We start from the raw sequence: 144,179 nt of genomic DNA on the forward strand, positions 1-144,179 counted from the left end.
GAGAATAACATTGATTATTCCTTCAAATAAGGAAAAAAGCAAGCAAAATGGTTTAACTATCATTATATGTTTAACCTGGCCAATACTATTAAAAAAAAAAAAAAAAAAGATAAACTAAAATGACAAACTACCCGGGTCCAGGTCTTCACAGTAAAGCTTAAAAAGACATCTCATAGCTACTAATTCTCACCAATTCTCATTTGGTCAAAGCTAAGAAATATTTCCAATATTAATGAAAAGTTCTCTACATAATTAATATTTTACAAATAATTCCAAAAATCCCTCAGTTTAGTAAGTGCCAAGACTGGATCCAATAAATGAGTCTATAAATAAATGAGGAAAAAAAAAAAAAAACTCTTGTTAAAAGAAAGCTATGAAAGCGAAGACCATCATAATACTTGGCAATTTCAAAACATCTTTCACCAAACTTTCTCAAAGTTTGAAGAAGGTGGGGGAGAAATTCAAAACAAAACAAAACAAAATACTTCTTGGATATCACGAAGTCTAGAACTCGGAGTCCTGGGGCTTTTAAAACTTCATAGTTCCATAATATTAATTTAAAAGTTTCCAAGGAAATTGCAATTCAGCAGAACAAAGATGGCTCAGTCTGTTGAGTGTCTGCCTTCTGCTCAGGCCTTGATCCCAGGGGCCTGGGATAGAGCCCCTTATCAGACTGCTTAGCAGGGAGTCTGCTTGTCTCTCTCTCCCTGCCCATCCCCCTCCTCCCCACCCCTGCCACCCCTCCTGCATGCTCTCTCTCTCAAATAATTTTTTTTAATCTTTAAAAATAAAATCACAATTTACTGTAATCTGTGTCCTACACTTAACCACAGTAACTAAGAGTATTTGAATAGGAAAGCATTAATCTGTGAGTCACTGCTGGAAGCTTGTTGTGATATTAGATGATTAAGAGTTTATCTTTATATATACCATGAGAAAAAAAAATACACACACACACACACAATCAACTTTCCTTTCATGGGCAATCCATATAAAATCTAACAGGTTTAGAGAGGACAGAAAAAAATACAAACACACACCCACATAAGTAAGTTTTAACAAGTCAATTGACTTTCCCCTAGATACATTTTAATTTAAATAAACCTCTGAGTACTAACAAACCAAATCTATATAAAACACTGGTGGGGTTAGGACCCACTTTAAATGTCTATCTGTTAAATGTCTATCTGTTAACTATATGTTTAAAAAGGAGCCAGGGAGACATTTCCACTCTAGGCTCCAACTTAGTTCCATGACCCATTTCACTCTTCTTTCTTTTTTAAACACGGTTCAAGTGTCGTGTCATGAGAATTTTCCCTCAGTATTTCTCTTGTAAGTCTATAAAAATCATAACTAAAAGTTTAGAGGATTTCCCCACCTTAAAAAAGTTAGCTTCCTTTTTAAAACTGCCAAAACTTCATCTTCCAATTACTTATGGGCAAAGTTCCATAAACTCATGCGGGTGTAGAGTGCTTAAGTGCGGGGGAAATCAATACTGAGCTTGTAAGTACAATACTATTATTGGTAATCACAGTGACATCCGATTAAACGTACTTTTAAAAATAGTTTCTTTTAAAATACATTTTTTTTTTTAACCAGAAGGATATAATCCACGGAGCAGTCTACTTCAAGGACAACCTTTCAAAAAAAAAAAAAGTTCCTATCACTACACAAACTTGCAAAAACCTAAAATGTCATGAGTCTATTTTTTCCTCTCATTATCAAAGGACATAGTTCACAATATTTCACTTAGCCTTCCCCCAAATCAAAATAACTCCAGATCGCCGAAAGGAGATGAGGAAAGTGTCTTAAGAAAACAAGCCTGGGCGAACTTACTTCACTCAATGAGATGGGCACCCATTCCCCCCGAGAAACTTGTCTCCAAAACAACATGAGAAAGATCAATCTAGTAAACTCACTGCCGACAGGTCCCCGGGTACGGTGTTGGGTTCGGGCAGGTGGAGGCCAAATGACTGTGATTAAAGTTAATTAACAAGCCTGTCCTCTTAAAGTGTGTAACAAGCAGGGTGCGGGGGAGCACAGAGACCCGAGCAAACTCATTACCTCCACCGAGTAAATAACGTGGTGCCTGAAACTCGCTAAGGGGCAGCTTCTTTTTATTTGGGGGTGCGGGGTGCTGGAGGAGGTGCCTGGTTGTCTGTGCGGATTCTCACCCTCCCGGGTCAAATCACATTAGTAAGGAGTTCTTATATCACTTACCCGCTTCTGGTTTCCTTTTAGACGCCCACACGCGGGAGGGAAATCCAAGGGGCAGAAACCAGAGCCAAACACTTTGCGCTCTGGAAATTTACCCGGAAAGTGCCGAAAAGCCCCGGCCGGGCTCCCGGTTGTCCCCTCCGCCCCCGCCCGGCCCCGCCCCGGCCTCGCCGCCCAGCCCACCCGCGGCCCCCGGTACTCGCCTTGGCGCGCGGGCAGCCGAGCTGGGAAAGGCGAGGCGGGCGGGGAAGCCCCGGAGCCGGCGTCTCTCTCCGCACGGTTCACTCGGTCCTCACCGTCGGTCCCAGGCGCCGGGCCTCCTCCTCCCCGGTCCCCGCCGGCTGCCCGCACCGCGTCTGGGGCCGGGCGGCGGCCGCGCGGGCGGCGCTGTCACACGGGCGGGCGCGCCGCGGCCGCCGCACCTGGAGGCGGGGAGCGCGGGGAACGCGAGCCCGCGCGCAGCTCCGGAAGCGCCGCGCCCGCCGCCGGCGCCTGCCCAGGTGCTCTCGCGCCGCGCCTCGGCCGCTTCCTCTCCGCCCGCGGGGGCGGCGGCCGGCGTCCCGCGCGGGGGCAGCCGGGGCTCAGCGGCGGGGGCGGCGGAGCAGGCCGCCCTGGTTCCGCAGCATAGCAGGGCGGCTGACTCAGTCCGCCGCCACTTGGCCGCGCCTGGCACCCTCGCCACCTGGCGCACCTCGGCCGCGAGGCTCCCGGGCCGGCGGGGCTGGGATGCCTGCGGGGGCGCGTCCGGGGGCGAAGATCGGCGAGGGCATTACCCTCGCAGGAGGGAGATGCGGGTGACCCTTCCCGGCCCCCGCCCGCCCTGGGTTTCCCCCTGCGCTCTGAGAAAGGGGGTGCTGGTCAAATGGGCGGAACCTCACCAGCGCTGATTGCTAGTATCCCTCTAAGTACTTTCCTCGTTACCTCAGCATTTCCCAAACTCAAGACTCATCTAGGGCGCTGGTTTTCCCAGGCAGCTACTTGGTAAAGGTGCATTCAGTGGGCCCGGGAATCTGCCTGCCAAGCTCAGAGCAGATTAGTCGGAGCCCAGTAGGATTCTCCTGCACAGGGTGTGCGTAAGGAAGGGATTAATAGCTCTGTTTTCCGACTGAAGTGTCGGAGAGACAGGGCAACTTGGCCAAGCCGACACAACTTGAAGGGACGGCAGTGATTGTCTATTTAGATCAGAACTCTTAACCCTGAGAAACACAGCCTACTCCCTGATTTTCTAACCCCCCCCCCTTTTTGTCTTTCTCACCTGGAGGGGAGGGATGCCCCCGTCCTTCTGGTAGTTGAGATGGTTAGATCCTGGAAAGACATCGCCCACTGGAGTTGGACATTGACATTGTGCTCCTGGAAGTGATAACACGGAGGCAGAAAAGAAAGGGGATATGGGGGGGGGGGGGACAAAACACCCACTTGGATATCTCCCAAAACTTAATACCACTTTTTTGCCAGTGAGTTCAAAGGCCAAATCCTTTATTTTTTTCTTTAATAAACATCTCTTCACAGACTGTACCTGAAATTCTCTCCCTTGAATGATGAACTATCCTTATCTTTCCACTGTACCTGTTGAAGAAAGTGAAGCAATTAGGGAAAGTGGTGAGCTTATTATAAAAATTAGATAATTGGTGAGGTCCAACATGTAGAAGCCTTCCCAGGAGCCCAGGTTGGTGGTAGGCGTCATCTTCTTCAAAATACTTCCCACCAAAAAGCCCCCTCCTGCCTGGAAGACTCTGAAGCAGCTCTAAAAAGCTCCAGAGACACCAAATCTCCATGTCTTCGAAATGAATACCGCATAGCAAACCCCGTTTCCAGAAAATTTTCTTGACATTATCTGAACCTCAAGCATCCTTTTCTTTGGATTCCCATATAATTGTATTTATGTGGCTTTCCCGGCTTCATCTGAGGATCTTAATCTGGGTTTTGTTCTTTTTTTTTTTTTTTCTTTCTCTTCAAGAGCTCTCACATAATCGTCATTTATTTTTATTTTTGTAAGCCATCATCAATCCTTTTCTGAGCAAGGTAGGTTATAAATGAACAGAAACATTAGTAATGGTGTGTCTCAGAAGGCCAAGCATTGCTTTGGCCTCAGGTTACTTCTCCGGGTAGATTTTATAAACTAATTGGGATCTTGCGTGTCTTTGCAACAGTATCTTAGTTCCTTGATTACTATTCAGTCATTTATTGTTTAAAAAATTTATTGAACACTTATTGCCTGATGATTTGAGGATACAGTAGTAGCAAATACAATACAACCTCTGGATTTACAATCTTCTCTGAAGGGAAATAAAGTTAAGAGCTGTAAGGCACACCAATGATTTAAGAATAACTCTGGGAAGTAAAGGAAAAACAGTGGTCCCACGCTGAATGTATACATTGTTTTTAAAATACATTCTGGTTTTAAGAACCTTAATGTATGAAGAAAAATAAAAGGTATCTGAGGAAATCTGTCAAAAGTTCTCTTCTCTTAATTGTTCATTCATCATATCAGATTCCAGACAAACATCTAAAATACATGTTGTATGTATAAAACAACTCTATAAGTCAGAACTTCTTCCAATTCTATAAAAATAGGCTTAATCCAGATTTAGGCTAAGTGATCAATAGTGTATAAATTGAATATGTCTAGGCTGTATTCATACACTATAAATTACTTAGCAGCCCTTACAGAGAGGCATTCAGGAAGCAAAGTATGTGAGAAAATTAACTTCATAAAAACTGAGGTATGATATCTGTTTACTGCCAAGGCCATTGGAGTGTATATTCCCAGTAATTTCCATCTAGGTTGGATTTATTCCAAAATGACCTAGTCCCACCCTTATTTCCTCAGTTTTCAGTCAGACAGAAGGCTAAGCTGTGTCCCTTGCCGGATTTTGGGTCTTTGCTCCTCCTATTCCTCCTACCCAGAATACACTCTGCTTTTGGAAGAGGTAATTTGACAGAGTGGAAATTTTTCCTCCTCTCCCTCCTTTCCCTCCTCCCCCTTTTCCTTACATCTTGGAGGCTAACTCCCATAGAGTATTGAGGTGTCACTTGCTATTCCCAGAACTTGTAAAAGCTCACTGAATTATCTCAACAGCTCCTTAAAGAGACAGTGTTGTTATCCCTGTGGTAAGAAGCTTAAGAAAGAGAGGTTGAGTAATTTACATCAGTTAGGAAATAAAGAAAAGAGAAGTCCAAACCAGTCTTCTCCGGCATCCACCCTCTGCACCGGATTGCCTTTTAGGGAAATCACAGTGCTGGAATTGAAAAGGCCATTCTGGAAATGAAGCCTGTCCATGTCGGTTGTGGTATTTTGAAAAGACTCGTTAAATTTTTTGAGCTTCAATTTCCCCATCTGTAAAATGGGAATAATAATACCTACGAGAATTTAATTTAATTGCTTGTCTAAGACACCTAGAAAATAGTAGTCCCATAGTAAATTTTGTTCCATTCTTTTTACTTCAATTATTCTTCAAAACTGGGTTCAAATCCCACCTCCCTCTTAAGCCTTTCCAAATCTATGCTACCCAGAATCATACACACAACAGAGTTTAAAGTATTCTATTTTTCTATAAGGGAAAGCCCAATATTATTTTTTCCAAATATAAAACTTTAGGAATATAGATAAAATAGGCATATGTCTGTTTACGGTATTTAATTCATTTTAGATAAGCAAATATAAAAATAAATTTATAGATTAACATATAAACAGTTTGTTCCATTCATATTTTATAAAATAATTTTATTCACATTTTAGCATACAACTTTGACATCAATAACGGCATCACCAGAGCCACATTTTAAATCATCAACGTTTTATTTTCATTTTTTTAAAGCATATTATTTTCACTTGTGTCTAAATTTTTTTTTAAAGATTTTATTTATTTATTTGACAGAGAGAAAGAAATGACACGTAGGCAGAGAGGCAGGCAGAGAGAGGGGGAAGCAGGCTCCCTGCTGAGCAGAAAGCCCAATGCAGGGTTCAATCCCAGGACTCTGAGACCACAACCAGAGCCTAAGGCAGAGGCTTTAACCCACTGAGCCACCCAGGTGCCCCTAATTTTTTTTTTTTAAATCTAACTTTCTGAATCCTTTTATGTTTCTGTCACTAGGGATGTTACTGCAAACCACAGGTTTCCACCTACATTATATAAAGAAGTTTTTTTTTTTCTCATTCATTCATCTTAAATATGTCCATTTGTAAAAACCAGGTTTTTTTTGTTTTTTGAATGCTTTTTAAAAGGATGCTTGCACTAACATAGGACACTTACAATTGTGAAGTCACATCTCCATACATAATTACTTAATCTATTTTAAATATCTTCACCCATTTGATTTTTAAACCAATTCCCTCAGATGACCTTTGTATATTATCCTAAACTATGACTGACTGAAGATGTTTCAGGCTACACACCCCACACCCAACTTCAGTAGTTCGGGTAGTTTACAGTTTGGATTAGGATAATAATGGTGGCAGGGTCAAAATCCTGTAATACATAGAATCTAGGTACCAGGCATTGTTATACCTTTTTAACATTCAATCCTTGTAGCAAGTCTGGAAGGTACATACTATCATTTTATCCTTTCTTAGCCAGTGAAAAAAACAGAGACAATGAGTTTATTTCATCTAAGTACAATAAGGAGAAAAGGATTTGAACCCAGATAATGTGAATTCAGTCTGTAATTTCCCCAAGAATTCTTCCTCAGAGAAGACTTTTATTTTTTTTTTAAGATTTTATTTACTTATTTGAGAGAGAGAGTGAGAGCATGAACAGGTAGAGAGGCAGGTGGAGAAGGAGAGAGGCAGATGGAGAAGGAGAGGTCGACTTGCCCTGCTGAGCAGGGAATCTGCGGAATAGGACCCTGGGATCATGAACTGAGCTGAAGACAGATGCCCCTCAAAGAAGATTTTTAAAGTTTTGGCCGAAGGATATCTTTTCTGATGCCTGATTTGGGGGCAAAAATGATGTGCCTTATGTTCCGAAATACACAATACTCTCTCTTGGATTTTCCCATTGACCCTTGTTTTTACCACTACTGGCATACTGATGTTAGGGGATTTTGTATTACAGGCACTGAGGAGCTTTTCTTATTACTATTTGTGTTCCCTGAAGTTTCATTACTTCTACTGGAGTACTCTTGTCCGTCTGCCTGGCCTTCAGGGTACTTAGAATGTTTTATTGCTATTTGAATTCCCTGAAGTGCCACCATAGGGCCTTGAATAAATGTTTGTTTTATTAAGAGGAAATACTTATATTCATTACGTTAAATACTTGATATTTCATATAAGCTTTAAGAGTTGCTTTGAAAGTTTTATTAACTTTCTCACCATAAGGGAACTGCCTAATGGACGTCTATGGTAAGGTACGCAAAGGAGAAACATCAAATACTCGGTCAATTAAATTTGGCCAAACATTGATGAGATTGTGGAAATAACTTTTTTCAAAATATAAGTTTGGGGGCACTTGGGTGGCTACGTTGGTTAAGTGTCTGCTTTTGATTTCAGCTCGGGTCATGATATCACTATCCTTGGATGGAGCCCTGCATGGAGTCTGCACTCAGGGCAGAGTCTACTTGTCCCTCTCCCTCTGCTCCTCTCTGCTGCTCTCCTTCTCCCTGTCTCTCTCAAATAAATAAATAAAGTCTTAAAAAAACAAAATTAATTAAATAAAATAAAAGATTTTCAGAAATCATTAAATGTTTAAAAAGTGAATATACATTTTCCTATAAACTATATGAATTGGCAAAAGGATTGAATAAAGCTGGTGGCAGCAGAGAAAAAGAAAGATGAATGACAGAAGCAAATTGGGGGGTCAGCCTTAAAATCAGCGGTCCCCACAAACCTCTGAATTCTTATCCCCTCAAAGCCTTCATTGTTCTCCTGTGGTCTGAAAGAGTACATGATCGTTAGGGGTTTGCATCTCACAGGAGAGAAGACAGATACCCAACTCTAACTAAAGACCTCAATTGTGCAAAGAAAACTTTACTCATAAAAATTGTGAATGTAATCTTATATGAGAATTTTGTCTCTCTTGCTACCCTGTATACAACTTATATTTTAGACTGGAAAATTTCAAATATATAAAAAAAATAAAAATAGGGGTGCCTGGGTGGCTCAGTAGGTTAAGCAGCTGACGCTTGGTTTTGGCTCAGGTAGACTGAGCCCATGCAGGCCTCCTACGGAGTTTTCTTAAGATTCTATCTCTCACTCTCTCAGCCCTCCATCCCCCCACACTCACATGCTTGCTGTCTGTCTCTCTCTCTCTCAAATGAACAAATAAACCCTTAAAAATAAACTATAAAATTAAAAATAAGTTTTCCTATAAAACTAATGTTTCAGAAACTTATTTAGGCAGTAGAGACTAGAACATTTCATTGATGCTGATATGTATTTTACAGTTTACTACTTCTGAAATGGGGATTCATCTTTAGATGACCTGCGGTTGGCCAGGCAGTGGTCATACTATAATTTGTAATTGTCTGCATGTTCGTGAACTTGACCACATGTGTTTATATTGTCATCATTATGGACAGAGCAACACATGTTGAGCTTAACCGTCATCTCCAATGTCTTTAAAAAGATTACACTACGTTTCGGCAAAAAGTCAAGGAAAGAGAACAGTGTGATATTAGATCAAAATCTACATCTAAATAATTATCGAAGAGCATTTTCACATATGCATATAATAAAAATTCTAAGTGATTTGTATTATGTCTTATTTAGGTCATAGTGATTTTTTTTCCTCATGGTTTTAAGAAAGATTTGTGTATCCTAAAATGATTGCATTTTAGCGTTGTTGACTTCCAGTAGTCTCTACAACTGCTAACATAAATATCTAATTTTATTTTTCTATGAAAAAAAAGTTCCTTAAGGGAAAATTATTGTTAAAAGGAATTCCAGAGAAACTAATTATTGCCCAGTGGATTCACAGATGAAATACATTCACTGAGTATAAAATCATTACTTTCACTTTTGTGTCAATTGTTCTCCTATCTTTCCAAAATTCCATTTACTAAACATGCCAGAAAATTCTATCTGTGCTATAGTTTGAAAATGCTTGTATAGCTCCTTTTTTTTTTCCTTTTTGCTAAAAATGCTACCCTTATAATATATAATTAACTTTGACAGCTCTCTGACTTCAAGAAACAAAAGGGGGGAGGGATTTAAAGAAGGAAAAGGTAGAGAGGTTAGAAATACAAAAACAACAGCTAGAAATAGATCCCTTACACAGCAATGAAATTAAACTATTAAAGACCTAATTTGAAAAGCACAGACTAACACCCATATAAAAGGTAAACAAAAAACAAGGAAGGGATTGATAAAACCTCATACCACAAGACAACTGCCATAAAAGCAAAGGTCACAAACTAACTAACTATGGGCAGCATGAACTCCAAGTATCTTTCAGAAGCTTAGAGCTTAGCAATTGTTAGTTTCCCAAATTGAGAAGATTTTATATTAAAATATGGATTTTCAGCTTCTTTTGAAAAATCAGAATGACTGATAACACTGAACTCATTCCCACAAAGCAAGTCTGAATTGACTGGAAACGCAGCTGCCCTTTCTGGACAGGATAGACATTCCATTCATCTGGAAGAGTCTCACTCACCCTGTTTCTCCTTGAGGTTGTAACTTAGGAGCTGTGAAGATTGCAACTATGGGATCTTGCCTGAAATTATGATCAGTGGGAGACAAGCTATATGAGTGGCCTATGAGGCAAGCTTATGAATTTCCAAAATGGAGGTCTTAGAAACATATAGCCCAGGTCAAAAGTCAGTACCTGATATATTAAGAATGTTTTATCAACAGAAGCAGCAGCAGCCTAATCTAGTATCTACTGCATTCTTAAAGTAAGTTAAAGAACATGTTAAACACTTTGTAACTGTTATTCATTCAACTAAATTTTTGTGGATATTATAAGATGTGATGAGTCACGGAGATGCAGAGATAAACATAGACATGTCTCACTATCTTTTTGAGCTCGCACTGTGATAGCACAGGAAGATATTACACAAATTATTACACAAATACGCATGTATATATGGCACATGCATGTACTATTATACATTTACATATAGAACACATAGTAGAGTGTATGTATATTCCATACACTACATAGATATCTATGCAGGCAGATATATGCATTTACATATTTACAGGTGTACACAACATATGCTAGAGTGATTATTTTTAAACCATATGAATTTGCTGATATTTATCTATATTTTACCTCAAAAATGGTCACTGCATGAGCTTTATGTTAATAAATTGTAATTGAGAATGGAGGAAATGCTCTTCCCCTACTACCAATCTTTCCTTCAAGCAGAGGGAGTTCTGAACCCTACTGCCTCTCTTTGCCCCCATTCCTCATCCTTACATACTGCCCTGTGCTAGTGGAGTATCTTATTTACTGGGTATATTTGGAAAAAGGTCCTGGTCACATGAACCCCACTCCTTCATTCCCTCTCTCTTATAGTGTGGGCTGCCATCAGGGAACTCTGTGCAGCTCTTCCAAGCTGTAACACCTATGGGAGGTTTAAATATATTCATAGCTTCCAGAACCTGACATATTGACCACAAGTAATATTTGATTCCTTGTCTGCCTGATTCCTGTCTACCTTTCCATTCACTTCAAACAGGTACCCCCTCCCAAAATTTTTGGTATTGCGAATGAACAACGTTGGGGTGCCTGGGTGGCTCAGTTGTTAAACATCTGCCTTCAGCTCAGGTCATGGTCCCAGGGTCCTGGGATCGAGCCCCACATAGGGCTCCCGGCTCAACAGAGAGCTCCCTGCTCCTCTCCCAATCTTCCTGCTTGTGTTCCCTCTCTCGCTGTGTCTCTCTCTGTCAAATAAGTAAAATCTTAAAAAAAAAAAAGAAAAAGAAAAAGGAATGAACAAGATTATTTGCAAGAAAATAAAGGGAGAGGAATGGTTTTTGACCAGTTAATCAGAAGAGTCCTCTTGAAACAAGTGACGTTTCAACTGAGAAGTAAAGGCTGGGTGGGCGTGAGCCGTGTGTGCGGAGCTTGTGTGGGGGAGGACTGAAATCGATTCCTGGCAAAGAGGAGCATTTGTCAAACCTCAGAGGCAGCAAAAGTAGGAGCTTTGGAGGAACTGAAATAAGGTCTTTCGGGCATATAGTGAGCAAGGATGTAGGTAGAGTAGACAGGACACAGCTGGAAGGACAGGCACCTATGTCACATAGGGCCTCATGGGCCATGTCTAGGTTTGGGGATTTTATCAGGAGTCATTGGGATGGCAATGGAAAATCACTGAAGGGATTGAAGCAGAGAAGAATGAAATTATTTCCTCATCTCATATAATCTTCAAAACAACCCCTGCGGGAAGGTACTATTTTTATGCCAATATATCAACTGAATAAAATGAGATGCAGAGAAGTTAATTGCAATGTAGCAGTTGATAGCACATACATACATATGATTCTAGGCACCACTCTTTTAATCACGCTTCTACTCCACCTACCCAAAAGAAGTACACAGTCTAATCTGCAGAAATTTCAGGGTATGTACATTTGTAGATGGTAACTTAAAGTAATAGCTATGACTAATCCACCAGCTTTTTGAGGGATTTATAAAAGTTTTCGGTATTTATAATTTGATGCCTCTGGGCTTTGGGAAACAAAATGGACAATTGAGTCAATTCATCCTTCCAGTTTCTACGGATGCCAATGTTAGCGAAGATTCATTTTTTTTGTTTTTTGTTTTGTTTTGTTTTTTGTTTTTTTAATTTTTTTTTTGTTTAACTGTAAGTTACCTCTTTTGTGTTAGATAAACAAATTCAATCATTTCCCCAAAACCAGATAATTAAAAATAGATTGGAGGAAAGGGAACATAGGATAAGAATGCACCAGCATTTCATGTAAAAGTTTTGGTAGATTTGACAATGAAGGTGCTAACTAGTTACAGTCTCTATATCTAAGAGCGCCACAAATGGACACGGGATTTAAAGGGTCATTCATCACGGATAGTTTGTACATTGGTTACTAGCAACTTCTATGCCATCAGTGTCTGAGGTTCTTACTTTAGAAAAAAAGGGGGGAGGGGCACCTGGGTGGCTCAGTGGATTAAGCCACTGCCTTCAGCTCAGGTCATGGTCTCAGGTTCCTGGGATTGAGCCCCATCCTGCTTCTCTCTCTGTGTCTGCCTGCTCTCTGCCTACTTGTGATCTCTCTGTGTCAAATAAATAAATTAAAAAAATCTAAAAAAAAAAAAAAAGAGAGAGAGAGAGATCCATATATCCTGTTTCTCTGTCTAAAAAGGTAGTGTTCTCAGTTTCTTTAAAATGCATTTTTAAGAAAAGATATCTATCTGCATTTGATCATTCTCTATGTGTGAAATACGACATACCATCTCAGTTATGCCAAACAGCAGGTGCACCGACCTTCAAAGATCTAACTCTCAAGTTTGCATTTCCTTCACTCCGCATGGCTTCGGTAGCATCCTGTATAATGGTTTTGTATTTTTTCCTGTGGAAACTCTCATACCCACATTACTTCAACTTCAATCTGCTTTAGCAATCAGAATCCATGGTGTCTGCTCAGTACATTTTACAAGCATATTAAGGAGACTGTGGCAGTCATGCTTGATTGAACTTTTCTTCTTTCACTTGTAAAGGAACTACTACTCATGCATTCAATCGGCCATGAATGCTTGGCTTTTTTTATTGTAGTTACTAGGACACTAAAAAAGGAGGTTTTGTTTTTGTTTTTCATTCGTCTCCAGAAAATACAAGAAAAGAAAACAGCACTGGAATCAGTAACTTGTCTTGATGCCCCAAGTAAGGACAATTTTTACTGAAGTTATAATTTTTTAAAAAGACACCAATTTAATTCATTAAGCTATCTTCCTAAAGAGCAGAGTGCATTTTCAAGTAAAAAGTAAAACATTATCATCAAATGGGTAAACACTTTATTGAACTAGTTGAATTCAATAGACAATAATTAAATGTAAGGAACATTAGTCTCTCTTTCATTGTCCCTTCCAAACTATGCTTTTTGGATTTACTCTACTCTTGCCCATGAATGAAATATAGGACAGGTTCCTTAGATTTTCTGATCTGTGTCAATGAAAAGAAGAGTCTAATTTACTTATTTATTTATTTTTTAAAATATTTTATTTATTTATTTATTTGACAGACAGAGATCACAAGTAGGCAGAGAGGCAGGCAGGGGCAGGAGGGAAGCAGGCTCCCTGCTGAACTGGGAGTCCAATGCAGGGTTTGATCCCAGGATCCTGAGATCATGACCTTAGCAGAAGGCAGAGGCTTAACCCACTGAGCCACCCAGGGGCCCCAAGAAGAGTCTAATTTGGGCGCCTGGGTGGCTCAGTGGGTTAAGCTGCTGCCTTCGGCTCAGGTCATGATCTCAGAGTCCTGAAATCGAGTCCCACATCGGGCTCCCTGCTCAGCGGGGAGCCTGCTTCCCTCTCTTTCTCTCTCTGCCTGCCTCTCCATCTACTTGTGATTTCTCTCTGTCAAATAAATAAATAAAATCTTCAAAAAAAAAAAAAGAGTCTAATTTATTTGATAAAAATGTCCAGTCTGATCTAGCATAACAGACTAACTTTAATATAGTTCATTCAATATATAACATACTGTCCTCAGTCACCACCCACTTTCCCACAGCCTGCTTCTGGTCCAGAATGCTTCCTTGGGGTGGTGTTGTGGGTGCATGGTTAGAGGACCAGCCTTATTTTTCTCGGTTGCTCACCTCTTCCCTCATTTGCTAGCTGCCAGAACAGACCTCTCAACGGTCAGGTCAATCAGAAAAAGAGATTGAGAGGAGAGGTTGTCTCTGAAGTGATGGGTGTAGCTGTCGTTTTTCTGGCTTTTCTTCTCCTGGTTTCCCCAACTCTATCCGCACTCTACCACCACCCCCTCATAACCGCTGCTTAGGTTTCTTTCAAAAGACTTGAGTGCCTAATTCACAACCCTCATTCAGTCCATAGTCTTTAGCAAGTTTTAAAATACATAGCTGACATTTACTACAGATGTATGGACTGCGGTCTTCCTTTTTTCAAAGCTGAGCCGCAAACTGCTGCTCCTACTACATCGAACATGGCTAAGAGTAATAGATAAGAGCCAGAGGACAAGTATAACACTTGATAGAGACAAGCTATGAAAAGAACATGTTACTCCCTCGACAAGGCTGGGGTCTCACTGATGTAGGAGTGCTGGCATGTGTGCATGTGGGTGGTCATAGCTATTAAATACTACCCCTATTTATTGATGCTAGGGTCATCTTTATTAACTACCCACGCACAGGCCCAGTACATAAACCATCTCTCGTAATCCTCATACCAGCTCCATTAATTAGATTTTATTATTAGCCTCATTTTATAGATGAGGTTACTTAGAGGTTTAAGAGTTTAACTAACTTGCCCAAGGTCACATACCTTATAAATGGTAGAGCTGGAGCTCAAGCTTAGTACCACTGTCAGATGCATAGGTCTTGCTCAGTGCAATTACTACGTCAAGCCACCTCCCCTTGGGACCAGACTGTTATTAATTTAAGTAAGGACTGGAGCTGGGGTATTTAAATGGATTCTTGCATCCATAGTCAAAGGTTTGTCCAGATAACAGACTTTAACAGCAGCTTTCATCTCTGTGTTATTGATAGAAATCTTTCACTGAGTGAGGTGTTTCCTGGGTACAGGCCTACACATGACTGTAATCTTCCAGTTAAACAATACAAAACAATAACAAGACCCAAGTCTTCAAAGTCATCCACCAACCCCCTCACACATCTTGAAAATTGCATCAGTAATACAGTCAACAATGTTCTGATTCACGTTTCTTCTAATAGCTCTTGAAACTTGGAGTTTAGTTATGATTTCTAGGAGTCTAGTTACACATTTAAAATTCTAGTTCACAAGTTCCTTGTGGCATCTTTGAACATTGAAAATAATCCTATTACTCACAGTAGCTTGTGAGAAAAAAAACAATAAACATTATCAGTCAGGTCTTCCACAAGACCTTCCACAAGAACATTAACATCATGCTAAGTTCAGAGCAGGTAGATTTGCTTTATATGCAAAGCAGCATATCAAAACCTTGAAAAATTAATGTTCTTGGCTATCAGAACCATAAGGTGCAGTGGCAAGGTTCAAAGGAAAAAGAGAAAGCCAGAATCAGACCTGAGGAATGGTCATTATTTGACTTCATAGTCTAAAAGGGTTAAAGGAGCAAAGATAGATCCAAAAAAGTATTTGACTAATGACTTAACCTAATGGTATGGTTATGCCCACAGAGAACCCATGTAGTTCTCCAAATGATCCTGTTTAAGCCAGTCATAAAATTAGCAATTCCAAACTATGGTTTTGCATTAGGTCTACGTAATGCTTTATGGAAACTAGAGCTACTTGATCAAGTTTGAAAATGCTTTCCTCAATACTCTCTCCTAAAGATTTATGACACATATTATCTTATTTAAGTCTTTACAGGAGTCCATAAAACAAAACCGAAACCAAAAACCAAAAAAAAAAAAAAAAACCAGCGAAAAACCTGTTTGGTTTTGCTTCACTTAACGTTTCCTAGGTCTATTGGATGAGGAAACCATCTGTTTGTGTAATGCCTTTAGTTTGCTGAACCACACTTTTAGAAAAGCTGATAGAGTTTAATTAGGGAACCACACATCCTATATGTAATGCTCAAAGATTATTGACTATTGTTTCTTATAGCAAAGCTACTGAGACTTTTTCGGTGGGTGTAAGTTAAAGGAAATGATCTTTAAAATGCTTCTAAGCTGCAGCTTTTCTAGATGTCTATTCAAGGTCCAAAGACTTCAACCTGGAAACAGGGATGACAAACCAGAATGAAAATTACAGAGCCTAGGTGCGACTGGGTGGCTCAGTGGGTTAAAGCTTCTGCCTTCGGCTCAGGTCATGATCCCAGGGTTCTGGGATCCAGCCCCATATCAGGCTCTCTGCTTGGCAGGGAGCCTGCTTCCCTTCCTCTCTCTCTGCCTGCTTGTGATCTCTGTCTGTCAAGTAAATAAATAAAATCTTTAAAGAAATAAAAAAAAGAAAGAAAAAGAAAACTACAGAGCTTCTAGTTTGTGAGCCTCAGTTGAAGGTGTGTCCACCTTTTCGTGGAAATGAAATAAGGTGTCCCTAAGGATGAAGTTGAGGTTTCTACTTAAAAATCAATTCTAGGGGCACCTGAGTGGCTCAGTGGGTTAAGCCTCTGCCTTCCGCTCAGGTTATGATCTCAGGGTCCTGGGATTGAGCCCCACATCAGGCTCTCTGCTCAGCAGGGAGCCTGCTTCCCCCTCTCTCTCTGCCTGCCTCTCTGCCTACCTGTGATCCCTCTCTTTGTCAAATAAATAAATAAAATCTTTAAAAAAATTTTTTTAAATCAATTCTAGAATCCAACTCAACTCGCAGCCAAAAATGAAGATCACAAAGTTTATACTATAAAACAAAATTTAACTTAGAAAATTTGTGAATGAATGATAACAAATCCTGCTATAAGCCCTAAGGAGCTCAATAAAATACACTTGTGACATATAACTAATTAACTAGTTTAATTTGTGAAATAACTTCCAAATAAACTCTTGAAACAGTTATTTGCCAGAAATAATCAGTATAACTAAATGGGTTGACATACTGGTCTAACAATAAGATGATAATATTTTTGAAGGCTTAATTTATGTCAGTTACACAAGTGAGCACTTTGATGGATTAAGTATGTTGATCCTCATAGCAACCCACATTTCACTGAAGGGAAGGGAACCTGAGGATAAGAGACTTTAAGTAATTTGGTCACATTCATATCGGTAATACTTAGTTGAGTCAGAATTTCACACTCTATTCTATATCCCATTATAGGACTTCTATGTATTGGGATTTTATGCTACTTCTTGGGATGTGGCAACAAAAGTCAGAATAATAGTTCCCTAAATAATACAGAAGCTTATTCCTCTCTGAGTTCACATAAGCTCTTTATCAACATGTGGAATTTATCTCATGGCCAGAGATGGCTGCTCTAGCTCTTGCCATCACATCCACACCCCAGATGGTGAGAAGGGGAGAAGAAAATGCACAGTTTACTGTTTTATAGGACAGATCTAGAAATCGCTCACTATTTTTATTCTTAGCTATGGCCTAAAATTTAAGGGAGGCTGAAAAATGAAATCCTTATGTTGGGTATCCATGTACTCAGTTAAAATTCCAGGGTTCTCTTACTAAATGAATGAGGAGAGAATGACTGTTTGGGGAAAATTAACAGTTTTTGTCACAGAGTCACTAGCTGTAAGGTATTGAATTATAGATCCCTACCAAAAATTGTTTTTTAGCTTTAGAATGGATTATGTTAAGCAATCTTTCTGCTAGAAATTGAATAGGAGAGCCACTTGACTGGAATGACATGAAGTCTGAGTCAACAAACCATTCTTTCTTCAGAAGGATGGGAGAGGGCAGATCTTGCTCTCATGATGAAAGTTACATCCAACATCTTCAAAAATATTACCAAATTGTTAGAAATTATTGTTGGATCAATCTAGAGATCAAAATACTCGCTATGTCTTTATGGTGCTATCAAGATACAAGTAGTGCTAAAGCATGAAGTTTCAACATTAGGCTTATGCAGATGAATCTGTGAATAGTATATGTCTATAAGGGTCAAAGAATTTTCATTTAAAGTATTAATAGTTTCATTTCTTTCAACTGGATTAAATGGATCATAAATTTAAAAAACTAAATATAACTAAAGATTACCTTGGATAATGTATGAGAGAAAAATCTACATTAGAGCAATCCATTCTAAAATCTGTGAGGATAGACTACATCAAAAAAAAAAAAAAATCACAGAAATATCTACAAAGAACCATTTCTCCTGGGGGCCCTGGGTGGCTCAGTCAGATCAAATATGTGCTTCTGGCTCATGTCATGATCTCAGGTCCTGGGTTGGAGAGCCCTACATGAGACTCCCTGCTCAGTGGGGAGTCTACTTCTCCCTCTCCCTCTGCCCTTCCCTCCAACTTGTACACACACTCTCTCTAATAAATAAATAAAATCTTTAAAAAAAAAAAAAGAACCATTTTCCTTTGTAAAAAATATTAAAAAATCTTTGGAACCACACAGAAATTATTACAACTATCACAAGTAAATTGCTCAATGTTTAAAGACTAAAATTTTCCCACATTTTGCTTATTTTGACTAACAGACACTAATGTATAGTGAATTTAACCACTTTGAAGGAAATACAGCTTTTTTTTTTTTTTTAAGCAGACTCCACTCTCAGTGTGGAGCCCAGTGAGGAGCCCCAACTCATGACCCTGAGATTAAGGCCTGAGCTGAGATCAAGAGTCAGATGTTTAACCGACCGAGACACCCAGCCGCCCCTAATTAAGTCAATTTTTTAAAATCCAGCCTTTATATATCTCCCATCAATATAGGGTTCTGACTACTTTTAATTTTCTGTACTTTCATTTACTTTTCTGTATTATCAAACTTTTTCCAAGTACTCACTTTTATTAAGAAGAGCTCTGCAAATATCTACATGTCATTTTTGTTAGAAATCTGCAGCTGTCAAATCCCTTTCACATGCAATTTTCATTTACTCCTTGGAACTAATGCATATTAATGCAAAGTACAACATCTTATTAGAGATATCTGAAGCTCAATACATTTCTTAATTTTCTCTTGTTTAACTAGTGAAATCCGGGGGTTCTCATGTATGATCATTTTAACCAATGGAAGTTTTTCTTGTACTGAGACCTCCAAAGTACTAAATATCACTCCCCACCTTTTCTAAGTTCTTTGGACCCGTAACTACTATTCCAAGGAACATAGGCTTTGTGTTTCCTAAGAGACCATGTACACACAGCAATATTCTTCAACAAATAAAGGGCACACTTATTCTTTTTCCAAGATTATAAACCTTGGGAGAAATTTTTATATTAAATCCTAAGAACCAGAGACCACGTAATTTATTATTTATTTATTTATTTATTTATTTTTTACATTTATAGCAGGGGTCTCAGCTGGAAACCTAGGTATTTTTATCTTGGTAATTGGATAAGTTTGGGTACACCTAAAGGCTCTATGCCAGTAGTTTTGAAAATCATTTTGTAACAGAAGATTCCCTTGTTCAAATGAAATCTTCAGAGGAAATGAAAATGAAACTAATGAAATTGATGATAATCTAGTTGAAGTAGGGAAGACATAGGGGTGGAACATACTCCCCTCTTGTGAGTGTGGGTAATTCTAAGTAGCTCACTCTGCCAGTGACACGGATTGCCCTTCAGCTCAGCCCCATGACTCAGACCTCTGCCGGAGGGTAGCACTAGTAATAAAATAGAACTGTAAATGAAAGCTGTGCCCTTCAAGTCTGAAAGATACTGAAAACCCAACAGAAAAGTCATAAGTAAAGGCTATCAAAGAAAGCAGTCCTGGAGAGTGGAAGTTATATTATGCTGGAAATTTTTGGAGCAAGGAGTGAGCAGTCTGTAGAGCTGCAGAATTAGTAGAATGGATCACCATTTAGACCATCCAGAAGGACCTCACCTTTGATGCGTATCAGCAGGATCAGAGTTTCATAGCTTTCAGCAGGCTCTGGCAATAGACATCACAAAAAAACTGAGAGGTTGAGGAAAAACGCAGGTACCTCATTAGTAGCTGACAGGATGTTCCTTGAGGATATCTAAGGAAAACCTCAAAAACAGTACTAAATATTGGAGGAGAAGAAGGAGGCAGGGAAAATCAAAACCCCTCGTATTTGCTAGAAGCCATGTAATAATGAATGTATCAGACAGGTTCCAGACAGGAAAACAGAATTCACGTTCAATGCTTTATCAAGAAAGGCTGAAGATAAAGAGTGGTGACACAGGTGTTGGAGGCCTGCAAGCGGGAAGCCCAAGGGTAAACTCAGAGCTAATGAGAGCGAGCATGTACTGCCCCAAGGACTATGGGAACAAAAGGCAAAAGGAGGAGGTTTCCAGAGTAGCAGTTTAGAGGAGGGGCCTCATAGAGCTCAGGCTCAGACCTCTGCTCAGGGGGCCTACCGGGCTGGTGCTGGTTTCTTTAAGGCAATTGATGAGCCTTGTTCTAGAACACACAGTCAAATAGATTGCCACTACCAGGTGCTGCTGAGGGAAAAAAAAAAAAAAAGAAAGAGGAGGGAGGCACTTCCTGCGCTTTGCCTTCCCCTCCCTCTGAACTCCTTGTAGCGACGCCTATTGGCAGAATGTAATAGGACGTCAGCTAGCAAAGAGGTAGGTTTGCAGAAAGAAAAACACATTTGGGGCATTTTGATTCTGTATCATTGAAAATTAAAGTTGAAAAGCAAAAAAGAAAGAAGTATATTATAAAATTACTCTCAGAAAAAAAAAACAGCTTGATAAAAATTATGACAAAGCCTTTGTTTTTTTTTAAGATATTTTTCAACACTCAATTGATATGTTGACAAAATAAATATGTATTTATTTATTTTTATTACATATTTTATTTATTTATTTGGCAACAGAGATCACAAGGAGGCAGAGAGGCAGGCAGAGATAGAGGAGGAAGCAGGCTCCTTGCTGAGCAGAGAGCCCAATACGGGGCTCGATCCCAGGACCCTGAGATCATGACCTGAGCCGAAGGCAGAGCCCTTAACCCACTGAGCCACCTAGGCACCCCTAAATAATTATTAAGTAATTAAATTAACTCCATTGAGTTTCTTGAAGATATATTTTATAGGCAATTATAGACACATGAAACATTTTTAGTATTAGAGGCTTGACTGAGAATGCCTGCTCTTAAAATTTTCTTGACTAAAATGTTATCCTCTGCTTTTTTAGGACACCCAGATCTGGAGTCTCGACCAGGTACATTTATAGGCTTTCATACCTACTTAATTTCAGGGGGCAAAAATTTGGCTTCTTGTCTCACACATTGTGGGGTAGTTGGATGAACTCTTATATGTTAAACAACCAGTGAAGGACTTTAACTTCAATAATTTATAGTCACATTTTCTTCTTATGTATTTGGTATTTGAAACTAACAAATTATGCTCACTTGAATCCAAAACAAAGGGTATTGGACTCTGAAGACTGCATACATCTTAATCCCTGGGCTAGGCCTACATTGCCCATTCATTCAACAGATGTTTGCACTGTTACTCTATCAGTCAGGGTTCATGCAAGGGAGGAGAATCACTCTGTGTTCTGGGAAAAAGGTTTTATGATAGGAATTAGACTTTACAATTGTGGGAGGAGCTGGAGGAGTGAAAGTCTAGAAGACGGAGTTTAGTACATCAGAGTGGTTAGCGAACAGCCAATCTGAGAAACCAAGAGCAGTCAGTTGCTAAATTAGAACCATAAAAGGGGATCCCATGGGAAGCTTTATGGAAGGTTGTTTTTTCTGTGGAGGCCAACTCTACGGTCCACAGTCAAGTGTTTGGAGGTATACATGAGGTCCCCGTTGATCATTAGGGCCAGTAGGTTGTAAAAGATGTGTTGTGCGAGCAGAGGAGAACTAGAACCTTCATGGAACCCACTGATCACAGCTTTGTCTCTCAATCACCCCATCTTGCAGCAAAACAACTTGCCAAGAATAATGTTTGCTGCATCACTTCCAACTTTCAAATATCTTGCAAGTTCTTCTTTTGGCTAACGATAGTTAGGGGGACCATATAGATGAGGGTATTCTGGGAAACATGGTTCTCCATTTAAAGATGACATGATAGTCCACCATAGCCTGTCTGTGCAAGAGAGTTATTAAGTAATCTTCTGTAAAATGGGAATAATAACAGGGTGTTTGTGAGGATGAAATGATATAATGCATGTGAAGGTTTTCACAGCATCTGTCACATGATGAACACTCAAAAGTGATTATTCTTATACATTAAATAAACAAAAATGGAAAGTAGTATAAATAATTCTATTCAGGGTCAAGTAAGGCTATTACATGCACATTGCTGTGGTGGGTCTGACCATGTGTCTCTTGGATCTCTGACTGCTCAGAGTACAAGTAATACAGCCCTTTGGCTGCCAAGTGCTGGCCACGCCTTCCCCTGGCCTCCAGCCAATGACTGGGTGTGGCAGCGATCCTAAGGCAGGTCTGGCTCCTGGGAGACTCAGGACTCCCTCTGGCAACAGAGCCTTTGGCTCAAGACCTCCCAGATTGTCACTGCCATACTGAAATTTCCTTAAAATTACAAGGCCTGCCTAGAATCAACCCTTCTTTTTCTTCCTTCCTTCCTTCTCTCCTTCCTTCCTTCCCCCTCTCTCTCCTTCACCCGAGTTCAGGGCAAGGCCTCTCCCAGTTCCTTACCCTTGTCTCTCACTGACAGTTCCCCTAATAAATTTCTAGCATGGTTAATCTGATACTGGAATTTGCTTCTTGGAGGACGTGGACTAACATGCGTGCAAAAGAAAAATGTCAGTACCCTAAGAAAGTAAGGCCTGACACCAAAAAGGAAAAAAAGGGGAAATTCATAAACTGATGATTAATTTAGAAAAACTGACCTTCATAATTTGATTACACCACAACAAAAACTGTCTGTAGAGTTTATGTGGTTTATGTAACCTGCCCTCCCTCTCAGGAGCCAGGCTATGACTACACAGTCCTATAGTTAGAAGGAGAAAATCCTGTTTTCCTGAGACCACACTGACGAAAACCCAGGGGAACCCCTCCCATTTCATGTCTCCCTATGGGGCCTTCAGCTGGAGTGAAGGCATCATGAGAAGAATATCCTGGGAAGAGTATCACTTTTCCCACCCAGTCCCAGGGAATTCAAGTGGGTGGAGCTATAGTTCATTCTGCTGTTTACAAATATTGAGTGAGCTGGCATCGATTCTAGTCTGAAGCATGGTTGTTATAATATATCAACAAGACTGTAAGAAATGTTAAAAGATAAACTGAAGCACGTTAAAAAATTTTTAAGGATTTATTTGAGAAAAATATATTCAAATCATGGAAAACCTAACCCATGGTGGCCAGGAGCACTCCCCGATCAGGAGCCAGGGAAAAAAACTTATATGAAATACAGAAGCAAAAAGGGGAATTATTTGATTGTCTAGAGCTTAAAGCCTGCTTGGCTTTGGGGATTGGTTTTCCTTACCCTTTTGATTGCATATTCTTGAGGCATTTATAAACTTAGATTTTGGTTTATTTATATAGGCCCCCACAGAATTAGGGCCACATCAGTCAAATGGGCTCCTTGTTCAATTAATTTAAGAAGGTAAGCAAATCTTCATTTCATTAATTGCTTCAAACTCTATTCTTATTTCATGGAGGTTATTATAATACACATATCTAAATTAATACTCTTTTGCCCTAAAGCAAAATTATTTTCCAGTAGTACCATGTAATGTCCAAATGGCTCCACTGGACTCCATATAAGAATTTGCAGAAATGTTGATGCTCTTTAAAAAGCTTCTTGTGGAGGCCTTGTTCATTATTTTAGTGTCCTTTACGTATAGATCTATATGCTGACATGATCCAGAATGCAGTGCGAGAAATGTTTTCCACCTCTTTTCATCTAAAAGGAAGACCCAAAAGGTTTCATCCTGTCATTACCTGGATGAAAGGCAATGGAAGTGTCAATACTTATGATTTCACTCGTGTAGAATTTAAGAAACAAAACAAATTAAGAGAGGGAAAGAAAGAGAGAGAGAGAGAGAGAGAGAAACCAAGAAACAACCCTTAACTATAGAGAACAAATTGCTGGTTACTAGAGGGGACGGTGGTGGGGGTGGGGGTGGGGGGGATGGGTGAAATAGATGATGCAGATTCGGGAGGCCACTTGTGATGAGCACTGGGTGATGCATAGCGTTGTTGAATCACTACATTGTATCCCTGAAACTAACATAACACTGTATGCTAACAATACTGGAATTAAAAGAAAAAAAAAAAAAAGGATGAACTTACCTCCTTCCTGGTCATTTTTCCCTTTTTCCTTGTATGATTTTTGCTCTTTCTGGTTTTATTTGTAATGATCATATTGCTGATGAGTGTATTTTAAGAATGCTAAAATATTTGGATTTGTTTTGGAAGGAAGAGGAATAGGAAGGCCATATAATTTTAAATAAATTATATATATAATTATAATGTAGGTTATCATATATTATATATATATGATTATGTGTTTATAAATGTTTCCTCAAACCATGATTACAAATTACTGGCCAAATTTTAGAAATAAATAATACTTAAAGGAGTTATGAGTAATTTAAGCGTTCTAATTCAAGGAAGCACATGGAGTTTACAATTCATGATTCTTTATTGAAGAGAACACATCTTTCCTGTCCAGGACTGAGCCAGGTACCAGAACTGGGAAGTGGAACTGGGAGGCAGCAGATGAGCATCATAGTAACTCCTCATACATGTGGCTATTTCTTTCCTCAGTGTCCACATCATAAAGTAAGAAGGTGGGACTAGGGCAAACTCAGATTTCCAGCTCTGGAATTGTATGATTCCTTTTAAGTTTAAGCTTATTGGATTTCAACATTCCAATATCTAATTACAAGAGAACATATACAGGAATGACAAAAAGAGGTGGCATTAGCAAGACGGAGTGTCCAAAGTTGCACCTATTTACCAGACACACAGGAAATGGACACTAGTGAAGCATTTCCTTTCAAATTAGATTTGGATGTTATATTACATAAATGAGCCTTTTGAAGTTCCAAGAACTCAAAATTCCATTCAGTGATCCGACATCATGAAAACGGACCTTTAACCAATCAGAAGACCAAATTCATTATGGGGAAAACAATGATACTGAACATATCTGCAATTTTTTAGTCACTATAATGTTTTGTGAAGCTATAACCAGTTTAAAAACACATTTTTTTGGTATAGAATCACGGCATAGTATCATCAAAACAGATATGCTTGACAACAAGGGAGAAGAGTCTTCATAATTATTTTGAAATGGAGTGATGTTTCAAGCCTAACTGTTAACAATTACTTTATTCTAGCACTCAAGATAAATGAAACAATCAGTGCTGAAAGAATTTGGTATTAATTTTGCTGTGAAATATCAGATAACCTTTACATGCTGCAACAGGTTGTGAACTGTCTTTTTACCCGTAGCACTAAGATAAGCTTCCCAAAAAATACATAATAAAGGCAGAATACACCGCGTTAGAAATAGTTTATCTAAGTCTATCTGAAGTAGTTAGCTAGTGAGCCTCTCTTGGCAGGCTGAACTACACAAACAGGATGTGTGTTTCACTTTACTATCAGCTCCATGAGGAAAGGTACTTGTGTGCCCAGTGCCTAAAAGTATTTGACACATAGTAGACGCTTAGTAAACATTTGTAACAAGTGAACATATTTGTAGGGTATCTTGTTAAATTTAGGATTTATAACTGAAAGTTATTGGGACTCACCAAAAGAGATGGATTTTATTTCTCTACAATACCTGGAACACATTTTAGAATGTGTGAGTATACGCATATATTTCAAAGCCAGTCGTGTTTCTGGTATAGTACATAGCTGTTTGAAGGTGGTTGCTGTTGTTTTCTTGTAAATATTTAAAGAAGGAACTCCCTAGGTATGGGAAATCCCTTGAGATCTGAGCTGACAAAGTGCTTTATTATAAAGCTCCATTTTATTTGTATTGAGGCTCTCCAAAGGATATACCATTCAAAATTCTAAGGAATCTGTATTTTATCTGGTAGATGCAATCAGTCATAGGACAAAAACAGCATTTTTCTGAAAGCATATGAGAGGGTCAAAAGTTTTGAATCTCAAGAGGATGAAAGTAATTATCTCATATTACATACGTCCATTGGTTTACCATTTTTGTATTCTAGAAAATCATTTGAGAGTAAACATAGGAAAAAATGTTATGTTGACAACACAGAGGAGTAGAAATCCCAGGATCCCCTAGAGAAGCAGCAGGTGTGAGAAAAACTGTTTCTTCCAGTACCTTCCATACTGTGTCAGAAAAAAAAACAAAAACAAAAGCCAACCCTGCCCCCCATCAAAAACCAAAAATCCACCATGCTTACATTTTCATTCATTTTTTTTTTTTTTTAGGTTTAAGATGTCAGCTGTGTCACAGTTCCTGTCCCCACAGAAACAGGATGTGCTTGGTCTACCTACATGATGGGTGGAATGATGTCGTGGTTGCTCAGCTGCATCCTTGGAGATGGCTTCACCCCCAGGTTCTCCTGACTGCTGTGCTTTTGGTACATCTGTGGTTCCACTGCCCATTCTGCAAGTCAGGGACTTCGCCTCAGGTTTGTAATTGCATTGAGGATGTCTACATCGATATATATTGAGCCTCACTTGCCTGCCTGTGCTGTTAGGCCATTTCTTCCCTTTCCTTTCTTTGTCTAGTCTGTGGCATTAATTCTTCTAAAACCCTGGATAACACACGGCTGGTTTGCTCTTTTGATGTAAATTTTTGGTTTCCTCTGATTCTTATTAAATGCAGTGTTTGACTACTTCTGTTAGATTTTTAAGATCCACAAGGGCAAGAACTCTTTCTTCTAAGTCACATACAGGATCAGAAGAATACTCAGCACACAATAAATATTCACTGGCAGGCAAATATCTCACTTTGGGGCTCCTGTTCTCTGTAATATGTAGATGAGCAGGTCACTTGTCCTCATTTTTATTCAGCAGAGATTTGGTGATAAACACCTAGCTTTTCTCAAGTGGATTATGGATGATGATCTCATCTCACTGTCTGTGCTAGTCATGGCTCACAGGTGATGAGAAGTTGCCCCCAAATAGGCTGCAGTATCTATTATAGGCCCAAATCTCACAGCAAAACTGCAGAGAATCTATCACCGCTTTCACACTGAAACAGTTAACATTCTATGAAAACTAGGCTGTATGCACATAGCTGACTTGCTCAAGAATTCACTTACCTTATTATATTCTGCTTCTTTGTTTATTTTGTATCATACAAAAGGGCATTGCCACAGCTGCTGGATTAAGTAATGGCTCAAAATATCAGTCTACAAGGTCATACAAACGCACTGCTATTTCTTCCTTTGAACAAGGATAAGGGTTTCAACTGCTGCAAAAATCTTCAAAACACAGTTCTATACTCACATGAATAGCCCTCCCATGGATCACTTCTTCCTCTTGAAAATTATATTGAAAGTATTTTCTCGAGTGTGTGTGTGTGTGTGTGTGTGTGTGTGTGTGTGTGTTTTAATTCCTAACACGTTCGCTGCTCTCTATACTGACGTGCTCTACTTTCTGGGTTCTTAAGAATATTGAGATTCTGTTGGCAGGTATTAAGTTTAATGCTTGTTGCTGAAGGGAGAATAAATGAAGTAAAATAAAATATTTGAGAGTCTGGTACTTTTTTAAAATGTAGAATTTCTTACTGAGAATATTCTGAATGTGTTAAAAATGTATATTTAAAGGGCACCTGGGTGGCTCAGTGGGTTAAGCCGCTGCCTTCGGCTCAGGTCATGATCCCAGACTCCAGGGATCGAGTCCCGCATGGGGCTCTCTGCTCAGCAGGGAGCCTGCCTCCCCCCTCTCTCTCTCTGCCTGCCTCTCTGCCTGCTTGTGATTTCTCTCTGTCAAATAAATAAATAAAATCTTAAAAAAAAATGTATATTTAAAATCTTATAGCTTATTCCACAAGGTAAGCTGAAGGCTCCTTGTACTACCAGTAGTTGAATTAGTAATCATCAATTCCTTCAAAAATGTTCCTTTTTACTATTCTAAGCTATCATTAAAAGTATGAAGATTCCATTAATGAAATTGTGGTTTTCAAAAGTACCCAAACAGAGGAGTCAGCCCTTTCCATGCATGCATGCATCCTCTCTCTTATACATTCGGAATAAGAGAAGTCCTCTAGTATTGAACACACTGGCATATTTCTCCTGTGAACATTAGTCCCACATAGGATATAAATGAGGCACAGAGGGGTTAACTCTTTCAGAGCATAAGGAAGTTTCCCATACAGAGGTGATGACTTACTGTACTGTCCTGTATAATCAAATAAATTCATATGGCACCTTTACTAAAATGCAGTTAAATAATTAATCCCTAAGCACCTAGCTTATTCTTTTCCAGGAATGATCTTAGACTTTAGAAAAAAACAAACCCATTTAAAATCAAGGAGGAATTACCACCACGTATTTGCAACAAAGGGAGTATGAAGGGATGGTGGGGAAGACCAAGTGGACTAGACTATTTAAACTAGAATCTTCTTACTCCCACCCCTACCTGGACAAAGATTGCTTATAGGAATCACTTTTATTGCTTTTAAAACAAAACTAATATTCTGAAGCAATCACAGTGTATTAGAAAAGCGGAGACCTGATTTTCAGACCTGATTTTCAGATAGTGCTCTTAGTTCCTTTGAAGGCAGCAGCCAAGAGTTAAAAACGACCCTCCTCTTGCGTTAGATAATACCACAGAGACTACTTCTAACTTCAGCTTTAGCTTCTGTCTACTGGCTAGACCTACTTAAATTTCTGTAACCTGTTTAATGAGCTCCAAAAATAAATGTATATTATAGAGAAAACTGAAGCACACTCACTCTTTACAGAGAAATGACACGGAGGGCGTTTATGCAGTATGTGACCTAAATAACCCAAAACAGATTTAATTCACTATGGGAACCTGGGGTTACAGTGGAGCTGCTATCTGGGTCTATCAGGAATCGTAAAAGTATCTTTAAAAGGTGGCACCATCTTGGATCGCCTGTGTCCTAACAAATGTGAATCCTTCATGAGAACAGAAATTAATTTACTCCTGTTTTGGTTTTCAAAAATCAAATAAAGTTCCCCTACGATTGTATAGCTTAATTCTGAATGAAGAAACGAAACTCTAAAAACCATGCCTTGCTAAATAACATTGTTCAAAAGGACAGAAAACAAAAATGTTCCTGATGATATCACTTCATGGTGTAGACCTAACACACAGACTGAGAGGTACTATTGCAGATTCATTCTTTAAAAAAAAAAAAAAAAAAAAAAAAAATCATTAATGCTAGTGAGGAAACTCACAGACCGGCCAAGACTCTAGTGCAAATGGGTTTATCCAAGGGATTCTTGGCAGTTAATTCAAGGCAGCAAGAGAAGAAGAACAGGGAAGATACACTGAAAGGGAGAGGCAAGAGGGAAATAGTTCGAGAAAGGAGATGCCAGTGATAATTTTGTAATATAAATGCTTGACTGGGGCCAGTTATGGCCGTCTTCCTCCATTCATTGCCACTTGCTGAGATCCTAGGGTGGCCTGGAACCTGGAAATCAGAGCAATGAAAGGGGAATTGACAGAAAAAGAAAAGATTGATAACTTTTTCTGATATTGGACATGGTTCATATCTGTAGTGGATGTACATAATATAAGACAGCAGTTGAATGCTCAGATCAATGTGTCAAGATAACAGTGGTCTAAGTGGGGAGAAAGTTGTGGTTCTGAAGAACATAATACTTTCTATTTATAATGAATTTTATTTCTAAGTTATACAAAGTTGTTTGTATTGTGTAGTGTATTTCTAGGTATACAAACATACCTAGATTGAGGATTGAATGGGTATAATATTGTTCTCCTGGTGAAGATGATGCTGTGGTCTTCTGAGGCGGTCTTAGCCTATCCATATTTAATTGGAAGAGCTCTATTATTTCTAAAAAGCAGCAAATAATGCATCCCTCAGCATCCTATCTTTACTTCAAAATCGAGTTTCCATGATGTTGAGGGTGTGGTTCCCACTGAAGAATTTCTTGCAATTTTATTTTTGTGCTGTGAGAAATAAGATGGTGATTTCACTTCCCAAGAGATGAGTCCTTATATGATATGTTTAAGAATAAGGTCTCCAAGAGATGACTTAGAGTACAGGTGAAAGGTCACTTTGTGGAATTGACATCTAGGATAGCACAGTCGTATTCTATCGGTAGATTATGTTATGACTGTCTGGAGGAAAGGAGGGAACATGGAGGTGAGCTTGGAGGACTATATAGTTTATATTAGACCCTTCTTTTTTCTTCTTTCTAGAATCTCTTTCTTTCAGGTACTTCTTTCTCTTTGCCAGAACTACCCTCAAAACTCTAATTACACCCTTGAAAAGTCAAGCCATGAGGAAGGTATAGAAACACGTTCTAAATACTGGGACACCAAAAAAAAAAAAAAAAAAAAAATACTGGGACACCATGGGTACCTGGATGACTCAGTGGGTTAAGCGTCTGCCTTGGGCTCAGGTCATGATCTCAGGGTTCTAGGATGGAGTTCTGAATCAGGCTCCCTGCTCAGCGGGGAGCCCGTTTTTCCCTCTGCTGGTCTCCCTGCTCATTCTCTCTCTCTCTTAAATAAATAAACAAAATCTTAAACAAAAATACTGGGACAACATAAAGTACACAGTAGCAATGCATCTGGCACACCCTCATTTGAAAATGTGTCTCAGAAAACTTTGGCAGAGAGGAAAACTATCTCGTTTTTATTTCACATAAAAACTTATTTAATTGGTTTCATGTCATCAGTCCATGACTGTATGAAGAGTCAGAATCCTTACAAACACATCAGTGACTCAACAGAGAAGTGTTGCAAAGTTGTAATCTAAACCCTGGTATTAATTTCAGAGGCCATTAATGCTGTTAAAAGAGGAGGTTTTGCTAACCAAATAATGAAATATCCTTAATTACTTCTCAATTCAACTATAGTCCCTGACAGTTTTACAGACCATTTTCTTTACATACTGACTATAGAACCTACCAATGGAGGACTTGCAGTATTAAATTCTCAGGTATGACAAGGCATCTCAAATTCAATAATTTGACTGTAACTGGACGGTAAAAATTGACTATTTACATATAAAGGAATGTAGCTACCTCTGTAAATATGTCTGCTGTAGTTTTGTAAATCTGATACCTTAGTTTAAATCAACCCTTACTTCTACTTCTCATCACATATAAAAATGGCAAAATGAAAGACAAGTTTCAAACCTATAATTAAATTGCTCTATCATCATTTTTTAAAAAGATTTTATTTATTTTTTTGACAGAGTGAGATCACAAGTAGACAGAGAGGCAGGCAGAGAGAGAGGAGGAAGCAGGCTCCCTGCTGAGCAGAGAGCACCATGTGGGGCTCGATCCCAGGACCCTGAGATCATGACCTGAGCTGAAGGCAGAGGCTTAACCCACTGAGCCACCCAGGTGCCCCTCTATCACCATTGTTATTGGCATTTTTTTCAATGAGTTTATCATTTTCTTTAATTTATATGAAAATCATTAACAGGGAATTAGTTGTCTATTTGGACTTTATTTGGAGTCCGATATTTAAAACTTGTGTGAAAAATAAGGTGTTTATGACTTTTCAAGGAACTTGAACCCTGGCCAAGGATTTGATAATATTAAGAAATTTTTAAAAATTAATTTTTAAGGAACATAGTCTAATGACTTTTTTAAAAGGATGCATGGATTATTTATCACATCTCACCATTGTCTTAATCATCAAACATTTGTTGACCTTCTGCTATATCAAGAGCTCTGCGCTTCAGATGAAGTATTTGATATGAGGCCATTACCAGGTGGTAATTACTCCACCTCTGTGTGAGGATCCTGCCAAGTGCAACTGACTACTTGTAATTTAAGTTAATTCTTGAACACCTGCCACTGAATTCCAAGCATTTCCAAATGACAAAATACTCTTTAAAAAGTCAATAACAATCTATATTCATTGTTCTGAAGCAACCCACTTGATGTGGCTATGTTTTGCAACTGTAATATAAATGCAATATTTGGTGTTAGTTCTTTTTTAATATATGAATTTCATTTGTATCAAAGTACTGCATGTATACAGTTCTTTAAGAATCAATAGCATGACAACTTTAAAGAAAATCAGTAGCACTTGCTCCTTTCCCCCTCCCAGCCGAAGTACCCAAGTATCTGTCAATGCCCTATAGTCAAATGCCACCAGGAACACACCTAGAGCTTGTTACTCATTTCAGTAAAGGAGAACTCACACTGTGGAGAGCCATGGGATGTTTTAGTCAAACAGACTCATTATAGGGTTGGGCTTTGGTTGTGTGGTTTAGAGGTTGTTTGTTGCTGTGGGTAAGAAGTTGTTTAGAAATGGGGACCAGTCTATCATTGGGTATTTTCATAAATCTTATCTATAGGGAGGGAAGACTAGAGAGAAATACTAAAACTACCATTGGTAAGAAGTAGTCTTGAGCTTAAATGTGGAGATGTTTGGCATTTTGTGGCTAGGACAATGCTCGTATCTAGTTTGTGTTTAGACATGATTATAGATAAAGTGTTTTCATTTTGCCTTGATCTATTATAGTCACAGAATGTCCTTGTAGGGTATGGATGTTCTATGAAATTTTGGTGTTCAGCAGGAGAATACCAGGACCCAGTTGTGAGTGTCAGGCCAGTCTCTAACAACACCTGAACCCAGCAGGAAGTGACTGGCCTTTAGAGGTCTGGAGTTGCTTTACTCTTTCCCACAATTTTCACCAGGGGCAAACACATTCTTTTTTTTTTTTTTTTTTTTTTAGCAGTTTCTTCTGCTAAAAATCTCTTAAATATTAGTTTCCTCTTATTCTTAAATATTTGATTTATTTTAAAATATTTGACTTCCTGTTATAGAAATAAGCCTTTGCTCTCATATCCATCTGATTATACTCATTCTTCCACATATATGTCTCCTGTACCCTCCTGGTAATGTACTAATATCACTGGTATTACTTAAGAGTAATTAGAGTTATTTTTGTTATTATGGCAGTACAAATATTATCCATAGCAGGAATACATAGTGTACTATGATTATGTTTCCTTTCCTTTAGAATTTCATTTTTTTAAAGATTTTATTTATTTATTTGACAGAGAGAGAGAGATCATAAGTAGGCAGAGGCAGACAGAGAGAGCAGGGGGAAGCAGGCTCCCTGCTGAGCAGAGAGCCCAATGTGGGGTTCTATCCCAGGATCCTGAGATCATGACCTGAGCCAAAGGCAGAGGCTTAACCCACTGAGCCACCCAGGCACCCCTAGAATTTCATTTTTTTAATTGCTTCATTTTATTTCATTTGCTCAGTTATATGTAATTCTTCCCCCAAATTCTCCAATAGAATTGCAAAACTTCTCTTTGACTGGTTGAAACTCAGACAGTTCTTTAGTTCCCTTGTAGACAACCCTCTTGGACCCTCAGATGACAGCCGCACCCCAGACTAGGAGCTGTTAAGGACCTTGACCCTGGACTTCATTTTGCATTTAATTCACCTGTCCCTCTCTTCACTGGCTTTTCTAGCTCCTGATTCCCAGGACTTTTTTTCTTCTGTTAACTGTTGTTTTTTGTGAGTACATCCCCTAGTACTTCCCAAGAAAATGTACATAGTAGGCAAATTTTTTGATATGTGTATACCTGAAAAATCCCTCCCCACCCGGCACACCTGTTTTTTTTTTTTTTTTTAAGCTTTTATTTATTTGATACAGAGAAAGGGAGAACACAAGCAAGCAAAGTGCAGGCACAAGGAGAGGGAGAAGGAAACTCCCCGCTGGGCAGGGAGCCCCATGTAGGGGGGACCCTGGAGTCATGACCTGAGCTGAAGGCAGATGCTTAACCAACTGAGCCATCACGGTGACCCCAACCGCTCACACTTGAAAAAATATCGCTCATTTTTTCCAGCTGTATTGAAATATAATTGACAGGAGGCTTCATTACGTAGGCGTAATTGATGAAATCATTGGCCATTAGTAATTGATTCAGTCTCCACCCTCTCTTGCCTCCTTTGAGGGGAGACTTTGACAACCAGCCCTTTGACAACAGCAGGGACTGTCCAAAAGCCACTTCATTAACATAACAAAGAACACCTTGATTGCTGTCACTGCTTAAGAAATTCCAAGGGTTTTAGTAGCTCTGTTCCAGAAACGGGATCTAAAACCAAATTTGTATTTCTTAGGATAAATCACAATGTCACGTTACTGCAATATGATGATCACTATAGCGTTAGCCAATCCTTCTACCACATCATAGCAAATTTTCTTTTTTGTACCCCAATATACTTGCATGACAGTTTGGGGGAAACAGAATTCTAAGTAAGAAAGAGGTTTCTCTCTGAATATTAAAGTCACAAGTCTGTTATTTTCTAGGTCTTAGGGTTGCTGTTGAGAAGTATGCCTTTTGATAAAAAAGTGACCATTTTCCCTCTTCAGAGGCTACTAGAATCTTTGTTCTTGGGGTTTTGAATATTCCTTATGACATGACCAGTTATTATTTTCTTTTTGTATGTATTGTTCTGGGACCTTTCTATCCAGAATATGAAATTCTGCAGTTCTGGGAAACTTTCTTGTATTACTCCTTTGATAATTTATTTCCTTCAATTTTCTCTTTCTAGGGTTCATATTAGTTGAACCACCAGGATTGAACCACCAATTTTTCTTAACCTCCTTTTTTCCCTGTTGTCTCTTTGTCTTTTTGTTTGACCTTCTAGAAGACTTCCTCAACTATTTATTTCCACCCATATACCAGTCTGAAAAATTTCTGTTGTCCTATTTACATTTGTATGAGTTCTTTCTCATCGTCCAAATGTTTCTGTTTTTAGAAAGTCTCTTGCTTTGTTTTGTTTTGTAGATGCATTATTTTCTCATATCCCAGGCTCTAAGGATGTTAATTATAGCTTTATTTGATATTTTCTCCTTTTCCCTGTGTTCGCTGTATTTTTCATATTCTTTATTCATGTTTGCTTAAGTGTCTAACATTATATTAGAGACCTTTTCCAATGCCTGACTCCCTTGTTCGTTATTACATTCTTTTTTTTTTTTTTAAAGATTTTTATTTATTTATTTGACAGACAGAGATCGCAAGTAGGCAGAGAGGCAGGCAGAGAGAGAAGAAGGGAAGCAGGCTTCCTGCTGAGCAGTGAGCCAGATGTGGGGTTTGATCCCAGGACCCTGAGATCATGACCTGAGCCAAAGGCAGAGGCTTTAACTCACTGAGCCACCCAGGTGCCCCATGATATTACATTCTTAAAATGAGGCATTAGAAGCATCTTTAGGAAACTTTATATACACATGGTGGGCCTTATGATGGACCACCTAGATGCTTCATTGTTGATGACCTGGGGACAGGGCAAACTTTTGGGGGTAGGGAGTAGGAGGAGGGGCACTAACAGCTCCATTAATTGATAGATTTTGCTCTTTGGGTGTTTAGTTATTCCAGAAAGGAAACCTCTAATCTGCCTGAGAGGTCATGCTTGCCGACCTCGATTCTTAGAATGGAGCAGAACAATAGAGTGGGACCTCGCTATAAATATTCACATTTTACTTAACCTTTGTCATCATCATAGCACCTCCTTCCATTTCTCGTCTCAGTCCAGGCCTCCTACCTCCTGCTGCAGCTTCTTCATAAAGAAAATCTCTAGCTTCTGATATATATAGAAGAGAATGTTGTCTGGCTACTCGGGGCTGAGAAAGGGATTTGGGAATCTACCTCCTCCCAAAACTGAATTTCAATTATACCTCGATTGCTTATACTCCCCACTTCACTCTCATAGTCAGTGATGCTGACAGTCTCTAATTCCTGGGACCTTCTGAGATCCCATGGCGAGAACTGGCCTATTTTCTACCCCTAGAGGTTCTCTCTTTGCTCGGTTAAGTCATTTACCTTGTCTATCTGATTTTGATCTTCCTAAAGATCAACAAATACATATTTGTTGACATCTTTTGTCTATCAGTGTAGCACCTGTTTTCTTTGTCCTTGAAGGTTTATATATTATTTATCCTCTCCAGTGGCATTTTGGGAGAAAGCAGAGACAGAACATTTATCTAACCTATATTGTTGAACTAGAAGTCTTAGCTTCGATTTTTACCACTTATTCTTTAAAAACTTTTAAAAATTGATAAGCACACTGAGAATTCTGTAACAAATTTCTGGGGGTAACAAAAATAAAATGTCTACTTTTCCTACTCCTTCCACACATCATGCAACTGTATGAGCTTGTCTGAAGCAGATAAAAAAATAAACAGAAATTCAACAAGAGTTTTCCAATGGGGCAAATGTAGTCTGTGCTTACTGCACCAAAATTTCTGATATAGGCAACTGCAGGCACTGAAAGAAAGTAACAAAAATCAGGAGCTATAATATTAACTCATGGTACCTCAAGCATATTTAACTATTTTGCTTCCATCTGACTTATGAACCATTCATTACTCACGGTAAGTTCCGTGGAAAGTGGCATACTTTATCATATCGCAGTTCAAACATTGTTTGGCTGGCATCAACAGATTCCTCATCTCTTGCAGAGTTTTCTTTCTCAGGTAGTAAATCAGTGAAGAACCTACTCAACTTGAATTTCATCTCTACTCACTGTGATGCTTTTAACATTAGAACAGTTGCTTTTCAACCACATAATGTTTGGTATGCGTTCACAACTGTGTATGTTTTTTTCATGTCAGTGAAAGCAAAGAGTTCTCAGTAAAGAAAGTAAAAGAAAGTCTTAGTAGTGATAATAACTAGTAGCCACAATGAAGATGTTAATCAAATGTCAAATCCATCAAGATGAATTTTCACAGTTAACGTCTGTGGGTGTCACAAATCTTGATGGCAAATGTCAGTTCTTTCCATGGTTAGTGACATCAGTTCATTGAAAACAAGAGGCAGGAACATGCTGATGCTTGTTTTAACAAATAAAGGTAGCATGGCCTGTGGTAGGTCTAACTTTGCAAGTATTATATGTTCTTGGGAAGCCAGACAGAGAGCAAGTTTGGACTTGAAGATAGCAAATGTCAATGAGGCTAAGGAGGAATGTTTTGGTGTTTTTAAATTCCTCTGCCCTGAGAAAAAATCTTCCCACATATCTAGAAGGGGGAAAAAAATGAGTATTGTTCCAGTGTCCATCATTTGACTATTAGTTCTATCCAACACTCAAAACATGAATGGTGTAAATCTCTCCTGATCTCTTCTACTTCCATGGATTCACCCATCGGCTGGCTGTTTGATGATGACATTCAAATATGCCAAGATTTTTCTGGCTTTTTTTCTTAAATTTTAGTACATTTCGAAGAACTGTCCTAAGCTATCTCAAACTCCACAAATCCCAAATTAATCCAATTTTCTACCCATCCAGTCTAATTTTTTCCCTAAATTTCTTAATTCAATGATTTTTTTTTCCCACCTAGCTAGTCATCCAAACTGAAAGTTTTAATCACATTCTACCACCAAGCACAGTTCTTGCACCGATGGCCAATACATTTTTCTCAAATAAATGAATGAATGGATTTTCAATGCATTTGCTTCTTGTCCCTCTAACTAATGATTTAGTAAGTTGCAGTCACTTGACCACAAACCCCCTCTTGAGGCATCCCCTCCCCTTGGCTGCACTGTTTCTACTCCAACATGGGCCCTCAAGCCTCCTCCCTCTTGGGTCTCTACCATCTTGACCATCGTAGTGCAGCATTGGTCATATTTCAGCTTGGTTTAAAAATATTTAATGTCTCCCTTTTGCCTACCAAACAAAATTCCAACCTTCTCTTCCCGATTCTCCTTAATTATCAGAGTCTTGTCACTTCCTCTGACTCCTTACTTAATCCTCCCCTAAAGCCGTGCTTTCGCATTTTTGATCACACTGGGTCATTTCATGCCTTTACACCTTTGATCGTGTGATAATTTCCTATGCTGGAATGTGCCTTTTCTCTATTGTCTAGCCTACTCAAATCCAGATTGTCCTTTAGCTCCTAATCCAGACAGTTCCCAGGCCTCTAATTGGAATTATTTTGATACACCTCAAAGCTTCCACGATCTTTCTATTTCTGCTTTTGCGCTACCTCACAGCACAGGCTGAGCTACATTTTCATAGTATGTTATGGGTCTGCCTCTCTCCCAAGTCCTAATAGACCCCATTCCCAGCCCACAGCTTGTGGGCAGTAAATGCAGTAAATGCTCTCTTATCAGGCAAGAACAGTAAATGCTATAGAAAGTTTTCAGAAATGACACTGAATTAAAGCCATTATATATACTAATACCAATAACTAAATACTTATTTCAGGAGTTAAAGGAAAAGGAAAGAAAACAAGAGTAAAGAAAATTGAACAAGAAAATGTTTAGTGTTCAGAAGAAGGTGTAAAATTTTAAAACAATGTGACCCATGATGTGGTCTGAACTTGTATCTCCAAAAAAATCACCTTTTTGGTGAACAGGGCTTCACTGCGCCCCTACTTCTGCACAAACTTGGTACCTTGCTGCATACTTCTCCTTTCCTTTCCTCGAAGGCTCTTCAAACCACAGGCAGCTGGGACAGTATTTAGGCCTGTGATATCATTCCTTATTTATTCACTGGGTTTTGTCTCCCTGTCTTGTCTTCCAGGCATCAGGAGTGCGGCTCTAAGAATTCCCCAGTTAGATGAGATGATGCAATGGCTGTGGAAAGCAGCAGTCTGGCTCTGCTCTGGAAAGCTTTCACTTCACCAAGTACTTCTGAGAGAACATGTGTCTGTATGGAAGGTACTGCCCTGTCCCTTGGGTGCTGTGTTCTCTCTTATCAGGAGAGGGGAGTGGGACTGGATGGGAGGAAGCAGGCTGTCCTGGGTTCTCCCCACAACACCTCCCCAAGTTTCTCCTGTATCATGTCCTGTGTTGCAATGGCCTCATGCGTAATTTCCAACTGAAAGGCCAGTGGTAATGAGAACTTGTTGCATTTGATTTTTAATTATACAGGGTGCAGAGTCCTTACTAGTTCAGAGAGAGTCACCCTTTGGGTTTGCTTTATTTTAGGGAAGGGGCATTTTATCTAATTAGAGAGAAAGTATCACAGAGTTAAGAGTCCAAGCACCTATCTCAATCATACTGCAGATTTGCCCTATAGGAAGGTACTAATTAGATCTTCCCCAACCGATGCCAATAGACTTGCCCCAGCAAAGAAATCTTTTCTTAAGTCTTTATTATAAAAAAAATTATAAATATATGCTAATTAGAGAGACTCGTAATGACCTTGCTTATAACGATGTCCAGCTTCAAAAAGTAAGTAGCAACCCATCTTAATTCATCTGCACACCACTCCCACTCTCCCAGATTGTTTGGCAGCAATTCGAATGTCATATTACTTCATCCATAAGTATTTTGAAATATCACATAGGAATCTTGTTGGCGATATTGTTAAAAGGTTTACCTTTGATTAATAGTTCTCATCCTGCAACAGAATCTTTATTTTGTTGCCTCCAAACTTGAAAGGCTTGCAGGGCTTTCCATTTATATATTGAATGTGTAATTCTTACATGGAAAGTGGAATGGTGTGAGCTAGTTCTATTCCTGTGATTAATCTATTCTGTACACAGTGGCACCCAGGGTGTGGGAACACCCCTCCTTGGTCACCTAGTAACTTCACTGGTCAACAAGAAGCTGAATAAACTATTATATTGCAAGAAAGTGCTTGGCTGGCTCACTTGGATCATCTCCTAGATTTGAAGCACTATCGCCAAGTTTGAATTTGCTAAACCTTTAGGCTTTGCTGGCAGAAAAGAAGCATTCCACTCCTAGAGCATACATGGATTCAGAGGACATGGGCTCAAGCAAACTAGGAAAAATACTGAAGCAGATTTGGAGACAAAACCTGATGCTACAGCAGGCCCTCCTGGGTGAGAACCCTGGTGAAGGGTCTGGCGGGGCCACTTGGATAGCCACAGTGGTCTTTCTGGGTCAGGAGCTCAGTGGGGCCCTTCACCAACTCTTGGAGCACGCTGCAGGCACTCTGCTCTCTACCTGCCAGCAGCTGTATGCACTGCTCGACAAGGAGAATCAATGTATCCGGAGACAAGGCAAGTATTTCTTTGATTTATTCTTTCTCTAAGAAATGTTGGTAGGGTAGGGTGCCTGGGTGGCTCAGTGGGTTAAGCCGCTGCCTTCGGCTCAGGTCATGATCTCAGGGTCCTGGGATCGAGTCCCGCATTGGGCTCTCTGCTCAGCAGGAAGCCTGCTTCCTCCTCTCTCTCTCTCTGCCTGCCTCTCTGCCTACTTGTGATCTCTCTCTCTGTCAAATAAATAAATAAAATCTTAAAAAAAAAAAAAAAAGAAAAGAAATGTTGGTAGGGTAGTCGCATTGAGAAGTACAAAGGAGCATGCAAAGAAGGCTAAGACAGAGACTTGTCCACAAAGGACCAACAATATATTAGGGGAAATCAGGTAAGACAAATGCACAATAATGCAAGGGACATTAAGGCCAGTCCCATTAAAGACATACAAAGGAAGCCCATTAAGACTTCACAAGCAGGCAAGATTCCATTTTCAGAGTGGGAAATAGGGAACTTTGCTGGACCAGATGCTGTATTTAAACTGAAGCTTAAGAAATGAATTGGATTTACGCAGCTGGAAATTACGAATCTTGAAAGAGCATTCCAGGCATGGTTATTATTAACAGGATCCAAGATTAAAGGTACGAAAACATCCCTAGTTTGAGGTAGAACAAGCAGTTTTTCTAGATTGGAATATGATATTCCATGTGTAGAATTACTTGCGTTTGAAACCATTATTGCAAAAACACTAGAAAGACTGGGCTGCGCTGAGCTATAGAATTGGATCTCCCTCCCACACATACAAAGAGGGGAGCAGGTTCTGGGAATAGTCCCCACTGGGTATAACGGATGCTGAGAAGTATGGCAGGAAGAATACTGTGTCTGATACATATGATCTCAGACAACCACAGTTACTCTAGATAAAAAGGTGGGTGTTATCATGAAATCCAATTCTAAATAATACACTGTCAAAGCAAGTGCATAGGTCTTATCAATCAGGAATCCAGGGGATAATGTTAAGAAATTATCTAGGGGGCAGTTGGTAGGCATCAGGGAAATTTGCCCAAAGGCAGCATGACCCAGAAAACAGCATCTGGAGCTTGTAGCCAGGACTTCAGTCTCTGGAGAGAATTGAACAAGGTCCCAGGCAACATATTGAGACAAATACTTATTCATGGAAAATGACAAGGACACTGCTTCCAGAAGAGGAAAATAAAATAAAGACAGTCTTAGGTACAAGACATTAAAAAAAAAAAAAAAAGCACAAGTTGTCAGATTGGAGCCCAAAGATAAACCCAGACTCGTCAAAAGATGACTTTTTAAAAAAATTTTATTTATTTATCAGAGAGAGAGAGAGGGGAGAGAGCGAGCACAGGCAGACAGAATGGCAGGCAGAGGCAGAGGGAGAAGCAGGCTCCCCACCAAGCAAGGAGCCCGATGTGGGACTCGATCCCAGGACGCCGGGATCATGACCCGAGCCGAAGGCAGCTGCTTAACCAACTGAGCCACCCAGGTGTCCCTCAAAAGATGATTTAATGATGATTCTTAAAGTACTGACCTATGGGGCTATAAAGTACATATTCCTTAGTTCAGAATTGAATTCTAAAGATTGGAGAGTTGCTAAGCCTGCAAGAAGTGGTCAGATGACTTCAGCTGTGAGCTGTAACCTCAGAGGAAGGATGGACAAAGACGAGAATGGCAGGACATGGGGATGGAGTGAGAGACCATATCAGAGCACATCATGGGGAGGGTCTACATCAGCATGAAGAGGTTTGACTTGGTTTAGCAGCCTCTGAGTAGCCAGTGCATGCTCTTATCAGAGACTCAGAACCTGTACAGTTGGAGCTATTTTTTGGAAGGCCAATTTGAAAATTGTAAATGATCACAGGCTCAGCAGGAGGAATAGTGTAAACAGAACTTAATTCCTACAGCAGCCAACAAAGCACCTTATAAAATGTAACATCTGTGCCAGTAGAAATAGTGTAGCTGTGGTATGCCGGCTACCCAAGTCTCATCCAAAGTGTTTTGCTAAATTTTACGCAAATAATTATAAGCGGGTCATTGATAAATGATATAGTACATTCGAAGGAGAAGAACAATTCTCAAAACCATACTAAATCATCAAGGAATTATTGAGGAAGATGTTGATTTCAATTGAAGAGTTTTATGGATGTGATGGGGTCATTGTGTCTGCCTTAAACATTCAAAGCATTTTTATGAGCAGAAGGGATTAGACTTGCTCTTTGCCACTACAGTAAGAAGCAGTTTGTCCCCAATTCCTAAGTATGTTAAAAGAGTGACAGTTGTGCAAATGACTTGTCTTTCAAGAGGGAGGTGGGTTTAAATGCCTGGTAAGGGTCTTGATAGGTGTCTAAGGTTATCTTGCCATACCTCATTAGATGTCAGTGGAGAAATATAATTTGATTCAGTTTTGTATTTTGTTCTCTTTATGTATCTGTGTGTGTGCAGAAATCTCTACTTTCATAGACTGTCTCATGAAAATAAACGAATATTTGGGGAGCACTGCTACACTTCTAAAGAAAGAAGAAAAGGAGATGTGTAATTTATGCGGCATGCATGATGAATGTACCCCACTGCAGACAATGTCCACCATTCACGATATCAAAGCAGCAGACATTGCTGCAAGAGGGCAACAAAATGTCATAGAAACAGCTACTGTTTCTCCCACAAATGAAGAGCAAAGTCCTTATACAAACCAGGTCCAGTTAAAAAAAAATAAAGCACATATGAGTTCAGAATCAGTGGGGGAAAAAAACAATACCTCATTGAATGGAGATGTAATAGAGCGAGGGGAGTCACAGAACAAAATGTTCCCTGATAATGATGAAAATGAAGACGATGAACAAACAGTACACATGACTGTTGAGAACATAAATGGCAACAGGGAAGGGATGCATGACATAATCCAGACAACAGAAAGACAAATTCAAGAGACCTCAGAGAGCCAAAGAGAAGATATTACCACATCCTCAGTAACACGTGATATCTCCAGCAAGTATCAGAATAATCTTCTTTCCAATGATTCAGAGAGTCTAAAGCAAAAGAATAACATAATGGAAAAGGAGTAAGTAAATGTAAAGCAGAGGTACTTGTATATCCCTGGTGATAAGCATGTTTCTGTAGTTATTATACATAATATTTATATATGATGATTTTATTTTTCCATTTCAGATCTCCATAATATATTGTAAATCAATAATTCTGTTTAAATTATCCCCGGTAAAGTTATGTGACTGCTATTACCAATATTATTTAAAATTTTAGGAAACAAACATTAAATGTTTCTTTAAAGGAAGAGGATTCCACTATAGAAGAAAGTCATTTAAATGAACAATTGTCCAGAACATGAACGCTCTTCTAAATCACTACTCTTTCAATTATAATAAGAAAAAAGCTAGGAAGCTGTGGAAAGTTCAAATACTAGGAAAACATTTTCTAGCCTCAGATTTATTTTAGCTGTATCCTCAAATAAATTCTCATGTTTATTTTATTTATAAATTATCATAAATTCTTAACCTGTGTCTGTAGATTCTAGGGGGCATGAGTAAGCTTTAGGCAGTTTTTAAAACTGAATGTATGTTTTCATATTTATTTTATTTTCTTAGAGATGACAGAGCCTTTACCAGATTCTCAAAGAGCCCCTGACTTAAAAAAAAAAAAAAAGTTGAAATTGACAGATATACTTTATGAATTATTTCCCTTAAACAAGGGGATAATCATCCCTATTTGTCCAAATAAAATAAAATATTCACAGCCAAAGTTTTCCTGCAAAGATCACACTCTTAGAAGACAATGGGGAGTAATGAAAAGAATCATTGCTTTGGGAATCAGATGGACTTAAATTTTATCTCCTTATTTATTTATTTATTTATTTTTTTAAAAAACATGCTAGTTTTGTGATCCTGCTCAACTTGCTTCATTTTTGAGTCCTATTTTCTTCTTTTCAGAAATAACATATACTTCCTGGGTATATTTGGTAAGGTCAAATGAGAAAGTCACATAAAGAGCCTAGCACCACACTCCTTTGCACCTGTTCATGCTGAGTGGATTGTGAGTGTGCAATTGATTTCATTCTCAACAACCCTCACTTTCTCTACCTCCCACGTGCTTCCAACCTTCACTTAACCCCTCTCCGCCATGACATATGACATATGATGCTCTTTTCAGGTGTACGGTACAATTTCCAGGGCAACACCACAACTGAGTCTTCAATCTCAAGCAACTCATTTTGCTATTTTGACCTTATTTATCTCATCATTAAAACGAAGAGGTTGAGTTAGGTCAGCTGTGAGGTTCCTACAGGGCTGAGAATCTAATGAATTTTATAGATATCCTGGAAGTACATTCAGAGCTTGACAGACCCCATAGCTTTAAAGAATTACTGCCCCTGCAAAAGAGGTACTTAAATTAGTAAATATGTAGTTGCCCATATCACTTGAGAAAAAATTAACACTTCATATTCTCACATTCAGAAATGACTCAAAGCATCAGCTAATGAGTCACTGCTGAACCACTCCCTCTAACACCTCCCTTAGGTGTTCCCTCCTTGGTGATTTCCTCTTTGTAGCACCCAAACCGATTGTGCTTGGCTTGCGTTATTTATAAAGATGACTAGTCCTTTCAACCCTTCAGGCTAGGAAGCCATCAGGCCACTTAAAATATGTGTATCATAAACAAAACCTCGCTGGGAATCTCTTGTGATTCCTCCCTGGATAGCTTTCTGTAAGAAACCGATCTCGTCTAGTGTCCTTGTCCTAGTGTTTACAGACTTAAAGGAAAACAAGAGTAACACAAACCAATCTGATTACTTTAGCTGCGGGACTAGATCTCTTTGACTAAGGCTAGAGGAAACGGAAGTATTTATGGTTCTCTTTCCTCACCTCATCTGTGCTTTTAGTGCAGACACTTTTCAAGGCACGGAAGAAAATTATTTTTAAAATTATACAAGGCTGGGTCACTGTATTCTCTATTAAACAATTCAGAAATTATTTCTCATTTTTTTGAAGTACCATCATTAGAGAATATACAAACAAACCAATGTACTGAGTAATTTTTCTTCCAACTTTACAGGTTCAGAATTATAAATATAAATAAATAAATCTCTGCAATTTCAACGTTTTTTAAAAAATATCTATGTTAGAGGGCATTATAAAATTCAGTTCACTAAGAATTGAAAAATAGTTAAAACCTGATTATACTACAAGTGGGTATTAGCATGCTATTTTGTATTGATCTTCTCATTGATATTGCCAATATTTTAGCCATTTCACTGACAAGAAATGAAAAGTAGAAAGAACAGGAGAAACTCAAGCTGGTAATTTTAATATAGAGTTGTAATTTATTGAGCATGAAATTTATGCTAACCCCCTATTATAAGAAGTTTAAATATTTTATCTCATTCCTTCTTCAGACTATTCTGAATTAGGTATTAGTTTCAGTTTGTAATGAATAAAGAAGCCAGTGGTTTGGAATGATTTGAGGATATTTTATCAGAGTTTGGGCTTTTGTGCTAAATATAGGTGGATTCAATTATTGATTCTATAGATCTGCCATCAGTGTAATTTTCAACAAGTGAAATTTTCTCAGCCTAGTTTCCCTATCTGTAAAAGGTGTAAAAAAGTACCTGTCTGACTCTCTAGTGAGGGTTAAATGAAATAATGTGGTGGCACCTGACTGACTCGCTCAGTAGAGCATGCAAACCGTAATCTGGGGGTTGCAAGTTTGAGCACCATGTCAGAAAGAGAGATTACTGAAAAATAACAAAATTAAAAAAAAAAAGAAATAATGCATAACCTAAAATCTGGTCCATAGAGATAGCTAAAATATTGGCTATTTTTATAATAATTATTGATGTATAAAGTCAAACAATGACTGATCTCAAATTTCAATCAAATATTTAAGACCCTAAAACCTCTGGCAAAGGTGATGGTTATAAAAAGCAAGAGTACAAAAAATGGTCAAAATAAACTTTTGGATCAATTCTTCAAGGATTGTAAATATTTTGCTTCTAATTTTAATAGTTAATGATATGTTCACAGTACTTTTGTACCTTTCTTGGGTTTTCTAAAAAACATAATAAACATCATTTGATATAATGCATTTGGATAATTCCAATACCAGATATGTATTTATCCCCTATCCTCAAAATTCAGTTAATGATTCAGGTATTAGTACTTAGTTTTTCAAGAAGCATTAACAATCTTCAGATTCATATTGTAAAATGAACACAATGGAGAAATCAACCACTTAAATAATAATAGTAATGTCAATAGTAATAATAGTTCATATATATAATACCTACTATGTTTTAAGCATAGCTTTTTAATTACTTAACATATACTAGTTTATTTAATTCTCACAGCCTTCTTATGAGACAGGTATTGTTTTATTATAATTTTGCAGTCTAATAAACTAAGGCACAGAGAGTCTGAGTACCTTGCTAAAAGTTGCACAGTCAGTAAGTGGAAAAGTTGGGATTCACAGGAAGACAATGTGGCTCTAGAGCTTGAACTTATTTATATATTTGTTTTATATTTTATTTTAATTTTTAAAATTTTTTAATTCAAATTATAGTTAGTTAACATATAGGGTAATATTGGTTTCAGGACTAGAATTTAGTGACTCAGGACTAGAATTTAGTGACTCATCAGTTACTTAAAACACTCAGTGCTCATCACAAGAGCCCTTCTTAACACCCATCTCCCATTTAAGCCCACCCCCTGCTCACCTCTCTCCATTAACCTGTTTGTTCTCTACAATTAAGAGTTTCTTATGGCATTTAGCCATATAATACATAAGTAATTGGAAAAATTGTTTATTTTTTTCCTGCAGGTATTTTGATATGCTGAGTAATACCAGCCCCCAAATGTCTTGTTACATTACGGCACCATCATATATTCTACAACATCTAGAATGCCGGATAGTTAACAGCATGAGTTCTTTAATAGTGAGTGATAGTGAAGAGTTGGTCAGTAATGTCATCGCTGTTGAATGCTCAGATATGGAAAAAAAAATTCCATTTCCAATATGCATTGCAATTCCATTTACTGCACGTTACAGGGGAAATTACAGAGACATCATGGTGAAAATGTCTGACATAAACCTTCAATCAAGTTACCTAACCCCAAATTCACTGGAAGGAATGAGAGGAAGTTATAAGGTTGGTAAATCCTTGGCTACATCTACATTTGCTCTTCGACTCCTTTACTAAATATTACTCGGACTACCAAATTGTGTGTATCTATAATTATCCCATTGGTAAAAAATGGAAGGGTTAATTAGATTAACACCAGTGAGTCCACAAACTTTTTGCTATCTTTTTATCTTTATGGTCAAAGAGCAGAAATCTTCGGCCAAACTTAAGAATGAAGAACTTGGGTCTAGGATCCAGCAACTGTTGTGTTTTCACCTGGGAAACAAAATCAAAATCATGGCTTAATTAGCTTCATGCCTTAGACTACCAATAGACTAACATTTAAATGTAATGGACTCTCTGTCTAAATTTAAGAATGTTGGAATCCCCAGATAATACTAGCTTTATTTTTTATCATTCATGAGTTGGGAAAATATGTTAAAAAAATAAAAAGATGAACATTTGTGTGTGTGTGTTCCTTGAAATAGTTTTTAAGTCTATAAATTGTGTTTTGTTTATACACAGAAGACAGTATATGTGGTAGTTAGGATGTGGGTTGTGGAGGAAGATAAGCTGGGTTTGAAATCTGGTTCCTGTACTTCCGTGCTATGTTGGTGTGGGTATATTATGTAACCTTTCCATGACTTAATTTCTTTATCTGAAAAATGAATACAATATTAGTTCCACCTGATAGGGTCATAGGGATTAAATGAATAAATGCACATATAGAGATAAAAGGAAGCCTATAAACACGTGTTAGTAGTTAATAAATTACCATTTTTCACGGTCAACTTATTGTAGTAACTCTGAGTTTCTCTATGGTCACAAATTCGTATGTTTTGAAGACAGGCTATATAAGTTATTAAACTCAGCATAGAGTTGATGGGAACTAAGGTTAAAGATTCTTCTGTGGACCACTGAATTTATTTTTAAACAGAATATTTGACCTTTTAGCTTTATGAAAATTGTTATTATTTGAAAAAAAGGGCAAAGAATAAATATTTAAAATTCCACTAAATAAGAAATGCTTTATAATATATCTCTTCTTCTTCTGATTTTTGTCTTTTCTGAGTTACAAACAAGGTTATAGAGTAGAATATGAAAGTGAATCCTGTTCTAATTATTTATTCCAATTCATATCACTAGCATATTTTATATTTAGTCCAGGAAGACTGTATGTCTAATAATCTGGTCTGCATTGCCCTTGACTATGGCTTTTTAATCTTAAGCAGTCTGTGTGACTGTCATTATAAAAGCAAAAATGGTTGACAGTGCCTGGGACTTTCACAAAATGGACAGCAAGATATTTTGTAAATGGATCATAAGAGCAAGAAGGAAAACAAAATAAGAGGACCATTGTCTACTGGAAAATATAAAAGCATATAACTTTTTATAGTTTTCTAATGGTAGTTATCCCTATTTTTAGCTCAAAAATTTTTAAACTCTGGATTGCTTCCAAAATTTTGTGTGGTTCCTAGGACATTTAAGAATTCTAATTCTGGAGTCAGATAAACAAACCATCATCAGAATTCTGTTCCTGACACTCCCCTGCTTAAAAACACTTCCGGTTCCCAGCATCTGCCAAGTAGGCTCTGAATGCACAACCCACTATCAGTTCCGGGAAGACTTTTTTTCTTACCTCTCACCATTTTCCCTTCAGCCAATCAATTACATTCATCACACCCTGAATTTTCCCAAGGACGGATTCATGAAGTGATATTGTGAAATGTCTTCCTTAGTTTTCAAATGACAGATTATTTTCCATTGCTCCATTGTGACTGTCCCTGAAATGTGTGTGTGTGTGTGTGTGTGTGTGTGTGTGTCTGCATGATTATCCACTCAGGCTGGGGCGGAGCCAGGCTGGGGTGGAGCCAGGCTGGTGTTTGGGGAGACATGAATAGACCAAATGACTTTTAAATCTTCCTCTTCATTTTTAAGCTTTGGTGAGTATATGAGTAGATAATTTTGTTTTCCTTTATGTACTCAGTTCCTTTTCTGTGTGATAAAAAAGCTTGAAATATGCCTGCATAGATGCAGTACAAATTTAAATGTCACGATGTAAAAATGAAACACCAATATCTATTTTCAGTCATTTGTTCCACTGCATGGAGAGAAACAGAGAAAATGAATTTACTAAGAGATTGTGAATTGTCAGAAGGAAGAATTTGCTGACAGAACAGGTGCTCTAGCTTTTGCATAAACTACCCAAATGATGACATTTGAGATTCCCTAAAACAGTGTTCAATTTTCTAGATAAGGACCAATATTTAAAGTTTATTCTGATAAATGAAGAGAGGATTCCAAAAATAGTTAATATTTGTGAAAACACTACTTGTGATTGTCCATTCACTATACATTTTGGGGGGGGGGATTTAATTTAAATTTTAAAAATATATTTAATTCTCTCTTTTCTGTCATGTAGTTCAAATTTGAGAAACTAATATCTACCTCTGCTTCATCTCATGAGATGACCACCCTTTGGAGTTCATGTAATCTTTCCCAACTGTGGGAGATTACAGGGATAGCAGATAGAGTATGTACAGCAGATACTCCCAGAACTGTGCTGTGTTAATGTACTTTCATGTCCTCAATCCATACAGGGGACCTGTGCTGAAGTGAAAGTGTACAAGTTGGGTATCTTTTCTGTTGTGTCCTGTTTAAAGAAAGAGTCCTTCACTGTAACAAAGAAAGGCCTTACTCTTAAGCCAAGCATGGATTCCCGAGTGTCCTTAAATTATCCTCCAGGAGTTTTCAACTCACCAGTGCTGGTACAATTAAAGGTAAATATTAAAAACTGGTCAGTTTCGGGGTGCCTGGGTGGCTCAGTGGGTTAAGCCTCTGCCTTTGTCTCAGGACATGATCTCAGGGTTCTGGAATCAAGCCCCGAATCAGTCTCTCTGCTCAGCGGGGAGCCTGCTTCCTCCTCTCTCTCTCTACCTGCCTCTCTGCCTTCTTGTGATCTCTGTCTGCCAAATAAGTAAATAAAATCTTAAAAAAAAAAAAAACTGGTCAGTTTCTTTTCATAGATTTTGTGGGTCAGTAAACATGATCCAAAAAGGATAAAGAAGATACAGCTTTTTATTATACCAGTAAATGAATTCTTCTCTTACTTCTAATGACCTAATATACAGTGTTATTAGTGATAAAGTGATAATTTAGAGCATAGCTAATCTCATTCTGAAATAAATCCCTGCTGTATTTGAAAACTTTCTTAGCTACGTGAGTGTTTGTGTGTCTCCTTCATGTTATTTATTGACAAAAATATATGTTGAGTATCTATGATAAAACTGATGCCAGACATTGGGACAATTATGAGTCAAGATTTGCATCTGAGAGGATGACAAACAGGAGGCTAATCAATGAAAATATTTATAATTCTGAATATTTCATTATACTTAATTATAAAACAACCCTTTTTTGAAATGAGGATTTAAAATATACAAACACTATTTGCAAGGTATACACAAGATGTAATGGAACATGGTTGCCCATTTTAGAAGATACACTTTCTCTGTATTTCTTGTTCTTACAGCCTGACTCTTCCCCCTTGCTTGCCTGTTTCTCCCAGTTATTGTAAGTGGTTTGCAAGAAAGAAAAAGTAAGGAAAAAACCATATGATGAGCAATTTACTCGTAGATATTTTCCATAAATTTGAAATTTTAGAATCATGCTAGCTATTTTTATTAGCCATTCTTATGTGAGAGGAAACAAATAAATATAGTCTTGTTTTTCTAGTTTCTGAAGATCACTTGATCTAACAACAGTTCTAATTAGAAATTATGTAAAATGTCTATTTTGTTTTCTAGGTCATTTTGTTGCCTACAATTAAGAGTGTTTCTCAGTTATTTATAACATAGGACAGGGAACCTAGATTTCAGAAAGACTTTGTAAAAAGGGGACCAAATGCTGTGTTTTTATAAATTAATGCAGTGTTGATTCTATCAACACTGCACAAGGAAGTTTATAAAACTAGGTTCTATCAAATTTTCAGAAAATTGGTTTAGTAATGTATGGATACTTTGCATCTTTTGTTATTAAAATATATGAATATATGTATTATTTTGTATAGGTTCAGCCAGTTGACCCATCCTTGGTGGCATATCTAAAAACACAGCAAGATACTTCTTACCCGGTAGTATCCACAAGCCCTCTGATCCATGTTAAGCACCCATCAATACATCCTTTCCAGAAGCCAGTCACTGTATTCCTACCTTGTGCTCCACACCCTGATAAAAAGACCCTTGGGTCTGAGATAGATCTTAAAAGAACAGCTAGTGCCACGACCAATAGGATCATACCTTTATACCTCAACCGGTGAGTTAAATCTTACTATCTCTGACTTGATGATAAACAAAGAAATGTAAATAATTGAAAAATGTAATTTTATGTCACATATTTAAATATCAGTATTAAAATATTATGAAACATTTTGAGGTGCCTGGGTGGCTCAGTGGGTTAAGCCTCTGCCTCAGGCTTGGGTGGTGATCTCGGGGTCCTGGGATCCATCTCCGCATCTGACTCTGCTCAGCAGGGAACCTGCTTCCCCCCCGACCCCCAACTGCCTGCCTCTCTGCCTACTTGTGATCTCTTTTGGTCAAATAAAAAAATACATAAAAATCTTGGAAAAAATATTATGAAACATTTTAATATAGAAATAAAATACTGTGGATTCATAAAAGGTAATAGTTTTAGCTGTAACATGCCCAAATGTGTGCTATGTGATAAGGCTGATACAGAAGAAGTAAAATTAAATCTTGCTTTCAAAGAAGTTATGATATGGTTGATTATAAAGATGTGGTATAGTGGTTTTAATTTCTATATTTAAGAGTGTTCTGTAAATGTCAGAAAAGAATTAACCTGAACCTTTCCAAAGCAAATTAAATTTGAGTCTGTTTTGCCATATAGGTAGATTCTTTCCTAATTTTTTAATTAAAATCCCCACTGATAAGAAAAATACGCATATTGAGTTACTAGCCAGAAATAAATTCAAAGGACAGGTTATCAACAAATAGGATACACACAGAATAATCCTGATCTTAATTCTTATCCTTTCATTTATTTTTTTATTTTTATTTTTATTTTTTTTAAGATTTTATTTATTTATTTGAGAGAGAGACAGTGAGAGAGAGCATGAGCAAGGAGGAGGTCAGAGAGAGAAGCGGACTTCCCATGGAGCTGGGAGCCCGAGGCGGACTTGATCCTGGAACTCCGGGATCATGACCTGAGCTGAAGGCAGTCGTCCAACCAACTGAGCCACCCAGGTGTCCCCTTATCCTTTCATTTAATACTTATTTTCTTTTCCTAATGAAAAATGTAGAAGGGAATTTCCTACTCTTCAGTTCTGAAGGAAAAGGGTTTTGTTTTCCTCTGAAAAACTGGAAGAGGGAGAAACAACTTCAGACACTTAATTGAAATGCTAACTACTATTCATTAAGAAGCTTCTGTGTGCCAGGATTCCTGTGTATATCTTCTTATCCAATCTACCCACCATCTTATTTTCATTTTATTAGAGAGAAGATTGAAACTCAGTATGCGTAAGAACTTGTACAAGTATCTGTATCTACCAAGTGGTGCAATCTTGGATGCACCCACATATCTCTAGATCTACTCATGACTCTGAGTAGCTATCATTTATTTAGTTTGAGGCTGCAAGGCTGGAAATTAAGAAGAGGATTATTTGTCCTTTCCCACCATGTTTACAATTTGGGGTACTGGCAATAGTAAAACATCAGGTTATGGCTGGGAGAAGAAATTAAACTTTCCCTCATGTTAGATCAGTGAGAGAGGGCATAAAAATATATATGTGATCCAGTGATACGTACTTTTGCTACTTTAGAAATATATATATTTTTATATATATAAATATAATAATTATTATCTAATAAATATAATATTTAATAATTTATGTAATAAATACAATATATAATAAATATAATATAAATATTATATATATATATATACATACAGTTGTAGTTTAGTTAATCCACATTCCTGTGTATCATGGTAAAGTAAAGTAACCTGGAGCTTCCAATTTAAAATGTACAGGCTAATAGATTAAGACATTGTGTTTTAGACATTTCCTGAAATACGTATATATATATTCGTAAAGACAAGAACTTAATTCTTAAAATGGATTTTACCAGTAACCTGTTGCTAGAATCTGGTATTTCTACTGTATGTAGAGGATGGATGGCAAAGGATTGATAAAAAATAATTTGTGACTGATACATATTTTCCATCATCAAACAAAACCTCTCCATTTGTAAGAAAGATGATAGAAAAATAATTTGTCTGTCCTTGGTTGTCTATTCCCATAGTTTGAGAAATATAAATTTATCTCTGTAATACACAGACAATCATCTTTGGGAACTGATTACATCAGTGTTCCTTTGCTCCTCTTTTGCTATACTTCCACATCCCTCAGAAATGACAGAGTAGAATGCAGAGAGAAATTAGAGACAGCATTTTTCATTGTCAAAACTGAAATTCCCCTAAGTATAGGGATAAGAATAGAGACAATAAGAGCCCTAGTAGAAATCATGCAGACGGTGGCACATTTTCATACACTTAATTGATTCAAAACACTTAAAATCCAGTTATCCCAGGTAGGAAAAGATGACACGTGGTAATCCAGATAAATGATAGTCAGTAAAAATGATTAGACACTGAAAATTGATTTCTAAATTATGCACATGGATCTGCTCTCCAGATCTAAATCTCTTAAAGAGATTCAAGTGGTTGCCAAAATGGAAGTGTGTGGATGAATATTTATTCAAGATTAAGGAAAAAAGCCCTACATGGTTTCTTAAGGGGGAGAAAAAAACTTAATACCAATCAAAAAGATTCCAAAAACAGAACAAAACCACAAAAATCAAATTATAGAAATAGGGAAGGAGAACATCGTCTTGACATTTCACAGTAACTTGAAAAATGAGAATCCCAGTTCCCTGGAGAGTATTATGGGAATCTATTTTGGAAACTTAGTAGTATCCAGTAAGCAAAATTTCTGAGAGGCAGAAAGCCATCAGGATACACCAGAGCAAGATGAGGACACAGGATGAGATAGAAAGATAACAAGCAGAGATGAAAAGGGACCCAGGTATGATAAGGAATCATTTGAAGTGATGTCACCTAATAATTATGGTTACCATCAAAGGAACAACCAAAACAACCATAAAAGATGCAATAATCAAAGGCATAGTTGAATTTAATTTCTTGATGTTGATTAAAGCCTTGAGTTAGAAAGTGCTGATTGATTACTAGACACAATTATGAAAAAGAAAAAAGTAACAATGCTTACATAGGCATGACTTGGGAAATGGAAATGTACTGTTTAAAGGAAACAATTCTGTAACAACCCATTTAGCAGAAACAGATTAAGTAAAAAAGAATAACATTAGTCTTGCCTCAGTCTCATTCATAAAAGCAAAATGCAGAAAGGAAAAGTCGATATGGCAAAGGATAACCCAAAAAACCCAAACAAACAAGAAAACAGCATGGGGATATTAAAGGAAAAAGATGATTAAATAAAATAAGCAGTTACATTAAATAGATATAAATGGGTTAAACATAATCTATACTATTGTTCATCCTATCCAAATCTCTAATACTTTTAATACCATCTATGCTATATTTGAGGTGATTTCCTTAGATTTGTCATGTATTTTATCATTTTTAAAATATTTTACTATTTTTAAATCAGCTGTTTCAACCATTCATCTCACTCATTGTAATACTAATTTTTAAAAGGCTATTGCTTTATTTTAAAAATCATTTTTTCCACGATGCTTTGTTTTTCATTAAGCTTTCCATTTCTTTCTTTATCTCCTTAATCATTGTAAACACACTCATTTTATGGTTTCATTCAGATTATTCTATCACCTACCTATTAACATGTTTGCTATTATCTATTAGCATGGTATAATCCAGAACATTGTCTATAATGCTGATTCTCTCCTTAGAAATCTATTTCCAAGTATTGATTATGATTTTTCGTCAGATCAGCTTTTCTTCTCCCCTTCCCTCCTGCCCAGAGCTGCTTTGCTTGTTTGTTGATTTCTTGAGCCCATGTTCTAAGAGAGTTTGGTTGTTTTTGTTGTTTCTCATTTCATGGCCACTGCTGTCCTTTTGGGATTCCAGGTTGATGACTTAGTTAGTTCCAGCTAATAGCTAGGGGCTGCATATAACGTGCCTGATAATATGTTCAGCTCCAGCCCCCACACCTGGTGTGAGTGCATGGTTGGTGGGGCAGCCTGTGTGTATGGAGGAGACTGATGACTGTGGAAGTATCTGTAGAATCAATTGCTCGTGTTCCCTAGGGAGAGAAGAGAATTCTAGCTTTTTGAGATTCTTTTAAAAAATATTTTATTTATTTATTTGAGGGAGAGAGAGTGAGCATGAGTTGGGGGGTTGGGGAGTGGCAGAGGGAAATGGAGAAGCAGACTCGCTGCTGAGCAGGGAGCCCTCTGGGGCTCTATCCCAGGACTTGGAGATTGTAACTTGAGACAAAGGCAGCCGCTTAACCTGCTGAACCACCAGTGCTCCTAGTTTTTTTGAGATTTTATTAATTTCCAGACCTAAGGGATTTCCTTTCTGGCTTTCGAGTTGCTCTCTGTGTGTCTGTGTGTTTAAGAAAGAGAGAGTTTTTGTCCAGCATTTCTATGTAGCAGGAAGATAACCATTTGTCATCAACTCTATTGGCCAAAGTGCAGATTTCTCTTTTTTTCTCTGTTTCTTTGCTACAGTATATACACTTTCTACTAGAAAATCCTTTTTCTATCTATGTTTACTTGAAGAACTCTGATTTATTCTGTAGTGGTAGTTCAACTCTTTCCTTACGTGTCAAGACATTCTAAAATCTCCAAGAGGGACTGATTTTTTCTCTCTTTGTGTCAGTCCCATTCTTTCTGCATATCCTATATCATACCATAGTATTATTAAATTCTCTTTTCCATTTAGCATCACTCAGCACAAGTACAACATAGTAGGTGCTCAATAAATGTTGTATGAGTTAAATAAATTAATGAATAAATTTGTGGAAATGTAAATAGTATTAGTAATCCTTCTTTTTTTAAACAATGTTAAATAAGTATTTTATAATAGGCTCTGTTGTTATTAGCACTAGATATGGTAGATGCATTTTCTCTATCCAGTGGAGCAGAAAACAATAAAATGGGGGTCAGCTGGGTGGCTCAGTCATTAAATGTCTGTCTTTGGCTAAGGTCATGATCTCAGGGTCCTGAGATTGAGCCCTGCATTGGGCTCCCTGCTCAGCAGGGAAGGCTGCTTCTCCTTTTCCCACTCCCCCTGCATATATTCTGTCTCACTGTCTCTCTGCCAAATAAATAAATAAAATCTTAAAACAACAACAACAATAAAATGGAACCCTATACCAGCTGTTTGTTTAACATTCTTTCATCAAAGGGTGAAAATAGGTGAACATTTTCTGTGGAAATAGGAACACAATGAAGCACTCCATACCTCATAAAATTAAAAAGATAAAATCTAGTTGAGGCCAAAACATAATCTAAATAAAAAAATTAAATGTCTTTATTACACCACATTCCTTTATGTCTGAATGATTTCTGGGAAAAAGTCATCGAATTATGAACCAGAAAAGTTATCTTGACAATAATAAAAGGTGACATTAACTTATTCAATAAAAGTTTATTCCATATTATATTAAAAACATTTTATAGAATCAAATGGGAAAACATTTTTCTTCATGAAAAATGCTATTTCTGCAGAATGTTGTTGGTTTTAAGATGATCTTGTTCAAATGTAACATATACGAGAGTCATATATGAGAATATTTGTGAAATAGATATGTCATATCACATGAGAATAAAATAGACCAGTCGGTAAAACTACCATGTAACTTAAGAAATCAAAAAGAGATGATTCCCCAGAATAGCTGACACAGGAGAAGAACAGAGTTGGAAGAGGAGCACTACCTGATTTTGAGACTTACCTTATAACTGTAGTAATCAACGCAGTGTGGTGCTGGGGAAAGAATAGGCGAATAGATCAACAGAACCCAATAGAGAGCCCAGAAATAGATTCACATATATATATAGTTAACTCATATTTGACAAAGGAAAAAGGCAATGCAATGGAGAAGACAGTCTTCTGAAGAAACAGTGCTAGAACAAGTAGAGGTCCACGTGCAAAAAACATTGAATCTAGACACAAACCTTACACTATTCACAAAATTTAACCCATCATGGATTATAGACATAATAACAATAATTATAGACATAAGGGCGCCTGGGTGGCTCAGTGGGTTAGTCCGCTGCCTTCGGCTCAGGTCATGATCTCAGGGTCCTGGGATTGAGTCCCGCATCGGGCTCTCTGCTCAGCAGGGAGCCTGCTTCCCTCTCTCTCTCTCTCTCTCTGCCTGTCTCTCTGCCTACTTGTGATTTCTCTCTGTCAAATAAATAAATAAAATCTTTAAAAAAAATAATTATAGACATAAATGTAAAATGCAAAACTATAAAACTCCTAGAAGATAACGTAAGTGAAGACTTAGATGACCTTGGGTATGGTGATGACTTTTAGATAACGACACCAAAGGCATGATTCCTGACAGAAATAATTCATATGCTGGACTTCATGAAATTAAAAATTTCTGCTCTGGGAAAGAATATCAAGAAAATAAAATGAGTCACAGATTGGGAAAACATATTTTTAAAAGACACATCTGATAAAAGAGTGTTTTCCAGAATATACAAAGAACCTTAAAACTAAACAATAAGAAGCAAAAAACCTAATTAAAAAAGGGTCCGAAGACCTTAAGAAATACCTCATCAAAGAAGATAGATAGTTGTCAAATAATCTGAACAGATGCTTTATGTATGTCATCACTGAGATACAAATTAAAGCAAAAAATGATGCATCAATACACATCTTAATGCATGGCCAAAATCCAGAATACTGACAACCTTAAATACTGGTGAGGATGTGGAGCAGCAGGAATTCTTATTCATTGCTGGTGGGAATTCAAAATAGTACAACTGGAAAACTATTGGTTTCTTACAAAACTAAACATATTCTTCTCCTAAGCACTTCTTGCTATTTATCCAGAAGAGTTGAAAACATGTCACACAAACACCTGCATAATTTATTCATAATTTATTTATTCATAATTGTCAAAGAAGCAACCAAGATGTCCTTCAGTGGGTGAATGGATAAATAACATCCACAATAGAAAATTACTCAGTACCAAAAAGAAATGAGCTATGAAGCCAAAAAAGACGTGGAGGAATTTTAAATGTATATTACTAAGTGAAAGAAGTCAGTCTGAAAAGTCTACATGATACATACTGTATGACGTTTTGGAAAAGGCAAAACCATGGAGACAGTAAAAAGATCAGCATTGTCAGAGGCTGGAGTGAAGGAAGGACAAATAGGCAGAGTGCAGAAGATTCTTAGGGAGGTGAAAATACTCTGCATAATATGATGATGGGTACATGTCATTCTATATTTGTTCGAACCTATAGAATATACAACACAAAGAGTGAACCCTGAGTTAGACTATGGACTTTGGATGATTATGCTGTGTAAAGTGTAAGTCCATGAATTATAACAAAGGTGCTGCTTTGTTGGGGGATAGTGATAGTATATTAGGTATGCATATGCGGGGGTAGGAGATAGAGAATCTCTGTACCTTCCTATCAATTTTGCTGTAAGCCTAAAACTGCTATAGAAAAAAAAGGATTAAAAAAAAAGAAACTATCCTTGAAAAGTTCCCAGCAATGTCTATTTCTATTTGTGGAGCTTTGGAACAGAACTTTTTTTTTTATCTTGGGAAAAATCTTCTGAGTATCTTTTAATTTTGTGGCATGAAGTCATTTATCTCAGAGCAATGTATTGGGGGCACTGTTAGACCTGAAAAGGGCAGTCTGGAGTGCACATCTGCTGCTTTGTCTACTCAGACACTTTATTTTTTGGGGAATTGTATTACATATTCTGGAAATTGTTCTTTCCATCTATGTGAAGATAATGGGATTTTTCATGTTTTTCTATGTCTCTGTTAATTATAATTGAACACTTGAACATAAATAGGCCAATAAAATTCCCTTAATGCCTGAAATTTTGAAACAGAAAAAGTCCTTAAAAAATAGCAAGGTCAATTATTCTTGAATAAATAAATTGATTTAATAAAGGTTGATTCTGTTTTAAGGATCTCTTAATACATCAGAATGTCTCGTGGAGTGTGAGCAGGTGCTCTTCACTATTAGGCAGTACTAGATATGGAAGTTTGCTAATAGCATATAGACAAGGAAGGGTTTGTTTGCAGAGTTGTCAGGAACAGCTGGAATAAGCAAGATTGCTGCCAAATCATTTAATTTCAAGATGAGGTATATGCATTATCACATTAAAGTCTGAATTTGAAGAGATGGATGTGTTTACTAGCTTTACTATAATAATCATTTTACAACATATACATGTATTAAATCACCACATTGTACACCTTCTACAATATGTCAGTTACATCTCAATAAAGCTGGAAAAAATGAAATCTAATTTTGATCTTTATATCATTAAGGGTTTTTAAATTTTTATTTTAAGTGTCAGAAAAGGAAGCTCAAAATTTTAAGGAGAAAGAAATTCTTTGGTTCATGTAAATAAAGTCTGGGGATATGTTTATCTTTACATTTCCTCTTAAACCAGAAAGTACCTAGTCTCTCTCTTCTCTTTCTTCCTTTCTCTGTGCCAATTCCATTCTCTGACATTCTCTTGTTCCTCATGCTGGCGATAGCTACATCTTGATACCTGCATGTCCAGTGGAAATGGTGAAGCTTCCCCATGGATATGCATAAAGGCCCTGAGAATTATTCTTACTCTAAATCAATTACAAACCCATCCCTGAGCAGATCACTGGGACCAGAAGGATGATGCACTATACAGTGCAGGCTAGGTTAAGTTATGGCATATTAACAAAAGCCTGAATACCCAAGGGCTGGTTATAATCTTTATATCTCACACATGCTGTGTTGTCATCAAAGGCAGGCTGCTCCTTGGTTATCCTTACTCTAGGACTCTGGCTGAAAGGCAGCCACTTTCTGGCTGCTGTCAAGTAGCAGAAGAAAAAGCTTTGGATAGATTCACATGAGTAATTAAATGCTTGGTCTCCAAGTGGCATTCACCGTTCATTAACCACAATCAGTCATATGGCCCCACTCAACCACAGGGGACAGGAAGTGCAGTTCACTCTGGAAAATGGTATGGAGGGTCCTCAAAAAGTTGAAAATACAATTACACTATGATCCAGCAATTGCACTACTGGATATTTACCCGAAAGATACAAATGTAGTGATCCGAAGGGCCATCTGCACCCCAGTGTTTATAGCAACAATGTCTAAATAGCCAAACCATGGACAGAATCCAGATGTCCTTTTACAGATGAATGGATAAAGAAGATGTGAGATATATATATATATATAAAAATATTTAGATATCTAGATAGATACAGATAGATATAGATATCTAGATCTATATAGATATATATCTATAGATCTAGATATCGATATCTAGATCTATAGATATATATCTATATAGATCTAGATATCTATATCTATCTGTATCTATCTATATATATATAGAGAGAGAGAGAGGGAGAGAGAGAGAGATAGAGACATATAAAATGGAATATTATACAGCCCTCAAAAATGAAATCTTGCCATATGCAACAACATGGATGGAACTACAGTGTATTATGCTAAGTGAAATAAGTCAATCAGAGAAAGACAATTATCTTATGAGGTCACTGATATCTGGAACTGGAGAAATAAGGCAGAGGATTATAGGGGAAGAGAGGAAAAAAAATGAAACAGGACAAAATCAGAGAGGTAGACAAACCATAAGAGACTCTTAATCATATGAAACAAACTGAGGGTGGCTGGAGGGCTGTGGGGTGGAGGGTTGGGGTAACTGGGAGTTGGACATTGGGGAGAGTGTGTGTTGTAATGGGCACTGGGTATTACATAAGACTGACGAATCACAACCTAGCATCCCTGAAATGAATAAACAATTATATGTTAATTAATTGAATTTAAATTTAAAAATAATTTTAAAAAAGGAAGGGCAGTCCTATCATATGATCAGAATGGGGGAAAATTGTATTTTTTGCCAAATGTATTAATGAATGCCAAATGCACTATTTAGCTCAGGTTTTACATCCACCTTGACCCTGGAGTAGCACCATTTACACTACAGTGAGGAATCTATAAGTCCCCACAAAAATTTAAGGCATTGATAGAAAAAAAAGTAAGAATTGTCATAAGAAGAAGAAATCAAAAATACATTTTTTAAGCCAGTTTCTAGTAAATGGTCAAAGTTTTGGATTCACTTTGAGTGTATCTTCCTGTGTTAATAAATTATTAACTTCAAAAGATTACAAAATTCACTGTATTTGTAGTTTTAAAACAAAACCCCAAAACTAAATGCTATTTCTTCACTATCTCCCTTATTTTAAACTAGTCGATTCCCTGAAGGAATCAGAAGAGTCTAAAGTTTTCAGAGTGGACATTTTAAATAGGATTAAGTTCCTCATTTATGTCATAAGACAGCTCAACTTGTAACACTAAGGTAGATTTAAAGCCATAACTAATTCTTTTTTTTAAAGGTTTTATTTATTTTTTTGAGAGAGATTAAGAGAGAGAGAGCATGAAAGCAGAGTAGGAACGGAGGGAGAAGCAGACTCCCCTCTGAGCCGGGAAACTCATGCAGGGCTCGATCCTGGGACTCTCGGATCATGACCTGAGCTGAAGGCAGATGCTTAACCAGCTGAGTCACCAGACACCCCCCACCATAACTAATTCTATTCACAAATAAAGATGGGGGAATGGGGCTTCATTCTAAGTAGCTAGCAAAAATGGTTCTGAAACCCTCGTGAGTAGTAGCATCATTAGACCATTTTCTCCACTCCAACATGGTCAGTATGGAGGACTTCTTCCTCAGTGAGTAATATAAACCCATTTAAGTGAATTCAGGAAAAGAAAGGTTTATTGTAAGGACATCTCTAGGACTACATGAATTCCATCTCTAGGACTACATGAATCCTTTCATTGTGATTTTTCTCCTTTTCTCTTTTAGCATCTCCTCTATTTTTCCCTTCTTACTAATCTCTGTGCTTATTATTTTCATAATCCAGGGCAGTGCAGCTAAAAGACAAGTTATAATTTCTGAGCCTCTTAGACAAATTCCGAAGAAAAAGAATAAAATATTTTTCAGTGCTTAAAATTGGTCTACTGTGAGTCAGTCCAGCTCTGGCTGATGGAAGGTAGCACATGATACATACAACTGCCCCTTTTAGGGGATCTGAGTGGAGTAGGTTAAAAAGGAAGGAGCACTATACAAGAAAGCTAATTTCTATGTCTGCTGTAGGAAGTAGGATGAGAATTTTTTTTTTTTACGATGAGAATATTAATGGCATTAATGCTTAGTATAATTATAAGTGCTTTACAAATACTGATTTCATTCCATGATGTAGATACTGATGTTGCTCCCATACTATGAATAAGGAAACGGTGATACAGAAAGAACAAATATCTTGTCCATGGTTGGATAATTAATAAGATGCAGATTTACCAAGGATTTGAAAGTAGAAACTCTTGCTCCCAAGTCTGTGATCTCCCCTATCAGGCACCTCTACTAATCTTGGCTCTCCTAAGGCATTTGTACTTACCAGCAAGTTTATTCATGTTTTGGGGTTTTCCCTTAACTCTTGTCAGTAATAAAATACTTCTCGTTCTCAAAAGCTTATCACAAATGTTAACCTTTCCACTTTGCAAGCTTCCCTGAGCCTTTCCTTCTGCTCTAAGCCATCCTGCACATTCCCTTAATTACCACACTGATCACCTTGTCCTGTGTTTGGATAATACAGTAATCCTGTTAGCTTCTGCAAAGCAAGGGCTGTATGTTTCTTATCTTTGTATTCCTGGTGCCTGGCATAATTACTGGCCCATAGAATACCACAATGTATTGTTATTGAATTATTCGCTTAATGAAAGAATGAATGCCTTAAATAAGATTTATGCCACGCAAATTTTACCAGTCTTTCTTCTGTTACCATTATATAGGACAAAAAGCGCTTCGCTAAGAAAACCTGGGAACAATGCCTGTGAACCTTTGAAACTACTGGGATTCAGAAGCCAAGACAGTGATTGGTTTGGTCTGGATGATGTGGTGGTGAGAAACATACAGAGTGGCTTGGTAGCATTTGAACTGTGTGAACATTTAGAGAGGTAATACAATGGTAATCACTAAAAGTTGATGATACTATATCCTGATGACTTACAATTGATATTTATAGAAATGGAACTATAGGATTAAATTTTTTATTCTTCAAATAAGCGTACCGATAGTTCTTCAGAGTGTGCTTCAAACGTCGGCCGGGATTGATACGAATACGCTGTCTATAATTTCATTCATGAGAGTTTCATAAGTGCTTTTGGAAAGCCCTCATAACTTAGACCTATTGTTTAAGGTTTCTTTTAACTCCCAAATAGTTTTAAAATAGCACCTTTATTTATGAAATTCCATAAAGACAGTAATTTGCTGTTCCTACTATGCTCATCTCATAACTGTGTATATGTAAACTGAATTTGTTATTTCTGTGTCCTCATTTTGCTTTCTCATTTCCATGCTTTCTAGACAGTTCATTATGAAAAGGGTTTTAGACACGTTTCAAGCTCGTGAGGAGCAGACACTCGTAAAGAGAAGGCAATCCTATGGCTAAAGACAGCTCTTATTTTAAAATGGAAGATCTTACATCTACAATTGTCTTGGGTCAAAAATGAAGTCTAAGATGAGAATTTATTGATTTATTGAGGGAGAACTCTTAGATGAATCTTGTAAGGCAATGAAAGAAATAAGTAGGGCAAAGGAGTAAGATCGGAAAACCTCTGGTTTCAGTAGAAGTTTTACCTCAGCCTGATACCTCAGGGAAGCTCTAGAACATGAGGACCGAGAAAGAGGACTTTATACCCCTGCATCGGTCAGTCCCTGTCTGTGGGTACAGGGATGTTCTGGCTGAGGGGGCTCCTGTAGGGTAATTCTCTGGAGAAAAGTCGGGGGAAATGTGTGAAAGGGCAGTGATCCAGCTCAGAGAAAGGCGTATTTATTAGTCTGCCAGGCTGCCCTAAAACAGTCCCACAAACTAGGTGGCTTTGACAACAGGAATGTATTGGCTCATCATTCTAGAGGCTAGAAGTCCAAGATCAAATTGTTATAAGGTTCCTTCCTTCTGAGGACTATGAGGAAGGATCTGTTCCAGGCCTTTTCCCCTTGACTTTTAGAGGGCCATTGTCATGTTCACATGGCGTTCCCTGTGTATGCATATTTTTATGTCCAGATTTCCCCTTTTTATGACACCAGTAATATTGGGTTAGGATATATCTACTGACCTCATGTTAACTTGATTACCTCTGTCAAGACCCTACCTCCAAATAAAGTCACATTCTAAGGTACTGGGGGTTAGGCCTCCAACATATGAATTTAGGTAGAGGGGATAAAATTCAACGCACATCAGGGTCCATTCATAACCATCCTTACCACACAGAGACAGAGATAAAATGTTGAATCCCCACTTAATTGTGACCTGTATTCTTTGTCCCATTGGTAGTAAATGGATGATCTTGATTATCTTTCTCTTCTATAGTTTGAAGTAATGCTCTTTGGTAATGCCAGATAAAATATAATTTAGAATATGCTGCCATATTTAGAGCTGATCTGAGACTGGGCAATTGCTTCATCTATAAACATCTGTTTAGAATTTGGTTTGGTTTCAACATTCCCGGGCTGCCAAGAGTTGCATTAACGTCATTCACAAATCTAACTTTTGGGTTTTCAGCATGCCTGATTTCGAAGAATGTTGAATGGGATTGGCTCTTTCCTTGGGTGTTATTTGTTATGAGTATATCTTTGACGTGGCAGGTGGCCCTTATGTCATGCCTCTTTGCTCCCATGCAGGTTTGTTGTGCTTCATCTTTCTTCCAATGTGGAAAACAGCCATTTGGTTTCTTTTGTGAAAGCTCTGGAGGAAGCCATGCTCAGCACCACTGCTTGTGCTGTACTGTGCCACCAGAAAGACAACCCCCGGAGAGTAGTTATCCTTGTGGTGCCCTCTAAAGATTTAAGCCAGGTGCTTCGGGGCTTGCGTTTGGAAGCGTTCAGTGGTCCCCCGGAGCCATCGCGTCCCTTCCAAGTAAAAGAAGGAGACCAGCTTCTTTTAAGATTTACTGGAAATATCTTTGCTTCAAGTAAGTATAAAGACACCTTGTTGTACTCTCTATGGGCTAACAGCTGCAAACTTCAGAAAGAGTTTGTTAAACTTGTAGGACTAAGGACACTTCCAAAAAAGTGAGAAGAGGCCTTTAAAAAGTGGGAAGAGGAAAACACTTATTTCTTTCTTCCTTTCCAGCCTCTTCTCTTATGAGGGGATGAATGATCCTTATAGACAGACTCTAAGTGACATTCTTCTAGGAATAGTCTTCTCCAGGATTACTGAGTCCAAGCTAGAATCATCTCTCTCACACAACAGGGCAGTTACCTCCTAAATACTCCTCTGCTTCCACTATTAGCCATGTGAAATCTAATCCCACACAGGAACAATAATAACCGTTTAGAACTATAAATCATACTTTATTGCCCCATCATTAAAACCTTACAGTTATCTCTTAATTTACTTAAAATAATAACTAAACTCTTCCTGATGTACTACGAAGAATCTAATCTTGGATCAGTGGATTCCCAAGAGATGTGTGCATAGAACTATATTCCAGTATAATTATCTTATGTATACTTCCACTTACTTCATTTTATACATTTAAAAGACTACTCTGAGAAGCCAATAGGTTTCACCAAGTTCCAAAAGGGTCCATGGCACAAAAGTGGCTAAGAACCTCTCTGATCTAGAAGACACTCTGCTTACCTCTCACCCTCATATTTATCTGGTGCTTTTTTGCTTCCATTATAAATCTTACCACAACTTGAAATGATTTTATTTATTCACTTATTTTTCATTCATATACTTGTGTTCTTCACTGGAATGTAAATTTCATGAGGCTGATGACTATGTCTTCCCATGTACCCCTGGACCTGGCACATTGAGAGCTTTCAATAGCTATGCACTGAATGAGTGAATATATGACAATACTAAGAAAAACAAACAGCACAAATGAATATGAGAGGTTGCAGGATAATGGGGGAGAAGTGAGGGAATAGATAAGAAAAAGAGGTAAAAACATAGACCAGTGGAACAGAGTAGAGAGACCAGATATGAACCCTCCACTCTATGGTCAAATAATCTTCAACAAAGCAGGAAAAAATATACATTGTAAAAAGGACAGTCTCTTCAATAAATGGTGCTGGGAAAATTGGACAGCTATATGTAGAAGAATGAGACTCAACCATTCTCTTAACACCATACACAAAGATAAACTTGAAATGGATAAAAGACCTCAACATGATGCAGGAATCTATCAAAATCCTAGAGGATAGCATAGGCAATAACCTCTTTGACATCAGCGAGAGCAACTTCTTTCAAGACATGTCTCCAAAGGCAATGGAAACAAAAGTGAAATTGAACTTTTGGGACTTCATCAAGATCAAAAGCTTCTGCACAGCAAAGAAAACAGTCAACAAAACAAAAAGGCAACCCACAGAAAGGGAGAAGATATTTGCAAAGGACACTATAGACCAAGGGCTGATATCCAACCCTTGGATTCTATATCCAACCCTTGGAGTTCTATAAAGAACTCCTCAAGCTCAACACACACAAAACACATAATCATGTCAAAAAATGGGCAGAAGACATGAACAGACACTTCTCCAAAGAAGACATACAAATGGCTAATAGGCACATGAAAAGATGTTCTTTATCGTTAGCCATCAGGGATATTCATATCAAAACCACATTGAGATACCACCTTACACCAGTTAGAATGGTCAAAATTAACAAGAGAGTAAAAAACAAGTGTTGGAGGGGATGTGGAGAAGGGGGAACCCTCTTACACTGTTGGTGGGAATGCAGGTTGGTGCAGCCACTTTGGAAAACAGTGTGCAGATTCCTTAAGAAATTAAAAATAGAGCTACGCTCTGACCCTGAAATTCCACTACTGGGTATTTACCCCAAAGATACAAGATGTAGTGAAAAGTAGGGACACCTGTACCCCAATGTTCAGTAGCAATGGCCACAGTTGCCAAACTGTGGGAAAGAACTAAGATGCCCTTCAACGGATGAATGGATGAAGAAAATATGGTCCATATATACTATGGAGTATTATGCCTCCATCAGAAAGGATGAATACCCAACTTTTATATCAACATAGATGGGACTAGAAGAGATTATATAAGCTGAATGAAATAAGTCAAGAGAAAGAGTCAAGTATCATATGGTTTCACTTACTTATGGAGCATAAGGAATAACACGGAGGACATGGGGAGATGGAGAGGAGAAGTGAGATGGGGGAAATCGGAGGGGGAGACAAACCGTGAGAGACTGTGGACTCTGAGAAACAAACTGAGTGTTTTGGAGGGGAGAGGGTGAGGGGATGGGTGAGCCTGGTGGTAAGTATTAAGGAGGGCACGGATTGCATGGGGAGCACTGGGTGTGGTGCATAAACAATGGATGCTGGAACACTGAAAAGAAATAAAATAAAATAAATAAAATAAAATAAAAATAAATAAAATAAAAAGGGAAAAAAAGATGAAGAGAATGAGAAAAGGAAGAAAAAGGAGAACACAAAGAGAAAACAGCTATATGAGAGAAGAGATAAAAAGATTTTTGGAGAAGTTGCCATCCCAGCAATTTTTTTTTACTAATTCAACCACTTCCCCTCTGTAACTTCTCTCCTTGATGTGGAATAGAATCTAATAGGTCCGTTGGCAAAAGTGAGGGGTAAGGGAGAAGTCAGGCATGGGTTTTATGGGGATTTCTGGCCCAGGAATCTTGTGATAGACTCGAAGTAATAGTTTCTGTTCCCTTATAAATTGATACAGATCTCATTGATTTTTAATGATGCTTATTTTCTCTGTAATTCTGGAAATTGAAGCCAAGCTCCATTGGCTCTTTGTTGTCACAAAAATGATGCAGCTTGAAGCCAAGGCTGCCCTTTTTCTGGCATCTCAGAAATAAGACCCGAAGCGTCCCAGCGCAAACTGTCTTTTCCACTTCCGCATTCACTGTCCCAGCCATCTGAGTCAGCTGGCAGGAGCTAGTGAGTGAGTGACAGGGTATCAGAAAAAGGGAAAGGGAAGGGTGAGGAGGAGGAGGAAGGAACATAGAAGAGATCCTTTTCTACTTGGCTTCCGAAACAGAAACCACAGTGTCTACCCTGGGACAATCTCTCTAAGAAGAGAGAGTCAAAAACTGGAAGTGTCCCACCCAAAGTAATGATGCCAGTGATTTTCCTGTAATACTTGGAAGAGCAGCTGTGTTTATCTAGTGCCCTAAACAGGAGTGAGTTACTATGCTTCTCATGAGCCATGGTACTGAGTGTATCATTGTCCGTAATAAGGAGGGAGAACATAAGCTAAAATAAGAGTGCCTGAGGAAAGCCAGTGCCTGAGCAATTCCTCCATGTAAGGAATGGAGAAGAACTTATTTCACTCAAGGGAAATGACTAGGGCAGGATGCTGGGTTGTTTCTCTTTTGCCTTTCCTAGAGACCTCTGCTCAGATCTGTGGCCTCACTGGGTTCCTCTCCCTGTAAGAGGAGCAAGATTCCCAGGAAAGCTCTGATACCTCATCCTTTCATTAAAGCCTGTGATCGTTTCTGTGAATCTCAAAGACATACAATCAGCTAATGTCTGCTTAGAGGGTTCTTCTCTATACCCACCCACTCCACCCACCTCCAGTTACTTCCTCCTCCACTTTCATACCTCACCTTGATGGTCATATTTAGAAGAGTGTTCCCACCTTTTCTGATATGTCAGTTCTTATCTTACTTTCTTTTTTTTTTTTAAGATTTTATTTATTTATTTGACAGAAAGAGATCACAAGTACGCAGAGAGGCAGGCAGAGAGAGAGAGAGGAGGAACCAGGCTCCCCACCAAACAGAGAACCTGATGCGGAACTTGATCCCAGGATCCTAAGATCATGACCTGAGCCTAAGGCAGAGGCTTAACCCACTGAGCCACCCAGGCACCCCAGTTCTTATCTTGCTTTTTCAGATCTTTATTTACTTCTCTTTTGTGTACCTGGCCATAGATACAATCTTCATTTATTCATTTAGTTGTTGGATCAATGTCCTTTTCTCTGACTACAGTCCCTTGAGAGCTGGTCCTGTCCTGTTGGTGGGCACCATTCCATACCTAGTACCTAGTATAATGCCTAGCAGTTAGAAGGAGTTTTTGTTGGAAGAATGGAAGATAAAAACTTAGGAAAGAATTTAACATTATAGAATTATGTAATTCAAAGTATTTAAAATTTAAATTTTAAAAATATTTAATTTTGAAATTAAATATTTAAACTTTTAAATATTTTTAAAATTAAATATTTTTATTTAATTTTAATTTAAAAGTTTAGGAGACTGTCCTTTGAGAAATGTCAAAAATTTTATATTTATTTACATAGAATAAAGATGATTCCTTTTAATGAGGAATCATGGGCCATGTACTTTATTTCTCCTTCTAAGAGAAAATAAGATAAATGCTCCCCTGGGTTCTTTTTATATTGGTCTTTGTCTTCCTTCTGAATAAATGTTTTCATTCTCCAGGTTACAGCTGTTAATTTAGCACTTAGACCTCCTATTGCATGTCATCTAAACCCTCAATGCTCACAGAATCCAGAAAGTGCCAGGAAATGGGCAGATAAAATTTGTTATAATTACACTTTTCATCACATCTAGTAATTTCTAAAGAGGTCCGTGTGCGTCAAAGTTGTCCTGAATGCTCTTTGGCCCGGGGAGGTGCCCTTCCGAGAAACATGTGTAGGATGTTAGAATGAGCACCCTTTTATTCATTCAACAAAAATTTCCTGCCCTTGTGTGTATTTTATTCTACTGGAGAGAGACAAAGAAGCAAATAAGTAAATGAAATGTACAGTATGATGCGGGAGAGGTGCCTTGTAGATGAATAAAACAAGGAAAAGATATCAACAGTCTTAGAGGGAGTGCCAGAGTTGCAATTTTAAATCTACTCATGATGGATGACCTTTTTGGGAAAGTGGCATTCAAGCAGAGACTTAAAGAAGGCAAGAAAGGAGCTGTAATCCTATCTCAGGGGAGTTTGTCCCAGGCTGAGGGATTCCGAGTGCTACTGAACAGAGGCAGAGGTGTGCCTGATCTGTTTGGGGAGCAGCAAGGAGGCTGAAATGGGTGGAGGAGAGGAAGTGAGAGGACAGTCCGGGCTAGGAGGGGAGTACTGAGCATTCCTTGAAGGCCATATCAAGGAGTTTGCCTTTTATTCCAAGTGAAATGGGGAGCCATCTTGTTAGCAGAGGAGTCACATGATCTGAGTTGGATTGTAGAATAGATTCCTAACACAGTTGTAATCTCAGAGGCAAAAGAAGAATTGGGGAGATGGTTAATGAGCCATTGTAATAAACCAAGCAAGGGATGATGGTGGCATACGGATCGAGGTGGTAGAATTGTGTTAGAACACAGAAAACCCCTGAGCCAGTGGTTCTTACAAAATTCTTCTGGTTCTTCATTTTGCTAGCCTTTAACTTACTCATCTGACTTCTCTAAGCAAAAGCATGTATTTCTACACTCGTACTTTCTACATAATCTTTGAAAAATATCCCAATTCCCCTCACTGAGAAGAAAATATATTGCTATAAGATTTATCTAGTAACAGAAAGTATAAGTAAATTCCTTATTTCTTCATATGAAAAATATTTATTGAACAGCTACTATTCCAACGTCTTCTAGGAACTATATTACATAATATGTTGAGGAGAAAGCGGTTTTCAAAAAGTCAACTGATGGTTGATTTCATAATTTTGGAATGTAATAAATGAATTTTGCTTTTACTTCTCTAAATATGACAATGTGGGAGAAAAAATAGAATAGTGAATTTTCTTTGTGTTGCTTGTCCTTTTAAAAATATTTTTAAACATTTTTTCCCAAGGGGCATTCAAAATGTAGTGCCATATCTTGGCAGCAATGAAATTCCAACTTAAAAAAAAAAATCTATGCTTTCTATTTATAACTTTAAAATCATGCTACTTACTCCTAGTAAATCCTTAATAGTTTAACCTTTATTTCATATATAATCATGGCAGAGATTTACATTACAGATCCTTATTTTAAAAAATTAACTGACAATGAAAGGCTGACAAATTTAAGATCTAAATTGAACCAATGTAGCTATGCTTCACCCTTAATCTTTTATATCCTGCAACTAAATTATTCCTCACGAGTAATTTAATACCTGGCAGGGAGTATCTTTCAAAAGATAGAAGGAGAGATTTATTAAGTTCTAGTAGGGACAAAGGTAGCAGCTCTGGTAGTATGGAGTAGAACTTTGTCAAGTGTTGTACTCCAGTGATCTATAAATTCTAATTTACTTAATTTACTAGTGATATTTTTAGTGACTCCAATTTTTTTTTTCTTTTTTTACTGGAATGAAACTCTTTAAGAAGGCAAGCCCTGGCTTGTTATTCCTTTTCTAGGATGTCCTAGGAGTCATTATTCGAGTAGCCAAGTTGCTCCTAAAATATAAACTTTTATGAAGAGACTTTCTCCAACACCTTTCATAACCTGGAGTTCTTCAAATTCTGGATTTAACTGTGCTTTAGAGATTCACCAAAATGGCCTCTGGTAGTCCAATGGGGAGAAAAATATTGGTGTCATCTACATCTCTCACTGAACTCTTCTTTTATTGGGAAGGTTTTCCATGAGAGAGAGCTCCCAGTAGTCAACATTTAGTCTTCTAGGAATAGGAGGAAATTTCAACTTCTATATAAAGGCTTCATGTTGATATTAAAAAAAAATTAAGTGCTGATCAGTTTATCCATATTATTTCTTTTCATTCCCAGAGCAATCCTAGGAAGTAAGTTTTATTTCTCTTGCTTTAAAGATAAGGAAGTTAAGCCTCCAAGAAGTTCAGAGATGTGAAATGACTGGATAAGTATTGCAGTGTGGATAAATAGTTGGGCTGGACTTGGATTTAGCTCTCTAAATTTGAAACATACTATCTCACTGTTACAATCTAGCTTACATTTACATTTTGAGAAGGGTAATGTAGACATGCCTTAAGGAAAATGGCAGTCTCTGTCTTGCTTTTTCAGTGACAACATAAAATTGTCCTGGTAAAACCTCCATGAGACAAAAGTTATCTCCACCAAAGCTCTAGTATTTACAATGAACAGTTGAGAAGATATACTCTTATTTGGTGGAATTAATTAGGTTTCAATACAAATGTCAGTAACATAAGTCTAGTAACTCTTCCATTTTTAAAATTTTTCTAAAATATCTCTATTTCTGTGATGGTAGAAATGTTTTGCACCTGCACTGCCAAATAAGGTAGCTACTAAACACAGGTTGCTATTGAATATTTGAAATGGGGCTGGAGTGATCAAGGAATTGATTTTCCATTTTATTTAATTTTAATTATTTTCACCTTTAATTTTAAAGCCACATGCTGCTGGTGGATTCCATACATCTAGAATGCCTATGGTGAGGTCACGTTAGTGTTCCATATGCTATGAAGTTAGGGGAGAGAAAAAAGACAATTATTGAAAGGTAAAAATAATTTTCTAAATACAGAAAGAACTGAATATTTCCAATAGTTTTTTTGTTAGAGCAAAATGGAAGGGAAAAAGAAAATCAAAGATTTTTAGATCTAGAAACAGCCAGAGAGCACCTGACCCAATTATAGATAAGAAACCCTTTTAGTCATCTGCAGTCTCAGACCATTGCTGCTTAAATTTTGGCAAAAAGTGATGATACCAAAATAACTTAAGTTATAAAAAGTAAAATAATTATTTAGATTTAAAAAGTAAATAAGAAGAAGTGTTATATTTTAATAATAACAAATGTATTTTACTTCTTTTTAGGCAATGGGAAGGATTATGAAAAAGATTTCAAGCTTATATTTCATTTACAAAGAAAACCCAGGCTGGAACTCCAGATCAAAGAGGTGGATGAATTTGGAAACTATAGCTGCCCTCATTATAAAGGCACCATTGTAATTTATAAAATACCTAAAGAAAAAGTAGTCCACAACTTGGATCAATCTCTTATACTTGATGAAAACCATCATCATTTGCCAATTTGCAAATTACCATTGAAATTGCCAAAGGTAAGATATTTTACTTCCCTAATTAACATATTTTGTTAATTCTTCTTGATTCTCTACCATAATCTATACTTCATGCATATGGATACTTCAGGTTAAAAAGAAAAACAGGTCTGTTTAAAGTTGATAAGGAAGGAGTGGGTACAATTTTTTTAAAAAAGATTTTATTTATTTATTTGACAGAGAGACAGAGATCACAAGTAGGCAGAGAGGCAGGCAGAGAGAGAGGGGGGAAGCAGGCTCCACACTGAGCATAGAGCCTGACATGGGGCTCGATCTCAGGACCCTGAGATCATGACCTGAGCTGAAAACAAAGGCTTAACCCACTGAGCCACCTAGGTGCCTGAGTAGCTACAATTTTAAAGTGGTGGAAAACCTATTGGGATTTTCACTTTCTACCAGGAACAATTCAAATAGATCTGGTCTTGATGATGATTACGGACATAATGGCATTCATTTTCTGTAACTGCATTGGAATAACTGGAAAGTTATTTATGAAAACACTGAATATATTTCAGAACACAACATATTTAGGAAAAGGCATGTGGTGAGCAGGAAAACAACTTCAAAACATTTTCATCAATATTTATCAAATCCTGCACTCTTACCTATTCCTATTCTTATCAGGAAGGTAAGATTGAGTTGTTTCTCCAAATAGGTCAAATAGTTTTATTGCTGTGCATATTATTTTCTTCAATGATCTAGGACTTAGTATTTCTGAAGTATTTTCTTAATGAGAATCATAACTGAAAATTCATTTTATCACTCCCATGAGCAAGCTTATTCTATAAAGATGCTAAAATTATTTTTCCATGTTTTTGGTTTTTTGTGTTATGAATAACAGAAATATATTTCCCCTACTGTTAGATTTCTATACTGATTTTAAGTTAATTAGTAAAGTAATTAATAAATTGACAAATTTTTTTTGAACTTCTGAAATAGGATATGTGCTATTCTGGGCATTGTGAAAAATACATAGATAGAGAGGATAATACATGCCCTAAAACAGTGTTGTCCACAAATGACAGCCACTATCCGTATGTGTCTGTGGGATACTTGAAATATGGCTAGTCCAAATTGAGAGGTGCTATAAGTGTAAAACACACACTAGATTTCAAAGATACAGTACAAAACACACAAAGTAAGTCATTAATCATTTGTTTATATTTATTTTACAATAAATTACGTTATTTTGTTTATGGGGTTAAATAAAACATATCATCAAAATATAATATAAATAATATAATAAAATACATTATCACTTAGCCCCAATAAAATTAATTTCACTTGTTTAAAAAAATTTTTTCTGTGGCTAACTTGAACATTTCAAATTACTTATTTGTCTCAAACTATATTTCTATGGGGCAGTGTGGTTCGAAATGATTTGCAATCTAAAACAGTATGGGAAACATGTACAGTGGATCCTTGAACAACTCAGGGGTTAGGGGTACCAAGCCCTGCATAGTAAAAAATCTGAGTATAACTTTGGACTCCCCCAAAACTTAACCCTTAATAGCTATATGTTGACTGGAACTCTTACTGATAACATAAACTGTCTATTGACCCATACTGTATGCTACATGTTTAATATATTGCATTCTTATAATAAAGGAGAAAAGAATATTATTAAGAAAATCATAAGGAAAATACATTTACTGTAAATGTGCTGTATTTATTTTTAAAAAATCAGTGTATAGGTTGACCCATGCATTTCAAACTTGTGTTCTTCAAAGGTCAACTATATACAAAATCACCTTCTAAGACAATAAATGATTAGGCTAGTGGGATAAACTGTACTCATAGTTGTTCAGAGGAGGAAAAAAGCTTTTCTAGAAGCTGATGCTGGTAGAAATTTCATGGTGGGCATAGCATTTTATCTGAGTTTGTAAGTTGGTAGAAATTTGACCAATGGAAATAAAGAAAAAAATATGTTATGGTGAAATAGAATTAGTTAGACAGGAGGTGGTAGGCATAACTTAACAGGGATTCATAATTCATAGAGTAACCACTATAATAACTTCTAATGTCTCTCAAGTGCTTTACATATCCCATATTATTAAATCTGCACATGAGACATCACTGTTCTCATTTTACAGGAAACTGAGGCATAGAAATTTTCATCATCTTGCTCCTGGTCCCATAGCTAAGTAAGTGTCTGATTAGGATTCAAACCTAGAAAATCAGCTTCCCACATGAGCAACTGCTCTCTGCTCTTGTCTCTTTAGCAGATAAAATCAGGATTTGGATAAACTTAAGGGCATAAGATGTATATTTAGGACTTCCATGTTCACCCCTGAAGTTGCTGAATAATTTCATGAGTATTATGCTTTAGCATAAAGGTGATAGGAAAATTATATAATGCATGATATGACCTGGATTCTGGTCAAACTGAAAGCAGCCATTACAGCCAAGCTGCTGGGTTCTAGAGACATTAATTCCTTACTTCCTGGTTTGGAGGAGATTCTGGGGCTTCTGGAAGGCATAGGTAGGGTAGCAGAATCTATTAAATCACTTATACTTAAAAAAAATATGTTTAAAAACAGTATAGCTGTGTAAGTGTATATCCACTATCAGTTTTCCCTCTGTGCATTTTCATCTCCCTCTCAGGGCCTTTGCACTTGCTACTCACTATGCTTGGGGCTCGGATATAGCTGGTTCTTCTTCCTTTGGGTTTCAGTTCACATATCACCCCCTACCATTATTCCCCTCATCTCCTTATCTACAGTCACTTCTTAACACTTGAGCCTTTTAAAATTTACTTCATAACTCTGACAATTAATTGAAACTATTAGATTTATTTATTTGTTCACATATTTTCCATTTGACTTTGCCCCTTGAGAAAGCAAGCTCCATGAGTGAAGGACCTTGTTTCCTTATTCTGGCTGCACTGTCAGTGATTAGAACAGCGCCAGGCACATAGTAGGTACTTTAAATATTTGCAACTGAATGAATGAGGGAGAGGTCTATAGCGTTCCTTAGATTCTAAAAATTTAAGAACTATGGACTTCATGGGATACTCAAATTCTCTTGAACCAGTGGTTTACAGTCTCATTTACGAACAATTAGCTGGGGTGGGGGGGTTGCTGTGCATCTATGTGAAGCTTCAAGAACGGAGGAAGGCAACATGGGGGAAATTCTCCGGGTGGCTCAGTCTAGCACATGACTTCGTCAGCTTACTCTGTTGTTCTGCTGCTATAGTGACACTGGGTTGACAGGTCAGGGGGCTGTTGGAATTCTCCAGCAGGAAGGAGTGAGGGCCTCACTGTGATGATGGCAAATGATCAAAAAGAGCCTCTAATGGAAGAAAATGCAGACTTGAGGTCCAGAATGCAACACAAATTCAACTTTCAGTTTTTAGTGTTTTCTCTGTGGCCTATCTGACTTCATGAATCAGTGAGCCAAAGTAGCCAAGCTAGATGGCCTAAGGTTTTATGTGGATTTTGCTCAGTGAAAATATATGTGAGTGACTGTCCAGGTCTTTTGCATAAGCCCTTCCTCTGTCTTGATTCTAGCAAACCATTCAGCACCTGCATGCCTGAACATATTCTACCAGTCACCCCTTATAACTCTGCTGAGGTGTGACTTATCCCAGGAAGCCTTCTTTGACTTCCCCTTTTGGTGTGCTTGGTGTGTCTTCCCCAACACCCTACATGTTCCCTATCACTGCAGTTATTGGATTTTATCATAACCACTTATTTCCCATTAGACAAATATTTCTCAATCTTTTTGTTTTTGTCCTCCTAGTGAGTCTTTTTTAGACATTTTTCCCTCTAATCAACCCTCCCCCATTAAATTTTAATATCACAGATATACAATAGGCAATTTATAAATTGAAAGTGTGAAGTCTTTTCAACTTGCCCTAGAGTGAATTTTCTCTCCGGGAGAGTGATGTTACCCTGGTTGGAAATGCATGTGGTTATAACCGAGGCACAGATATTATCCTGTTCAATTTGCATTTCCAGTGCCAGGCATATAGTACATGCTCGATAATTATTTATGGACAATCAGATGAATGAGACAATTTCTTCAAACCTTAAGATTTGTTCAGTCCTGACACTGATAATCTTGAAACTATAATGGCATGTTTAAACATAGTATATTTTATGTGTCCGCTGACCTTCATGTATCAATCCATTGTTCATAGCCACTGTCCTTTCTTTTTCTTCTAGATAGGTTTGTATAGGACTTTCCAGATTTAGTCTCTTGGCTGTTTTTCATGCCTATTTACTAGAAGTTCTATGGGTTGAGGAAAAAAATCTGGCTATAGAAAAATTTCCCTCTTTTCAACCTAATATACCTAAGTGGGAATTGAAACCATGACCTTTAGTTTGTAAGAACAGATTCCTTCTATAAAGTTCAGAATTATTAAAAAAAAAATTGACCTCAGCTTGACAGTATTAGAATATGCTATTTTTCAGGAAATGAAAGTAGCCCTATTATATGGAGGTTAGCATTAATGGACACTACAGTATGCACACATGTAAATTAGGTGAAGGCATTTGTCTGATGTGCTTTTCACACAGAAGACGCGCCGTAAATATTTATACATACATATATAGATGGAAGCATGCACATTCACATGCACATAATTCTAATGTTGGACCTTAATGTACTGTCTGGTTTCCAAAGATGTGAAAACATATCATGCATTACCTCATGTTTGTGAGGAATAATGTGTCTCATTCCTCAGCTTCCATATTCCATTCGTTCATGTATCAATCTATTCAACAAACACTTTTTGTCTCCCATGGACCAGACATACAGTGGTGTTCTCTTATGTATCATCTCATTTTCCTCTTACCTCTCCACAGACTATTGTCAACTCAGAGAGCAGAATGAGCCTCTAAACCATCAAACAGATCATTTCCTCTCTCAGCTCCAAACCCTGCAATGGCTCCTAGTTTCACTCACAGTAAAAGACTGTGTACGAACTTGGCCCTTCTTGACTCTAGAACCTTCTCTCCTATACTCTTTCCTTGTTCAACGCTCGCCACAATGACCCTCTTACTGTCTTTGAACTTGCCACAGCTGCTTCTGCTTCAGGTCCTTATGTTAGCCGTTCCCCTGGCCTGAAATGTTCTTCCATCCAGCAGATACCAGCCAGGCCAACACCCTTACCTCCTTCAATTCTTTGATGAAATTTCCCCTTCTCTCAGAGGCCTACTCTGATTCTAGTTCTGACTTCAGGCTACTCCTTCCCATACAACCTGACACTCCTGATCCTCCTTCAACAACTCTGCTTTTTTTCTTTCCTTTCCTCTAAAGCATTTATTTCTTTGTTTACTATGTTTATCAGAAGAGCACTACTACTTCACAATGGGAACACGAGCTTCTTGAAGGCAAGGACCTTTATGTGTTGTTCATTGCTGAATTCCAAGGCCTGGAAGAGCACCTGCCATCGGTTAGGTGCTCAAATACTGTTTGTTACAGGAATGAATTCATAAGTAGAGCTTTTATTTTAAATACCCTAAGTGTGAAGAGCAAAGTGAGAAGAGTCAAGAAGGAAAATAAATTAGCTTTGGAGGGTTGACAGAATTTGCAGTGTGTGCTTATGGATGTGACAGCCAGCACAGGCTTCACTGTGACTGACAGGAAACTCTTCTACCCATGAGGCCAAGAGAGCCCTGTGGTGAGGGAAATAGTAAGTACCCAGGGAGCCATGGGCATGAATTTTAATCAAGAACTCCCTGGTTGATGCTCCTGGGAGGGGCAGAGAGAGGGGAAACAGTTTGAATGATAAAGAGGGTCCTCGTGATAATTCACATTTCAATATGATTTTCTGAAAATGGTCACATAACCAATATTGGTGAAAACATACGATGGAAAAGAACCATGATTTGTCTTTAAGTCTTTCCTAAGTTGTTTGTTAAACTTCCTTCTTTTACAGAATATTCTAGTGAATTCAGTTCACACCATTTCTATTTGTACTCTCAAGTTTCAAAACACTCTCAAAGATTTTTTTTTTTTAGGTGGAAGGAAGTGGTGTGTGCGTATGTGTGCTTCTGAAGTCGCGTCACATAGGTGACTTCCATTTGATTATTTGCACTATGTTGAGCTGTGACTGCCTTTTAGTCTTCCTGTCTGCTTAGAAGTTTTGCTCTGAAGGAGAGAAGGGTTCTGGGTCTGGTGGCTCTTTCTGTGGGATTCTGTCGGGGGGCCCCTCTTTCCCAGCTGTACCTAACCTACATATTTACGTAAGCCATCTGGTGACCCACGCTTTGCTTAGCCTGAACTTCCTCTTTTTTTTTTTTTTTTAAGTTTTTTTAAACGACATGTGATTTCTAGTAAATAATGGTACTGCTTCAACACTTACTTTCACCACATGTAAATGAGTTAATATGCTTTGTCAAAGGGAGGAAGCAGGCAGAGGCTGCTACACGATTTACTCCACAATCACCACCTTCTCACCACTTTGGACTTCCAGGGCCATCTCCCTGCCCTGTCAGGAAGGACTATTTTTCATACGATTTTTTAAATCTAAGAATATGAAATATTATAAAGAACAATCTCAACTCTGTAAATGAGAAGACCCAGAGCTATAGATAATTTTTACATTCATGGGCTCTTCAGTTCTACTTAGGTTTTTTAGTTGTAATAATCTACAAAGTTATTTTGTCTTTAATTTTTGTCTTTATTTTTTTTATTTTTTATAAACATATATTTTCACAGGTCTGTGAATCCCTACAAAGTTATTTTGAAGTTCAAGAATGACATGGAACTTCATATCCCATTGCTAGCTATGACGAAGCAGATTTTACCAGGTGTATACTTTCCAAATAAAACTGGATAAGAGAAATCAGGGTTTTGTTGGCTTGTGTGTGTCTGTGTGTGTTAGATGGGGGGGGCGGTGGAGGGGAGCCATTATGAACCTCATGGTAATTATGGAATTTTTGGTAACTTAGTTTTGTGCCTTTCCTCATAGAGTTAACTGTAATAATATACATGTTGCTTTGTGCTCCCTCCTTATCAATTATAGAAGAAAGTCACTAAAATCTTGGTAAGTAGAGATATCATGTCAATTTTTTAAAATTTATTTTTATTTGTTTAACCTGTGAAAATTTTACCAAGCCTTTGCTCTCCTTGGCTCTTCCTTGACCTGCCTTCCGTTCCTCCAATCTTACCTTCCTCTAAGCCATCAGAAGGACCTTCAAAGACAGCCGTGACCATGTCACTGAAAAATCTACTTTTTATTGTCTATGAGATGCTTAAGGAAGAAAACGATCAAAACTGCTTTAGTCAGAAGCAGAACCTTTTTTTAGAAGGGGGTTGCCCCACCAATTTAATCAGAAGAGAACCTTTCCCTTCTCTGGCTCTTCTCCTTCTTCTTTATCTATCCTTTCTTTTTCCTTTTCATACCCCTCCTTCCTCCTTCTCCCCCCCTTCCCCATCTCTTCCCCCTCCTGCTTCTCCGTTCCTTCTCTCCCCTTCTCTTCACCCCCCCTTCCTTCACTGTTTATACAAAGGAAGATTTTCTCTGCTCAGCGGGCAGAATAACTCAACCAGAAATTGTGCTACAAATTGTCCTGTGGATTTCAAGAATTCTTCTACAAAGGAAACACGTAAAATCTTCCCTCACTGAGAAAATTTTAACAAAAAAGTAATTGACATGTTTACATGTATTCTCCTAATATTTAGTAAGTAAAAAATGATGTTTATTAATTTGGACAATTTCTAGTTCATGAACTCCAACTGTAATATTTTTTCTGTAGAAATGTCAGCCAATATGTTAATTAACATATACTAATTAAATATTAATTAATTAATATATTAATTAAATATTAAACTACATAAAAGATATTATGTAGGGCCTAAAAGTTAATAGTAGTAGTGGTCAAAGCCCTAGCTCTCGGAAATTACAATCCAGTTCAGGAAATGAAGTATAAATACTTTAAGAGTTATAAAACAATGCAAGAGATAAATAATAATTGAATAAAACAATCTAGTAATATCACAGGACAGGAACTGATGATTAACTGCAAATGAATGGACAAGATGGTAAGTGCTAGGACATTTCAGAGAGGGGAGGGAATCCTGTGGCTGAGGTGACCTGGGACACTTCCCATGTAGAGAATGTCTGCGTTCTGGAAAGGAACCGGGAAAGAGGCAGTGGATTCCACACAAGACAGATGGCATGAGCTGAAACTTAGAAGTGGCAAAGCATAAAATATGTTTCAAGAAAGGACAATGTGTAGATCTGTGTGGCTACTGTGGAATATTTGGAAAAATCACATTGGAGATAAATTGGGGGAAAATTATGGTGAGCTTTGAATGTCTTATTATATCAACCAAATGTCTCTGTGAAATTGAGAGAGATTTAGGATTTGGGACCAACTGGACTTTGTGATAGAGTGAACTTGTGGGGTGGGGGGAGTGTTGGGAGGTAGCAGGACACTGAGAGAGAGAGGCTGTTGGGGAGGGGTGCTTCTGAGTGTGACTCCCAGGACGCTGGTTTGAGCGACGGTGCTATGATACAACATAGTGTTTCATTGATTTTAGTTTGGAATTGTGTTCAAACTGGCATTTCATCTCTACTCACCCTAATACGGTCCTAAACAATAGATGGTTGTGAGTTTCTCCTTGAAGGCTCATCACCAGTCCCCTTTACTACTCTACACCACCCAACTGACAGGGTGGTTTTCTTAAAAACAAATGTATGATTTTATCAGTCTTCTAAAACTTATCAAATGGCACTCCCTATCTGTCCATCAAGGTCCAACCCACTCACCTGGTGCGTAGGCCCTTCACAAAGCGGGGGCCACTTATCCTTCAACTCCTTCCTATTACATTTCCATGATTGGTGTCTTTTGCTCCAGGGCACGGATGGTCCCACTTCGTTTACACATTATGGTCTTACCTACCTCAGAGGCTCTTCCCACAGCTGCCCTTGGGGCAGAACTGACTCCACACTTAGCTCTGTTATCATCTCTTTGGAAGAAGCCTTTAAATTTTCCAGGCGCAATTAGACACTGCCCTGGTCTGTGACCGTAGCAATTTGAATAGCAATACGAAATACGTATTAGCAATACGTAGCAATACGAAAGGATGGCCTCTTATCATTTTTATTTGTATAATCCTAACAATAATGATAATTACTCATATTTATCAAGTTATTCACTACGAGTAACTCGATAAAGCATTTATGCATATTAACTCATTTACTGAAAGGGTAAGCCATTGAAGAAACCAAGGGACAGAGCCGTTTTTTCAAGGGAAAATAGCTGGCGAATGGCAAAGCTACTGTTGGAATCCAGTTTGTCTGATTCCAATGGTGGCACCCCTCACCATGATACCTAGCGTCTCCTCTGATAATTGAGTTCCTCAGGGCTGGAGGCATAGTTCGTACCATTTCATAATCCCATCTCCCGGGTATGCATTCAGTAATGTTGTGCTGAACTGTTTAATGAATAAATGAATGCATGCTGGGGAAAGTGATAAAGCAGTTGAAGAAAGAGTTTTACTAGCCCACAAAAGCTTTGCATGTTTGTTTTCCCAGCTAATAGTTAATACATTTAGCAGAAGCCTGTCATGCCTTCAAAGGAATGACTAATGTGGGGATTTTGCAGTTGTGGCCATACCTGGAAGGGAGATGTTTGTGGCTATCCAGGCCTTTCCCAGTAACATTCATATCACTCTTTCTGTTGGAAACGCTACTTCTATGCATAAACCCCCCCAAAAAAAAGAAAAATGAAAGAAAAAAAAGAAAGAAAGAAAGAAACAAAGCAAAAAGATCAGGAAACTTGAAAAAAAGTCTGCAGAAGAATATTGGAGTTAGATATTAGAAGAATCTAATTCTGGAATCCAGAAGTTAGAATACACTAGAAAAAAACAATGCTCTGAGTCAAACAGGCACTTGGACAGGTCTTCACGATGGACAAAATCATAGTGGGATTATAATTTAAGCAATAAAGAACAATAAGAAGAGGTAGTTTCTATAAATTTGAACAGTGTTATATACCTTTGATTTGTTGAGCTGCTTTTAAAATCAATAGAGCTGCATTTTTGGATCCAAGGCATCTGCTTTTGCCAGAATTGCTTGGAAGAGGGAGCAAAGTGTCAAGTATATCAGCGATGATTAACACTTAGCCCATGTTTGCTGTATGCCAGGCATGTTGGAGGTTCTCTGTATATTTTGTCATTTGAGCATCACTACAACTGTGGTATATGTACTGCTTTACCCGTTGGTAGATTAAAAAAAAAAAAAATGAACACAGAGATTCATTTCAAAATTATGTTTATCCATTCCAGACTGATTTGACAACTTTTCTTTATTGGCTCCATGTATGTCCTATCTATAGTTCCTGAGTTCTCCAGAACTTCGCTCATGTTTTATCTGCAACCATCCCTGAAAGCCCCTTCCTTCCATCTGTTCCAGCTCCTCAGATCAGCCGGGGTTTCTTGAATTAGTCTATCTGGTTACCAAGGTCCTAAAACTGTTTCCCTTCAGGACTGACTGCTTAAATCTGAGAGGTGTTTATTCCTTTCCTCTTGACAAAGCCACCATCAAGTTAAAACCCTAAATAAAAAGAGCCATTTTCTAAGAAGCATTTGAAAGAACTATATTGAAAAAAGAAAAACATAAACTTGACTGCAGGAAAATGAACCCAAGCTGAAGACTGAGAAAGACCTGAGCTCAAACAAAGATAAGAATTGAGATTTCTTCCAAGATAGACAGCAGTCTGATTTCATTTCCAAAAAAAAAAAAAGTTAATTTCATTTCCCCCAAAAAAAGTTAATTTCTAGATTTATCTCCAAGCTAGACTCTCTGTCAGCTCGTCTTGCTCTCAACCTTCTCCGCACCGCACCCCCTTATGTGAATCTTAGTTCTCTGTGGGTTTATGCCAGTCTTCAGATTTCTCTGTGCAGAAGCACTTCCTTTTATTGTGTGGGCCAAGCATTTCTGCCTAAGCCTTCAGGAAGTTCTACACTGACTGTGCAATTACAAGAATATCCACAATGAAAACAACAAAAGGATATGTATTGACTGATGCTGGAGTCTTTTAATTTATTTTAAAAGTTTATGGGGTGGGAAGGAGATTTTCAGCGGCACAGAAAAACAGAAAATACATAATGAATTTGGACCTTGTGCCATGGCACCTTGTGCCATTAAAAAAAAAAAAAAATTTTATGGATTTATTTGAGAGAGAGAGCCCTTCTGCATGAGCAAGGGGGAGGGGCAGAGGGAAAGAGAAAAGCAGGCTCCCCACTAAGCAGGGCTTCATCCCAGCACCCTGGGGTCATGACCTGACCTGAAGGCAGATACTTAACCAACTGAGCCACCCAGATGCCTCTGCTATTCTTGTTTCATCTGAAACCACTGGGGTTTTTTTTGTTTGTTTGTTTGAATCTCTTAAAGCAAATCACTTAAAGCTATAGTATCCTTTTACTTGTAAAAAAAATTCTGTGTGTTTTCTAAGAGGGTAAGGATTAAAAAAAAAAAAAAAAAAACATAGTACCATTGCTACACCAATGATATTAGCAATTATTACGTTAAAAAAAAGATTTTATTTATTTATTTGAGAGAGAGAGAAAGAGATCACAAGTAGGCAGAGAGGCAGGCAGAGAGGGGGGGGGAAGCAAGCCTCCCCCTCCCCACCAACGAGCAGAGAGCCCTACACAGGTTTGGATCCCAGGACCCTGAGATCTAGACCTGAGCTGAAGGCAGAGGCTTAACCCACTGAGCTACCCCACCTTAGCAATTATTACTTAATATCATCTACTACCAAGCCCTCTGTTTTATATTTACCTACTAACTCAATTTTCGCTGTCTGTAGTTAATATGTTCAAAAACAAGGTTTAAAAAATGCCTACACGTATTTGTGTGTGTCTCTGCCACAGCTGGCTGAATTTTCAGGGTAGGTCATGTTCTTTGTGGACTTTATTTCCATCTACCCTCAACATACTTTGGAGGTAACTCTGTCTCAGAGTTAGAGAGTGTAGATGACTTGCCTGGACTTGTCCCACCTCCTGGGGCCAGACAGAGGCTGTGTTAGGACCCAGACTTCAAAGTCATTCCTGTTTCATGCTGTTCCCTGTCCCCGTGTTCCTTGAGCAAGCCAGATCCTTGCTGACTTTACATCTGCCACTTTTATTACCATGTCATATTACCTCTCATGTTCTTTACCCCTTCAGGGTGTTTGGCAATTCCAGACCTTTCAGAGAGCCAGACTGGTTGGACTTTGTGTTGAAACCGAGCTTTTAAGTAGAGCTGCCATAACCTCCACTGGTGATTTCCTTTGTTATTTGGCATTTTTCTGCTTCTGAGGCAGAACCAGAGTTTCTCTATCATCTTGATGTTAAATGTATAGTCACTTCTGAACAGCTCGATAAGGTCCTCTGTTTAACTCATGTGGTGACAAGAGTCCATCACACCTCATTTCAGAGCAGAGATAATCGCTCTCCCTTTCATATGAGGAAGGCTCCAGCTTTCTCTGCCTTAGGTTGTAAGTTCACATTCCTTGCTTTTTGTTCATGATTTATAATTCAGATTTCCTCAAAGTATTTGCTATAGTTTTGAAAGAACAAAAATACTTTCCATATATGTTTATAGTAAAAAGTATGATTCCCAGCACATAAAAGGGAATGTTCCATAATACTGTTTTTTTCCAAATTGCAAGAGCTTCCCCCCCCACCCCTTCTTCTTTTTTAAGGATGATAACACACCAGCTTTAAATAAAATGGATTCACATGTGAGGGAGTTATTCGCTCTCTAATCTTTTCCCTGACCCTCTTCTGAGTAGATCTTGGGTTAGTGTTAGCAAATTTTTACATCTCTGTTACACAAAAGCTCCCCTGTTAACAAGCAGAGAACAATTCTTTGGCTCAGAAATCTTGGCTGGCAACAGAATTAAATAAGGTTGTTTTGGGGCGCCTGGGTGGCTCAGTGGTTTGGGCTGCTGCCTTCGGCTCAGGTCATGATCTCAGGGTCCTGGGATGGAGCCTCACATCGGGCTCCCTGCTCCGCAGGAAGCCTGCTTCCCTCTCTCTCTCTCTCTCTCTCTGCCTGCCTCTCTGCCTACTTGTGATCTCTGTCTGTCAAATAAATAAATAAAATCTTTAAAAAAAAATGTTGTTTTAATTGTATTTATTTTATAGATATAAATATATATTTATGTATAAATAAATATAAATATAACACATACTTATATTTATTATTTTTAAGGTTTCCAGGTCATTATATAACTGAAATTGTTTTTCTACTTATGACTAAAATATCAGTTTCTTTTAAAAATGTACTTGTGGGGCGCCTGGGTGGCTCAGTGGGTTGGGCCGCTGCCTTCGGCTCAGGTCATGATCCCAGGGTCCTGGGATCGAGTCCCGCATCGGGCTCTCTGCTCACCGGGGAGCCTGCTTTCTCCTCTCTCTCTCTGCCTGCCTCTCTGCCTACTTGTAATCTCTCTCTGTCAAATAAATAAATAAAATCTTTATAAAAAAAAAAATGTACTTGTGTAGGTTAAAAATATTTTCAAAAGAAAAATGTTAAGTAATGACAACTATTATTTTGAACATTTATTACACACAATATCTTGCTTTAAGTTACATGATAGAACTCAGTGTTTCTGGGGCACCTGGATGACTCAATGGATAGAGGATATGCCTCTTGATTTCGGGATTGTGATTTCAAGGCAATGTTGGGTGTCCAGCTTACTTAAAATCAAAAAAATAAATAAATAAATAAATAAAATAGAATTTTTAAAATTTTTTATAAAAAAGAACTCAATATTTACTTCAATAGCACTATGAAGCAGGTACTAGTATCATGGCCATTTTGTAAATGAGGAAAATGAGGTATAAAGCAAATACTTGAAGATCCCAAGTTTAATAAGTAGTATGATCAGGAGCTGAGCTAAGCTCTTTCCCTTCACCTAATCCTGGCTCCCAGTCAAGACCAGTAAAGTTGATTTTATGTGAAAGGTGAGCATAACACAAGAAGTACTAGAATTTTGGATGAACGTCTTACCTTATACTTTCAACCTTCACTTTACATGCAAGTTTTAACTTACATATTAAAAATAATGGATCTGTATTCTTACAAGTGATAGTTTAAATATTTTTGGTCAAACTATTTTACCTCTCTAAGCCTCAGTTTTCTCATTTATACAGTAGACATAACAACAACTAACTCACAAGGTTGTAGATAGAGCAGACTATACTGAGGTTATATAACGGTTAAATGGTTAGAGTAATTATCTATGGTAAGTAAGAAGAAATAGTAGCTGATATCATTATCCTGAGGCAATAGGATTTATTGTTTCAGTGAGGGCTTTAGAGAGACCTAGGATTCAAGACCGTGTTACTTTGGAAAAGTTACATCTATGAAACAGGGATGACAGTTATTCAAACTATTGTCATGGGTTTGGAATGAAATAATAATAGTTCTGTATCTGTCATTTGTCCTCCTTGGTATTCTCTGAGCTTCTTGGATCTGTGGATTCATCTCTGACATTCATTTGTGGAAATTCTCACTATTATTTCATGTAATTCTTCTGTCCCTTTATATATTTCTTCTTCTTCAGGAATTTCTATTACATGTATGGTTTTTGTAGTTGTTTCGCAGTTGTTGGATGTTCTGTTTGTCTCTTTTTTTCTCTTTCATTTTTAACTTTGTGATTTCTATTGAGAGGTCCTCAAGCTCAGGAATTCCTTCCTCAGCCATGCCCATTTACTGAGATACCTATCAAAGGTATTCTTCATCTCTGTTACAGTGTTTTGGAATTCTTTTTTTTAAAGATTTTATTGATTTATCTGACAGAGAGAGATCACAAGTAGGCAGAGAGGCAGGCAGAGAGAGAGAGAGGAGGAAGCAGGCTCCCTGCTGAGCAGAGAGCCCGATGCGGGCCTCGATCCCAGGACCCTGAGATCATGACCTGAACTGAAGGCAGTGGCAACCCACTGACCCACCCAGGCGTCCAATGTTTTGGAATTCTAACATCTCTTTTTGGTTCTTCTTCAGAATTTCCACCTTTCTGATTACATTGCCCATCTGCTCTTATGTAATGTCCTTAACATATTAATGCCCTTAGTGTATTAATGCCCTTAGCATATTAATCCCAGTTTTTTAAAATTTTTGGTCTGCTGGTTCTAACATCCTTGCCATATCTGAGTCTGGTTCTGATGCTTGCTCTGTTTCCTGAAATTGTCTTTTTGTTTTTTAGTATGTCTTGTCATTTTTTTCATGATAACTGAACACAATGTACTGGGCAAAAGGAACTACTACAAATAGGCCTTGAGTAACGTAGTGTAAGGTTTGGGTGAAGAGAGGTGTTCTATAGTCTTGTGATGAGGTCTCTGTATTCAGTGATCTTGTTCTTCTGGGCTATGAACTTCACATGCATCCTTCAGTATCCCTTGTATCCTCCCCAGCCTGGGGAATGGGATGTCTAGAGGTGGCTTCCCCCATGTAGAATGTCAGAGAGAACTGGAGTTGGGCCTTTCCCTTCCCTCCCCAGTCAGTTAAACTCTAACAAAACCCCAGCAGATTAGGTTCTGGTTATACAGTTTCTACCAAGCTCAGACTTTGTTAAGAAGAACAGAACTCTCTGGTGTATTTAAAAATGGCTCTTTTTCCCTTCTCCCTGTTGAGAGCAGGGGGAATTTTTCTTAGCTTTCGCTGTGACAACCTGCTTGAGGTTCATGGAAGTAAAATTCACAAACGTGTGTAAGTCCCCCTTGACTGGGTCACCCCAAAGTTTTTAACTCTTAGATCTGTCCTCATTAAGTCTCCAGCAATTTGTCAATTATAGTTCAGTTTTCCTTACCAGGCACTGGATCCGGAGGCAGTTTCTGCTCCTGGGTTTCTGCTCTGGTAAGTTGTGATTCTTTGTATTCACCTGTCAGTCTTCAGTTTCAGGGACAGAGGTCCTCCCTGTGACCTCACTTATCTGATGGATCTAAAAAGAGTTGTTGATTTTTCAGTTTGTTCAGCGTTTTTACTTACTAGGACAGAGTGGCAACTTCCAGCTTCTTACATGCTTGACTGGAAGCCAGAAGTCTAGCCGAGTTCTTCACACCAGTATGCCCTCACTCTACATCAATACTAGATCAGGTTTGATTTGGTGTTAATGTTACACCCATAACTGCCACATGAAGTTTTATGCTAACATTAATCATTTGTACCAGATTATTTCTTTGATCAATATTCTAACTTATTTACAATGAAAAGCCATTAAGAATTCCATAGACACTGTGCATTAGATAGATAGAGAATATACAATTTCCTACTATGATGCAATAAATGAACTGAAGTTAAGCAAATGGCAGTAATTACTTAGTTGCAGACGCCTCTCTGCAAGATTAAGAACAGAGTACGACTAAACAGTGAAAGCCAGCATTTAGTTAGGGGTATCTTAAAGGCTTCTGGTAAAATCTATGCTAAAGATACACATAAATATTCTAATTATATATACTTTCTTGGTCCATTATTATTCATACACTTTCACTTGGATATCTTCTGGTTACAAAATAAATAACCCATTTACTAGAAAAATCTGCAGGTATGTGGAGGTAGGAAGGGTGTGGGAGTTAGGACTGGATGGAGAAGTTGTCACCACAAGATATCATAATAGTGAACTCGTGGAGGTCTCTTTATACCGAAGTGCCATAGAGTAAATAGGAAATAATAACATCAGTATGGCATTTTTGTTTGTTATATTTCACTGACATTGATCTGCAGTCCAGGTGGCACCTGTGTTAAATGGTGCTTCAAGGGTCAGAAAGTTTTCATGTTTCTTAACATAAAAACTGGTTCTCTAGTAGAGATCCAAAAACTAGCAAACAGGTAGAAATTAAAGAGAAAACCTCTACTTATTATTTCTATATCTGCCCATAGCAATAGTATTATTGTGGGTGCTTTTAGAGTTAGAATCTGTTGCAATTTAAAATAGGATATTCCTTTTTTTTAAAAAAAATATTTTATTAATTTATTTGAGAGAGAGAAAGAGAGAGCAGGAGGAGAAGCAGAGGGAGAGGGACAAGCAAATTCTGTGCTGAGCACGGAGTCTGAGGTGAGGCTCAATCTCATGACCCTGAGATCATAACGTGAGCCGAAACCTAGAATCAGACACTCAGTGGGCGAACCACCCAGGTGCCCCCAAATAGGATATTCCTATGGGATTCAAAAATATCATATTATGTCACTGTTTCCACGTACTGCTTCAAAGTATGTGTGAAATAACGGGAAGGATTTATAATTGTTTGAGTCCTACCCTTTTTTTTTTTTTTACTTTTATATTAAGTTTTGTGAATTATTATGGTGGTCTCTGCAGGAATGTCTCCCCATCATCTTTGCTGAACTCCCTCGTTTGATGCAAGTTAGTCCTCGTGCACAATGATGACTTACGTTTATCAAACAAATCATCCCTAAAGGCAACAGTCCAGGCAGTTGTTTGCACTGCCTTTTTTCTCATTCTTGTTTTCCTGCACATGTTTCTAGAGTGAGGTTAACTTAATTAACACTAGCACCACCCTAAGCATCCTGAAATCTCAATATAACGAGGGTGAATCCTGGCCGAGATGGAAACATTACCTTTCTTTCTAAGCTCTGTCAGAGACTAGATAGTCAGCAGTGCCTGAGCCCAGTTTGACTGTGAGGCCACCAGGAAAGGGAAGGTCTGTATTTTTGTGTCAAGATAACACTCAGATCATGCCCTGCTTTACTATACTTATAGGATTCACTTTAGTAACAAATGGAACTTTGGACAGTCATCTATACGTTAGACTTTGGGAGATTTATAAAGCCTTTCTGCATGCCATGTGAGACTCTAGTTCTGTAAGACAGCTTTGGCCCAAAGCAAGTGGCTTTGGTTGAGTACCCACGGTGTGCAAGGAACTCAACTAAGTTATTTCATTTTATTTCAACGGAAGTGCATTATTTTATTTCACTTAAAGCTCACTACACACTTAAGAAGTACATATGATAATGATAGCTAATTTAAGGCACAAACTGAGGCACAAAAAGACTCTCAGGAACCAACAATTGACAGAGTGGGGTTTAAGCACAGACGTTCCCCAGGGCCTGCATGCTCATGTAGCCTTGTACTAGGGAAAGAAAGTGCCAGCTTTAGAGTTAATCACAGCCAGGTTCAACCCTCCATTCACTCTCTCGGAGGTCCCAGCCATGAGACCCAACCCTCTTGAACCTTGCTATCCCCACTGGTCAGAAAGAAAATCAGTAAGAGCTCCTTCATTTTCCTCACCGTATTTTTGGCAAAGATAGATGAGACAACCAAGAAAAAAAAAAGAATTTGTAAGTAACTATGAAGCAGGATCAATTCTGAGAGTTCCAGACTTGCCTGACAAAAGGTTGCTGAGAGTCTATCAGCCTAGAAGATTATTTATATGAAAGTTGAGGTACGTTCTGGGTAAGAAATTAACCTGTGTTTACAGGTTCTGAAATAACTGAATAAATGCAATACGGCCAGACAGAATTCTATTTGCAGGGGTCAGGGTGGATTTGCTTAATACCACGCATACATATTTATATAAATATATTTATATGTATATATGTATATACACATACGTATTTATATACAGCCCCTTGAACAATGTGGGGACCGGGGTATTGGCCCTGCACAGCTGAGAATCCACATGTAACTTTTGACTCCCTCAGAACTTAACTGCTAATCACTTATTATTGATTGGATAATCAACTGCTAATATAAACAGTTGATTAACACATATTTTGTATGTTATATGGATTAATACTATATTCTTACAATGAAGGGAGCTAGAGAAAGGCAAATGTTATTAGAAAAATTATTAGGAAAAGAAAATACATTTAGTGTGCTGTGTTGTATTTATCGAAAAAAAATCCATGTGTAAGTGGATCCATGTAGTTCAAACTTGAATCATTCAAGGGTCAACTGTATATTAAGCAAATAAATATATTTTATTAAATATGTATAAATATATATTAGATATTCTATTTTAAATACACAACATATTAATATGTATTTGAAGCATCAGAAGCTATCAAAATAGAGTGCCATAGTTATTAGAGAAATCTATTTCTCAGTTTAGGCCCTCAGATGCATGATTGTGTCCTAAAGAGAAAGTTTTTAATTTAAAAATGGAAGACCTCTTTCACTAAACTCTGTGACACATCAGGGCACAAACAACATTACTGTCATGTAACAGGATGGATGGGTAGGGAGCCACTTTCTTCTTTCTGTCACACTTTACCACAGGCCCTACCTACCAGGAGGATTTAGGGCAGCCACTAGTGGAGAATGGCTTCCTGTTGGAAGAACCTAGGAACAACCATGAGCTCTGTGTGGAGCCAGTCAGGATGTGTCAGAACGACGGCAGAGTTGCAGAACAAACCCACAGCGGACCACTGGCGCGGGACAACTGTGCTTATATGACACCTCCGGAACAAAAGTGCAGTATGGGTAGAAACCATCATGGCACACTACATGGCACTGCCCATGGAAGCCCAGGAAGGGAAACTGTTGTGCCTACAAAAGGAGCGCTGGTGACTGCATTCCCTGGCTGAACACTGAGGGGTACGTAGCAGAACAGTGTGGCTGCCCAGAGGAAAGCCTGTGAGACTGCTTGGAGCACTTGGAAAGGACTGTGCCAGAAGCTAGAGTTTCTGGAGGAGGAGGTAGGCACCAGAGCCAAGTCATCTGTGTGACCCCTGGGAGGTAATTTATGGATTAGCTGTGATTATGAGTACTGTCTTACTACAGTGTTAGGTATGTAAGAAGCAAGCCAAATTTCACTTTGGTCCTGGTATTAGAAAACTTTGTCATGTTTTGAACAAAGATAGTTCTTTCATTTTTCTATGCACTTGGTAGGATCCATTTGGGATCCAGGTTGATAACCAGTGTAGATCCTAAATAATGTTTTTCTAGCCACCATACTTCAATATCAGAGTCACCCAGTTGGCTTGGTGTGAATATGGCCTTGTCTGAGGCCAAGTGAATCAATCTGTGAGCTTTTGTTTTTGTTTTTGTTTTAATCAAGCTGTGAGCTTAGTTTTTTTTTTTCTTTTATTTCAGATTAATTTACATGAACCCTAATGTTTGAGAACCACTGCTTTACTTTCTCAGTGAGGAGAAAATAAAACCCCTTTGTCAAGAGAGTGGTAGTTAGGAGCAAGGTACAGGTCTTGCAAAGAGTAGTGAAGTTTTGAACTATCCACTGAAGGGAAAGCGAGAAGAATCTTCAGGGATACACAAAAATATTGCAGAGCAGCCCAGTCCCCACAGAAACTGCAGACCTCAAATTTATGATGATAAAAATCCTTATGCTTGTTTACAGAGGGTCCTCATGGTTATGACATATTTATTGAGGTATGGTGTGGCAACTGTTTGATAAATATAAGTACTGATATAAAAGAAGATACAGAAAAGAATATAATAGTTTTTATCAGCAGCAAGTCCATAAAGAGGTATTAAAAATGATTAAAGAAGACAATTGAGGTGATGTAAACTTTATTCAATACATCATGAAGTAGACAGTGTCAGAGATCTATAAAAATGGGGTGGAAGCGGGGAGCGCCTGGGTGACTCCATGTGTTAAGTATCTGCCTTCTGCTCAGGTCATGATCTCAGGGTCCTGGGATCGAGCCCCGCATCAGGCTCTCTACTCAGCAGGGAGCCTGCTTCCTCCTCTCTCTGCCTGCCTCTCTGCCTACTTATGATCTCACTCTCTGTGTCAAATAAATAAAAACCTAAAAAAATGTGGTGGAAGGAAAGAAGTTTTTATAGGATGACTAAAGAACAAGGAAGAGACAAATGGAAAACATCTGATTGTCTGTGGTCACATAGTTGCTCTTGTTTGAAGTGAGAGGCCCAAAGTTGCCCTGGCCTTTGAGGACTGGCTGGATGAATATACTGGATTTCTGCTCAGCAGAGCATTTACAGGGACACAAAAATTAATTAAGTTTTGGTTTTCTGACCTTGCACCCTGGGCAGAAGCACCTCCATCGTGGCCTAAAGATTTATTTAAAAAGAGGCACTAGGATGCCTGGTTGGCTCAGTTGGTTGAATGTCTGCGTTTGGCTCTGATCATGATTCCAGGGTCCTGGGATCGAGCCATGCATTGGGTTCCCTGCTCAGTGGGGAAACTTGCATCTCCCTCTGTCTGCAGCTCCCCCTTTTTGTGTTCCCTTTTTCTCCCTGTCTCTCCCTATCAAACAAACAATCTTAAAATTTTTGTATAAAAAATAAAAAACAAACAAAGGCACAGACATGTCTTGAAAGGGGCCTCAACATGCAGAGCTCTGGTTGACAGCTCGGTCTCCGTTATGCTGCTGCTTCTTTGCTCACATTGATACTATAGTTCTGGGGTAGCAGGAAAAAGGCAGCCCTTGATCATCATCAAACCATTAAGCAAGTCCAAACTATCAGACCTCATTGAGTCTAAGGAAGATTTCAAGCAATTCCTGCTTCCAATCATCAGCAAGATGCAGGAGGACATTCCAATTTGCTCTCACGTGCAAGCAAGAGCTTATATGGAGAATAGGAGGCCGCTGTGGAAAATGGACAGTCTGCTCATTCAAATAAAAACCATATAAAGGCCTCGAGGAAAGCACCCTGGATCATTTTTAGAATCCAAAAGACAGAGTGCAGGAGTGACCAAATAATGTGAAGAAGGCCAAAGAGAAGGCCCAAGAGATTCTAAAGATGGCAGTGAGGCATTGATTAACCTAGTCTAGGAGATAGAGAAAAGCAAATAAGTCACCTTGGAGGATCAGAAGTTTCCAGCCGGTGGTTTCTGGTCAAATGATGGAGATTGGCAGACACCATAGAGACGCTGGAAGTAGAGAGCCTTTTGTGTTTTCTTCCTCTTTCTCTCCTTTTTTCTCTTCTCTGTCTACATGTTATCCTCACTTATACTACGGTTCTATAACGGTTGGTCTGTGGTTGATGACTTCAGTATGAATTTGGATTGTTAAATGTTTGTTTGGGGAGGTAACTTTTTTTTGTCTTTTTTGAAAATGTTCTCACACAAGAGAATGAAGGCCTCGACTGTAAACTCATGCAGGAGTTGCACAGATATCTAGACTTCGGTTATTTCTAAATGTCGAGGTGCTTTGCCCTTTTGTGTGTGACCGGATAGCTCCCCCAGAACTTTGGGTCTGGATGTGACTTGTAAGACTCAGAATTGGGTTTCTCCAGCTCTGGAGGTGCTGAAGGAGCTACGTGACTGCTAGAAGACAGCCCCACGCAGCAAGGGCTAACGAAGCTGAACGAGGGACAGACAACAGCTGGCGATGTGAATGGGGCTGATAGGGCTAGGATGGATGAATCGGAAGGAGCAGAGAATGGTATTGCCTATATTTTGAGACTTTAATTTCTGGGTGAGGCCAAAGGAGGAGAGATATGTTTTGTACAAAATTTGTATTTCAGTGACACATTAACTGACATAACCGTTTGGTCCACTTGCTTGGAGAACCTAACTCAGCTTTGTTTTACATGGAACCTAGAACAGAAGACACGATCTTCATATTCTATACAGGGTGATGGAATCCCCCGATGCATTTCAGGGATTCTGGACATAGGATGAAAGAGATATTTACAAAGGCTGTTGAGGGTTGGGGAAGAAAAGTGAGGACTGTCTACTTTGGACTCTACACTGAATAGGGAATAGGTATCTTCAAGGTTCTGTGAGTAGTCCAGCCTTAAGTTCATTTACACAGCAGAACTGATAAGTATTTGGGGTCAAAACCTTACTAGGAAGGGAAAAAAGGTTGCCATATTAACAAAGCTATTCATTTGCTTGAAAAAGAAAAAGGATACATTAGAGTGCTGAAAGCCAAACTGGGGAAAGAAAACAGACATATATGAATGGTATTAGCAATAACACAAGACAACATTATGTTAAAAGATAAATTAAGTGATGGTACCTAATTCCTAAATATGAAAGCAGGGACTAGAGCAGTTGATAAAAGAAGTGAAATATGACAGCTGCCTTAAAAATATGGTAGGATTTGTAGGAGGAGATCATTCACGTCAAGAGAAGATAACGTCCTATAAACAGTTTATACTACCCTATGTGTATAATGCCATTTCTAGCACTGTAAAGAATTAATATAGGAACAAGATGTTTTTTGGCTCTCAAAGACATTCCAATCTAATAAATAGAGGTTTATAATAAATAGAGGTTCATAGCAGGTTCTTAGAGTGGTAAAAAGCATAATGAAGGGAAACTTTTGAAGGTGCCTTGGGAAATAATGTTGAGTAAAATAATAAATATGCTCAAGTCCTGTTTTTTTGGGGGGTTGCACAAAAAAGATCAGGATGCTACATATATGAGCTCAACTAAAAAATGGTTTGCTTGAGATGCCTGGGTGGATCAGTGGGTTAAGCCTCTGCCTTCGGCTCAGGTCATGATCCCAGGGTGCTGGGATTGAGCCCCACATCGGGCTCTCTGCTCAGTGGGGAGCCTGCTTCTTCCTCTCTCTCTGCCTGCCTCTCTGCCTACTTATAATCTCTCTCTCTGTCCAATAAATAAATAAAATTTAAAAAAAAATGGTTTGCTTGGTTTTAAGAATTCAGTAAGAGGGTTGTATTTAGGCAACATGGAAAGATTAATAATTGAAGGAGTCTTAACAACAGTGGCCTATAAAACTCAAGACACAATACCATTTCAGGTGTGAATGGATTTCTTGGCTTCCAATTTTTTTTTTTAACCAGTTTTAAGTTAATGAGACCTGCACTGCATGTAGCAGTATAAATAAGACACAGTTGTATGTATCTGAATTACTTATCATTTTATAGCCTTTTCGAGGCTAATGGTGAAGGGAAAGCTGCTACTTACACCCCACTACACTCTTTTACAGGGTAGGTGTGTTTTATAGAGCAGTAGGGAGCCAGGTTTAGATTTTGCCAACAATCTCCCTGAGTAATGACATTTTGAACATGGCATTTAAGAAATTGTATTCAGCAAAATAAAATACACACTATTAATATAAAAGCAGGCAATCTTAGAATAGAGAACATTCCTTTACCAAATAGTAGAAGCTGAGAAGAAGCAACAGAATGATTCCTTTGGATTAGAACAGGGAAGAGAGGGAAGAGAGAAGTAGGACACAATTAGAGTCAGGGCCACCAAGGAGGCATCCAGGAAGCCAAACACCCCACTGCAAATCTGGAAATCTGTGGGAGGGACATAGGACAAGCAGAAGCTTCCCTGTTCTTCCTGGAGCTGACCTTGAGAACTAGTGGGATTTGAAAGGTGATGTGCAAGGCAAAAATAGTGCAGACAAAAATCATGCGCAAAAAAAAAAAAAAAAAAAAAAAGGAAGAAAAAGGAGGGAAAGGGAGCACTCAACATCCCTGATGAAGAGGCCAAGTGGGAGACCAGCATAGTGCCTTCAAGGCTAAAAGTCTAAGAGGCAGAGATTTCCATGCTGCTCCAACTCACTACACTTATGGCCGGTGTCAGAAGAACTGGGCTTGAATTTTCATGTATTTGAAAAAGTGCATGTTCTTAAACACTAGAATCATACTCTATGAGACATTTCTGAAGAAAGAAAGACTGAGGGGGGAAATTATTTATACAAAAAAGAAACACAGTGTCTTTTGTCTCAGGCTCAATCCAGGCCATGTGCCCTTTGATGGGAAAGACAGACTCTCCTTCACTTGCTTAGGTTTAAGCACATAATTGATTTTTAAAAACTTACATGTATTTACTTTGCAATTCCACAGTATTAATATACTTGAACCTTTGTGGTTCTTATTTTAGTTCCTTGTTTCCCCTCATTAAAACTTCTTAATGGAAAATGTATAAACATGTTTATGTGATGTCTATGACAGGAATATCTACAGAATACGACATTCAGATTTAGCCACTTAGACTGAAATCTCCCTATGAACCACCAGTGAGCTACATGTTAGGGTAACACACTCAGATTATCCTTGTATCATTGTTATGAAGCAAGGATTTAAAAGGAGTTTTTATTTTGAAAAGTATTGAAGCTTATGTGAGGACTATCTTTGATCAGGCACTTGGCAATTCAATAGTTTAGAGAGGAAAATATTCAAATGTAAGAAAAATTTCACCTCTTATCTTAAATGGTAGAGGCATTTGTGCTTGAGAAATTCTTATAGGAGTGAGGCATTTATACCTAATGACTTTTTCACAATAAAAATTGGCGTCCTTAAATATTGTATGAATACATTGTCATTAAAAATTAACTTTGAAGGAAGCCTGGGTGGCTCAGTCCTTAAGCATCTATCTTTAGCTCAGGTCATGATCCGTAGGTCCTGGGATTGAGTCCTGCATCGGTTCCCTGCTCAGTGGGGAGCCTGCTTCTCCCTCTGCCAGCTGCTCCCCCTGCTGTGGTCCCTCTCTCGCTGTCTCTCTCTCTCTGTCAAATAAATAAATAAAATCTTTTAAAAAATTAACTTTGAGGAGCACCAGGGTATCTCAATGGGTGAAGTGCTTGCCTTCAGCTCAGGTCATGATCTTGGGGTTCTGGATTGAGTTCCCTGTCAGGCTCCCTGTTCAGTGGAGAGTCTCCCTCTCCTGCCTTTCCATTGTGTGCTTTTTCTCTCTCTTCTCAAATAAATAAATAAAATATTTAAAAAAATTAACTTTGATTACCAGTCTTAATTTTCTGAAATTCTGTATGGATTCTAATATATTAGTTCATATGCATTTATGTGTGTATTATTTTGACCATCTGGACAATATTAATGAGAACTATTAGCTCCTCAACAACTTTATTGTTCACAGCAGTACCTTAAGTAGGATCACTGAAATATTCTTTACAGTGCATACATGCAAAATTGTTTCCACTGTAAATTACTACTGTAGCATTTTCTGTCACAAATGCATGTGCAAACATGGAAATCTATGTCAGGTTTCATAGGCAACCTTTTAAAAACCTACCTAAAATTTGGAAAATTATCTGTAGAAGGTATTTTTTCCTTCAGGATTATCTGTATTTTCCAAAACTTTCCAAAAATTAAAAGGTATTTAAACTTACTCTATGGGGGGGGGGGAGGGTTTTATTGAAATAATTATGGATTCCTAGGAAGTTGGAAAATAGAGTACAGAGAGGTCTGAGGTAACCTTTACTACATTCTCCTTAGCGGTTACATTTTACATAACTACACCACAACATCAAAACCAAAAAGTTGACATGGATATAATGTGTGTATATAGTTCTAGGCCATTTTATCTTATGTATAGATTGTGTAACCCTTGCATTCAAGATACAGAACTATTTTATCACCACAAAGATCTCCCTTGTGCTACTTGCTTAAATTGCTAATTCTCTCTCTCTCTCTCTCTCTCTCTCCCTCCCTCCCTCTCTTTTTGTGAGGTTTAAGCACATAGTTGATTTTTTTTTATCATTTTATCATTTTTATAATTTTATACCGATTTATTTATCTGATGCTTTATGGTCATCTTCCAGCATCCATAACTCCTGGCAATTTCTAATCTATTCTCCATCTCTATAATTCTGTAATTCCAAGAATGTGGTATAGATGGAATCATAGAATATAAGATCTTTTAAGACTGGAGTTTTTCACTCAACCATTGGGGAGAGGACCATGGAAATTGTTGCTTGTATCAGTGATCGGTCCCTTTTATTACTGAAGAGCACCCCATAGTGTGAATGTCCCATAGTTTGTTTAACCATTCACTACTCCAGGAATTGTGAATTGTTTCCATTTTGGGGCTGTTACAAACAAAGCTCTTATGAACATTTGTATACAGGTTTTTGAGATTTTTTCTTTCAATAAATCACATTTCAGAGCTGAGACCAGAGAGATAAATAAATTATAATAAATAAAGTAATGATTATATATTTGAATAGTCTTGACAAAATACTGGCTTTAAAATAATATCTGCACAAAAACATGATTATTTTTGGCATGATGTATGCACATTGACTCACTCATTCATTCTTGAAAATTATTGATAGAGAACTCAGGACTTGTGCTGAGTGCTGGGGCAAGTTGCCTTCCCCATCAGGGCTTTTATAAAATAATGCCTTTGCTGCATACAGGTAGCTTGCTCTTATGTTCGTTGGTTTTCACAGTTTCAAATTTTAGCTGGAAAATATTTATTCCGAGTTAACGTGACTGCTATGCTAATATTTAAACGTGTAGTCTTAAATTTAAATTCGCTGAAAGATTTGGGTTAATATATTTTGTCTTATCTTAGGAAAAGCAATTGCCAAGCATGCATACACAAATATACAATCTACTTTTGCAAGGTGTGCAATTCAGTACTTCTTTCAAATAGGGGTGAGGTTCAGATGGATTTTTACTTGTAGCCTGTTCACAAATTAATGAATTCTTCTGCTTATTCTGTGTCCTTTTTCTCCCATAGCATAAAAAATTGATCAACCGTCCACAGAGTACCAAAATAATTTCTACTGATCCTGTAGGTAAGAAATATTTGCTTAGTCCTCCTTACACGGGCATTATTTTTCCTCTTATATTTTATACTATGTGGATTGTGTAAAAAAAAAGGGTGGAGAAAGTGACTTTGCAATTAACGAATAATTACATTCATCAGCCTAATAAATGAGTTTTCCTTTGGAAATCATACACATATAAACCAAAATATTCTCAAATATGGGTGTAATTAAAATTGTTAAAATCTCTAAGAAATATGAGCCCTGCTAAGATAATATTAATTGCTTGGTTTGGTAAATAAACAACTACAGTTTGTTCTGAAATGTTGACAATTAATTCATGGATCTAAGTGTGGTCACTTCAACTCTACATTCAAGGCCAATAGCTTTTAAATAGAGGTATGTTGGTATGAAATCACAAAAAAAGAAACATTTAATAGTTGATTGTGGGTATACATAATTCTATTATATAACAATGATGTGGACTTCAAGGTAGAATTTGACATTTTTTAAAAGATTTTATTTATTCATTTGACAGAGAGAGATCACAAATAGGCGGAGAAGTAGGCAGAGAGAGAGGGAGGAAGCAGGCTCCCTGCCGAGCAGAAAGCCCGATGTAGGGCTCTATTCCAGGACCCTGGGATCATGACCTGAGCCGAAGGCAGAGGCTTTATCTCACTGAGCCACCCAGGTGCCCCAGAATTTGACATTTTTATTCTATTTTAGCTTTTGAAACAATCATTTCATAATGTTAATGGTCACAAAATAATTATTGGTCTTCAAATAATTTATTATTTGATCTTGGTCTTCAAAAGATACCAATGCTTTGACTACAGTGTTGGGCCACCACTGACGGCACAGAGTTTCATTCAGGGGTTATCTGTATGGATTGTATGTGCAGGCTTTACCCAATTACATTAGATGTGAGAATAGGCATAAACCTTAGTGTTATACCCCATCTCAGAGACAATAAAAACCATTTCAAACAAAGAACAGGTGATGTAGAAAAACTCAATTAAACCTACCAAAGCCCAAACTGAGAAAACCCTGCAAAGCAAATCTAAAACAACAACAACAACAAAAACAACAAAACAGCAGTAGTGGGACACCTGGATGGCTCAGTTGGTTCAGTGTTGGCTTCAGCTCAGGTCATGGTGTTGGGGTCCCGGGATGGAGCCGGCATCAGCTCCCTTCTTGGTGCGGGAGGTGGGGGGTGGGGCATGGATATGTATGTGTGTGTGGGGGGGTCTGCTTCTCCCTCTCCCTTCGCCCCTCCCCTTGTTTCTGCTCACTCTGTTTTTCTCTCAACTAAACAAATAAAATCTTGAGCAGCAGCAACAACAACAACAAAAACCGAAAACGGAAACAAAACCCAGCTGTAGTATTTGAAAACCTGGCAAGTTTTGTAGGGTTGCTACCTCTTGAAGAATTTGATGTCTACAGAAAAGCACTCTCTTTGCCATTGCCAACAACCAGCGGAGAGCGCAAGAGTGCAATCATCCCTCCTGTGTGTAGAGGAAGTCCTAGGTTGTGATGGTGTGAGGTCTCTCACAACCAAGCCGCTGCAGGAAGGATGGTGGTAAGCGAGGTCAGAGCAGGACAAAACTGTGAGAAGTTTTAAATGCCAAGAGAGGACATTCAGACAGTAGGAGGAGCCGCTATGAAACTTACTAACAAGGAATGGGTGAGACTTTGAAAACTGTTCAATGTATAGAGGACTGAAGTGGGTCGCAACTGATAGCAGGGATAGGAGTTAAAGTCCTGGTTCGCGATACCCCAGAAAAGAGAGGCGGAGCATGACTGAGATTGTCAGTTAGGCTGGCAAGGAGGGGAAGTATCTGAGGTAGGTTTAGAGTTAGGACATGGGTGTGGGGATAAGAAATAAGCATTGAGAAATTTGAATAATGTAACATGTTTCAGCTCACTCAGCAGAGTGGTCACATTCACTAAGAAGTGCGTAGGGTGAAGGAAGAATCTAGTTAGAAAAAGGGCGAAGTTGATTTTTGACTTTAGAAACCTGTAGCTTGAATTGGCTGTGATATATACTGGTACAGACAATTAGGAGATGGATATTGCAAATGCCCTCCAAGATTTAGGGAGACAAAGCCAAAGATAAAGGTATAGCCGAGCTGGGATATTCCTTTCCTTTTCTTTTCTTTTCTTTTTTTTTTTTTAAGATTTTATTTATGCGAGAAAGGCCGAGCACAAGTGGGGTTGGAGGGAAGGGTAGAAGGAAAAGGAGAAGCAGAGTCCCCACTGAGCAGGGAGTCCACCACAGGACTTGATCCCAGGACCCTGAGAGCATGACCTGAACAAACTCATTGGGGGGAGAGGACAGAGAAAAAAGAGGCCTGAGAGAGGAAGTAGTAATTCATCAGAATCAGGAGGATGAGAGTCAACAGAGGGGAAAGAGAGGGAGGAGGAGAACCAGGACAGGCCGTAGAACCCAGGGGAAGGAGCGAAATGCTTTCTGGAAATCAGAGAAGCTGCAGACGGAGAGTCGTTAGCTCTGAGTCATAATCAGGAGGGTACTAGGAAGATCAGAAAGAGGATTCCACAGAGTTATAACCGATAGCATATCACCTGTAAAACAAGGGCTTGCGGAGTGAGCCGACATGATGAACTTGTGGCACTGAGTTTACATTAGGCATAAAAATATCTTATGGTTAAAGGGAAGATGGGGAAAGCCTGGTGGCTTGAAACAGTAGCAGAAGCAAGGAAAGGGGAGGCTTGAAGCATGGTAAGGAGGAGACTGAAGGAACAGGTGTGAAGGGAAATTACTTGGTGAAGAACACTGTAGGGGGGACGCCTGGGTGGCTCAGTTGGTTAAGCGGCGGCCTTCGGCTCAGGTCATGATCCCAGCGTCCAGGGATCGAGTCCCACATCGGGCTCCTTGCTCGGCAGGGAGCCTGCTTCTCCCTCTGTCTCTGCCTGCCATTCCGTCTGCTTGTGCTTGCTCTCTCTCCCTCTCTCTCTGACAAATAAATAAAATCTTACAAAAAAAAAAAAAAAAAGAAGAACACTGTAGGGAATGGAATCTGGAAAACATGGAGGAGTGAGATTTTATGACGGTGATTTCTAAATGAAAATGAGCTTTAAGAGAACTCACGTCAAATGAATTTGGGTGAATTAGGAGAAACAGACATTGGCTGAGTGAAACAGAAGGTGAGTGGGATTCGGGCTTAAAGATGCTGGAAAAGTTTTTGGTCATTGCTGGGAAAATTTTAAATTGCATTTAGGAAAAAAAAATTTTAATGGGTGGGTTCACTGCTATAAAGGCTTGACTGGTATACAGAACACAGGGCTAGTTGATGACATTTGGCATAGTTTCATAACCCTGGAGATCTCAGTAGTTGAATGCAGGGTGAGTAAAGCAGGATTGACAGTTGGTAAATTAATAACAATGAAAACTAAAACGGACAAAAGATTCCAAGATGGCTGCAAGGTGGTTGTTGATGTACATAGCTGATCATGGGGAACAGCCCGAGCTTCTGATAGTAAGAGGTATGCAAGATTCAGTAGAGATGAGTGATGGGCATCCAAGGACTTGCTGTGTCAGTGACAGGGGCAAGAAGCGTATTAAGTGACAGGGGCAGAGCTGTGGAAGTTTAGGAAGTAGTGGTCAGCCATAATATTGAGAAACTGATCCCTTGGAGGGAGATAAAACATGAGTATTGGCCGTGAAAGTCAGTTTCTTATGTGGAATCACAGCACAGGTCACTGAAGTCAACAAGATTAAGGAACCATGTGGTCAGATGTATGACTGGGTATCAATAGGGTTACTGATGCTGCCGTCAGCCAATGGCAGGAGAGAGGTGGTGTGGATGGGGACAGGAAGGCCTCCTCATTCATGAGCAGGGTGGAAGCAGAATGCGGATTTGAAGAATGAAGTGTGAGGATGTGTGGACTGCATTTCCTGAGTAGCATTCCTAGAAAAGTGGCATGATTCACAAATTTATGTGCAATTTCTGTGAATGGGTAGGGAGAAGGAATCGTGGAATCAAAGATGGCAGATGCAGAATTCTTGCTCCACATCAGACGAGGCAAGAGTTAGCTGGAGAGTGGTGCAGGCTGGGGCAGAGAGGCAGGGGGATGGGAGGCTCAGGGGCTTGACTGAGCGTGATGGCTCAGAGTTACCCAATGAAAAAGCCAAACAACAGAAAAATGGCATCATCAGTTTAGTTGGTAGACACAAGTCACAGGATAAGGGAAGAGGTATACTGAAATACAGGATGCATTCAAAGGAGATATTTGTGGCTGTAAATGGTCCAGAGGCCAGGGGAAATGTTTTGGTCTAAAGGACTGTCCACAGAACTGCTCTTTGGGTTGAATCTTGGTGACTTTGTGTGTGTGTGTATATTTGGGGTTGGTGGTGAGAGCATTATGTAGTTGCGGTTACAATTTATGCATCAGATTAGTACTAACTAAGAAAACATTTTTTGAGCCCAGGAGTCTCCTTTAACATAGTGCTACTCAAAGTATGGTTGGGGACCCCAGTGTTAGCATCATCTCAGAGTTTATTTAAAATGCACAATTTTTTTTTAAGATTTTATTTGTTTATTTGACAGAGAGAGACAGAGAGATCACAAGTAGGCAGAGAAAGAGGGGGAAGCAAGCTCCCCGCCAAGGACAGAGCCCTATGTGGGGCTCCATCCCAGGACCCTGAGATCATGACGTGGGCTGAAGGCAGAGGCTTAACCCACTGAGCCACCCAGGCACCCCTAAAATGCCCAATTTTACTTCTACCCTAGTTTTACTTAATTGGACTATCTGGGGCAGAGTGTAAAATTCATTTCACGAACCATCCTGGATCTCAGGGGAGTTAAAAATCTGAGAAGCAATTCTAGTCCTTGTTAATCAGTCGTTCCTTCAGGCGAAGACCCCAGAAATGCCAGGGACCCAAAGTTTTTCACTTGTCCACTGGGGGTGGGTCCAGATCTTTCCACCGTTCAGAGGCCAAAGCAGAGAGCCCTCAGAGTTCCCGGGAGCAGGTGTGGAGGGTGAGATCAGCACTGCCGCGGGGAAAGAGTCCTGATGCCGCGTGTTCTGCGTGTGCCGGCAGGTGCCCTGTGGGATAACCTGCTGCACTGGCTGGCCGAGGAGCTCTCGGAAGAAAACGCCGCGCGCCTCTCCTCGTCCCTCCCGGTTCGCCGCAGCACCGTTGAGCTCATCAGACTGAAGAGCCCTGGTGACCTCACAGAACAGATCCACGAGCTTCTTTGCTTCTGGAAAAAGTCACTCCCCAAATCCACCGATAAAGTTCGCCTTCTGGCTCGTCACCTCCGCCAGATCGGCAGGAGGGATCTCGCCGAAGAGCTCAAATTCAAGTGGGAACAGAAGGTGTTCACGGAGCCCCAGCAGTGGTTTGACACGGCGGAGTGACACCCGCTCGTTCTTTCTTTTGCCCTAGGGAAGGGCCATAGCTGCTTTGAAGGAGGTTTCTGTCAACATCTTACTAGCGAGTTTCCAAGTCAAGTTGCTTGAGCTGAGACTCTGATGGATGTGCTAGTTGAGACAGTGGAAGAGCACTAATCAGATCATAAAAAGCGTTCTCGGGTTTGAGGGCTCCTTCGTGGTTCAGAGATGTACCTTCTGCAAGACTTACTGTCTTGAGTTCAGCCAAGTTTAATAGCATTTGTAATAGAGTTTGCTGTGTTTCCATTTTAATGCAGAGGTTGTTTTCTAAGTGGGAAGGAAAGAGATGATATACAAAATCCCTTTTTTTATTGTTATCTACATAAAAGCAAACCAGTTATGCAGGACTCCAAGCAAGTAATTCACGTTATGCATATACTGTGGAACCCGCAGTTAACAATACCAAGTAAATTGAGTTGCAGAGACCTGATGCTGATGATAGTAAATCAGTAAGGAAACAAATAAGCTTGAAATAAATTAAAAATAGAGTAACATCGGCCATTTGCTGCCACATCATTTTCTTTTATTAAAAAAAAAAATAGGATCTCAGGGTAGGGAAAAAGCTCATATTTTATTATTAGTAAAATGAGGTAGTGCAGAGAAAGTGAAAGACCAGTGAAAGGATTTAGGGCGTTTTAATGTAGGAAAACAACGTACTTTTAAATCAGTTTTCATAGAAACCTTATTGTATAAGCCCTATATGTTCATGGTTAAAAAATACTGTAAAAAACACACAACTGAAAGAAAAAAAAATTACCTAAAGCCCCTTCATCTTTGATAATCCCTGTTAACGTCTAGCGTATAAACTTTGGGACTTCAGCTTTAGCTAAAACAATGTGATATGAATGGGTTATTATAGTCGTATTACCATTTCATTAAGGTGAGACCATCACGGCCTTGGCTTGTCAGCATCAGTGGTATTAATTTTGATTACTGAATACCAGAAAATTTAATGAAATCACATGAAAAATTAAACACTCATGTGGCTCTGAATTTCAAAGACAAGATTTCCTTCTACCAATTAACCAAGGTCTTAGATATCTACTTGGCTACATATTGAACAAAGAGGATTCCAATTTTCAAATATATTACTATTAAGACACATTTTGGTCATCAAGATATGTATTACTTTTACATGTTTCTAGAAAGGTACAATATTTTTCATGTGCTCTTGGAATGAAGAAAACAAACTGAAATGTTCATTGTTTTTCTGAATACAAAGTAGCAGAGAAGTAGAGTTGTTTATCGCCTGGAGTGAGCCAGACACTTTACCTTTAGCCCTTTACGAGCATGAACTGATTGAATCCTCCTGACTCCACTATGAGGTAGTACATTGTTCCAACTTACAGGAGAGGAAAGGAGTTTCCAAAGATTGCCTTGCCTAAGGTCATAAGTGAGTGACATAGCCAGGATCCTTGTTCCAACACTCAAGATTACTATTATGAACATTTTGGGGTATTTTCTTCCAGTTTTTCTTTTTTTCCTAGAAGGAAATATTTCTATTGCTATGTGTATAGATGTATAAATATACACTCACCTATGTGCTCATACACACAAACATACTATCTATAAATCACCTTACACATACCGCCACACTCATGCACCTCCTTGCTCAAGCACGTCTTCTCACACCGTCCATGTCTTCATCTCCCCCACACCTAGGCGCTTCCACTCAAATGTACACATACCCTCCTACACACCTCTCACAAACGCCCTTGAATACATCTAACTATCCCTTACACGTACACAGTCTCATGTCCATCTGTACATCCTCACGGGCATGCGTACATTGTCACCAACACATGTCTTAGCACACAGCCCACTCTTACCTCTCACACACACTTACAATCACCCCTCGGTATATGCTCACTCACATACATCCTCCACAGACATGCACACACATAAATAAAATACACGTATTACCTGTTCACTTTCGCAAATACCCGTTCTTCTCACACAGGAATCCACTCACATACATCACATATATACCCTCACAGGCGCTCATCCCTTCTCTCTCTCTCTCTCTCTCACACACACACACACACACACACACAGTCTCTGACACATCTTTCCAGAATTTAAAAAACACAGGCATATATTACTGCAACAGTAAAATAATATAAGCGTATATAGACAAAAAAAAAGGGGGGGTATCTCTTGGGCACTAACTCACTCAGGTTATCAAAGGAATTGGTCTGATAGGGATCCTGTACCTCATGGGGTTAGTGGGCCACACTCACCCCTGCTCTCTGTCAGCTGACCTGTATGGACCACATCAGCGGTTCCTTTGTCTTCTTGTTGGGTTTGGATAATGGAAGCCCCAGCAGGAAGTCGGGCAAGGAGAGGAGAGTGATTTAGATTATTCCTGTCTTGCTCCCTTCAAATTCGTTGGGACCAGCCTGGATCTTTCACCCAAAGGCCACCTCTCCTTTCTAGGCAACTGTCTCCTGGATTTTGGGATCTGCTCCTCCTCTTCTCTCTTCAGGACTAAGGGAAGCAACAGCTTTATTGCCACCCTATCGATACCTTGTGGCTCCCCCACTCCTGCCCATCCTTTAAGATAAAGCCTCCTTTAATTTTTCCAAGTATTATCAGGATTTGCATTAAGATTTTGATACTTCTCATGGCCATATATATATATGAATATGTATCCATGTATACATATATATGTGACTTTTTTCAGAATGGGGATTATATATTATGCATACAGCTTTAAATACTACTGTCCATTAAATTATGAACATTTTCTAATATATTAAAATGTTTTTATAGCTGCTGAATATTCCATTCCATAGTCATGCCATTTTAGTATTAGCAATTTTTGAAAATTTAAAAACATAAAATGAAGCAGTATATATTCTTTTATGCCTGGCTTTTTAATATTCAGCTTTATGCTGTTAAAATCCAACCATGTTTTTCATGTGGCAATACTTTGTTATTTCTCCTTAGTAGTTCCTTAATGCATACTAGTCCATTATATGAATATACAGTACATTGCGTATCTGTTCCATTTACAGATGAACACTTTAGTAGATTCCAATTTTGAGTTATCATGAACAGCATTTTGTGAACATTCTGTGCATGGCTTTTAGTGAACATATATATTTATTTCTTCCAGGTATAAACCCAAGAGTTCAATGATTGTTTATCATAATTAATTTAAATGTTCCCCTTTTGTGGTGACTCAGGTGACTTCTTTCTTTTCATACAAATAATACAGCAGTGGCCATTTTTCTACACAAGTATGTGAATTGTTATTTCATCAGGATACATTTTTCAAATGGGGATTACTTGCTGAAAGCATTTTAAAGCTTCTTGCTCTATAATGCCAATTGCCATTTTATATTCGAATCATCAGGTTATGAAGATTCTTAGAAAAGCAGGATTTTTTAAGAATTCACAAAAAGGAATTAACTTGAGGCACGTAACATGAAATTCTACATGCAAGATAAACCTGGATTGTTTTCAGTTGAAAAAAATTGAAAAAAAATATATGGCTTAATTTTTTTACAGTTATTTCTCTACTAATCAATAGAATATATTCCATTGGCATTGCCATTTTTAAAAGGATCAGAAGGAGAAATAATACATCAGACATGTGGGCAGTTTCTAGCTTGTCAGAGAGCTTACAGTGTCAAAATAAAGCCAAATCCCAGTGCAAGAATTGCTAAATTCACTTATTCAATAGATACCTATTGAACACAAACTCTGGCTCTAGCAATCTGTTCAACACTATAAGCACAGAAATGAGTAAGAGACTGTTCCCTGGGGATATGCTTTCTGTGTAAAGAAAGAGTCAGCGAATGAGGGCACCTGGGTGGCTCAGTGGGCTAAGCCGCTGCCTTCAGCTCAGGTCATGATCTCAGGGTCCTGGGATCGAGTCCTGCATCGAGCTCTCTGCTCAGCAGGGAGCCTGCTTCCTCCTCTCTCTCTCTGCCTGCCTCTCTGCCTACTTGTCATCTCTCTCTGTCAAATAAATAAATAAAATCTTTAAAAAAAAAAAAAAGAAAGAAAGAGTCAGCGAATGAGATCAACACCTAGTTTATCTGCTGTAATGAACCAGACCCCTCATGCTCAGCCCTTTACAAGCACTGACTTATTTAATACTCCCACTACCCCTTGGGGTAGGTACATAGCCGCTGGTTTCTGAGAGGAAACTGGAGTTCCGAGATTGAAAGCCTTGCCTGAGGTCATAAGTGAGTGACAGAGCCAGGATTCAAATGTCGACTGTTGGCTCGGCTTCCAACATAGCGTGATGCCACCACGCGAAGGGGAAGAAAGAAAGGCAATGGACATATCTGTTTCTCCATTATCCTACTTCATATTTTGCCAAGCAACATTTCTAATTCACATCAGTGATACAAATAGTCTTGAAGTTTAAGGATGGGAATGGGGAAAAGAGCAGGAGGTGAGAGGAAAGTGTGACGTTGACATCTTTGATATTTGTCCCAACTCAGTTGGTTAAATGTTCTCTTCGACTTATTTAAGAGACTGACAGCTTAGGAAAATACTGCAAAGTTACCAAACACAAGACTGGCGATGCACAAATACTGGGTTATTTGTAGCTATGAGTAGCCACCGATGATTAGAGCTACTTTGCCACAATTTGGCTAATCAGGCACATCAACAACCCTTCAAAGTAGTGGCTGCGAAACAGGATATTTATTTAGCAATTATTAATAATTTAATAAAAATAGTTTTATACCACAGAGGAGTATGAATGTTTCTACCATTCAGACCAATCTACATATCTGAATAACATAATTTCACTAATGAAAACCCATTATAACCATCATTTTGCTAATTATTAAGCACTAAATATCCCAAATAAAAGCTTATAACATTTATTATTCTAATTAACAAAACTTAGGGTGTTAAGCCATAGTTATCTTAATCAAATACATACTATATCTATAACATAAATTCATGATTACAATTGATTATTCCTAAAAAATGTGGCTTAAATGTACACACACAATATTACATTGTACATTCTGCAGTATTTTAGAGTAAGATAGAAACCTCGTAGCAGACAAGTTAGATAGACTTTGAAGGCACCATAATCCAATTTTCAAAATATCTAAATTTTGTGGGGAAAGTTCTATTTTCCTACCCAGTGTTTGTTGTGGGGTGTGCTGTTATTGATATTTTGAATGGAATATATTTTTTTAAGTAACCTGAACCTGGTGATGCACTGAAGACCATTTAGCACCCGTGACCTCTGCCCACCAAATGCACACAGCACCCCCCCCACCCCAGTAAATATGAGAAGCAAAATTCCTTCCACACAGTTCCAGTCAGGGGGTGGGTGTTGGGAGAGTATGGAAATGCTATCACTGGACTTTAGAATAGGGTGCCATCGACCTTAAGGGAGAGTGTTGAGAACTACTGTTTCAATCCACTTTTGGCTTGGAGCAGGGCATAAAAGAAAGGGGGCAGAATAAGCCCAAGGAAATTTAGCACGGCATTGGCAAAAGAGGGCCCAACTTCAAATTCCCCAACTGGTGTCAGTGTTTATGAGAAAGGTCAATGACTCTCTGATGACTTGCTCAGAAATATTCTCAGTGAGAAATTTCCTCTGAGTTATAATCCAGAGTTGTGCTGTAGAATGAGAAGTTTGTCGAAGGTTCGAATTCAGGCCCCTGAAAGGTAGAGAACAGTGATAGCTCGGAAGAAAAGAGAAATGCTGAGTGAGGTCAAAGTAGTGGCTGACGTGCAGGCGTGCGTTTCCCCTTTCGCTGAGCAAACATGGCTTCTGGGACTCAATGCCATGAGAATGCCTCTGGGACATGTCCAGACGCTTTGACAGACATTTTGACATTCTCAGCTTGCCCCTTGTCCCAGGCCTTTGCTGCTGATGTGACCAATTTCCTTCACTCTGCATTTATGACCTCACGTGCTAAATAATTTGCATTTCAATTACGGTTCCTATTGACTTTTGGTAAACTCCCACCTTCGTGCACCTCTCCAAGGGTCAGAGAGCTTGTCCATTGTTCGTTGATGTAATCTTATTACTTTGACCTCTGTCCGGCACGCCATGCATGTTTCTGTTTTGTTATCCTTACTTTCCAGATGACAACCTGCAACTTAGAGTTACAGTGATACCCAGTCAGTGCTAGAGCCTGGATCAGAGGCCAAATAAGTCTGTTTCCAAAGTCTTTTTTCCTCTACTATCACTTTCTGCCCCTGGTTCTACCCCCAGACTCCACCCCCATAGTCCTCTGTGTTCCATAACCTCGGGTAACATTTTTCCAGTTCCCTAAATAACCCAAGACTGGGTTCATTGCTCATGGCTATTCCGAAGTCTAGTTACAGCTCTTCTATACTCTGTTGTAACTGCCTATTTACCTGTGTTTTTCTCCACCCCGTTTGCAAGTATCCGGAGGGCAGGGACTGAGTTTTGTTCATGGTTGAATTTCTCATACGCTTCCGGGTCCCAGCATGTAGTAGGCACTCCTTAAGTCTTGTTGAATTAATACATGTGTGACATTTATGTGCTGACAGGCTATGACCCTCCTACCCTCTTCTGTTTTCCTTCTGAAAGCAACCTTGTAGGGCAGAAGTCATGTCTAAAAAGATAAAAGTGAGCTTGGACTGTGAACATCTGACCTGCCATTTATCAGTCTATACTAGCAGACAGAGATGAAGCCCACTCCAAAATTAACAGGATTCAATATTTCTCCCAGGAACATACTGTAGCTGTAATGTGTCCCTTTTTTTGAGTAACTGTTGCCTTTTTATTCACTGAGAAACATGGTTTTTCAAAATCACAGACTCTTACAAACTTTGCTTCTGAAATCACATCAGTAAGAAAGAAATATTCCTCTCTTGCCAGGAGGCTCCTAAGGCCCTTAGACACAGAATCGCAGTCTTCGCTGATGATCCAGGTGCAGAGTTTCAGAGAGAGGGTTTCTGGTTACGACATCACACGTCGATCTCAATGTTACTGTTTTCAAGGGACCAGGACCCTGGGTCTGTTTGCAGTGTGGACCCAGTGTTAGTCCCTTTACACAAACTCTGCTTTGTTGTAAGCCCATGCAAGTACTCAACTCCGCCCTGTGTCTATGTCTTAAAATAACTCTATCTTTGCCTTTGTTTACTGAGACACCACTGTTCCTGTGGCAAGCAATCTCCCGTACTGCAATGAATCAGTTAACCCTGACTTTGTTGAACTTTAGTTGAGTCTCTGGTAGTCTTTGGTTGATCAAGCTCAGACATCTCTGCTTCCATGCACTGGCCCAGTAGTTTTCAGATAGGCTGCCCGTTAGAATCAGTAGGGGATATCTAGCCCCATCCTGAGAAATTCTGATTAAGTAGTCTGGGGTGGGTCTGGGGAATCAGAATTCCAAAGGTGTCCAGTTGATTCTGCAGCCAGGGCTAAGAATCATTTTTCTAGCCAAATGACCGCAGGAAAACTCTGAAGGGGTGTTAAAACCCGGTTTGACAGAACCATGGGTCAGCCCCCTAAATCCGTGCCACTGGCTACAGAACTGAGGAATCTGTACTCTGAGTGAATCCCTCAAGGATGTTTATGCACATGGAAGTTTGAGGACGTTGCTGGTGATTTACTTCCTGTCTTAAGCACTGTCAGTTTTTTTTTTTTTTTTTTCATGGTCAGCACAGAACACAGAGTAGCATAGGAGGGAAAGAGAAGGGGAACAGGGAAGGCTCTGTTCTGTGCTGAATATACAAGACTTTTTCTTTCAGTTTATGGGCGTATTTTAAGACAATTTATCTCTTCACAAGAAGCAGGGTGGAGTCGGGAGCTGAGACAGGGAACTGCAATTGTTGGGAAGGAGGAGCCCTTGACCCAGGCCTCAGAGTAATAGAGGAACATGAAATACAGTTTTAAAAAAGTCTTTCTTAGTGAAAAAAGCTGTGCCACAATCACAAAGATGGACAGACTTTCCTGGAAGTGGATTCTTGTATCCCTTTAAATCTGGTCCCATTAATAGACTGCACACTAAGCTTACAGTGAATTAATATTTTTTAATCTCTTCTTTCATTTTAAAGAGCAAAACTCTATTCTATTGTATTTTTTTGTGTGTGCTAAAGAACTTAAAAGGCACTGCATTAGATTATCTTATTTTTAGACTTCTTTTTGGTCATTTTTATAGACACCGAGGGCCTCAAAAATTCAAAGAGGCTCAAGGTTTGGTCCACCTAAATGGCCCTGTCTGTGTCTTGCAAGTTGAAACCAATCTTTAGAAATAGTCAGTGCAAATGCCTAAAGCCTGCCACTAGAGGGCCTCTGTGTCCCAGATAAAATTAAGGACTCATTTAAGACTAAAGAGAAAATCCCTTCATGTTGTCAAAGAAGTGTCTTCTATGGTTTAAAAAAATAAAATTGTCTTAGGTTCAAGGGCATAATTTGACCTATGGTCAATATATACTGTTAGTTAATAGTACATAATTTGGGGGCTAACCTCTGGTCTAATAGTCAGAAGTACCCAATTCCCTTTTGATACGAAAAAATGAAGTACATAGAAATTTCTGTATTTATCCAAGTCTTTATGTTATATTGCACCTTCTGTTTCTTCAACTAATGCAATAGAAATAACAATGCAGTCTATTATGGGTCATTGGAACTGATGGATGTAATTTTGCTGAAATTATCTGAGAATAGAAATTGAAAGTATAAATGATTGATAGTACCATGGGGTAAATGTACTTTTGATTCACTTAACTTTCTGATAAATGCTATTGTTGGATGTGATTTCTGAAGAATTGCCTTCTAATTTTTGAAGGTTTTGAATGGAGTGTTCCTATGGTTTGTCAGTAAATAAAAGTGGCTAACATACACTAAAAATAAATCTCTAAATTAAGATTTGTATTTAAAAATAATCAGGTGAAAAAAATAAAAAAATAAAAAATAATCAGGCGATAGTTTTCAGAATATTAGTTTTAGTTATGATTTTATTAAAATAATATATCTCCTGAGATAAATTCTAAAATAAACTGAATAGTCCTTCTTCCACAAAACATCACAAACATGCAAACCAACAGTGTTGTGACAGCAACAGAAGAACCCCTGAATATAAAGCAAAAATGAGCAGCACAACCGGAAATAGTCAAATATACCAAAATGAGCGCTGAAATGTGATTGGGTACACTAAAATTTTTGCTGCTCCTTTTTTAGGGAGAATGGTACATTCCCATCCCATTGATTAACCCTTGATGATATGTTTTAGAGTGCCCAAGGAAAAGAGTGCCATGTTTGAGCAGGTGCATTAAAAGCCATAGAATGGTTGCATCATGTGTCTTCTCTCTCTCTGCCTTGAGATCAGCAATGTTGTAATGAAAGCATTTCCATCAGCCTGGATTCTGATACATGAAAGAGATCCAGAGCCTACTTGTGATGCATAGCATGAAAAAGATAAATGGAACATATATTTTTGTTGGTGTGGATCCTTATTATCTGATTGATGTAATTAATTTACCAAACATAAGGAAAAAACAGTGTGATTGGCTATGAGTTCTATGAGACTTTAAGAAAAGGAATTGAGTCATAAGTTCTATAAACAAAGCAAAAAGAAGAAAAAGGGATGAGAAGGTCAGCAAAACTTCAAAGTGTGGTATTAACAGCAGATCGTCACAGCAAGTAGGGAAATTAGAAGCCATTACAGAACTGACAAACCCAGATATTATGCCATTGTAGAAAGATTAATAATAGATACTGATTTATTGAGTGCCAATTAGGTGAGAATTTTGTTTTAAGATTTTATTTATTTATGAGAGAGAGAGAGAAAATATATAAGCAGGAGGGGCAGAGGGAGATGGGGAGAGAGAGAGAGAGAGAACCCCAAGCAGACTCTCCACTGAGTGTGGAGTCCAATCATGACCTGAGCCAAAATCAAGTGTCAGATGCTTTTTTTTTTTTTTTTTTTTAAGATTTCATTTATTTATTTGTCAGAGAGAGAGGAGCGAGAGTGAGCACAGGCAGACAGAGTGGCAGGCAGAGGCAGAAGCAGGCTCCCTGCCAAGCAAGGAGCCCGATGTGGGACTCGATCCCAGGACGCTGGGATCATGACCTGAGCTGAAGGCAGCTGCTTAACCAACTGAGCCACCCAGGCGTCCCAAGTGTCAGATGCTTGAGTGACTGAACCATTCAGGCACTCACAAAGAACTTTTCATGTATAATTTCTTTTCATTTTTATAAGTATTCTTCAATTAAATGCCATTATGTTTCTTTCCCAGATGATGAAATAGGTTTTGAAGGTTAGGTATTTATTTATAAATTTCCTTGTTAATTTGTTCATTTTTTCACTCAATCATAATTCAATCAACAAGTATTTATTAAGCACCTATTCTGTAAGAGTTCATGAAGTTAGGTATTTAAACCCCTTCCTATCTGACTTCGAAGTCTGTGTTCTCACCATTTCGTAAAACCGTGGTAGGCAGAATTCTAAGATGACCCCCAAGATTTCCCACTCTCCTGTCATAAACTCTATGAACATAATGAATATGATAGATTTAACTCCCAGGAAGAAGCTATGCTACATGACATAGTTGACTTTAAAATAAGATTATTCAAGTGGGCCTGACCTAATCTCACGAGCTGGTCTTGGAGGGAGAAGTTAGAAAGAACTGAAGCATGAAAGAAATTTGAGATGACAAAGCTTCTCATTCCCTGAAATAGAGGGGACCACCTGGCAAGGATCTAAGTGTTGTCTCTAGAGAAGAAAGAAGTCTGTGATGACAGCCAGAAAGACATTAGAGACATTAGTCCTATAACCACAAGGAAGTGAATTCTGCCAACAGCCTGTTGGAGTTTGTAAGAACAGCCCTAATCAACTTCCAGATGAGAATACAGCCAGCCCACACCTTGAATTCAGCCTTCTGAAACCAAGGTCGCACAAAATACTAGCTAAAATGTGACGGACTCCTGACCCATGGAAACTGTGAGCATATAAATAAGTATTTTTCAAGTCGCTAAGTGATAATTTGTTACACAGCAATAGAAAATCAGTACACTCTTTAGGTTGATAACTTTGAGCCATTAATAAAAGCAGATTTTTAAAAAATATTTTATTTATTTATTTATTTGAAGAGTTTATTTATTTATTTATTTGACAAAGAGAGACAGAGAGAGACAGTGCTTGAGTAGGGTGGCGGGGAGAGAGGTGGAGAGAGAGAGGGAGAAACAGACTCCCCACTGAACAGGGAGCCTGATGCATGGGGTCAAGATCAGGACTCTGGGGTCTTGGCCAGAACCAAAGACAGATGAGCACCCAGGTGCCCTTAAAACTTAAATTTATGTTCAGAATTCCTGCTTGAGAAGGTAGGCATGTGTGATCGTAGAGTTTAGAAATACGCTCAGTCAATAGAGAGTAAGACAAGAAGAGAAAAAAAAGAAGAAATGGAAAAATGTTAAGAAATGGTTATAATACAGGATTACTAGGGGCGCCTGGGTGGCTCAATGGGTTAAAGCCTCTGCATTTGGCTCAGGTCATGATCCCAGGGTTCTGGGATCCAGCACAGCATTGGGCTCTGCTTGGCGGGGAGCCTGCTTCCTCCTCTCTCTGCCCACCTCTATGCCTACTTGTGATCTCTCTCTATTAAATAAATGAATAAAATCTTTTAAAAAACAATACAGGATTACTAAACTCCCTTCCAAATCCAGAACTTATGATTATATTTCCTGTGATTTCATGACCTCTCTAGTCCTTTCTTTTCGAAGTTATTTTATGGGTTTTTATTAACTTTGCCAGATATGCTAATTGAGTTATTTGTTGACTCTGGGTGAATGGTTGTGGCAGTGGTGGCCCAACCAAAATATAATGACTTTGAACATGAGATATTTTTCAGGGTAATGAGTCATTTAATTTAGACTTCTCCATTTTTAAAAAATTTGTTATGACTGCCTAATTCGTAACAGTGACTGGATGAGACCAGTGGTTGGATGAGACCTCTCCATTTTTTTCTTCATGTAAGACTCAAAAGTCTGTTCAAAAGCTTTTCTCATGAGAATAATAAGAACAAATATAAGGGCACTTTCACTGTTATAGTCTTTATTTCAAAGCACATATTTCCTATACTAACCTTGACCTCTCCTCACTATGATTTCCCTCTGTTCTTATTTATGTAGTGTAGGTTAAATATTCTTTGACCATTTGAGATATTTTTGAAAAGTCCCCATAATTTTTGTTCAAGATCTTTTTTTAATTTAACCTTAGTATTCTTCTGTAGCAAAAGCTTCATGAATAGTTTTAATTTCCCTATTCATAATATGTATCTATAAGAAAATATTTAAATAAAATACATGGAAAATAAATGACCTTTAAGAGGATTCTTTCCCTATTTCAAGATCTATGTTAAATGTTACTTGGTATTATTAGAGGGGTTTGAACAATATGCCATACAAAAAGGCTTAAACAACACGATCTTTAAAGTTTACTAAGTTCATAAGGAACAAAAGCTACAAATGGATCATCCAACCTGAAGCTTTGTGAAATGAAATCTTGCCATGAGAAATTATTCTAAGCTTCCTAAGTAATGAATCTTCCACTGTCTTCTTTGAAGACTGCTCCTCATTATTCATTAGTATACACTGCTAGGCTGCCCTCCACCCAGGCTAACTTTCTTTGTAAGTTGTTCCATTGAATTATATGTCTCTGTTCAGGAAACAATCTCCTTCTTTCTTCTTCTTATATATTTGGGAATGTAATTATCTTTAGATTCAGTAACATTGTTTCAATTCAATGTCTCAAGTTGTCTATCTAGAAAAGGATTGCTCATGTCTTCTCTGGGGTTTGCACTCTTTAGACTAACTTAGAAAGAATTTAAATTGCCAGTCTTCAATTAGTGGATAGAATACAGCAAGCAGCTCTAAAGAAGTCATTTACCATTTAGAGCTCTTGATAAAATCTTGCTGCTGGAGGAGGTCCTCGAGTGGATGTGTTACATCCACTCAATAGACTGTGATCTGGACCCACTTGAGATGGAAATAAGTGGTTGAGACCCTCTGCATGGTCTACATGGCTGAGCCCAGTTAAGGGTTTTATGTAAACTTTTCCAAATTATTGGGCACATGCAGAGATCTACTCACCATGCACCACCCAAGACTAGCGTCATTAAGTTTCCTTGCTTTTTCAACCTGCCACCTACCACTCTGGCGTGGCCACCTCTTTCTGTCTCTCCCTGCCCTCTGTGTAGAGGGGGATTCAGATTTCACTTGGGAAGCTCCAGAGATTGCAAGCTAACATTTGCTGAGGCACAACTCTGTCCTTTGGAGAAGAGCCTGGATTAGAGTGTATAAAAATGTCATAGTACAGGCTATGAAGCTACTGCCGTAATCCATGTCAGAACATCAGCATCAGACAATGGGTAAGATATCTTGAGTTCTTCCTTCAGGCTTTGAAACTCATTCAGTATTGACTTTTGGAAAGTTCCTTATTATCTCGGTCATAATGATTTTTGCTTTATGGATGAAAATCCTGGATGTATTTGGGATATATGTTGCTTGAGGGTTGATATTTTCCTCCCATCCCTATGTATATCCATAACAGATAGTTGATTGTAACACTGTTTGTTCATTCATTCATTCATTCATGCAAATTCAACCAAAATCCTCATGCTTAAACTCAAAAGTTTTCAACATACTTATTAACACAGAGATATTATCATTTCACATGAAATGAGAGACCACTGTTGGAACAGATGGAGATGATCTCCAAGTTCTCTTCTATTTTATTAGCATCCCATGAGTCCTTCACGCATCTTTCCGTGCATGGATTTTTTTTTTTTTAAGATTTTATTTATTTATTTGACAGAGAGAGATCACAAGTAGGCAGAAAGGCAGGCAGAGAGAGGAGGAAGCAGGCTCCATGCTGAGCAGAGACCCTGATATGAGGCTCAATCCCAGGACCCTGGTATCATGACCTGAGCTGAAGGCAGAGGCTTTAACCCACTGAGCCACCCAGGTGCCCCTCTGTGCAAGGAATTTTGCATGACCTTAAAAAAAGATTCCATTCTGCTCCAGGTCTTGACCATGTATGTGGCTTATCTCCACTTTCCTTAATGCAGGTCATACTTTGCTCCTGAGTTGATGGCCTTCTAAGACTTCTGTGTGTATCAGTATTTGTCAAAACACAGATGACTGGACCCCACCCCCAGTACGAATTCAGCAAGTCTGAGATGGGACCCAAAATTTTCATTTCTAACCATTTCCAGGTGATTGCGATGTTTCTGATCTTAGGATCACATTTTGAGAACCACTGCTCTCTAGAAGAATATTCCTTAACTTAGAGCTCACAGATCTCAATGGCATCTACAGAAAGAATTCAGAGAGTTTACAAAAGATGAATTAAAAGACTGCATTTGAAGTTTTACTAACCTACTCTGAATGAAGGCAGCAAACCACAAAAATAGTAGTAGTACTGACTTTGTCCTAATAGAAATTAGAGATATTTTCATATCACCTTACCACTGTTCAGATCTCTTGAAATACAATTTAGGCATATCACTACTTTGACATAATATTGGCTATTTTCCTCTCATTAGGTTTTGTTACTTTATGAGTTATTAAAAGATTATTATATTTCAATATAAATATATTGATGCCTGTATTTGATTATACTTTATCCTTTGTAATTTTATGTATTTTATTTTAAACACAGAAAACTTCACTTTGAATGGAATTTATAGACTTCCTCGACCTGCCTGAAGGGTTCTTGGCAGGAGACATGAACTCCCTTCCTAAAGGATGGGATAAGAAATACTTTAAGACTTTATCTCATATTCCACCCATCAGAACCATTCTGGTTATATAAGCATAATCTAAGAATTTGGGGGCAACAGGACTGGAGGTGCTGGGGGAAGTCTATCTCTAAACATCTTTGCCCCTGAGCAAAAAAATATTAAGCTACATCACTGGACAAACGACACATTAAATTTTACCTTTCCTATACTATTTTTCTATTATAGATGGCTGTACAGTGAAATGCCACTGATATTTCTTTTTGTTTAACTATCACTGAGAGCAATGGTCTCAAAATGGTTAGTGTTTGTGAGATCCCTGAAACTTTCCCAGGGGATCTGAGAAGGTGAAGTAAACACTCACTGTAATGTAACTAATATTTTGTTTTCCTTTTTCACTCTCTTTCTCTTATTAGTATGCAGTGGAATCCTCCAGAGGGTACGTGATGTGTGATTGAATATAAAGGCAGATATGAGAGTCCAGCTGTATTTTTTAAAATAAAACCCAATATTAAAAAGATTTGTTATAATTTAAACAATGCCAGAGTTCTCTATTTTGTTGGGAAAATGGAGTTACTTTTAATGAAAATGTTGTTTAGGTTAACATACAATGGATTTATAATTGCAGTTTTAAGTGAATTAGTCAATACATACATCAAAAATTTATTTTTATTTATAATATGATAAATATAGCTAGCTAAAACTAACATTGAAAGAAGCACTTTGAAATCTTTCATTTTCAAGAGTGAAAAAGAGTGATGAGCCAAAACAATTTTCCTTAGGGAATTTATAGTCCAAACAGTATAATTATGGGGCACCTAGGTGGCTCAGTTGGTGAAGACTCTGCCTTTGGCTCAGGTAATGATTGCAGGGTCCTGGGATTGATTGAGCCCTGAGTAGGGCCTCTCTGCTCAGCAGGAAGCCTGCTTCTCCCTCTCCCTGTGTTGCTGCTTGTGTGAGCACTCAATCACTCAAATAAATACTCAAATAAATCACTCAAATAAAATCTTCAAAAAAATACTTAAAAAAAGAACATGATTATGAATATACCAAAAAGCCTATTAGTGACTATGCTGTCTATGCCTTTGGAATTTCCTAAGAATATCTCCATTGACAGGAACTAATATGAAGAACAAAGAAAAAATATCAAACAGTGAACATGAATGATTTAAAGTTTTAAAAAAGGTTCGGTATCTTTGGTGGATAACAAGGTTTCATGGAAGCAGGATGAAACATTTGGATTGAGCTGGTGACCACACCTGTGGCAAGTGCTGACCTACCAGGGTCTCACTTTCCTGTCCCGCAAGTCTCTTTACCCGCTTGCTATTATTACTGCAAGATGAAATAAGACAAAATACAAATATTTCAGAGGGGTAATACATTGGACAAAATTCTCACTAACATATGAATCGTTGCCAACAGAAAGCCACACACTGGCAAACCCCCATGGTGTTAGGCAATACGGAAGTTTGAGATAGATTGGATTTTATTCAAATGAGGTTCAAGCCAAAAGTGCCATGGATGCAGTCTTCCCACAGGGCAACGTGTCTTTACAGTTCTTACCTGAAAGGAAGTTTTGATGGAACTGAGGGGAAGGTGACCTAAATGGGAGACTGAAGGACATGCCAGCCAATGGGAAAGAGCATCTACTTCAAAATAATGTTTTCTGTAACCACGGACAAACCTAAAATCAAGACTAAGAGTGAAAATAATGTCTGTCCTTTTCTACATATAGCCGGACATCTTCCCTAGGGAGTTGAAATACTTTTTATCCTCATTCTCTTTATCCTCATCTGCAGTTCCTCCTGGAAGCAGAGGTATTTAAACTGTGTGACAATAATCTAGTACCTGGGAAAAGGAGCACAGTACTTAAAAAGTACATTAATATGGATTAATTAAATGATTGGTTCATTAGGCTCCCATAAATCATTATTGAATGGAGGATCCCATTAATCCAATGACTAGACTTACCGGCCAGGTGTGAACACTATAGCAGTCCCATCCTCAGAGAAGCAACTAGATAATTATTTCCAGTTGTTACTAACTTGTGGTTCAGCGGTGGGCAGTGGGTTACCAGAACACCTAGAGATTCTCTCTTTTGTTAATTTATATCTCCCAAGTGCTAAAAGCAGTACATGATTGATCATTGGTGCTCTATAAGTATTTAAAGAATAGATCAATTAAGTCAGTTTAGATTGCAAGTAAGACAAAATTTAATTCAAATGAGATTAGATAATAGAGTGAACCTATTACTTCTCACGTGATTAGTTCTCACACTGGAGAGATTTAGACCACCCTTTCCTATAAAAAGGAGCCTTAGAATTCTTGTATTAGTTCTCAGTGATTCTCTCAAACTTACTTTTATTAATGAGTTGTCTTTGTCCACAGGCTGTCTTTACCCATGATTGTAGCATACTGGCTTCTTCCACATATATCTGAAGGGAAGGAATCTCACTCAAAAGCAATGATCAAGAGCCTTCACCTCACAGAACTTGGACCACCCTGGTCATAGTCTTATGACCAGGAGAGTGCCAGGTGCTGGAGGCTCATGGGAACAAGGAACAAAGCAATCAACACATCTGCCCATGCTAATGCTAATGTTAAGCATCATTTCTTTTTCTTTACAGAACTGGTAACATCAAGCCCCAGCCTTGGCTATGAGTTTCACCTTTCTTTTCTATGCTAGCATTAATAATTTCCCTCCACACTGTTATGTTATCTTACCAGAAGAAAGGAATAGGTTAAACAATATGTTTTCCACTTGTTAAATGTTGGCTGTGAAACCTAGCTGATCATCAGAATCATTGTTGAGCTTCTAAAAATTCAGATTCCTAAGCCCAAAGCTGGTGATTATGATTTAGTTGGTTCCTCAGGTAATTCTGACAATCAGTTAGGTTTCAGAATCAGTGCTAAAAAGCACTTTGTAAAGGTATGGCAAAATATGTGAAGCCATAGAGCGTGTTGGTATTGTGTTTGGCAGTCATCCTTATAATACCCTGTACCTGCCTATCTCTCCTTTCCCTGAAATTGCTAGCATATTAAAAGCAACAACTGTTTCATATATGTGTATATGCCTCACTGTATCCTCATACTTGATATTTTGTGAACAGTGTGCACAAGACAAATTTGACTGGGTTTGACACAACACCACAAAGGAGAGGGTAGGGGTTTAAAACACAGCACATCTGGAAGGCTCAAGTCTGGCTTTGGGAAACTGAGGGACCAGCCTCGCATTTCACCTAGAAACCACCAATAGATCAATCAGGAGCAGTACTCTTTTAAATAATTAAGGAATGTTTAGGATGACAGGCGAGGGGCATGGTCAGATAAAACCCTGCATTTTACTTGGATAAATGAAAATATTCCTAATATATAATATTTGACACTCATAAATTCTATGTCAAAATTTATTAGGTAAAGTTACTTTATTTACTTGAAGAAAAAGAGAGTCTATGTAGATTTAAAATTAGATATTGCTTCTGGAGAGAACCAGTGAGATGGCAAGCCCACGAATAAATATGCTAGCAAATACTTTCTGTTATGATAAACTATATTAAATCTTGTGTTTTCCTATTTTAATAAAACTTCAACAACTAATTTTTACTTATGCTTTAAATCAAGACAAATAGAAATCTTGAAAGATTAATATTAACACTGACATTAGTGCAGTATTTATTTGGATATTCTCTTTAGTTTAAAAAATAAATAATAAAAAGAATACATACATAAATACCTATATTTTATTAAAATATTCTGGATAATTTGATATTTCATGTGAATTATAAACTCATCTTCCTCTTAGAAATCTGAGGTACAATTCTATGGATAATATTTACTGCAAACTTAATTTTTAAATAATTTTTCAATATGTTGAGTTAGTATTATCTACATTTTGCCAGTAATCTAATCAATTGTTGAAATTAATGGACTCCTCAGCCAGTAAAGCACAGGCACCTTCATGGTCTGCTTAATACCTTCACTTCCTAAAGTAACACTTAGCATTCAGGGTAATTTATCAAGTACCTAACTTGCTTCCAGGAGATTGCTTATAGGGAAAATTTGTCTTTCTGAGTTCTGACTTCAACCCTATTCAATAAACAGCATATATGCAATTATAAGCAAGTAAAAATATGTTTCCATACAAAAAATATGAAATATAACAGAAGTTGGAGCTGGGAAAAATCTTAGAGATCAATCTGATATGGTACTTTTATTTTGCATATGAGAAGACTATACTTCAACTTTCCATATCCTGTGTACCTAATTATTGAAAAAGAATGGGTATAATGCAGGTTTCTTGATATCCAGTTCATTTTTCTTTCAGTATATCAGCATTTTTCAAGGTCTGATTCTTTTTTAAAAAGGTTTTATTTTTACTTGAGAGAGGGAGAGAGGGAAAGCAAGAGAGAAAGAGGGAGAGAAAACCTGAGTGAGGGAGAGGGGCAAAGGGAGAGAGAGAAGCAGACTATCCAAGCAGGGAGCCCAAAGCAAAGCTTAATTTAAAGGCCCTGGGGTCATGATCAGAGCCAAGAGCAGACACTTAATTGGCTGAGCTACCCAGGTGCCCCACAAAGTCTTATTCTTATAATGCTGGTGACAAAGTAGATGAGCCCAGGTGGATATGGATGAAAATTAGAAAATTATTATGCATTCATTTTCAAACATATTGGGGACTTGTGATTTCTGCTTAGGATATAAAAATCTAGGAAAGGCATTGCTTATAACCCAGTAATCAAAAGAAGCATAGTAATCTGCAAAATCATAAATTTTCTTGAATCTGTCAGAGAGATGAGGTTGCAAGTCAATCAACTAACTTGAAGTTAAAGGAACAACTAGTGCTTTCAGGTATTAGAGGTCATAACCCTGACCCTAAGTGAAATATCATGGGTAGAAGGGGCTTCCATGCAAGTTGGCAGGAAGAATTCAGCCATAAATAAAATAAGTTTCAATTAAAAGTTGCTAAAGATGAAGTGTAGACAAGTGTGAGAGTATAGAACCCCTAGAAACTAAAGATACAAGGGGAATTTGCGTCCACTCAGAGTTTCTTCTTTGTAGCTCTCCATTGGGTGCTCACAAGAAAGGTTAGAAGATGAGAGGCAAGTGAGAAAGCAAACATGCCTCATGGTCTAGTTCTGGATCAGGGGAGGAGTCACTACTACAGAAAAGGCAGAGAGCCCACCTAGATGCTACTCTCTGTGGGGGAAAAAAAAATCCCTATGTTATTGAGGGAAGGGCAGTAAATCCCATCACATGGGCCAAGATTCTTCATGGCTTAGAAAACAGAAAAGAAAAACACTCTACATCTTTGCAGGGACAGGAAATCTCCTAGGCCTAGATCATAAGAAATTTCTTCCCTGTGAGGGAGGGAAAAGATCACTGAGATGTCGTGATACATAGTCTGCCTAAGACTGAAGCTGAATCATGTGAAGAGTGGACTCAGCTCCCCTCACCCATCGGACTAGCAAGCACTTAATAACAAGCACTAGCAATCTTCTGCTGGGGAAGGGACAAAGCATGGAGAGAGAGCCTCTACAATGTAGTTACAGGGAAGGCCTACAATGGAAGAATGAAGAGGAACATAGTGAAAACCCCTCTAGCAAGTCAGCCCACACCGTAAACAGTGGCAGGAGAGGAAACTGAAGCCAGCAATGTCCTAAAAGTGCACCACTGCAATAATAAAATCCTTTCCCTGCCTCTATTCACTAAAAGACTAGCAGAAGAACAGGTATGCCCACTTCAAAAATAAATTCTATTTACTTCAGTCTTTACTCTCCTCTAACAATGACAAATTTTCAGTAAAAATTACAAGACACACAAAAAACCAAGCAACAAGCAATGTAGTTTTAATTGACAAAGCAATAAATAAAATCAGATTTATATATAAACTAGATATTGGAACTATCAGCAATTTTTCCTTTTTTTAATTTTTTTTTGGGGGGGTGGGCAGCTAGAAAGAGAGAGAGAATCTTAAACAGGCTCCATGCCCAGCATGGGGGTTGATCTCAAGACCCTGAGATCATGCCCTGAGCTGATGTCAAGAGTCAGACGCTTGGGGCACCTGGATGGCTCAGTGGGTTAAGGCTCTGCCTTTGGTTCAGGTCATGATTCCAGGGTCCTGGGATCAAGCCCTGCATCAGGCTTTCTGCTCAGTGGGGAGCCTGCTTTCCCTTGTCTCTCTGTCTACCTCTCTGCCAACTTGTGATCTCTGTCTGTCAAATAAGTAAATAAAATCTTAAAAAAGAAAAAAAGAGTCAGATGCTTAGCTAACTGAGCCACCCAGGAATCCCCTATCAAACAGCAATTTTAAATTATCATGATTAATATATTAAAGGGTCTAGTGGAGAGGTCAGTCAATAAGGATGAATGAATGGACAATTTCAGCAGAGAGATGCAAAATAAAGTGAAAAGTCAAATGGCAATGCTAGAAGTAAAATTACAGTAGTAGGGACAAGAATGTCTTCCATAGGCTCATCAGTAGACCTACTACCAATTAGTGAAGAAAATCAGTGAACCTGAAAATAGGTCAACAGAAATTGCCCAAATTGAAACACCAAAATAGTTATAAATGAATTAGAAAAGCATAAACAGCCAACCAAATGTGTGATCCAAATTCTACTAGTTAGATAAGGTTGCAGAGAAAAATAAATATTAATACCAACAGAGACATCATATTGATAGTATATGATAATATAATGTGACAAGAACAGGCAAGTTACCTCTGTGGTTTTCCTGACAAAAACCTATACCCCCAGTCTAATCATGAGAAAAACATCAGACAAATTCCAATTGAGAGACACTATACCAAATGCCTGATTCATACTTTTCCCAAATGTCAAGGTTCTCAAAAACAAAGAAAGTCTGAGAAACTACAGTAGCCAAAAGGAGCAGCCTAGAGGGATATGATAACTAAACATACTGTGGCATTATGGATGGGATACTTGTAACATAAAAAGAACATTAAGTAAAAACTATTTGCAAATAAACTAAAGCCTTCAGTTAATAGTAATATATGAGTAATATAATTAGTTTCATACTATATACATATACATATATATGTATATATATACAGATACAATTACATACTAATAAAAAGTGTCAATGATAGGGGACATTGGGTTTGAGGTATATGGGAACTCTGTACATCTTCACAATTTTCTTATAAAGCTAAAACTATTCAAATATAAAATACTTTAATCATTTTAAACCTCAGGTAATTATGTAGGTAGTATGTATAAATGATAAAATCATGAAGGCAGTATGGGAATAATTGAGGTTTGGGAAACACTTCATTAAGACAGTTAAGTGTCTATATTATGCCATGCTATTTGCCAATTTACTTGAAAAAAAAATTCTTAATTTCTCCGTCCTGGGTCTATATTTTTATGGAGTTTCTTAATGGTACTTTGTGTACCAAAACACAACAACAGAACTTTCTCTATGATTGGGAGTTTCAATTAGGACAGAGCATATGTCTTTCTTCAATTCCCTTGGGATCTTGTATGACAATGTTCAAAATGGATATGCAGCGTTTATTCACAAAATCAATTCCTATGAAGATGAATGTTTATTTGTGTTTTTCTTTAATTTTATATTACTAATTTCTCTCAAGAGTTAAGAAGCCCATATTACACCTATATTTTTCTTTAGAGTGACTTTAAAATTTGGATCATTAATAATACCAAAATTGTCATAGGGATTTTTTTCTGATTATTTGCATTATTTCATATTGAGATCAAACAGATGAATATCATGATCTGTGCCAGCTCTTACTAAATCTCCTTAGAGCTGGGAGAGCAAATAGGTGTCATTTTGTAAGCCAATTCCAATCCCACTGTGATGGCTATCCAGGAATCTGTCCTGGGGATTCTGAGGCTGTATCAGGTGCTTAAGGGTGAAGAACAAAGAATGATAATGCCATGATGTCTTAGGTGTCATATGCCTGGAAAACCCAATTTGAAGACTATTTGACACTAACAAATGTTCTCATTCTCACAAGAGGGCTCTGAAAGCCTGAGGAACTTAAATACTAAAATATGTAGATTTCTATGGGCAAATTCAGACATTTTGGCAGGTGGCAGATGGTAGGGCTGCCCTTTTTGGTGGTTTTCTTTTCTTTTTTAAAGATTCTATTTATTTCTTTATTTGAGAGATAGAGTGTGAGAGAGAAAAAACAGGGGTAGCTGCAGAGGGAGAGGGAGAAGCAGGCTTCCCACTGAACAGGGAGCCCCATGTTGACTGGATATCAGGACCCTGAGATCATGACCTGAGCCGAAGGCAGACGCTCAACGAACTGAGCTACCCAGTCATCCCTTGGTGGTTTTCATGTATTTTCATCACAATTTTAAAAATTATTTAAATTCAATTTAGTTAACATATAGTATATTACTACTTTTAGAGGTAGAATTTAGTGCTCATCATTTGCATGTAACACCCAGTGCCCATTGTATTAAGTGTCTTCCTTAATGCCCATCACCCTATTAGCCCAGCTCCCCACCCATATCTCCCACTTTAACCCTCAGTTTGTTTCCTAGGGTTAATTCTCTTATGGTTTGCCTCTCTGTGTGTTTTTAATCTTATTCTATGTTTCCTTCCTTTCCTCTATGTTCATTGGTTTTGTTTCTTAAATTCTATAAATGAGTGAAGTCATACAATATTTGTCTTTCTTTGACTGAATTATTTCATTGAGCATAATACTCTCTAGTTTCATCAAGTTCCATCTTGGAAATGGCAAGATTTTGTTTTTTTTCTGATGGTTGAGTAATATTCCTTTACACATATATACCACGTCTTCTTTATCAATTCATCTGTCAATGGATATCTGGGTTCTCTTCATATTTTGGCTTTTGTGGGCATTGCTGCTATAAACATTGGGGTGTATGTGCCCCTTTGAATCACTATTTTTGCATCCATTGATAAAGATCTAGTAGTGCAATTGCCGGTCTACTTTTAACTTTTTGAGGAAACTCCATACTGTTTTCCAGAGTGGCTGCACAGTTTGCATTCCCACCAACAGTGTAGGAAGGTTACCCTCTCTCCACATCTTTTTTTTTTTTTTTTTAAGATTTTATTTACTTACTCTCTCCACATCTTTGCAAACATCTATTGTTTCCTGAGTTCTTAAGTTTACCCATTCTGACAAGTGTGGTATCTCATTGTGGTTTTGACTTGTGTTTCCCTGATGATAAGTGATGTTCAGCATCTTTTCATGTGTCTGTTAGCCATTTGTGTGGATTCTTTGGAGAAATGTTTATTCATGTCTTCCCATTTCTTAACTGGTCTTTTTGGTTTTGCAGGTTCTAAGTTTGATAACTTATTTATAGATTTTGGATACTAGCCCTTTATCTGATATATAATTTATGAATACCTTTTCCCATTCCATAGGTTGCATTCTAATTTTGTTGATTTTTTTTTCTTTGCTGTGAAAAAGCTTTTAATCCTGTGAAGTCTCATTAGTTCATTTTTGCTTTTATTTCCCTTGCCTTTGGAGACATGTCTAGCAAGATGTTGCTGTGACTGAGGTCAAAGTAGTTGCTGTCTGTGTTCTCCTCTAGGATTTTGATGGATTCATGTCTCATAATTTAGAACTTTCATATAATTTGAGTTTATTTTTGTGTATGGTATAAGAAAGTAGTCCAGTTTCATTCATCTGCATGTGGTTCTCCAATTGTCCCAACATCATTTGTTGAAGAGGCTTTTTCTCCACTAGATATTCTTTCCTGCTTTGTTGAAGATTGTTTGACCACAGTTCACCAAAATCTTTTTTTTTAAATTTTTATTAACATATAATGTATTATTAGTCCCAGGGGTATAGGTCTGTGAATCATCAGGCTCACACACTTCACAGCACTCATCATAGCACATACCCTCCCCAATGTCCATAACCCAACCACCCTCTTCATACACCCCCTCCCCCCAGGAACCCTCAGTTTGTTTTGTGAGATTAAGAGTCTCTTATGGTCTGTCTCCCTCCTGATCCCATCTTGTTTCATTTTTTCCTTTCCCATCCCCTAAACCCCCCATGTTGCCTCTCAAATTCCTCATATCAGGGAGATCATATGATAATTGTCTTTCTCCAACTGATTTATTTCACTAAGCATAATACCCTCTAGTTCCATCCACGTTGTTGCAAATGGCAAGGTTTCATTTATTTTGATGGCTGCATAATATTCCATTGTGTATACATACCACTTCTTTATCCATTCATCTGTTGATGGATATCTAGGTTCTTTCCATAGTTTGGCTATTGTGGACATTGCTGCTATAAACATTCGGGTGCACATGCCCCTTCGGATCACTACATTTGTATCTTAAGGGTAAATACTCAGTAGTGCAATTGCTGGGTCATAGGGTAGCTCTATCTTCAACTTTTTGAGGAACCTCCGTGCTGCTTTCCAGAGTGGTTGCACCAGCTTGCATTCCCACCAATAGTGTAGGAGGTTCCTCTTTCTCTGCATCCTGACCAGCATCTGTCATTTCCTGACTTGTTAATTTTAGCCATTCTTACCTGGTGTGAGGTGGTATCTCATTGTGGTTTTGATTTGTATTTCCCTGATGCTGAGTGATATGGAGCACTTTTTCACATGTCTGTTGGCCATCTGGATGTCTTCTTTGCAGAAATGTCTGTTCATGTCCTCTGCCTATTTCTTGATTGGATTATTTGTTCTTTGGGTGTTGAGTTTGATAAGTTCTTTATAGATTTTGGATACAAGTCCTTTATCTGATATGTTGTTTGCAAATATCTTCTCCCAATAGAAAGCCCAGAAATAGACCCTCAACTTTATGGTCAACTAATCTTCAACAAAGCAGGGAAGAATGTCGAATGGAAAAAAGACAGTCTCCTCAACAAATGGTGTTGGGCAAGTTGGACAGCCACATGCAGAAAAATGAAACTGGACTATTTCCTTACACCACCCACAAAAAAAGACTCAAAATGGATGAAGGACCTCAACGTGAGAAAGGAATCCATCAAAATCCTTGAGGAGAACACAGACAGCAACCTCTTTGACCTTGGCTGCAGCAACTTCTTCCTAGAAACATCACCAAAGGCAGGGGAAGCAAGGGCAAAAATGAACTACTGGGACTTCATCAAGATCAAAACTTTTGCACAGCAAAAGAAACAGTAACCAAAATCTTTTATGAAACACATAAAAAAACTCAATTTCTAGATAAAAAATTGTGAGTAAATACATATTACCATTATTATCATTGCTGATGGAAAAAAATAGATAAATGTAGAAAGTAAAAATTTCCATAAGTATCCATAGGATACTTTTTATTGGAAAAGAGAGACAAAATGTCAATCTTTCAAATTTAAAAAACATTTTCTGGTTAGCCTGGCAGTGATCTCAGGCCTAATTTCTGGGAAAGCTCTGAGTCACCTCTGACTTACCATATATGCCAATTTAAGTATGGTTCACCCTAACTGAGGCCAAAGGCAATCAATTACCTCCCCATCTCACCTCACCTGCCACCTTGCTTATTCTTGGCTGTAATCACCAGCGAGGCACAGCTTCTCCAAAATATTTTTAGAATTTCCATTTATAAGAAGTATTTGTGGAAGACTAATGAGTGAGCAAAATCTCCATGTTATCAGCTAGATTGTAAGCTCTTGGAGAATTGGAAAGATGTTTTGTTTATCTCTACTTCTCTAAGACCTACTGAAAATAAATGAAATTTATCCTTACACTCTCCATATGGAGGTTACTTGGCTCTGGTATTTGCAGGTCCCTCTCTGTCCTTCTCACTCTCTCCAGCCATGCATCCATCACACCAATCAACAAGCATTTATTGAGCATCTACTATTTTTAGGCACAAATAGATAAATACATCAGTTTTTATTCTCAAGAAGATCATATTCTAGTACAGGGGAATTAAAATATCTCTACTTTAGTTTACTTCAGATAGAGAAGGAGTGCAATTAGTGTTTGCTCAGGGATTAGGGAAAAATGTTCTTGAGTAGTATAAAATTTAAATGTCAATGATTTTAAAAGAGACATCATTTATGGACAGGATCTTCCTAGAAATTGGAAGTCAAAGTACAGAAAACTTATGACTAACTACAAAGGGCACTACAATTGAATTATGATTTCTAGCCCATAGGAAGCACCTGGATCAACACTGAAGCCAAGTTGGTGGGAACAGGAGTGTGCCTTGCCCTGAGCTCTGGCAGAAGCATGAAACTGATGGATGTGCTCCTTACTTGGAGAAAGATACTCTACTCTACCATTCTTTTTTCTTTCTTAAAAGACATATCTGCTCCTTTCATTAATCTAACAATTGAACACCAGAAACAGGCTTGAAAATGCATCCATCTCTCCTTGGAATCTGCCAACATACTTTCCTTGGCAGTTGAAAAGTCAGTAAGTGCCCCTGTGATGACATTGGCATCATGAACAACAGTGTTGAAGGCAGAGCAAATCTTGTCCTACACAGGTGGCAAGTGTCAATGGGCAACACTTCCCCATTCATCAGTTTGCAGCCTGGGACTTCCATAGTGCTCTGATCACCAGGCCATTCGCATCTGGTATACACACACACACACACACACACACACACATATATATGACAGAGTCCACAGATATATTAAAATTATGGGGTATCTTTTTTCTTAGACAAAAATATCAGAAGAAAATAGAAGTAATAGCCATACTTTTTGAACAGCTATGCATTTTTTTCGATGGAGACCATTTTGTTTACTCAGTCAGTCATTCATGATATTTTTTTTATTAATCATTGAACACCAACAATGCAGATTCATATATAGTCCTAGATGCTGTGACTTCAACAATTTAAAAAAAAAAGGTTTTTTTCTCAAGAAGCTTTCATTCATTAATTCTTTCATTCAACATGTATTATTTGAATGTCTACTCTAAGGCATATGCTATGCTGGGTCCTAGGGATAGAACAGTAAACAAAACCAGATATGACCAGACCTCTGGCCTCATTATTTTGGAGTTTTCTTTTAATACTTTACTGAGAATACCAATAAAATCTATCAGGTTCTCTGCCTGTGGCTTCTGGGTATGGGAACAGGCTAGTTGCTCCAAGCAAAGTAACTTACTCTTTTAGAACTAAAGAATCAGGGAGAGAAAGATAGTCTCTTCAGTAAATGTTGGGAAAACTGCACAGCTACATGCAAAAGAATGAAACCGGACCACTTTCTTACACTACACACAAAAATTAAATTGAAAATGAATTAAGGACCTGAATGTGAGACCTGAAACCATAAAAAATCCCAGAAGATAGAACAGGCAGTAATTTATCTGATTATTGGCTGTAGCAACATTTTTCTAGATGTGTCTCCTAAGGCAATGGAAACAAAAGTAGAAATAAACTACAGCGACTACATCAAAATAAAAAGTTTTTGCATAGCAAAGGGAACCGTCAACAACAGGGGAAAAAAAGGCAACTGGCTGAATGGTAGAAGTATTTGCAAATGCTATATCTGATAGGGGGTCAATATTAAAAAAAATATTAAGAACTTATGCAACTCAACACCTAAAAATCACCAAAGAATCTGATTAAAAAATGTGCAGAGAATCTGAAAAGATACTTCTCCAAAGAAGATATACAGATGGCCAACAGACGCATGAAAAGACGTTCTTCCGTATTACTCATCAGCAGGGAAATGCAAATCAAAACCACAATGAGATATCACTTCAAACCTGTCAGATGGCTAAAATAAAAAAGACAAGAAATAACAAGTGTTAACAAGAATGTGGAGAAAAAAAGAAACCCTCATATACTGTTAGAAAGTAAATTGGCAGAACGAGTATAGAAGAATATAGAGTTTCCTAAAAAAATTAACAATATATATGCCATGTATCTAGTTATTTCACTAATTTTGGTATTTGTCCAAATAAAACAAAAACACTAATTTGGAAAGATATATATATCTCTATGTTTATTGTAGCATTATTTACAATAGCTGATATATGGAAGCAACCCAAGTGTCCCCTGATGGACAAACAGAAAAGGAAGATGCTATATACTCTCTCTCTCTTTCACACACACACACACACACACACACACACACACAGAGAGAGAGAGAGAGAGAGAGAGAGAGAGAAGAATATTATGTGGCCATAAAAAAGGATGAGATCTTGACATTTGCAACAGCATGGATAGACCTAAGGGGTATTATGCTAAGTGAAATAAATTAGACTGAGAAAGACAAATACCATATGATTTTACTAATATGTGAAATATAAAAAAAACCCCACAAATAAATAAATAAACAAATAACATGCAGAATCAGACCTATAAATACACAGAACAAACTGATCACTGCCAGAAGGAAGTGAGAGGATGGAAAAAATGGGTGAAAGGGAGTGGGAGGCACAGGCTTCCAGTTATAAAATGCATGTCATAAGAATAAAAGGCGCAGTATAAGGAAGAGAGTCAATGGTATTGTAACAGGATAGTATGGTGACAGATGGTAGCTATACTTGTGGGGAGCAGAGCATTATGCAGAAACTTGTCTAATCACCATATTGTACACTTGAAACTAATGTAACATTGTGTATCAACTGTATTCAAATGATAACAACAACAACAACAAAGAATCAGAGAGAGAAGCTAGAAGCCTCTTTTCTACATGCAGAGGAATCACATGGGGGATTCCTCCATATGTAGAGGAATGGGGGGAGGAATCCTCTACATTGGGGGAGGCATCACAGTTAATCTTTGCTTATAAATGAGGTTGTTGGGTAGACCAATTAATCTGATATATGCTTACCATACCACTATGTTATGCTGAAACATATGTTAGGTTCAATGCAGAATGAATTCTGGGAAGTATAAATATCGATATAAAACTGATGAAAAAACTCAGAAAAACCATAAAAATATTTTAGATTCCCTTTATCTGTATATTGTTGTTAAGGCACTTTGTTTTTCACACTGAAATGACATGAAACAGTACAAAGAGCCCAAAAGGAAATATAATAATGACACAGCTAGGTTTTTTGATATGGAAACCTCCCATCAGCAGACTTTCTTGTTCTGTGACATTTGGCATTCCTTTTTAAAAACCTGGGAAGGAAGTCAGAATTTAGGGTTCGTTTATCTTGTGCTGTTAGTAGAGGAAATTTGAAAAAAAAAATAGTAAAAATAATAAAATATTTTAAGTAAAGGCCATACCAAGAAAGCCCACATAGTGAGAAAAATAAAAACTATGACTGGTTTTTATGACATTTCTGATTTTTCTTTTTATTTCTGAATTTTTCATAAGAAAAACTGGAAAGTGTGGTTGAGACAATCGAAAGGAAAATCTATTCTCCTAGGCTAGAAGTGGGAAATTCTTAATGAAAGGAGTGGTCATCCAATTGCTCCACAAACATATAACGTATAGCATTGGCCTGTTGGACATGCTGATCATCTCCACTTGCAATAAACTCTCTTCCCTTCTGACTTCCAGCCAAATGAAATATATCCCAAACCTTCTCTCTTGTATGGCTTTGCCAACCACAGTGATCACCTCTGAACTCATTATACTTATCTCTATCACCAGTTTGTCTGTTTAAACATATGTAGCCTTGTGATTTTTTTTTTTTTTAGATCATTATTTGTTATTATTGAAGTGTCCAGACTGGACCCAAGATAGATTCACTTATGTTAAGCCCCAACACAGACCAGAAGAACTTAATTAAGTTTCTGTGTTCTGTTCTTCCAAAAAAGGAAGGCCTACATCAGCCAATCAGGCTTGCCTGCTCAGCACAGGTTACCTGACTGCGCCCCCGCACACCCCTCCCCCGGACTTCCCTCTGCACCATATGAAGGAAGTAACCTTGCTTTAACCAATCAGCAAATGCCCAGGATGGCTTCCTGGTTCCTGCTCATGTTGTTCTATAACATTCTCTCATCTTATACCATTCTTTGAAGCTTTTTAAAATTTTTTAGACTGGATGCTTCTTAATTCATGAATCGTTGATGAAGCTTACCAGATCTTTTCAAATTTTGTGATAACTGGACTTCCCTTTAACATGATTTAGAAATTCCAGGAGGACATTTCTCATATTTTTGCCACCTCAGTCATAAACTTTTAGGGATCAAGGATGCCTTTTCCACATATTTCTAACTCCATCACATGGAATAAGCAGAGAATCAATGCCTGAAGCACTCCATGACCTTAAGTAACTCAGAGACCACACTCTGCATTTGGATCAAGTGGACTTAGGCACCAACTGGGGGAGCATGAAAACGTGCATATCCCATCTGGGCATAATATAGGCTTTGTCCTATTCTGGCTTCTTTGATGAATAATTTCTGCATCTTCATAATAAATATTTGTTGAACAATTAAATAAATGAATGAGTGAATTTTGCTCCGTCTGGCAGTCTTGTGATGGGAATATTTGGGATATTTGAGAAAAATCCTTAAGGAAATTTTATTTGGTCAGAAGACTTGAAAAAAACTTAGGGTGATTTCCCTGACCTTTTGTCAAATACGCAAAATGTTGTAACTTAGCCTTTGATCAGGATAATGCTTTGTCAGAATTTTGTAGAACTTAGAAGAGATTGCTTTCCTGGCTCCTTCAGATCCTCCCTGTTGTTTCACCATGTCTAAACTGAAAGGAGTAGACTCCAAATGAGCTAGTTTGTTCTCTCTTCCGAGATTATACTGCATTTTATTTCAAATTTACTGTCTACTTTAGGGTCCTTTGTTCTTAAATCTTGATATTGTAGTTCCTAGAAAATTCTAATAATAGTCTATCCAAGAACTTGGCTAGTCCAAAGTAGAAGTAGCTTGACATTGCTAAGTTGACTGCATCTTTCTTTAAACATTCAGATGGCCCATGAGCCTCTTGATACATTTTAGAATAATTATTATGAACATAAATTACATGTGGCTTGGGAAGAAAACGAGTGCTTGGAGCCTTGATCACTATACACATGGGACTTTAGTATTTTAGTTTCCTGTGATAAGGAATATTTATTCCCCTAATCTCAATGATGACATGAATAAAAGATACAAATATAGAAATAATAGTTAACATATACCAAGTCCTTGTATTTTCTAATTACATGTGTTATCTCCATTGCTGTAAATTCTTACAAATACCCAGTGAAATAATTTTTTTTTCATGGTCATTATACAGATAAGTGTTGAGATATGTAAAACCCAGGCATCTGGAACTCACACTCTGATAGCAAAAACTAATTTCTCCTGGTTCATAAGTTGATTGTTAAATATTCAGGAATTTCATGTGCCAAATGATGTCATATTATGACATCTTGAAATTGGCTACATTGTGGGTGTTGTAGGCAGAATAATGGTCTCCCATAGTTGTTCATATCCTAATCCCTGAAAATTGCAAATATATTACATGGCAAAAAGGACTTTGTAAATGTCATTAAAGTTAAGGATGCTGGGGAGATTATCCTGGTTTATCCAGGTAGGTCAGTCTACTTATAGGCATCCTTAAAAGTATCTTTCCCACCTGTAGTCCGAGAAAGGGAAGTAAAAACAAAGGGTCAATGGGATGTAGTGTGGGGAGGAAATTGCTAGGGCAGGCAGTAGAAAACTATGCGTTCAGTGGGAGTATTTACACTACAGAAGCCAGCAAACCGTATGAATTGGCTTTTATGCTTTGTTTCTGAAGGGACAGTTTTAAACACTTACTAGTACATCACTGCTTGTAACCATTGTATTCTGCTGTATCCCATTAAATACATGAATAAGAAACATGGAGAAGTAACTCATTCAAAAGACAGAATAGAGATTCAGTTGTCTTCATAAAAATGTTTGTTGTCCCGAAAACATAAGCATGTTTTTTATTTTTGCAAAATCAGGAAGCTTCATTTATTTCTTTATTGCTGTACAATGTATTTAGGTTAAATGTGTTTAAGTAGAACCATTCCTTACTACAGCACATTTCTTCAGAGTCCCCTATTTTTCTTGAATACAACTTTAGTGAATACCACTCTGTCCTCAAGAAACAGGATGGTATCCAAAGATATGCAGGCCATTTAAAGAAAAGAGAGAATCAGTCAATGATTATTCATCCATCCATCCATGAATCCATCTACTAACTTACGCATTCAAACAATAACCGAGTTACTGTATGCTCAGCTCTAGATGTTTGGTTGTTAGTGAACAAAACAAGTAAAAAAGCAACAATGAAACAAAAACCCAAACTACCACCATCTCAGACAGCTTAAGTTCTAAGGGAGAAATACACCAGAATTACCCCAGGCACAGAATATTGATTTGAAGGGTAGGGACTTTTTCACATAACCGGATGTTGTCATTTTGGGAAAGCCCAGGCCCAAATAAACCAGAATGTGTTCACCCTCGTAGGTTCTTAATCCTTTATCGCCCTCCCTCCTTCGTATGCTCCCCCTCCCTTCCTCTTGCTTCTTTCCCTTAATATAAAGTGGGTATCCTTTAGAGAGAGATCATTAGGGGCGCCTGGGTGGCTAAGTCGGTTAAGCATCTGCCTTTGGCTCAGGTTGTGATCTCGGTGTCCTGAGACTGAGCAGGGAGCCTGCTTCTCCCTCTCTCTCTCCCCTCATGCTCATGCTCTCTCTCTCTCAAATAAATAAAATCTTTAAAAAGAAAAAAAAAGAAAGAGATCATTAAAGGTCCAAGCAAATAGAATAAATAAAGAGCCTTTATTAAAGCCATTACTTAAAATGGCATGATTAAAGCTATGAAATACCAAAGGACGGTGGGGAGACTCAGAACTAACAATGTCAGGTTCCTAAACCCTGAAGGAATAGGTTTTGGATAGGAGCTATGCTCATGGAGAGACACGGCTCCTGCCAGAGGCACAATACCCAAGCAGGAAGGCAGTAAGGAAAAATACCATGACTATCTACCTCCTCCTGACACCTGTTCTCATGCTGGTGCCTCCCACTGGCCAGTCCTTAAGAAGCCAGCCAGTAAGGGAACTTGAGGGATGCAGGATGCTGTGGTCAATCCTGGGGTTGCAGAGTTCAGAGACTGCAGCTGAGGCAAATGGAGAGTTATCAGCCCAGAAATAATTCAAATTATGTTGCAAATGCTGCATATGTAAAAATTATTTATAATACTAATAGAAGGAAGATATAATCTTCTAATAGTAAAATTTAAAGTAATGTTAAATATTTTGGGTTAATGAAGGCTATCTTTTGACCCTCAGATCACTGTTGATCTCTAACAAGTTGTCAACCTTATTACAGACATCCTGTGTTACTCAAGAAAATAATGAGATAATAAGGAGTGAGATTAGGATGTTCCAATCAGAGTGCCTTTCTCTTCTATTTATTAATGTTTGTGTAAAACAAAATCTTAGGGTTTAAAGGATGGATCTGTGGGACATTTGGGTGAAAGGGAGCCTCCTTGTCCTGTGGGCATTGTCCTTACATTGGTAACCTTAGGGAAGTTATCCAGTGATCTATTTGGAAAAAAGAAAAATGAGCTTTTGCATCATATACACCCTTAACCAGCAGATGTCATGCAAAGTCTTGTGCATGTGCTTTTCTGCTTACTGTTGTCTGCAGAATAACAATAGTATATGAAATTCAAGGAAAATTTTTCAAAGGCTTATCACTCCAAAACTATCTCTTTTTTCTTTGAGAAGAAATAGCAAGTTTAATAAAAATTGTTTACATTTTAATATATTTGAGGGAAAGAAAAAGAACTAGATATTTAATGCATGTGGGAGAAAAGAAGCAATCAGGAAGAGAAGTGATCAGATATTCCCAGATTTGTATCTTAATCTTAAAATACAACTATTCTAAATATTCTCCATTGGTATTCTAGCCCTCACAGTTTAGTAACTGTGCTATGTATGAAGGATAGGGCAAATTCAGAGTGCTTTCATTGGCATGGATTTTGTTCCTTTGTTCAATGGTCTGGGGCATTTTAAGAAAAACTAAATCCTATAGATTTAGCACAGTGCTTTATACTGAAGAAATGCTATTAATCCCCTCCGAATCTGCTTATTAAACACAGGAGGAGTAGCTTTTCCACAGTCACATAGAAAAGGACAGTCACATCCTGGTATAAGGCTGCTAATATTTATGGGAATTTTTTCTTTTTTTTTTTTTTCATTTCATACTACATTGATATGGGGACTTTTTCATATTGAATCCTACTTTGTTCATTCTGAACACATAAACACCCCTACAGGTATAATTAACCCATTATTCCCTTTGCTATCAGTTGCATCACTTGGAAGCTTTATATCATTCCTTTAGCCTATCAAACTATTATTAACTTTGTCCTTCAGAACATTAGTAACTCGATAGACCTCACTGGGTTAAGTACTAGGTTTTGTATTACCTTATTGGCTATCTCCTAATTATTTGGAAAAAACTACAATGCATCACTATAATCTAATATACATGATTATGTCTTCATTCAGGCTAATGTGAAGCACAGAGTTTATACCCAGTGGGTGGATAAACCAGTTACGAAGAACAAATGCTCTATGCTAAGGAGGCAGTGATTGTTGATGGCAAATTTTTAGGATATCATTCTTATTAAGTCTTAATGTTTTTTTTCTTTTTAAATCTAGCCAGAACTTCAGAGTCACAGACCATTTATTAGTTAGAATTCTCCAGAGAAACAGAACTAATAGCTTGCATATACAGAGATTCACTATAGGAATTAGAAATTCATATTCATGGAGCCTGATATGTCCCAATACCGGCATTTGGCAGGCTGGAGATGCAGGAGAACCGATGGTATAGTTCCAGTCCAAGTACAGAGAACTGGCAACTGGGGGAGCCAATGGTGTCGTTGAAGTCCCAAACCCTTCAGGCTCAAGACTCAGGAAGAGCTGATGTTTCAGTTCCAGCTTAAAGGTAGGAAAAAGCCAATGTCCCCTCTCAAAGACAGGGAAGGGGAGTTTCCTTTTTTTTTTATTATTTTTTATTTTGAGGCGCGCTCAGCCTTTCTATTGTATTTGGGCCTGTACAGAGCAACTGGTTTAGTGGCACATCCGTATCATTGAGGACAATCTGCTGTACTCAGTCTACCAATTTCAATATTAAACTCATCCCAAACAATCCCCACAGAAACACCTAGAAATAACTGGGAACCCAACCGCCCTGTCAGGTTGACACATAAAATGAACCATCACAGACCATAAGAACTTTCAGTTCTCTTGCTCAGTTTCCTCATTACAAAATGAAAAGTTTGTTCTCCGTCAGTGGTTTCCAAACTAGCTGAACTTCAGAAACAAGTGGATACCTTAGAAATATAGATTTTTGGTGCTTGCTTGTGATCCACTGAATCAGACATTCTGTAAATTGAATCCAGAAATGAAGTGATTCTGATTCTATATTCTGCATATTGATGTTTGTGACTTTGCAAACTATATTTCTCCATTGTCAGCTGCCTTCTTACCATTTCCTCCAATAGAGTTCACTAGAAGGAGACCAAAATGTGGCAGGAGGAAAGGAGGGATTTCTTTTTTTTCTATTTGCTTTCTGTTCCTGTTGGCATCACTCTAGAAATGACCCTTTCACCCTGAAAGAAATAGTTGATTCTAGTCTTCAGTTTTTACTGGCACTTCTGGAATCAATCTCATTCTGACCCCTGAGAACCTCCATCTCAGTAATCCAGGTCCCAGTTCTCCAGGCACCTCACTGGATAGAACCTCTATGACATCAGTGCAGATGGGCAACGGTCCTTCCTTTGAAATAGGAGACCAAATCTTGCAGGAATCCTCTTCTAAGCTCCTAAAGTCCCCAAACCAGATGATCTGTGTACCGTCTTCAAATGTATGAGCCTCGACTTCATGGCCACTCCCCTGAGTTATTACCCTGATAACTCTGAACTCTTCCATTTGTTTTTCCTGGCTGTAAAGGTGTTAGACATCTCTTGCCTTTATATCTAGTGTTAACCTGTTTGTTGCCTTTGACTGTTCCTATCCTTCAACACCTGCTTCACCAATTCCATGTCAAATTTTCTCTGGAAAGACTTAATGTCTTTCATCAAGACATTTAATTTAATATTCTTAATGTTTCCTGACTCACATCTGCAGCAAATTAGTGAAATATCCATGTGAACGTCTATGTGGATAACTGTTCAGTCAGTTCAAAGAGCAGGTACAAAGTCCTCAAGGCAGAAATAGGACTAGAATTATTTAAAAAAAAATAGAAAGGAATCCATTTTGGTTAGATAAAAGTGAATGAGAAACAAGCATTTATAGATTTCAAAAAAGGCTAGATCATGCAAGGCATTCTAATTATAGAAAAGCAAGAAGCAAAAAACTTTGGCTTTTGAGTGCTGAGGGAAGCCACAGAAACCACTAAAGCTACGCTTCTCCAAGGAGAGGACTGATATAATAAAATCTTCTATGAAAAGTACCACTGTGACTGCTATATTTGGAATATATTTAGGATGACACAAAACCAGAGATATCCACTGGGAGCCAATTATAAGCATGCAAGCAAGAAAGAACAGTCATTATTTTTAGGGTAGTAGCAGTGGAGGGAAAATAACGAATGAGATTGTGAGTATATTTTCCAATAAATGAGATGAAGAGGGGTACCTGGGTGGCTCCGTCAGTTAAGCCTCTGATTCTTGATTTTGGCTCAGGAGATGCTCGGGGTTGTGAGTTCAAATTCTGTGACAGGCTCCATACTGGTTGGAGAGGCTGCTTAAGATTTTCTCTCTCCCTCTGCCCCTTCCCCACCTTCCCAATCTCTCCCTCTCTTTCTCTCTCTCTTTCACTCTCTCTTTCCCCCTCTGCCTATTGCCCCTCTCTAGCATATATGTCTGTTCTTTTTTTTTTTTTTTAAGATTTTATTTATTTATTTGACAGAGAGAGATCACAAGTAGGCAGAGAAGCAGGCAGAGAAGGAAGCAGGTTCCCTGCTGAGCAGAGAGCCCGAGGCGGGACTCAATCCCAGGACCCTGGGATCATGACCTGAGCTGAAAGGCAGAGGCTTAACCCACGGAGCCACCCAGGTGCCCCCATATATGCCTGTTCTTTAAAAAACAAAACAAAAAAAGGCATCAAAGAGGACTTCAAATTTTTGGCCCAGGCAACTGAACTAATGAAGCTACCACTAATAGAAACGAAACTGCTGCTTTTTGGTGTGTATGTGGTGTGTGTTTGGGGCCGGGATGAACAGCAGGAGTTATGTTTCTAATAGGTTAGGTTTAAGATGTCTATTAGACATTAGAGGTGTGAAGTAGACAGTTGTATCTGTGGGTCTGAGGTTCAGGGTTCAAGTTCCAAGATGGAGATATAAATGCGAGAGACCTCAGAATATAGATGATATTTAAAAGCCATGAGAATGGAACAAATAATCGAGGGGCTACAGATAGCACAGAGAAGAGGTGCAGGAGATTCTAACCTTTAGAGAATGAGAAGCAACTATCAAAAATGACTGAAGATCCTGAAAAGTAGTAGGGATACCAGAAGAATGTGGTATGCAGGATAAATAAATATCTTTAAAAAATAAAAAATAAAAAATAAATAATGCTGCTATAAACATAGAGGTGCATGTATCTTCTTAAATTAGTGTTTTCATGTTCTTTTTTTTAAAGATTTTATTTATTT

General features: G+C 38.2%; 2 protein-coding genes across 4 annotated transcripts in view; one reads left to right on the forward strand and one right to left on the reverse strand.

Annotated features, from left to right (window-relative positions):
- ARAP2 (ArfGAP with RhoGAP domain, ankyrin repeat and PH domain 2) overlaps nucleotides 1-2,303 on the reverse strand; it is a 188,265-nt gene extending 185,962 nt beyond the window's left edge. For 2 of the 3 annotated variants that reach the window (XM_059382226.1, XM_059382208.1), the window contains exon 1: nucleotides 2,221-2,290. The gene's annotated coding sequence lies outside the window, so the exon portion shown is untranslated. Of the gene's footprint in view, nucleotides 1-2,220 lie in introns of all 3 variants that reach the window. The other variant, XM_059382216.1, reaches the window with a different exon arrangement.
- A 37,097-nt stretch (nucleotides 2,304-39,400) lies between these two features.
- On the forward strand, nucleotides 39,401-106,675 carry DTHD1 (death domain containing 1). The gene is made up of 10 exons (XM_059395927.1): nucleotides 39,401-39,873; nucleotides 42,316-42,931; nucleotides 46,699-47,026; nucleotides 49,600-49,779; nucleotides 51,069-51,313; nucleotides 63,082-63,246; nucleotides 64,973-65,262; nucleotides 73,004-73,248; nucleotides 100,537-100,594; nucleotides 105,627-106,675. Exons 1-10 carry the CDS (start codon nucleotides 39,603-39,605, stop codon nucleotides 105,944-105,946), a joined length of 2,718 nt encoding a protein of 905 aa, XP_059251910.1. The 5' UTR covers nucleotides 39,401-39,602; the 3' UTR covers nucleotides 105,947-106,675.
- The last annotated feature ends 37,504 nt before the right edge of the window (nucleotides 106,676-144,179 follow it).

The sequence above is a fragment of the Mustela nigripes genome, chromosome 1, assembly GCF_022355385.1.
Source record: "Mustela nigripes isolate SB6536 chromosome 1, MUSNIG.SB6536, whole genome shotgun sequence".
Taxonomy (NCBI): domain Eukaryota; kingdom Metazoa; phylum Chordata; class Mammalia; order Carnivora; family Mustelidae; genus Mustela; species Mustela nigripes.

What these genes read in the sequence shown, in the direction of transcription:
- DTHD1 (XM_059395927.1), top strand. Translation starts at nt 39,603, where the DNA reads ATGGATTCAGAGGACATGGGCTCAAGCAAACTAGGAAAAATACTGAAG. An exon ending in CAGTGCTGGTACAATTAAAG is followed by an intron (nt 49,780 to 51,068) that starts GTAAATATTAAA and finishes TATTTTGTATAG; the next exon opens with GTTCAGCCAGTTGACCCATC. An exon ending in ATACCTTTATACCTCAACCG is followed by an intron (nt 51,314 to 63,081) that starts GTGAGTTAAATC and finishes ACCATTATATAG; the next exon opens with GACAAAAAGCGCTTCGCTAA.